Below are 121896 nucleotides of genomic sequence, written 5' to 3'. Positions count from 1 at the left end.
CCGCCCTTCAGTACGGATTCATGACGGAATGAATATTCCATGCAGGTCGGCTGGTGAGGCAGGCGGAAAATCACCTGTTCAGTCGGCATCATTCTGGATTTATGAGTGTTGTCTCGATAGCGCCTCTGTCTTGTCAAGACTCACAAGAGCCAGTCATCCGTGACACGCAAAACAGGCCGGACAGAAGCGGCCAGAGAGAGAGAGAGAGATGCAAGAGACAGATACATAAAGCAGGCCTTTCAATCACCTCAAAAGTCTGTGCATTATTTAAACATCCAGTAAATATTAATCACCTTTAGGGCCAAAGGCCAGAAATATATACAAAACCTGAATGTCTACACACAAAGTTAATATCACAAAGTTTGCAATACGTTTTACTTGCATAATCTGAATACCTGTGTTGAATTATGAATATATATATCTCAGTTAACTGAATAACACTCACTGAATTAAATATGCAATATGATGAGAAATCAGAAAACAATGTTTAAAACATTTATCATTGCATAATGCATACTGTTTCATATACTATAATAATGTTATGCAGTATGCCATATGCAGAAGGAAGTATGCTAGTATTCCAATCTTGTGTGAATAAAGAAAAATGTTGCTGTAATCTCTGAATGTGTGAATTATTAAAGCTGTCTACTTACATGCTTATCATGTAGAGAAACAGATAAAACCCTGCAGCAAAGTTTGCATAAGCCGAACAGCGCAGAATGACTGTTATAGATTTGTGCAAGAGTGATTTGAGGTGTTTCTGCTAACAATAAATGCAGCATTGCAAGAGAGGTTTAATATCCCATGTTTAATATCCTGCTTATCCAAACTCGACATGAAATCAAAATTAGCTTTGTTTACCTTCTGAATACATGTTTCTGGTCTCATTGTGAACCATTCATTAGTTATTTCTTTGTGGCGTCATGCAATGCTTTTCATAATCAAACAAATCCTGACAGATAACATCTGTGTGTGTTGTCTATGTAGTGTGTGTACTGTGTAGTGTTGTAGTTTGTCCTCCTCGACTGCTGGTGTCGCTGCTGAGTTTCCTCGCTCTGCGTCTCGCGCCGGTCAATCGCGCGAAGAATAGAAATCAAGTTTTGTTCACAAGCGTGTTGTTTTTGCACGCTTTTATACAAAATTATACATTTTTAAGGCTTATAACACACAGAAATCATCATGGATGTAGGAGAGCTGCTGAATTATCAGGTACTGACGCGTTTAATGTCTCACCGTGATCTTTATTCGGATGAGTTTGACTCTGTTTGAACTGTTCTGCTGCTAGTGTCAATATTATCATAAACTACAATCTTTAATGCAGAAATAAACTGTTTTTAAACTATTGCAAATCATTTAAGCGTGTTTAAGGTTGTTTAAGAAGGTAAAAGCTTTAATTAACATTTTAGCCAACTAGCACATACGCATGCGGGTTATTGAGTGTTTGTTGTTAATATAAATGTTTATAAATGCGTTAGTTTATCTTTGAATAGCTGTCAGATTCAGATTCAGTCGTTCCTCTCTGATTTAAAAGTACTGCAGTGGTATAGGTTAATATTGAACTGGGTCTTTGATTTACTATGGTACTGAATAATTATCATACCCATGCATCTTGAAATAATAACATGCTACCATTTTCAAAAACTATGGTAGCATTATGTCGTTTTTTTATTTTGTAAATTTGCTACTAAATAACTTTTTTTCTGCATTAAAATTGGATTAAAAAATAGGTGACTAAGGCAAGACACCCTAGGTGACTGGGGTAAAATTAAATTTGCAAAATTTTGCGTACGTTTACCAGAAAATAAATATGAACATTGGATAAAGCCAGGTTCAAAATTCTTGTTTGATTTTGTTGACATGTTAGAGTTTAATGTTTTTACTGAGGGGATTTTCGATATCTCCTTTTATCACTCCATAAACCAGAAAATACTGTCAACAGCCAGAAAAAGTACAGGAAGTAGAGTACAGGTACAGTTTAGGAATAAAATGTTGTATGAATCCATGTGAATGATATATGAACAAACCCCACAGTAAAAATCTTCAGAATATAGATAAGAATAAAACTGTAAATTTTGGTCTATGTAAGTGCTGCTGAAGTTGAGAAAAAAACTTTTAACCATTTAAAGATATGTATTGTCATTGAAATCTACAGACACAAATATATAAAGTGCAATAAAATAAACATTTAAAAGTGTATTGAAAGGTCAAACAGCCAAATCTCAAAGTTGATCAATTCTCAAAAAAGACCAATCAGTTTTGCCTTTAATGTCTTGTCTTAACAAAAGAAAAGCACATTTTGCATGGCAGAATTTAATTATTAATAACAAAGCTTAACAAGTGTATGACAGTATATTTTTGTTCTGACTTGTACCAAAATCTAAAATCTTTAATTTTATATTATTTTTAATTGTTTTTTAATTATAATTAAAATCTTTGTTATATAAGAAAAGTGTGAGGAAAGCTGTTATATGATCTAACTATTCTAGATTTGCATTGAGTTGTGAGCGTTTCCATTTCTTGTGCACTTTGAATATAGAAATGTGTGTGATCACTAGCAATGTTTCCATCCAAAGTTGTGAATTTAACTTTTGTGCAAAATTGGAATATTGCATAAAACATATGTGATTAAATGCAAGTAAAATGTGTTCAAGAGAACAAAATCTTCACTTCCTGGGAAATGGGCACAAAACATCTGTAATAAAAATTAAAGTTGCGCATGTCTTATCAGATAAAAAAGTTTACAATTTATGCACATCTTGGTGTTTCTATCCAGCATTTTTTGTGCAATATTCCAGAATTCACATAAAAATAGTTGGATGGAAACATAGTAGGGCTGCACGATTAATCGCATGAGATTGTCATGCGTGTCTCGTCAGTAAAGCCGGTTCTGTGATTAGCGGTAAATGTCCATCACCTGCTTTCAAATGGAGCGGCACTTAATATACAGAGCCGTAGTTCGCGGACAAGCTACGCAATATCGTGTTCATAATCGCAGATGAATCGCTTTTGATTACGAACGCGATATTGCGTAGCTTGTCCGCGAACTACGGCTCTGTATATTAAGTGCCGCTCCATTTGAAAGCAGGTGATGGACATTTACCACTAATCACAGAACCGGCTTTACTGACGAGACACGCATGACAATCTCATGCGATTAATCGTGCAGCCCTAAAACATAGATCTTGATCTGTATCCATCTGATCTTCACTGTCATGTCAAATCTTCTTGTTCAGCCTGACCGCGGAGCAAAGAGACCCAGAGAGGAAGACAGCCATGAGGAGTCCAGAAGCAAACAGAAGACAGCGGGCCGAGACGGCGGACGGGTTCTGGTGAGGTCAGAGCCAGACAGTGAGGAGCCGGGAGGAGGAGACGGGGAGAAGATCCTGGAGAGACTGATGGATCAGGATGGAGAAGATCCAGAGGTGAGATCATATGATGTTTATTTTGCATGCAACAAGGAGGTTAAATGGTTTTTTGAGTCATGACGGAAAGACTGTATTTACGAGTTGAATGCACATGAATGGCATCACAAAGTTGTAATTACAAGTTGGAAACTATTGACTTTCTGTAAGCCCTGAGTTTCCGAGGTTGGGACACGCCAAGAAGAAAACATGTTGGATGCAATGAATGCAGCATCTGTATTGATGGTACATTTTTTAAATGAATTAAGTTTTATTGTAAACAATAATAACTTATCTAAGTTGCATGTACAAAATTTTATTATGTACAAAAGCCCTCTGATTTGTTTATTATAAATACAATAATGCCCACAATAATATATGTTTAGTGAATAACATATTCAAGGTAGAGTGTTTTGTGCCAGTATAGTTTTAATTTGTAATAAATAATTGTTATTTGTCGTTCATGTATATATGTAATAAATTGGTAATATATTTGGTAACACTTTAGTTTAGGGTCCAATTCTCACTATTAACTAGTTGCATATTATTATAAATATTACTTGAAAATTGGCTGTTTTTTAGTGCTTATAAAGCACATATTAATGCCTTATTCTGCATGACCATATTCTACATCACTTCATCCTAAACGTAACAACTACTTTACTAACTATTAATAAGCAGTAATTAGTAGTTTGAGGCAAAAGTCATGGTTAATAGTGAGAATTGGACCTAAAACTAAACTGTGACCATATATTTTAATAAAATATAATAAATGTTAATCAAATCAAGTCACATTGTTTCAAAGCAGCTTCAATAAAAATATTGCAGTAATAATAATTTCTTAAATTATGTAAGGTCCTTCGTTTAGCAGTTCAATTAAAAGAAAATTATGCCCTAATATATTTGTGATGGAGAATTATAATTCATGAAAATCATGACCTTTGACCTTCTGTGTGTTAACAGGGGGAGCCTGTGGATGAGAGCACAGTGAAGAAAATGATCCTGACCTTTGAGAAGAGATCCTACAAAAACCAGGAGCTGAGGATCAAGTTTCCCGACAACCCGGAGAAGTGAGTTATGAAGAACCGTTCACTTGTAAATCAGAAATGTGATGCAAACCAGCTCTCACTGGGGCTCACAGAGAGACTTGACATCACTTCCTGTTGTTGGCAGATTCATGGAGGCGGAGCTTGATCTGAATGACATCATCCAGGAGATGCACGTCATCGCCACTATTCCAGAGCTGTATCACCTGCTGGTGGAGCTGAACGCGGTTCACTCTCTGCTCGGCCTCCTCAGCCACGACAACACTGATATCCTGACCGTCACATGACTTTAGAGTAAAGCAGGAAACCACCAGAGGTCATGTATAACAGTTATGCACAGCCTCGTGGATTATTGTTTTCCAAAATGGATGCAACAGCAATATAATAAGAAGCACCAGTTCTCAATAAATTATTACATTTAAGGTCCGTTCACACCAAGAATGAGAACTATAACAATAATGATAAAGATATAGATCTAAAAATCACTCTAAATATAAAAGAATAGCAGAGTTTACACCACAACGATAACGGGACAGAGAAATAATATAGTTGGAAGCACTTTCAGAACGATTTTTTCCAGGTTATGAGTGATTAAAAACATTGACAGCCAATCAGAATCCATCCTGCTTTAATGAGCTTGAGTATTTAAAGTGACAGAGACCACAAAAATGCAGCGTGCTTATAATAAACAGAACAATATCATCCCCTGGTGTGGATGCTAAAATAATTAGGGCCCAAGCGAAAATTCGCGCAGGGCCCTCTTGTTCTTCTAAGGATTATTATTATTTTTTTTTTTTTTTTTTTTTTTTATTTTTTTTCCGTCTTCCGGGGCTTTTTGGGGGCCTTAACATGCTCAAAAACTCTTGAAAATTGGCACACACATTGGAATCCGCGGCCATTAGGACGCCGGAGAGGCTGGTACCCGGGCGTGGCAGGGGGGCTCGACAGCGCCCCCTTGAAAAAAGTCTGAAAATTTGGTCCATATATTAAACACGCTTGCACGTATTAGTATGAAACTCAGTACACATATAGACCTCATCGGGCCGAACAACTTTCGTGCTCTAAGTTAAACACCACGCCAACAGGAAGTCAGCTATTAAGGGTTGTTTGAAAAACGCATGCTCTGGAATTTGATATACTCCTCCTAGACGATTAATCCGATCGCCACCAAACTCGGTCAGCATGAAGTCAAGACACTGATGATTAAAAATTGCCAGGGGATTTTTGATATCTCGAACGGTTTGGCCGTGGCGAGGCAACGAATTTATGGCGAGAAAAAGGAAACAGGAAATGTGTTATAACGTCTGCATACATATATTGATCTTTATGAAACTTCACGAGTGTGTTCGTTATAGGAGTCTGATCACATGGATGTGACTATTGTGAGTCAAAGTTATAGCGCCACCAACTGGCAGCAGGAAGTGTATCACTTTTTGAAATGTTTTGAGATCACCCTCTTATTTTTACCTGATTTGCTTCAAACTTCATCAGTGTAATGTCAATACACAGCAGATGTAGACCTATGACAGGATTTTTGATATTTGAAATATTGTTGCCATGGCAACAGGTCAAACTGTAATAATATTCTTGAGTGTTTTTGAGGCTCTTAACATGCTTCAAATTGCATGAAACTCGACACACACATCAATATTGTCAACCAGTAGACATGGACAAAGCCATAGAAATGGGCGTGGTGGAGGGGCTCAGTAGCGCCACCTTTTGACAAAAGTGGGGGGGTTAGTTTTTCCTACAATCACCAAACTCGGTACACATATTGTTCTCATCAAGCCGGACAATTTTCTAATTTACATTCATTAGCTCCGACCAACAGGAAGTCAGCTATTTTGGTTTGAATGTTAATTTTTTGAAAAAACAGGCTATGAATTTTATACTACTGCTCCTACAGGGTTTATCCAATTTACACCAAACTTTTTTTAACTTGTTGCTAACACATTGAAGTTGTTTAATTGCAAACGGATTTTGGATATCTCAAACGGTTTGGCCGTGGCGAGGCAACGAATTTATGGCAAGAAAAGGGAAACAAAGTGTTATAACTTCTGCATACATTAATTGATTTTGATGAAACTTCGGCTTAGTCTTCGTTGTACAAGGCTGATCACATGGATGTGACTATTGTGATTCAAAGTAATAGCGCCACCAACTGGAAGCAGAAAATGTGTCACTTTCAGCATACATTGAGATCACCCTCTTATTTTTACCTGATTTGCTTCAAAATTCATCAGAATAATGTTAAAACTTGGCACATGTAATCCTTTGAAAATGGGCAGGGAGGAGGGGCTCTATAGTGGCACCTTGTAGTGCAGTAAATGTGGAGTGAATTTGACATAGTCCTTTGATGTTTAACCGTTTTAAGTGCCTATTGCCCGCTGTGCACAGTTGCCCTGAAGCCACCGGGGTGGCGGTGCCACCGGGCTTGGGCCCGCCATCGCTGCTCGCAGCTATATTTATACTTATCCTTGTAGTTATCGTTCTTGGTGTGAACAGGCCTTTAATAGTAAGTTTGTTAAATTTGTTATTACGTACTATTAGGGATGGCCAATATTATCATTTTTGTTTAACCTTTATTCATTAGATTTACAATTATTAATTTAGCAGATGCTTTTATCCAAAAATTCATATAATTTTGATTATTTAAAAATTTTACTTCAACCATTTAAAAATTTGGGCATACAAAAAAAGGTTGTTAGCAGCCATAACACAATTTATTTCTGTAAACAACCTTAACATGAAGAATCGATAGTTATTAGCCATAACACAAAAAGTTTGGGGTCAGTAAGTTTTTTTTTTTTTTTTTTTTTTGTTGAATGTTTTTGAAGGAAGTCTTCTGACCAAGGCTGCATTTATATGATCAAAATACAGTAAAAATTGTGAAATATTATTACAATTTTAAAATATATTTAGAATATATTGTAAAATGTAATTTATTTCCTGTGATCAAAGACTGAATTTTCAGCATCATTACTCCAGTCTTCAGTGTCACATGATCCTTCAGAAATCATTCTAATATGATAATTTGCTGCTCAGGAAACAATAATCTATGATTATTATCAATGATGGAAAACAGTTGTGCTGCTTCATATTTTTGTGGAAACATCTTCTTCATGATTCTTTGATGAATAGAAAGTTCAAAAGAACAGCATTTTTGAAATCCTTTGTGACATTATAAATGTCTTTACTGTCAGTTTTAATCAGTTTAATCCATATTTGCTGAAATAAAATATGAATTTATATAATTAAAAAAAAAAAAATAAACAATATAAATACATTTATATATATATATATATATATATATTATAATATATATATATATATATATATATATATATATATATATATATATATATATATATATATATATATTATTGCACATAAAAAAATTATTGGTCATAAAAAATCAATATCTGCCAAAATTTTTATATTGTGCATCCATATTTAAAATATGCTTGTTATCTTTATCTGTTGGTCAGTATTATACATCCTTAACGTGAATCACATATCAGCATCGCGGTGGTTGATCTCCTGCAGGAACTGACCGACATCGATACACTTCACGAGAGCGAGGAGGGGGCGGAGGTGCTTATCGACGCACTGGTACGAAAATATTTATTTAATAATCTGAGAAAAACATCATCAGTGGCGTTAGAGGAGATGATTCATGAGCGTTAGCGGGTCACGGTCCAGCAGCACAATGAGATTATTATGAGAAAATGACATGAATTACTACTATGTGTGAGAAAATTTCGTCTGGGATTGGGGCTGACATTTGCAATAGATGGAGAGAGAGAGAGATGATAACATTCAGACTGTTGTTGTGCTTGTGCAATCAGACAGTTTGTGTCAGATGGAGCAGAGGAAACGGGAAGAGCTAGTGAACAATCAGAGTTTGATTGAGCCGTGTGGGTCTGATTGCTGCCATCTAGTATTTGTGTTGTGCGTTCAAGGAAACGCTGTTACACGTCTGTATGACTGTTTATATGCTGGACAGGCTACAAAATAGGGTTTGAAACATAGTGTGTATATATACACTGCCTGGCCAAAAAAAAGTTGCTGTTTGGATTTAAATAGGCAAATGCATAAGAGTCTATGACTGAATCATTATTACAGTGATTATTATGTTTCGAGCATATGTTTGGGAACAGTTCTTCTAACCCTAATGGATGGAGTGTGTAGCTTTTCATTTCTGAAGCAACCATGTAGGAAGACACTTCATGGCCATATTCCAGGATGACAAAGCCAGGATTCATCAGGCTCAAATTGTGAAAGTATGGTTGGGAGAGTGCATGAAGAATAATTTCAATTGAAAGTCCAGATCTTAAATTCATTGAAAGTGTTTGGGATGTGCTGGAAGGAGACTTTACAGAGTGCTCACCTCTTGCATTGTCAATACAAGATCTTGACCAAAAATTAATGCACCTCTTAATGGAAATACATTTGTTTAAATTTATATATCATATGTTTTTATGTTTGTTAAATTGATTTTTATTTGTTTGTTTAGTTGGATGGTCAGGTCGTAGCTCTCATGGTGCAGAATATGGAGCGTTTGGATGAAGACGGTGAAGGAGGAGGCTGATGGGGTTTATAACACTTTAGGTAAGACACCAACCCACAGACATGCACTAGTCTCAAGAGCAGGCTTCAATCTGGAGTCAGCCAATGCACAGGGCTTTGTCAGTCCTCTGGGAAACAGTCATGTAAACTATAAGAAACTAATCTGGATTTGATAGGTTAGCCTCTGGAAAATATTCACAGATTTTTTTGAGACACTTCGTAGCAAGTAAACTAGATATTAGGGGTGTAACGGCACACAGAAGTCATGGTTCGGTACTTACCTTGGTTTTGGGGTCGATTTTCGGGACAATAGTTTAGGGTTCCGATTCTCACCATTAACTAACTATTAACTACGACTTTTGCTTCAATAAACTAGTAAGGTAGTTAAGTTTAGGTATTGGGTAGGATTATGGGATGTAGAATATGGTCATGCAGAATAAGGCATTAATATGTGATTTATAAGTACTGATAAACAGCCAATATCCTAGTAATATGCATGCTAATAAACAACTAGTTAATAGTGAAAATTGAACCCTAAACTAAATTGTTACCTGACAAAGGTACAAATCCACAATACTAGGTTTCTTTTATTGTATTTGTAACAGACAGTAGTGCAAATCTTAGTTTGCTCCACTTAGCTGCATTTAGTCCCCTAGTTAGTACACTACAGCCTCCTTTAGTGTATTAAGCAGTTAACAGATGCACTATTGCATAGGTCATATTTTTTTTGCAGGGCTGATAAAAACAAAAGGTATTTGGTCTCAATCAGCTACAAAACTGAAAAGTATCTTGTATTGCTACAAAATAGAGCGAATAATGACAAAATAAAACTTAAAATAGACAAAATAAAACATTAGATTACAATTTGCTCCACTTAAACCATATTTAAACATTCAAACCTTCAGCCCAACTGTCCTGTATGCTCCATTTCGCGCCTTTTAAAGGTCCCGTTTTTCGTGGTTTTTTGAAGCTTTGATTGTGTTTATAGTGTGCAATATAACATGTGTTCATGTTTCGCGTGTAAAAAAACACAGTATTTTTCACATAATTTACTTATCTGTATACCGCTGTTTCCACTGTCATAAAAACGGGCTGATGACTTCCTTGTTCTATGAAGTCCCTCCTTCAGAAATACGTAACGAGTTCTGATTGTGCCAGCGGTTCCTGTGTTGTGATTCGACAGCAGCTTAGCGAACCTTGCCCGGAAAGGTCACGCCTCTTACCATAATGTGGAGATGCACGCGCTCAGTGTTATTGTAAACATGTCTTTAATTTTACCCTATCAATTTGAGCCGGAATCAGACCCGGTGATTGGACTGCGGGATGAAAATAACAGCGTTTCGACGACATGGCGACAAACACACTCTACAAACGCAACTCTTCGTGTATTCCTGTGGGCGGAGGTTAGTCAAAAAACTGTTTTAGTGACGTCATTAAAGAAGGAAGTAGAGGGATGTAGTCCAAACTGGCCGTTCGATGTAGGCGACTTCTGTTAAATAAAATATCTCGCTTGGCATTGAACTTTGAGCTTTAAAATTTTACAAGATTTTATTTATACTCTAACAACAACATTACACACGAACTAAAGTTTGAAACATGGGATCACGAAGAACGGGACCTTTAAAATATTCTCCTTTGTCCATAAGCGCAGGAAGACGCATGCGCACTACCTAGTGGACTTTGTTTTCAAGCGCTCAAGTCATTCGCACATGCTCTGTTCTTCTTCTACTCTTTTTCCTGTTGTGGCGGTTAGCAAACAGCATTGTATCAGCGTGTGCGCCCCCTTCTGGATTGGAATGTGAATCACCTGTGACTGACTGCATTCGTTGTCTGACTAGTTTGCACCGAACCGTGATGTCCGTACTGTACGGTTTGGGACGAATACATGTACCGTTAACCCCTACTAGATATGCACAAGCACATATATATATATATTTATTTATATATATGCAAATCGTATAATTAACAAACATGTATAAATAAACATTTTTTAAAAATATGTAGTATAATTATGTATGCATTATAAATGCATATGTAGTGTTATAAAATTAATATCAAATGTTTGTCTTTTAATGATGTGGGGAAAATGCTCAAGTGCACTTTTAAAGCAGTTTTGCGTGTTGGAAACACCGCGGCTGGCTTGCGTTTGCAGGTTTGGTTCTGGAAAGACACTGTTCAGCTGCAGAGAGAGATAAACGGTCTGACTGAACGGATTTAAACGGCACATTTCCTCCATGTCTTTCTCTTTCCCCGTCTTCCTCTCCCGTTCCAGTTCTTGTGTAATCTCTTCCCCTTCCTCATGAGATTCTGCACCCTTTCTCTCTCTCTCTCTTCCTCCCACTCATTCGCTGTGAGATTTTTCTCCCATCATGCCTCTGATTGAGTTATCAGGTGTCTTCAGAGTCTTTTATAATACAGATGAGTCTCAAACTCCCTTGTGATGTGTCATATAGAGCTGTTCGCCCTGCTCGCTCTGTCCGTCTTTTTGTGGCTCGACAATGAGGATTTTTTTTTTCAGCTGGTCTGGGCGGTCATTCAGATTTTTACTCATGCTGGTGACATTTTAACAGGCCCAGAGGCGAAAGGAATATATATATATATATTTGTTTTTATAGCAACCTATTTTTAAATGAAGAGTCGGATGCAAAGAATATATTTGTTAAAGCAACAGTTCACCCAAAAATGAAGCATCATCTTCTCTTTTCCATACAGCAGCAGTTTATGGTGACCAAGATCCAAAAAGGACAACAAAAATACCATAAAAGTAGTCCATGTGAATCATGTGCTTTATTCCAAGTCTTTGTTGTGAGAAACTCTCGAAAAAACTTGAATCGCATCTAAAATAAAAGTTTGTCTTTACATAATATATGTGTGTGTACTGTGTATATTTATCATGTATATATAATTAAACTCACATGCATGTATATATTTTACAAATATATACTTTACTTTAAGTTTTAAATGATAATAATAAATCCTCTTTGACATCGGGTCATTGTTACTGTCGAGCCCTGATCTCTGGCCGGACCGGTGGATTCTGCACTCATCCATTCATGTGTGGATGTGTTCTGATCTCACTGCAGTTTCTCCATCAGTTATCATGGCAACTAGGTGAAGCAGACTTTGCAAAAACTAGGTCATGATACAACACATGATTCACAAAAGTCTGTGTGTGTATGACAAGCTTGGACTTACAGTAACACCAGATCTCTCTGTCTGTCTGTGGCAGCTGTGATTGAGAACATGGCCGAGTTTCGTCCCGGTCTGTGTACGGAAGCGGCCCAGCAGGGTTTGATGCAGTGGCTGTTGAAGAGGATCAAGGTAAGACACCCATCCGTCACAAGTAGCATCACTCCTAATTGAACCTCATTCACTGATGGGTCCTTCTGTCTTTGTGAATGGAGTCTGCTCATTAATGAAGTCTGATGATGGAGTTTGATGGCTTAACAAAACAAATAGACTGTTATTGAGCAAACATGGCTTGAGTTTTTCCAACATCTCTAAAATGAGACCAATTTTTCCTTGAGCTTTCAAACTATATCTTCATTCGTTCATTCATTCATTCATTCATTCATTCATTCATTCATTTATATAATCATTCATTCATATAATCATTCATTCATTCATATGATTCATGCATTCATTCATGCATGCATTCATTCATTCATGCATTCATTAATAATTCATTCATATAATCATTCATGCATTCATTCATTCATTCATTCATGCATTCATTAATTTATTCATATAATCATTCATGCATTCATTCATTCATGCATTCATTAATTTATTCATATAATCATTCATGCATTCATTCATTCATGCATTCATTAATTTATTCATATAATCATTCATGCATTCATTCATTCATGCATTCATTCATACATATAATTCTTTCGTTCATTCATTCATATAATCATTCATTCATATAATCATTCATGCATGCATTCATTCATTCATATAATCATTCATTCATATAATCATTTATGCATTCATTCATTCATGCATTCATTCATTTATTCATATAATCATTCATGCATGCATTTATTTATTCATTCATTCATACGTTCATATAATTCTTTCATTCATTCATATATTCATTCATTCATACATTCATATAATTCATTCATTCATTCATATAATCATTCATTCATTCATTCATTCATGCATTCATTCATTCATTCATACATTCATATAATTCATTCATTAATTCATATAATCATTCATTCATTCATTCATTCATATAATTAATTCATATAATTCATTCATTTATTCATTTATTCATTCCTATGATCATTCATTCATATAATCATTAATTCATTCATGCATTTATACACTGTCTTTGTGCAAACATGGCTTGAATTTTTCCAAAATCTCTAGCATGAGGCTAAATTTTCCTAAGCTTTCAAACTACATCTGGTTTATTTATGCATTTGTTTATGCATTTATGCATTTTTTTGCATTTATATACTGTTATTGTGCAAACATGACTTGAATTTTTTCAAAATCTTTAAAATGAGACCACATTTTTCTAGAACTTCATCTGGTTTATTTATGCATTTATTTATTTATGCTTTTTGTGTATGCATTTAAGCATTAATTATCTATTTAAGCTGGGATTTATTTATTTAGTCATTCATTTAAAGGGTTAGTTCACCCAAAAATGAAAATTCTGTCATTAATTACTCACCCTCATGTTGTTCCACACCCGTAACACCTTCATACATCTTCAGAACACAAATTAAGATATTTTTGATAAAATCCAATGGCTCAGTGAGGCCTCCATTGACAGCAATATAATTTACACTTTCAATGCCCAGAAAGCTACTAAAGACATATGTAACCTTAATATTATAAAGTGATGAGAAAAGAAGAAAAAAAAGACCATTTTATTCAACAATATCCAGTGATGGGCAATTTCAAAACACTGCTTCATGAACCTTCACAAATCTTTTGTTTCGAATCAGTGGTTCGGAGCGTGTATCAAACTGCCAAAGTCACGCCCCCAGTGGTGAACCATTGAAATTTCAAAACACTTATGAAGTAACAAAGCCTCGTTTACTGAAATCACGTGACTTTGGCAGTTTGATGCATGTGCCTAACCACTGATTTGAAACAAAAGATTTTGTGTTTTGAAATCGTCCATCACTAGATATTGTATTTTGTTTTTTGGTGCACCAAAAGTATTCTCATCACTTCATAACATTAAGGTTTAACCACTGTAGTCACATGGATGCATTAAATGCATCTTTTAGTAGCTTTCTGGGCATTGAAAGTGTTAATCGTCTTTCTGGCAATAGAGGCCTCACTGAGCTATCAGATTTCATCAAAAATTTCTTAATTTGTGTTCTGAAGATGAATGAAGGTAATAAATGACATTACTTTCATTTTTGGGTGAACTAACCCTTTAAGCATGTTTGCGTTTATTTTTGCAGTTATTTAATCATTTGTTTATTGCATTTATTTAATCCTTTAATCCTCATTATTTGCATGTACTAATTCCTGGGTCGTTTTGGAGTCTGCATTCCCATAGAAAACTCTACCTAGATCTTTTCATGCACTTCGGAACACCCTAGCAACCACCCGCAACATCCTAGCAATGCCTTGGCAACCTTTCCTTTTTTATTATTCTGTAACCTCAGATGGTTCCCTCTGTGCATGTTGCAATTGTGTAATTTCTGTGAACAAAACAGAATTGCAAAAATAATGACCCCATTTGTTGAGTCATATTGGACTACTCAAACAAACACAGCAGTATTTCAGTATTTTAAAAGCACATTAGTGTTTCCACTTTGGACATTATTTAGCATTGACTCTGCACATTAAACCTGGATAGACATCAAAAAATTACACACTTGACCTTTAAAGTTAAAAGTCAAGCAAGAACTTCAGTCTTCTTTCATCGCAGTGAACAGACAGTTTGAAGTTGGCTGTACATTATGATGGGTTTAACTCGATCATTTATTATTTTTGAGCTGGATTTGAGATTTTCATAGAGCTGTAGGCCTGCTGCCACAATTCAGTGTTTTTTATCCACGTGAGGTGAAATCCTCCTCAGATTTACCGCTGGCTGCCGGAATAAGAGCGTCATGCTGTTTGAGTCTTAATGCTCCCTGAAGACTTCCATGAATCCAGCGCACCAGCAATTACACTGACAATAGAGACGACGGCGCACAGATCGAACGGGACGCCGCTGCCAAAGCCATTGAAAGTGTTTGTTTGTTGTGTTCCCAAACAGGCCAAGATGCCTTTTGATGCCAATAAGCTGTACTGCAGTGAAATACTGGCCATCCTGCTACAAAACAATGACAGTAAGTAAAAATAAGAGAGGGATAGCTTTGTTTGGGGATGTGCATGGGTTTATTAACGACTCCAGTGAATTAAATCCATTCTAGTGAATAATTACAGGCTCGGTGTTGAAAATTAAAGGCCTTTTCACATCAATACCAGCATTCACTGCATATTTTCAGCATGGAATTCAGTGCATTTTTTTGCTTCATTCTTGATGTAAACAGGCCTTTAGCTTGACATTTTCAGTTGGTATTTAAAGGGATATATATTTATGTTTTGTACGCATCAATTCTGTTATAAATGAGGACATCATTTATAAATGTAACAAGGACAATCGTGACTCTTGCTGGCCAGTGCTGATATCTAGAGAGCAGAGTGGCTGATATATTGCTGATTTTACTCTATATTTACTCTAAATATATGCAGAAATGTAATGCATTTAAGACTTTTAATCACAGAATATAGTCATAAAAATGGAATTTACTGTTTAATTCGGAATGTCACGGAATTTGGCGAATCTTGAATGAAGAAATCAAAGGTCTTCACTACAACTCTCCAAAAAAATAAAAGTTTGGTTTAACTTGAAGAAGTTATGATAATATATTATAGTAGAATGTGCTTCTCAAAGTAATAATAATTAAACGTTTTTTTGCTCATGTTTTAATTTAAACAAAGCCTGTTTGATTGTTTAATTTTCATTTGACTTTAAAAGATTAATTAAATTCTTGAAGGGATAGTTCACCCAGAAACTAAAATTATCCCATGATTTACTCACCCTCAAGCCATCCTAGGTGTATATGACTATCTTCTTTCAGACGAACACAATCGGAGATATATTTAAAAATATCCTGACTCTTCCAAGCTTTATAATGGGAGTGAATGAGGGGCGAGATTTTGAAGCCAGAAAAAGCGCATACATCCATCATAAAAATAATCCATACAGCTCCAGGGGGTTAAGAAAGGCCTCTGTCTTGTTTTGTGCTATCCTCTGTGCTTCCGCTTTCATCATTACGTCATGCGTCGGGTCAGAGGTCACTGTTCCGCCAGAATTCGACTTGTGTACGGCTGTTACCAGAAGCCAGAGATTGCAGTTTATTAAGTTATAAATATGGATATTTTTCTTACATACCCATCACTTCTTTTCAGAAGGCCTTTATTAACCCCCTGGAGTCATATGGATTACTTTTATGATGGATTGATGTGCTTTTTTGGGCTTCAAAATCTCGGCCCCTATTCACTCCCATTATAAAGCTTGGAAGAGCCAGAATATTTTTTTTAATATATCTCCGATTGTGTTTGTCTGAAAGAAGATAGTCATATACACCTAGGATGGCTTGAGCGTGAGTAAATCATGGGATCATTTTCATTTTTGGATGAACTATCCCTTTAAGGTTTCATACATTAATTTTATTACCACTGTTTTTGATAATACATTTGTATTATATCATTAAAACACAAAATCCAGAAAGATAATGTCTGAAAACATAATATATATATATAGGACCTTATTATTGTTACATTTTGAACTCAACTGATTAGACATGCTTTTTGATTATTATAATTTAATTAAACCATTAAAACAGAATCCTTAAGCTGTGATATATGGCTTTGGTAGTACAGCACTTGTTCATTGTGTGTGTTTTGTATTCATGTGCAGTGCAGTGTAATTTACCTGAGTTTATCACATGCACATCTCTCTCTGTCTTTTCTATGGTTTATTAGCACACTGAACTAACATTCATCATCTCTTCTCTTTATGTCTGTCTCTCTCTAATTTCTTCCCTCCCTCTATCTATTTCTCTCTCTCTCAGAAACAAGGGAGCTGTTGGGAGAAATGGATGGTATTGATGTACTACTGCAGCAGCTTTCAGTAAGACTGTCTCTCTTTAAACCAGCTGCTGTCTGAAATCACGGTGTGAGACTCTTTAGAGATCATCATGACGCAGAACATACGGGCAGCTTCATTCGTTGTGCTCCACGCTGCTGTTTTCTCATTTAACAATCGTTTTAAAATCCCTTTGATTACGCTTTCATGTTGCACAACATGACCAGGCAACGTTTAATCGCTTATTTGCAAATCATTTAAATGAAAATATGTGTAATAAAATAAAGAGAGGGACCAAATAAGATGGACTGGTTTTTATTCATTATCATTTTTACACAGTTATTGATAATGCTTCATTTTCATGCCAATTAGGCACAATGTGCTCTTAAAATCCTAATAGTCATAAAAGGCTTAATTTTCTTCATGCTTTTTATTTATTTATTAGTTCTGCTCATGTTTCTTGAATGATGTCCAATGTCTCTCACTGTCAAGTTTGATTTCAGTGAATTCTTGAATTTTGAATGGTTAATTAATAAATTAATGAATATAATAATATGTATGTGTGTGTGTGTGTGTATGTATATATATATATATATATATATATATATATATATATATATATATATATATATATATACTTTATTTTTAAAACTGATGCTCCAGACATTTTTAGTGCAATTCATCCTATTAATGTTCTCCTCACAGGTGTTTAAACGTCATAATCCAGCAACGCCAGAGGAACAGGAAATGATGGAGAACCTGTTTGATGCCCTCTGTTCCTGCCTCATGCTTCCAGCCAATCGTGATCGTTTCCTCAGGGGGGAGGGGCTTCAGCTCATGAACCTCATGCTCAGGTCTGTCTCTGCTGATGTTCCCTTAGTTAATGATTTTCAGTATTCACTACTCATTTGTTTATCTTTTTACTTCATTTACATTTTATCATTTTAAAATTTATTATTTCATATTTTATTTTCTTTGTTTGTCCCTTTCTCCCTCTCTCCCTGCCACACTATTTTTCTCCTTGACATGTGAAATATTTTCCCGCTGTGTTGATAAACTCTTGTTTGTCATTGTCGGATGAAGGAAGTGCCAGTATGACGGACAGCTACATTTCCCTTGAGCGAGGCCATGATAGTCAGCTTCTGTCTGTACAGAAGCTGATTCAGTGTCTGACATGCGGCTTATGTCCATTTCTTGTTTTATATACATCTTCAGCAAATTTATAAAACGGTTCCTAGACTTTCGGAACAACGCATGAATATTTAAAGGTGCCGTAGAATGCATTTTCACAAGATGTAATATAAGTCCCCTGAATGTGTCTGTGAAGTTTCAGCTCAAAATACCCCATAGATTTTTTTTTTTTTTTTTTTTTCATTTTTTAACTGCCTATTTTGGGGCATCATTAAATATGCGCCGATTCAGGCTGCGGCCCCTTTAAATTCTCGCGCTCCCCGCCCCCGGAGCTCGCGCTTGCCTTAAACAGCATAAACAAAGTTCACACAGCAGTCCTTGCTTGCTTACCTAGTCTGATGATTCAGCTGTGCACAGATCCAGACGTTAATACTGGCTGCCCTTGTGTAATGCTTGAACATGGGCTGGAATATGCAAATATTGGGGTCATACATATTAATGATCCCGACTGTTACGTAACAGTCAGTGTTGAGATTTGCCTGTTCTTCTGAGGTCTTTTAAACAAATTAGATTTATATAAGAAGGAGGAAACAATGGAGTTTGAGACTCGCTGTATGTCATTTCCATGTACTGAACTCTTTTTATTCAACTATGCCAAGATCAATTCAATTTTCCATTCTACGGCACCTTTAAAATGACTCTTGAGAAGAAACACAAAGCCTTTGAATGAACATCAGTTTTCTTTTCCCAAAACAAATAGAAATTTGTTCTGCTCGTGTTTCTTGAATGAAGTCTTGAATGAAACACTTTATCACTGCTTTTATTTTATACATGTATATATTATTTAAAATCTGTAATTACATATAATTTCTTCTTTAGTTTATGTATTATATAATTATTTTATTAGTTTGTAATAAAAATGTATGCAATGTAATATAATTATATTAGTGCTGTCAAATTGATTAATCGTGATTAATCACATCTTATAAATATTGCATTATTAAATTATTTTTATTTTATTACTTTATTTGCAAATGTATGCAAATGCTTATACTCATTTTTGTGCCAATTAAGTACTGCTCTGATTTCCAAAAATGGCAAATTTTGTCCCTTAAATTACTTCTTGTTAGTAGTTTGCATTACTACTTACAGTTTATTTTGACTGTAGTTCTTTGAGAGTTTGTCAATGAATATCTCTCAATGTGTGTCTGTGCAGGGAGAAGAAGATGTCTCGTGTCAGTGCGCTGAAGGTTCTGGATTACGGGATGATCGGTCCAGAGGGTTCGGATAACTGTCACAAGTTTGTGGACATCCTGGGCCTCCGGACCATATTCCCTCTGTTCATGAAGACTCCCAAGAAGATGAAGAAAGTCGGAATATCGGACAAGGAGCATGAAGGTTTGTAGAAACCCACAGCACTGAACTGCCTCTTTCTCTGTTGTAGTTCTGTTTTGCTTCCTATTTAATTTCTTTCTCACCAGTTTTATTCTTTTTAAAATGGATTTAGTGTGGCGGAGTTGCTCAATTAGTGGGAGAAACACACACACAGAGCATTGTAATATGACGGCGAGTTCACAGTAATATCTTTTTCTCAGCTATTATTTACAGTTCAGCCGGCGGTTTATTCCACGGGGAGTAAACTCTGCGGCTGCTGCTCTTATTGTTTTGCCACGGCGATTCAAATAAGCTCCTCAGACTGTTCTTAATGGTTATTAGAGACCTGCAATGAGAGTGAGAGAGGATGCATCCCACTTTATCTTATTCTACTGTAATTTTGAGCATTTGCACACTAGAGTGAGCTCTGATAGAGCGTTTGACGGATATGAGTGTGTTTCGAGGGTGTGGAAAGAGCCATGTTTCAAATCAAGCTGAAATGGACCTTATTAAGGATAGATGGGATATTTAATTTGAATGCAGGCAATGTATTTCAGAGTTTGTTTGAAGGTTTTACAGTTTTGTGAGCTGTAGTAGCCGGTACAGCAATATAAGGACATACTGCCACATTATAAAAAAGCATCTTAAAGGGTTAATTCACCCGAAAATGAAAATCCTGTCATTAATTACTCACCCTCATGTCGTTCCAAACTCGTTAGACCTTTGTTCATCTTCAGTACACAAATTAAGATATTTTTGATGAAATCTGATGAAATCTGCCCTCCAAAAGTTTGGAAACACCCCTGGCAAAGTGTGGTTTTGGACGATATCAGCATAAATCCTTATCATTTTTTGGTGCAAATACATTAAAGTAACTTGACATTATCATTGAAGACCAGCAATAATAATCTTCATTTTGATTACATAATAATGGCAATATATTCATGTCAAAGTCAGACATGCCCCATTGCCAGCTGTGATGCTGGTTACTGGTTTAAACTTGGCTTAAAAAGATTTGTGGGTCAGCACACCTTAATAGCTTCAATAATTGATTGCCAATTAATACAATGAACCAATCAGAACCCAGTTTAGGTCAGATAGCTGCTAACGGTGGATATTTTGATGAATCGAAAATTTAAGTTTTTTTCTATGTATAAACTGTTTATGCAATAAAATATGTTTTCGTAGTTTGTGTTGTCCCTTATCAGTGCAAAATTATCACAAATTAAAAAGGATTCATGCCAATATTGTCTAAAACCCCACTTTTCTAGGGCGTTTCCAAACTTTTGGAGGGCAGTGTGTATATGACCCTCCATAGACAGCAATTTAACCACCACTTTTAAGGTCCAGAATGCTACTAAAGACATCGTTAAAACAGTCATGTGACGGCAGTGGTTCAACCTTAATGTTTTGAAGAGATGAGAATACTTTTTGTGCCCAAAAACAAACCAAAAATAACGACTAGAGCTTATTTTCTTTATGCCCAATATAATTCGCATTACTTTCTTTTTTGGAAGAAATATGATTTGGAATTTTAGGATGAAATATGACCTCGACATTTCTTCCAATCAGATTTGCCCTCTAGTCATACTATTTTTAACATACTGTGATTTGAGACCCGTTGGATCTAATCTTGCATACTCTTTCAGACAGATAGTATCAGAAATGTTGCTGTTAGATCTCTGATCACCTGAGCTGGTTAGTGCTGTGAGTCTTCATCTGTTGACAGAGTTTAACTCTCAGATGCCTTTCAGTCAAGCAAGGACAGATTGGAAATTCATCTGTACAAAGAGGCAGAATAAATTAACCTGTGGCCCCCGGTATCTTACATAGGAAGTGCAAGAATATAAGACAAGTTACTTTTAGACAGCTTATGTGTCTAAAATGTAAGATATTTTTTAGATTATTAAGTTTGTTAAAACTGCTTGTGGTGCTTTAGCAAGTATGGCTTTAGCATTAAATGTGTGCCCATTAAAGTCTATTTTTTGGACCATTAGTTTGTGCATGAGCACATTTCTGCCTGAAATTCTCATTGCTGTAAAGGAGAAAACAGGATATATTATATAAAAGGAAAAAGATGTTTCCCAAGGTGCAATTTTAAATATTTATCATTGTAGTATTTGTTGCAATTACTTAAAGGACCTATAATGCCCCTTTTCACAAGATGTAATATAAGTCTCTGGTGTCTCCAGAATGTGTCTGTGAAGTTTCAGCTCAAAATACCCCACAGATCATTTATTATAGCTTGTCAAAAATTGGGTGTAAGCAAAAACACGCCGTTTGTGTGTGTGTTCCTTTAAATGCAAATGAGCTGCTGCTCCCGCCCCCTTTCCAGAAGAGGGTGGAGCTTTAACAGCTCAACAACAACAAAGCTGGAGAATCTCACGCAGCCAAAATGAGGATTGTCAGTAACGGTGTTCAGCCTTACATTGTTCAAACCGGAGTCGACACTGATGGAGAGACTCAGGAAGAAGTTACAACTTTTAGAATGAAACTGGACATTTCTGAATGGTTAGTGGATAAATTTATGTAGTTGCTGTGGAGTTGATTCAACTCATCCACTAGCATGTGCCGTCATGTTCATCTTTTGTGTTGAATTGACCCTCATTTGTGAATCAGTCCAGCGTAAAATGACGGCATGACAACAACACTCTACTACAACAACTCTTCCTCTTCTCTAAAGCAGCCCAACATGGCCCCGCCCCCTTTGTTGAGTGTTCTTAGGGGCGGGGTTTATGATGTCACTAACCCGGGAAGAAGCTCGTTGTAGTCCCTACCAGCCATTTGTTGTAGTCCTTAAAAAGCGATTTCTGTAAAAGAAGCCATGCAAATATCATTGTATCTCTGTTGCAAAATTAATTATTATCTAAATTTGCATATTTTATGCATGCAACAAAATATTTGCATATGTTCTGGAGTAACAGATTTGTTCTCATCAGAATCTCTTTATCCTTGAAAATGAAAACATTTGTGCACATTTTTATTTTTCATAAATTGGTTTGTTTGTTTGGTCGTATTGTGACGTAATCATGTGAAATATGGTTGGTGTGAGATTACGTCCCATCAATCAGCTGTTGGCGTCTTAATTCTTGACATCCGAATTAAGACAAAAGGTGCTTATGAAGACGCAGCCCCATCAAACTGATTAATTAATTATCAGCTTTGACGACGCAGAGTTTGAGTAATTAAACAGCTAAGCTCTTACGGTCCATCGAGAAACTTCAGACTGATCCCTGTAAAACCCCCTCTGAAGCGCATTCGACTCCATGACGAGGGACCGCGTGCTCGCATTAGCATCCCTAATTAGCCGATTAGAAAACGCGCTTTCCATTTGCAAGCAGAGAAGAAAGATTTACCAAGGAGAAATAATGTGTTCTGCCACATTGCATTGTGTGCACTAAGTCTTGTATTGATGGATAATGGTTTAAAAGAAATGAGAAGAAGAACAACAATAAAAAAGTTTCATTAAAACTTCTGCGCCGTTAAACACCAAACAAATTTACAGCATCCTCCTTTTGTGTGAGGAACTTAAATGGGCCGTCCGCAGGTAAACAATCCTGACAGGCACAAAGAGAAGAGACGACGTTAATCTTCAGCTCGAGCACAACCGTTTGAAAGGAAGTTTGGCCGCTTTCTCCTCACAAGAGCTGTTCCGGCAGAATAATTACACGTCGTTGAGCTGAGAAGCGGAAGAATTGAGAAATTGTCAGGATGTGTTTTAGCTAATGATGTGTTAGGAGTGAAATAAGAGTCGTGACACGCCGAACGTCTGTCTCTCAGTCGCAGTGAACTTTGAACTCCGCTGCCAATTTAAACTTCCACTCTTACAAACTTCTTGAATGTGGTTCGGCCGCTTTCTTTAGAGAGAAGATTGTGTGTGTGTGTCGTTGAGAAATTGCTCTGAAGCAGATGAAGATTTGGGTTTGGTCCTGCCGCGGGGATGAAGGTCACGGCAGTATCGCTCCAGGTTCTGGAAGATGAACGTCCTCGGGATACAGCAGAGTAAAGTCGAGACTAGCCGACAGGGACTAATAATTCTGCATAATTCTGACCACTATAATAATACCTTGAATTAGTTTTTCTTTTCATATTTCAAAGTTTTTATATTTTGCTAATTTTTTTTTGTGGTTTTAGTGGATTTTAGTTTTTAATATAGTTTTTTTAATAGTGTTTTTGTTTTACTTTCAGCCATTTTGGTAACACTACAATAAGGTTCATTATTTAAACATTAGTTAATGTATTAACTAACATGAACTAACAATGAACAATACATTTATTACAGTGTTTACTAATCTTTGTTAATGTTAGTTAATAAAAATACTGTCGTTTATTGTTCATGTTAGTTCACAGTGCATTAACTTTTGATTTTAATAATGTATTAGTAAATGTTGAAATGAACATTAACTAAGATGGAAACACTTTAGTATAGGGAACACATATAAACTATTAACTATGACTTTTCCCTCAATAAACTCCTCATTACTGCTTATTAATAGTTAGTAAGATAGTTGTTAAGTTTAGATTAAGGGATGTAGAATAAAGTCATGCAGAATAAGGCATTAATATGTGCTTAATAAGTACTAATAAATAGTTAATATTGTAGTAAATATGCATGCTAATAAGCAACTAGTTAAAAGACCCTAAAATAAAGTGTTGCCACTAAGATTAATGAATGCTGTCAAAGTGTTGTTAATTCTTAGTTCATGTTATCTAATGAAACCTTACTGTAAAGTGTTACTGTTATTTTAGTACATCATTAATGAAAATGAGAAATAAAAATAAAAGTTTTTATATGTTATTTCAGTTAATTTTAAGTCAAGCAACTTGACAGATGTTTATGTTTTTAGTTTTACTGGTTAAATTCTGAAATTTTTGTATTATTGAGGTACTACTATAGTTTAGTAATATGGTAACACTTTAGTATGGGAACATATTCACTATTAAACTCCTAATTTGCTGCTACTGCTTATTCCCTCAATAAACTCCTAATTTACTGCTTATTAATAGTTCGGTAGTTGTTAAGTTTAGGTGTTGGATTAAGTATGTAGAATAAGGTCATGCAGAATAAGGCATTAATATGTGCTTATTAATTACTAATAAAAAGCCAATATTGTAGTAATATGCATGCTAATAAGCAACTAGTTAAAAGATCCTAAAATAAAGTGTTACCAGTAATATTAAATTTTGTTTTTACTTTTTATAGTTTTTTATTTTTTTATTTTTTATAGTTTTTATTTTTATATTTGCTTTATACATTTTAATATTAGGCATAGTTTGAGGTTTTTTTGTAATTTTTATGCATTTTTTTTTTTTGTCTCTATATATTTTTTAGTTTTATTTTAGTACATCAAGTTAAACTAAATAAAAATGTGAAATGCTGGCTTGGCAACTAGCTGAAATAAAATAAGGTTTGGTAAAGTTAAGGTAAGGTAAAGTAAAATAAGGTAAAGTTGGTTTTTTATATTTTATTTTAACTTATGTCAAGCAACTAAACAAATTTTTATGGTTTAATTTTTACTGGATAATTCTGAAATAAGTATTATTGAGAAACCATATAGTTTAGTAATATTTTGAATTAGTTTTTTTTTTTTCCTGTTTCTGTTGTAATATTAGGTATAGTTTTAGTCATTTTTGATGGTTTTTAAAGGTGCAATGTGTGAATTTGAGAGAATCTGTTGACAGAAAAGCAATATAATATACATAACTGTGTACCTTACATAATAAACCATTAGAATGAGTCATTTCTATCTCATACATTTTGCGTCGGCATGTTTCTACAGTAGCCCTAAATGGACAAACTGCTCTACAGAGTGCGTTTGCTTGACTGGCTACTCTCTGCTGTCTCAGATGACGACATCTTTGTCCTGTGTCAGCCACCGTAGCTTCTCTATATTGCAATTCGCAAAATTTACACACTGCACCTTTAATGTGTCTACATAGTTTTTTACTTTTTTTTTTGTTTGTTTTTTACATTTTTTTTTTTTATTTTAGTACATCAAGTTAAACTAAATATGAAATTTTGCCTTGGCAACTTGCTGAAATAAGTTTGTTTTTATATTTTATTTTAGTTTATTTTTATATCGAGCAATTAAACTGATTTATGTGTTTAGTTTTACTGGATAATTCTGAAATTTTACTATTGTTGAGATACTATTATAGTTTTAAATTGGGTTTTTATTTGTATATTTACATTTATTTACTGTTATTTACATCACATTATATACATTTATTGTTTTTTTAATATTAGATTTTTTTTTGGTCATTTTGTTTTTTTTATAGTTAATTTTTATTACAGCTGTACTTTATTTTAAATGAAAATGAGTCTTCTTCGTCTAAACACTAGTCGTGTGGCTGTCGCTCTGTCTGGCTGATTATTTATTAGTCTTTATCGGGTCATTTTAGACTAAATTACTCGAGTGGTTTGTCCAAATGTCTCCCGTTACAGAGGATAATGATTCTTTGGAGAGATGTAAGACAACGTTTGAGACAAACCCATTTGCTTTGACGTCTCGGCTGCGACTCAAAATTGGCCAAATGTGAACCGAACAAATGGCGGGGGGAGCAGCAGCAGTTCATTTATTTCTAATGATTGTCTTTTAACTGCTTTTTAATCTCTACCGGACACGTAATAATTGCGGGAAGTGCTGGAATTGCTGTGCTAAATTGGATCAAAAGCGTTGGTGTAATTGCGCTGATCTCCAGAGCTCTGTTAATTCTCCCGTTTGAAATGAAACTTGGAATCGGATCATTGTTCTGCCGTTCTCAGAGGTTTCGCTAATGGATTCATTATTGAAAATTAGCTGTTCTTTTGCTGCAGATTCGTATGTTGATAATGTGATAATCCACTTTGTTTGAAGGGATTTTCTTGAACTGTAACAAAACACCTTTGTCTTCTCTCTGCAGAAAGAGCGCGCATGTTTTGATGGAGAAACATTACGTACAGCCACATATATTAGCTTGCTTTGTCTCTTCATGTGGTGTTTCATAAGGCATTCAAATGTAATTATGTGAGTTATATTTTCTGCTGGGTGTTTGAAAGCAGTTTTGAAATCCCAGGTCAGATTTCAAAGGGATTTTTCACCAAAGAATGTCACCCTCATGTTGATGCAAACCGGTATGACTTTCTTTTCTCTGTGAACCATTACTGAGTTTATCAAGCTACAGAAAGGACAACAAAAAAACAAAACAAAACCAGTGTTGGAGCACAGTAAACACTGATCTTGTGCACTGTTTCATGTCTTCATCTGTATTATATGAGAGAAACCCTGATATTTCTCAGAATTTTCCCTTCTGCCATTGCTCTCAAATTAAAAATGGTGTCATTGACCTCAGTGACATTTGGTTGAGAGCTTGTGTTTAATGTTAATGGTGCCAATGTGACATTTTCTAATCCATTTAAGCTTTGGTGGAGAGTAATATCACTGAATAAAGACTTTAAATTTCAGTCTGTTCCTCATACAGAGCTTATGTATGACTTCCAAAGGTTTGGAATATTTTATGAAAATTTTGTAAATATTAATTTAATATTTTTTTTTGTGTGTGTGTGTGAATTATTCTTTTAAATAAACAACTACTTCTACGCAAAATCATGTGATCATAAATGACAGAATTACTGTATCTATGTGTGTATGCACATATATTTACAAACTGTTAGATGCGATAAATACTTTTATAATATACTTTTATTGTATAATATATAAATTCTGTAAAATTAATAAATTTAAATATATAAATTGTGTATGATTAATAAAAACATTTATTATATATTTTTTATAAATTAAATTTAGAAAAGTATTTTCAATTATTATATATGTATATCATATTTTGAAATTAAATATATATAAATTTATTAATTATATATTTATTAAAATTTAAATGTATTTTAATTAAATTAAATTAATTAAATTGTGTATAATTAATAAAACACATATATTTATTATATACATGGTTAGAAATTATTAATGAATTATATTTTTAAATACATTTTTCAAATTATTTTAAATTTATTTTTATAAATTATTGTATTGTATTGTGTATAATTAATAAAAATATATATTTATTAGTTATACACATTTTTTATAAATTATTAAAATAAAGTATTTTCCATATATATATATATATATATATATATATACACACACCCGTGTGTGTGTGTGTGTGTATGTATATATATATATATATATATATATATATATATATATATATATATATATATATATATATATATATATATATATATATATATATATATATATATATATATATATTAAATATATAAATAATTTATTAATTATATAATTTTATTAAAATACATTTAATTTATTTTTACATTTATATATTTAATAATTATTTATTTATTTATTTATTTATTTTAAATGGGTACTCTGTTTGGTGCCTTATTACAAATGATAGAAAATCACTTTACAGTGTATTAATTTAATTATAAAAATCTTTCATATCACATTATATTACAAGGCAAAAAATGGTCAAATTACACTTTTCCCGATTCGTTGTATTTTCATTGACTCTTCTATTCTCCTAAGGGCCTTTCATGAAGAGACTTTATTGCTCATTTGTGTTTGTCCCACATGGAGTACCGCCCCCTACTGGACGCCCCGCCGCATTCTCGTCCTGTCAGCCAATGGCCATTCTCCCTGTTGCCACGACGACCTGGAGTGATGTAGTTGGTTAGCCGAGTCTTCTTTCCTGTGTGTAATGATGACAAAAGCTTTCCCGAGGCAGAGCTGGGAGATAACGCACTTATCTCAGACCTCTAGCCTGCACCTCTCTGCTCTCATCCGCTCCCTGTGGCTGTATTCCTCACCCCAGACAGTTTATTCCGCCGCTAATAACGTTCACTTTTTTCCTCTCCCTTCGCTCCTGGTGGCCGCGAGTCGCCTTGAAGACCCGCGACATCGCAGTGCTGACCGAGCGTTTCCTCTCTCCGTCTGTTGATTAATGCGTCTCCTTCCTTTACCCGCCGCATTAGAATGCATGTGTTGGTGAAGAGATGCACACGGACTGATGTTTAAACTCACGCCGTCTCATTTGTATTCAGCGGCGGTGAAGGCCAAGGCCAAATTAAATAGTTTTATCAAGGCCGTCTGATTATATGCTGTGAGTGTTTGTGCGAGATGGTGTTTAAATATTGATTTTTAACCTGATGAAGAACAAGTCTCATGGACGTGCCGGTTTAGAAGACGTTATATCTTTTTACTGTATAACCTCCTGATGCAGTGGATTTGACGTTTGTTGCTACAGTAATTGAAGTTCAATCGACGTAGAAGAGCATTAGCATTAATAATCTACCCCAATAAACCATAAATAAATAAAATCTCAAAAGTCAGATTGTGATGTGATTTATTATTCCCTGTTACATGAATTAACATACTCAACTCAGATTTTCTCTTGTAGTTCTTGGTTGATTTGCTTTTTCATTTTTTTTCTTTTTTTTTGTATTGTCACTCTTTTTTTGTTTGCTGGTTTTTCTTTAGTCATTTTTTTTTTTTATTTCTTGGTTCTTTGTGTCACCCATGTTTGTTGATTTGTTCTTCATTATTTTATTCGCTAGTTTTATCTTTCGCTTTTGTTTGCTCTTTTTTTTTGTGTGTTTTTTTTTTTGTTCGGTTTGCGCTTTCGTACGGAAGAGGATTAGGGCCAAGCAATAATAAAAAAATAAAACCATCTAGAGATTAAAGTTGTTAAATTTCGAGAAAAAAGTTGAGATAAAATGTTGAGAATAAACTCCTTAAATTATGAGAAAAAAGTCGTTAAATTACAAGAACAAATTTGTTAAATTATGAGAAAAATGTCGTTAAATTTCGAGAAAAAAGTCGAGATAAAATGTTGAGAATAAAGTCATTAAATTACGAGAAAAAAGTCGTTGAATTACGAGAACAAACTCGTTAAATTATGAGAAAAACGTCAAGATAAAATGTTGAGAATAAAGTCATTAAATTACGAGAATAAACTCATTAAATTATGAGAAAAAAGTCGTTAAATTATGAGAATAAATTCGTTAAATTTCGAGAAAAACGTCGAGATAAAATGTTGAGAATAAAGTCATTAAATTACAAGAACAAACTCATTAAATTACGAGAAAAAGTCGTTAAATTACGAGAACAAATTTGTTAAAGGTGCCCTAGATTCAAAAATTGAATTTATCTTGGCATAGTTGAATAACAAGAGTTCAGTACATGGAAATGACATACAGTGAGTCTCAAACTCCATTGTTTCCTCCTTCTTATATAAATCTCATTTGTTTAAAAGACCTCCGAAGAACAGGCGAATCTCAACATAACACTGACTGTTACGTAACAGTCGGGATCATTAATATGTACGCCCCAATATTTGCATATGCCAGCCCATGATGTTCCCAACATTATAAAAGGCATTAGACAAGGGCAGCCAGTATTAACGTCTGGATCTGTGCACAGCTGAATCATCAGACTAGGTAAGCAAGCAAGAACAATAGCGAAAAATGGCAGATGGAGCAATAATAACTGACATGATCCATGATAGCATGATATTTTTACTGATATTTGTAAATTGTCTTTCTGAATGTTTCGTTAGCATGTTGCTAATGTACTGTTAAATGAGGTTAAAGTTACCATCGTTTCTTACTGAATTCACGGAGACAAGAGCCGTCGCTATTTTCATTTTTAAACACTTGCAGTCTGTATAATTCATAAACACAACTTCATTCTTTATAAATCTCTCCAACAGTGTAGCATTAGCCGTTAGCCACAGAGCATATAGCTTCAAATTCACTCAGAATAAAACGTTAACATCCAAATAAATACTTTACTCACATAATTCGAAGCATGCATACAGCATGCATGACGAACATCTTGTAAAGATCCATTTGAGGGTTATATTAGCTGTGTGACCTTTGTAAATGCGCTGTAATATAGTCGAGAGCTCGTTTGGCAGGGAGCGTGAGCATTTAAAGGAGCGGCGTCGAGTGTAAATCAGTGCATAGTTAATGATGCCCCAAAATAGGCAGTTAAAAAAATTAATGAAAAAAAATCTATGGGGTATTTTGAACTGAAACTTCATAGAGACATTCAGGAGACACCTTAGACTTATATTACATCTTGTGAAAAAGCATTCTTGGGCACCTTTAACAAACTTAACTCAAATTTTCACATTTGCTGGCTTTTTTTTTTACATTGTTTTTTTTTGTTCCCTTATTTTTGGTTGTTGGTTTTTCTTTCATTATTTATTTCTTGGTTCTTTGCGTCACCCATGTTTATTGATTTGTTCGTTATTTTGTTCGCTAGTTTTATCGCTGGTTTTATCTTTAGCTTTTGTTCGCTCTCCTTTTTGTTTGTTTGTTCCTTTTTGTTTATTTCACACTTTTGGTCACTCATTTTCATACATTGTTTTTTCCAGTGAAGGAACTAACAAACAAAAAAATGAGGAAAAGAACATGAACAGTTTACATTAGGGTTTTGTTTATCAACATTAGTTAACTACATTAGTTAACATAAACTAACAATGAGCAGTACTTCTACAGCATTTATTAACATTTACTAATAATCAAAAGCTGTATCTTTTAACAATAATACACTGTGAAAAAAATGATTATATTTATTATGCATCTTATCACCTGTATAACTTTTTTTTATAAGGTTTGAGTTCTCAAGCTCTCCTCAAGCTTTCATATCAAACACTCAGTCTTATGTTATAAAGTTTTTATTGATAATCACAATAAACCCTTAATCAAATTGTACAGCCATCAAATTATTCTGCGACAGGCTTTAAAGGAATAGTTCACCTAAAAAGTAAAATTGACATTGTTTTTCTCTGAATACATTCTTTTTTTTTTGTCTATACAATGAAAGTCAATGGGTCCAGTGTTGTTGTCGTTGACTCTTCAAAATATGTATTTTTTGTGTTCATTAAAGTCTTACAGGTTTGTGTTTTTGAGTGATCAATCCCTTTATCATGTTGATGTTTCTTTCTTTTAAAGTGCCCGAGTCTTGTGTGATGGACTCAATCTTACAGTAAATTTTACTTGTTCCTGTTTGGAGGGAAACAAGCCGTCCGATCAGATTTGCAGCTGCGTCTGATGTCTTGTTGCGTGTCTCTTCCCTCTGCTCTAATGCTTCTTCATTAGTGTGTTTTTATAGGCGACAGCGACTTTCATGCACTTCACTCCACGTTCATTAAAGCTTTCAGTGCAGCCTCGTATTTTCCATTTGCAGCAGTTATCTAAGGCAGTCACAGACTTGCTCGCCAATATTTGTGCAGTTTCTCCTTTTATGTCTAAGTAAATTACAACTTTTGACTCTGTTGATACTTTCTATTAAATGGATAAAAAAAACAGTAAGACTTGTTTGTATATTTCTGTGCAACATGTCAAAATCAATAGTTTTTCCATGTCTTTTACATTGATAATAATCAGAAATGTTTCTTGAGCAGCAAATCAGCATATTAGAATGATTTCTGAAGGATCATGTGACACTGAAGACTGGAGTAATGATGCTGAAAATTCAGCTTTGATCACAGAAATAAATTACATTTTAACATATATTCACATAGAAAACAGATATTTTAAATTGTAATAATTTTTCACATTTTTTAAGTGTATTTTGCAGCCATGGTTAGCAGAAGAGACTTTCAAAACCAAAAATGGTATTTTATAAAAGCCACAAGGCTTATTTAAAGCCAGTGTGTCTAACTCTTATATCCAGGTTTGTTCTGCAGTTTCTTGAGTCAACTTTACTTTTGTTTCATGAGCAGCTGGAATCACTCTGACAGCTACAAGAGAGAGTTTGAAAAGTACTTTTAAAACTGCAGGAGAACTTGTGTGAACCATGGATGTCTAATCTCCTCGTTGTTTTGCGGACAGTTTCATGTTCTTAGTCTAGAAAAGCACATTGCCATTTGGCGGATGTCACCTCCCACTCATTGCTCGGTGTTTTTACTTTATTTAACGTGAATGTATGACACGAGTGTGTTAAATCAAGACACTAAAGCCTTGTTTTCTTCTCCCAGAGCATGTGTGTTCCATCATCGCCTCCATGCTGAGGAACCTCAAAGGGCAGCAGAGAAGTCGTCTCCTCAGCAAGTTCACAGAGAACGACTGCGAGAAGGTAAAAATAAGACAGCTGACGGTACGGCTTTATTATCTTCTGCTTCTAAAAATGGCAGAGTGACGACAAAAGAGAGCTTGAGGAGAGTTCGCTGGCAGATGGGTTTAATGCTACCATAAAGATAATATAGAACATGCTGTGCTACTTACTGACACCACGAGCATGAAGACAAATTCATGTAGAAACAAAACAGAACCGTCCTGGTTATAAATATCAGTTATTATATTTGTTTGTTGTTTTTTTTTTAAATGATTATAATTGTAACCCTTTACTATAAGGTTTTTTCTTTTACAAAACATGTAAAGGAAATGTATTTTACTTTAAATTTAAATAATTGCAAATTATTATTTAATTGCAAACATTTTAAATAAATTCTGAACCATTATCAGTCATCGTTTTTGCTTTTTCTTTCATTTTTTTGCTTTTGTTTTCTTCATTATTCATTAACAACAGTTTTGTTTGTGTCTTCTTGGTTCATTCATGCTTTTTGTCGGTTGGTTTTCTTTTATTCTTTCAGTCGTTTGTTTGCTTTTTTTGTTTTATTCATTGGTTTGCTTTTTTGTTTGCTCTTGTTGGTTTTTGTTCATTTTCTTTTTTTTTTCTTTTGTTTGTTCCTTGTTTTCTATTCATTTTTTTATTTTTTTCTATTGTTTATTTCTTTTTTGACTTGTTGGTTTGTTCACCCATTTTCATTTATTTATTTTTCTTTTCTTTTTTTCTTCTCTTATTGGTTGATTTTTGTTTATTCTTTCTCTTTCCTCTGTGGTTTTGTTCATTCATTTGTTTTTTATTCATTCTTTCAGTCTAACATTGATTTATTTTTCAGTTTGTTCACCCAATTTCATTTATTCTTTTGTTTGCTCTTTCATTTGCTATTTTTTTTATTTCCTGCCTTTTTGTTTTGTTTGCTCTTGTTGGTTGTTTTTGTTCATTAGTTTTTTATTAATTCTTTTATTAATTCTTTCAGTCTATTGTTTATTTCTTTTTTTTGGTGTTTATTCTTTTGTTAGTTTTTTCATTTGTCCTTTTATTTCCTTGTGTTTTGTTAGTTTGTTCACCTGTTTCCGTTTGTTCCTTTTGTTTTTCGTTTGTTCCTTATTTCCTTGTTTTGTTTGGCTGGGTTTGATTTTTGTTCACTTTCTTCTTTTTATCGCTCATTTGTTTTTTATATTTTTTGTTTTGTTTAGCATTATTTATTTGTTCATTCATTTGTTGTTCTTTATTTCCTTCTGTGTTGTTTTGTTATGCCGTTTTGTTCGCATTTTGGCTTTTGTTTTGCTCGTTTTGTCTATTAATTCTTTTATTAATTCTTTCAGTCTATCATTTATTTATTTTTTGGATTGTTCCCCTTTTTTCATTTATTCTTTTTTGTTTTTTCCATTCGTTGGTCTTTATTTTACTTCAGTTTTGTTGTCAAGCTGTTTTGTTTGCTTTTGTTGGTTGATTTTTTTTTTGTTGTTTTTTTGTTTATTCTTTCTCTTTCCTCTGTGGTTTTGTTCATTCATTTGTTTTTTATTCATTCTTTCAGTCTAACATTGATTTCTTTTTCAATTTGTTCACCCAATTTCATTTATTCTTTTGTTTGCTCTTTCATTTGCTATTTTTTTATTTCCTGCCTTTTTGTTTTGTTTGCTCTTGTTGGTTGTTTTTGTTCATTAGTTTTTTATTTATTCTTTTATTAATTCTTTCAGTCTATTGTTTATTTCTTTTTTTTGGTGTTTATTCTTTTGTTAGTTTTTTCATTTGTCCTTTTATTTCCTTGTGTTTTGTTAGTTTGTTCACCTGTTTTCGTTTATTCCTTTTGTTTTTCGTTTGTACCTTATTTCCTTGTTTGGTTTTGCTGGGTTTGATTTTTGATCACTTTCTTTTTTTTATCGCTCATTCGTTTTTTATATTTTTTGTTTTGTTCAGCATTTTTTATTTGTTCTTTCATTTGTTGTTCTTTATTTCCTTCTGTTTTGTTTTGTTATGCCATTTTGTTCGCATTTTGGCTTTTGTTTTGCTCGTTTTGTCTATTAATTCTTTCGGTCTATCATTTATTTATTTCTTGGATTGTTCCCCTTTTTTCATTTATTCTTTTGTTTTATTTTTTCCATTCGTTGGTCTTTATTTCCTTCAGTTTTGTTGTCAAACTGTTTTGTTAGTTGATTTATGTTTTTCAGTTTGGCTCTTTTCTTTTATTTCACTTGTTTTGTTTGCTTTTTCTTGTTTTCTTTCTTTCTTCCTTGCTTTCCCATTGTTTCAGTCAGTCGTGCATCAGTATAATGTTTCATGCGTGTGTTGTTTGGACTGTGTTGATGCGGTTCGCTCCATCTTGTGTCATACGTCTCCTTTAGTCTCGGTCGGGGGTCTCCATACATCACCTGGACGGACACGTGTGCTGTTATCGCTCAGCAGTCACTACTCTTAAAATAACCCTCACAGTCCTGCCGGGCCCTGTTTCATCACTCTGACAGGAGCAGTGCATTATTGGTAGTTTCACGAGCTAAAAGATTTCGGCCATATGGGCATCATCATGCCTCAGTTCTGTTTGTCTTCAGATTGTCACAGGAATTCGTTAGAAAGAGGATGACGAATGTCTCTTTTTGTCTTTAAATAACACAACCGCCATTCGTCTTGTGTGGGATTTCGTCGCCGCCACAGTTAAATATGAATATCATTTACATAACGTGAATTTTGGTCCTAAAGCACATCTCTTCTTGCCAGCGTTGGTGTGTTCATGTGGCGTTTCGGTGCATTTGTAACGTATGCTCACCCTCGCTCTCTTTCTGCAGGTTGACAGACTCATGGAGCTGCATTTTAAGTACCTGGAAGCCGTTCAGCTCGCAGACAAGAGGATCGAAGGAGAGAAGCACGTAAGATTCACGCACACACATTCACGCTTGATTGGCAGTATCTCCTCTGCGAGGGCAGATCTGCGTGTGAAGATAAGAGCAGACCTACCAGACTCAAACGTCACTGTGGGATCTGCAGGTCGGACACTCGACACGCTTCTCTGTTGGTCCGCTTGCCTTTAGAGCCGAACGCTGTTAAACTTTTACACTGAGCAGTGATTGTGCACACATTCCCATCAGCCCTTGCAGGACCTAGAGTCTGTGTAAGCACTCCTCAACAAACACCCAAACAAAAACCTCATCATTGGGTCGGTCTTGCTCCATCTAAAATGCTACATTGGAAACGGCTTAAGAATTAAGAATCTGATCCAAATGCTTTAAACATGTTTTCAGAACTCAAGACCGTGATACTGCATGTTTGTTTGTGGGCAGATAATGTGGTAACAGTCATAATTCGGCTCTCAAGTCAGTGGAAATGTGAGAACCGGCATCATTTTGTGGATCCTGGACAACTATAAAGTTACCTTATATTACTTCTATTATTTATTTTTCTTCATCATCATCTTAACCCTTAAACGCATACCTTGAGTCTTTAGTGATGCGAGTCTTCCTCATTCATTTTTTAAAGTTAGACATCAACCTTCTTAGTATTCCTCAATCAATTCATTATAAACAATATAACAACAACAAAAAATTAGAAAAAAAAGCCTGTTTTTCCCCATTCATTTTTTTTTTTTTGTTGCAAAAATTGTATAGGTTCGCTAACGAACCGAGGTGTGTAACTGAAAGTATATTTATTCTGCACAACAATAATTGAATCTTTGATGGCTGAATAAGTGCAATTCGCCTTTATTCCACAAGGTAGCGATGTCTGATACACAATGATGAAGTGACGTTTCACTCATAGTTAGTGCAGGCAGGAAACAAAAGAATACACGAGTATCTTCAGCAAACCTTGAAATGGCTCAGTAATTTGTGCAATGAAAAATTGTCACTAACACTTGATGGTGGATCTTGTCAGAGATCAAAATAATGATTTGGAAGATGTTGAAAATGATAGTTTTGAGGATATGTTTGAGATGGCAAATATGAGCCAGATGCTGAATGTACTGGGAAATGAGCTCTGACGAGGACAGTGATGATAGAATAAAACATCTGCTCAAGCTGAATACTTCCAAGCTCCAAAAGATAACAAATTATGCTTTATTTTATTCTTTTGTAATTGTAACTCTAATATCAGGAGAGTTTTATATCATCGCGACAGGTAGAGATCCATCCGCGTTAGATATATAGGGCCCTATAAAATCCGTTTTATTTTTTCCCAAATTCTGTTTTTTCCATTTTTAATTTTTCTGGATTCCGTTTTTTTACGTTTTATTTATTTTTTTACTCCATTTTAATGGTTAAATTAAATTTTAGTAATCAAAAAACATGTATAATTTATTGAAATAATGAATATTGTCCAATTTACCAGCAATTTAATAAAAGTTTAACAAAAAAATTACATTTTTTTTTGGGCTCTACGTTTTATTCTTTCCCCTTAAATTTCATTTTTACCAAATTCTGTTTTCTGGATTCCATTTTAATGGAATGGATTCCATTTCCATTTTGATAAATCAAAAAGCATGTCTAATTAATTGAATTCTTAAAAACAACAATATTAATTAATTAAAAAAATATATTTTTATGATATTTTTTTTCCTTCAGAAGTTCTGTTGTGTATTTAAATTTTTCTGGCAATCAAATGAACGCATACCATTTAATTTATCTTTTAATCATGAAATTAAACTTTTTTTGTCAAACAATGTGCTGCACAACAGAGCTTTACTGTTAAAATTCAAACATGGAAGAAACACTGAGATTATTGTGTAAAATATATTTTAATAATTTATTATTAAATTAATTTATCTAAATTCTACTGTACAACAGTAATATGTTTCTGTCAAGTTAAATCGAACTTTTATTTTGACTGTTTGCCTAGAGCTTTGAGTTTCTCTGTGTTTATGGCGGTAGTTTTCTCAAACGAAGCGGTTAAATGCTGATGAAGTGACTTTCAGAGCAGCTCTGGAGATGAATTCGTGCGTTCATATAGTGAAGCGACAGAGGACAAAAACACAGCGAGCGTCACACGTGCTTCAGCGTGCGTGCGCCCGCGCGATTGTGTGTGAGGTGGTGTGAGGTAAATGAAACTGCGCTTCCGCATCATTCATTTCAGAGGCACACAGGCATGCAGGATTCATGTTTAAATAGTCTTTTTGCGGTTTAATATTCAGTCACTAGTCTATATCGCAATTTAATTTACGTGTACTGACCTGCTTTTAATTCATTCATCAAAAAGTTGACAAATTCCGTGACATTCCGCTTTATATAGTAAATTCCGTTTTTATGAGTGGATTCCGCGATTCCGTGATCGCAGAAATTATAGGGCCCTAGATATAGACCCGTGTCGCTAAAGACCATGTTAGAATGTTTGAAGAAACATTCATGTATTGAAGGATTGATAATAATAATTGTTTGTTTTATTAATATGCAGCAGTCATATATACATAAATATGACTGCTGCATTTTAACAAAATATTTATTTATCTATATACTGATGAGCCAAAACATAATGAGCAGTCACAGGTGAAGCGAATATTTTTGATCATCTAACAAGGCCACATATCAAGGTAGATTAGATGGTAAGCAAACAATCGGCCCTCATAATCAGCGTGTTGCATGCGGGAGAAATGGGTAGGAATAAAGATCTGAGGGACTTTGACAAGGGCCAAATAGTTATGGCAAGGTGACAGGGTCAAAGTATCTCTGAAACGGCAAGGTTTGTGTGTTGCTCCCAGGCAGCAGTGGTGAGAAATTACCAACAGCGTCTGAGGAGGGACAAACCACAAACCGCCCAAGACTCATCGATGCACGAGGACAACAGAGTGTGATCTGAGCCAACAGAAGGTCAACTGTGGCACAAGTAACACAAAATTTTAATAGTGGTTATGGGAGGAATTTGTCACTTCTGCTGCGTCGCTGCAGATCAATCAGAGTGCTTATGATGACCCCTGTCCACTGTCGAAAGCACCTACAATGGGCACGCAAGTGTCAAAACTGGACCTTGGAGCAGTGGAAGAAGGTCGCCTGGTCTGATGAGTCCTGTGCACTTTTTTGCCTGGGGAAGTGATGCACTGTGGGACGACGACAAGCTGGTGGAGGGAGTGTGATGCTTTGGCCAATGTTCTCCTGGGAAACACTGGGTCCGGCCATTCATGTGGATGTCAACATGCCTAAAGATTGTTGCAGTCCAGGTACACTTCTTCATGACAAAGAAGTGGCCTCTTTCAGCAGGATAATGCACACTGCACATATTGTTCAGGAATGGTTTGAGGAATATAATGAAGAGTTCAAGGTGTTGCTCAAGTTTGATGCTCCACCTCGCAAACTCAGGACAAATGTTTTGGTGCCAGATACCACAGGACACCTTCAGAGATTTTGTAGAATCCAGGCCTCGTGGGTCGGCGCTGTTTTGGCAGCACACAGAGGGCCTACATCATACAGTGCTTCCCACACATAGACTTTACTTGGGCGGGCCGCTCACGTATAATAACGGCCGCCCAAGTATATTTGAAGACACATTTTGGCTTTTATTATTTTTATCCTCTTATAATTTTATATCCGCGCAAGATAATGCGTGATCGATAAACTAATCGTTTCGTACCTGCTCGTTATGTGTGCGTCAACTGTTTACTCCGCTGACATTCCACGGGCGCTGCATTTTGCAAAGTCACAAGGTGGCGCTGTTGCGTGTTCTACAAGCTCACGCAACAGTGCCTCAGATTGCTTCAAAGTGATTCTCAATCAATGAAAAGCGTAGATTTATGCCAAGCGATTGCTAATGAACTCAAGTTGATGAATTATTACAAAGTCTACTTTATGGCCTTTTATATAAAATGTTTTAGACAATTGTAAGAATCTGAAGGATCAACCTGCAATAGTACAGACATTTCAAAATAAGAGTCCCGGTGTATTTCGGGCTTGTTTTATAATTAAAAGTCACACGCTAAGTTTTTTCTTTTTCTTTTGGGCATTATTGGTATTTTGGTTACACAATAAATTGTATTTAATTTGATTTCCATTTAATTCATAGTAAATTATTGTAGTCTCCCCCACAGGAAGAAAAAGACTAAGAACATTATTTGACATATATTATTCATTTTATAAATTTTACTAGTAAAATCTGTGTCCCATTCACTGAGAGAGACACTATATGACAGCAAGGAGAACATAGGAAAAGGTGAACCATTTAAATGCTGTAATTTTGCATAATTTACAATGCATAATAATGCATAATACTAGTATGTAATTAAATGTATTATGCTATGTAATTAATTTCAATAAATAAAAATACTGTTAAAAATCACACATTATTTGTTTGTCACATGTAGTAGACCATTTTTGTGCCGTGGGTAATAGGAGGATTTTTCGCCCGGCTACCACCGCAAGTATATTTCAAACCTGTGGGAAGCACTGTCATATTAGGCAGGTGCTCATAATAGGGGCTTTCGCACCAGAGGAACCTTTTCATAGTTCCTAGTTCCTGGCTAAAGTACCCAGATTTTGCTGTGTTTGCACCTCAAGAACTAGGAACGATTTTAGTTCTAGGAACTCCTTTTGGGGAACTAAATTAGCACCTACTACAGAGTAGGGTCTAAACCAGCACTATAGGAACTATCAGTGATGTGAGTGTATCTTGATTGGTCAAACGTATGTCAAACACCGACACCTGGCATTTTTAAAAAGCTGTGTAAGCATATTTACTTCACGAACATGGAAAACAGCAATAACAGCACATCATATGACGTTTTGTCTCTTAGCACCACTTTTTTGCTCTTTCAGTTGGGTAAATTATGCGTTTACACTCCATCTCATTATCACCCTTGACACACAACAAACACAGCTCCAATCATGGCATCCTTCATCCACCAGTTTTTAGCATTTGTAAATGCTGCGCTTAAAGATGCCGCTGTCGGCCGATTCAGAGTTCCTATTCCTGGTGCGAATGCAACCAGGAACATGGCCCGGGGGAGAAATTAGTTCTCTGGGATCTATCTAACGGAGTTCCTAGAACTATTCTTTGTGAAAGCCTATGTTTTGTCTAATATATTGTGCATATATGGGGTTTTCTTTAAGCCAAAGCTTATGCAAAATGCTGAAACAAACCATGCTTAATATTTTAGATTTGCATTCTTTTTGAAAGTTGATGTAACAATTAATGTATGATATTTATTGCAAAGATTTGCATAATTACAAATATACTATTGCACATAATTCAAAAATAATCTATTATTATTAATAATACGAAGTAAATGTAATAACATTAGTTATATATAATTATCAAAGTTGTGCGAATTTATTTGGCATGCGGTCACAGGTGTGTGTTTAAAGGCTTTACACAGTAATTCTCCGTTATATAAGTTGTGGGGTTTCAGCCAGCGTTAATTAACGTGGAGATGATTAAAGGCAGATGTTAATTGATGATAATTGGCAGGTTGGGGTGATTTATTCCATAGTGTGTAACTGGTCTGTGTGTTGTGTTAGTAGGTTAGGCTGTGCTGTGTGCGCATGTGTGTGATTATACTCTGTGTGTGTGTGTGTGTGTGTTGGAGGATATTGGCGTGTGTATGTTGAGGATGTGAGCTGGGCACTGATGAGGACTCCTGCGGCTCGTGTCTCATCCATCCTAATGTGTTTAAGACAGGCATTCTGTTTTCAGGGATGCTTCAGGTTGGGCTTTCTAAACATATTTGAGAGATATCATGAGTTTTTAAAAATATTAGAATATCTTAAGTGTATTTTTTTCTTTATCCAACTAATTGTTTCAGGGCAGATTACGTCTGCAAAATGCATTAAAAATCTAGGAAAATATACAGGAATCCCGGTATGCTTTCAATGCTATTTTTAACAAAAACAAGATTTTATATATATATGTAATATTTTTTTATTTATATGAGCCAATATAGCAATACATAAGCAGTAATGTACAGTACATGTCGAAATATATTGACTTGGTAGGGATTTTAATTGTCTTTAATAGTGAAATTGCTGTTTGAGTTCATTTTTGTGAAACAGTTCACACTCTGCGTCTGCTCTTGCATCATCACTCAAACAGTCGCTTGTTGCTTCATTCATCACCAGCAAAATCATTGAGCGTTTTGTGAATGTTCAGTATGCTGCTCAGCTCTAGTTTCAGGTCTTTGTTGTGCAGGTGTGTCGATTTAAAACCATCTCCTGTGTGTGTGTGTGTGTGTGTGTGTGTGTACGGTTTCCCATCCACCTTATCTGACTTTCTCTCCTCTGCGTCTTCTTCAGAGGCCTATAAATCGTCTCTCAGAAGCAGTGACAGGAATATGACTGTGGAAATGTCTGCTCCTGTTTCGTGCCCGTTCGACTGAATGCACCAGCACTCCCTCCAGATGGAACAGCGTTCCCGGCTTTCTCCGAGTGCTATAAAAGTATATCACCCATAGCAGAGCCCTTGTTTAAAAACGCCTCGGAGTGCTGTCAGCGCCACGTTCATGTGAACCCGTCTCGCCTCCTTTTACTGCCTAATGACAGCTACAAATTCTCTCTGAATTGCATTTCCTAAACACAGACCCCCATAAAACCCCCTCTGCGTTCGGCCTGCTCTTCTTCTGCTTTTTTTTTCTCCATTTTACCGCAGCGCCGTAGAGCTCTTTGGGAAATCTCAAAAGGATCCGCGGAGGAAGCATTGGCAGGGTGTGCTCGGATTAATTTAGTCTCGGCGTGTCCCGTGAGACTCAATCACAGGTCCCGGCGCTGCTTTGTTCTGCCTGTCATATTAACACCTGTGCCAGCCTGCAGCTCTCCAACAGGAAGTGACTAAAATTCACTCTGTTTCCCGGAGGTGAAGCCGCTTGTTATTTGCACTGATGTAATTGACTTGCCGAAGGCTGTACCTCTGTAACGAGACTCGAATAACGCATGCGAAAGATCACACTGTTCTGATACGATGATAAACATTTTTGTTTGAATGTTCTTTGAATCAGCCTGAAAGTATAACTAGTTTTATTTTGCATGATGATGATAATAATAAGACTGCATGCATGGATGCATTTATTTGAACAAAAATACAGTAAAATCAGTATTATTGTAATATTACCATTCAAAATAACTTTTCTATTTGAACATATTTTAAATGGTAAATCATTTTATTTTAAATAAAATTTGTCTTTTTGAATATTTGAAAATGAATATGCAATTTGCATATATAATATATATAATAATAAAATCTATAGTAGATTTTATTACTTCTGGATTCTTAAATCTAATTGCTGAGAGGTCTTTCCAGCCATGCGATATTCTACCAGTGTCACCACGGTAACCGTTTCATCGTTTGAATCATTCCGCTGTCAGCATTCTCACAGCGAGTGTCATGGCAGACGAGCAAACCCACCATATTTTTATAGATACTACTGTTATTTTGTAACGGAATGTAGTTTTAAGAGTTTTTATTAGGTGAGAATATAGTTGTTTAGACCTCAGATATGCGATTTATATGTAAACATAGCGGAGATATGAGCTCCAGGCCATCAGTAAGCGTTCATCTCAGCCAGTCCTTCGGGAATTTGCCACTGGCTCTTATGTAGATAGTGTTTAAACATGAGGTATAATTCGCTTTTGGTAAATTAAACAGCCAATCTTTGGTCTTATTAATATATTACTTGTTACAGAGCTAATGGATTTGGCTTAAGGGCTATATTAAGTTTCGTAACTTTATATTTACATTGAAATTAAATCCTGCACTAACTAGAGCACTGCTTTTGTACGTTTGACTGAACTGTTTGCTTATTTATTTCCTATTTTACTTCTTATACTGTTATAATGGCGATTGTAGTTAATTATATATTGTTGTTCAATAAATACTAATTTATATAACTAACATGATATATTTTTGGTATTGAGAAAGAATCCATTAGTGATTTCGACTTCAGTGGAAGTTGCATTAATATGCCATGAGATGACGGCAAAGACTTTTATATTGAAATGGACTGAAACGAGGAAACAAGGGCATTTTTTTTTACCAGATGCAACTGACAGATGCATTGACTAGCACTGTCATGTAAATGTTTCTTTTTATCTCACAATTCTGACTTTTTTTCTCGCAATTACGAGTTATAAAGTTAGAATTGCGTGTTAAAGTCAGAATTGTGACTTTTACCCCCAGTTTCACAGACAAGGCTTAAGCTAGTCCTAGACTAAAATGCATGTTTGACCTGTTTTAACTGGAAGTAACTTGCACTGACATATCTTAAAATATGTTAGAGCCATTGTTTTGTCTTGAGATGTACACCAGTAATGTTTTTTTCTAGTCTACGTTTATAAAAGCTACTTAAATATCCTAATTGAACTAAGGCTTAATCCTGACTTGGGCTAAGCCCGTCTGTCAAACCGGGCCATAAAGTCAGAATTGCATGATATAAAGTCAGAATTGCTTGATATAAAGTCAGAATTGCGTGATATAAAGTCAGAAATAACTTGCAATTCTGACTGACTCACAATTTTTAAGGTTTATATTTCACAATTCTGAGAAAAAAAGTCTGAATTGTGAGATATAAACTCGCAATTGCAAGGAAAAAAGTCAGAATAAAAATCTATATAAGCATTGTTATTAATGTAAATATTATTGTTCAATAAATACTAATTTATATAACTAACATGCCATATTTTTGGTATTGAGAAAGAATCCGTTAGTGATTTCGACTTCAGTGGAAGTTACATTAATACGCCATGAGATGGCGGCAAAGACTTTATGAGTGAGTCAGTCAGTCGCAAATACTTTTATATTGAAATGGACTGAAACAAGGAAACAAGGACTTTTTTTTTTTTACTTTAAACATCTTACAAGATGCAACTGACGGATGCAATGACTAGCACTGTCATGGGAATGTCTTAAATGTTAAAAGGACAAAGACAAAGATTTCGTTTTCCTCAGCAGACATTCAAACTGATTTACTGATTATGAATATTAGAGTGAGCTGAAGAATATCAGCTAGATGCAGGTAATACACACACTCAGACTACACTCCATTGTTGTTCTTATTTATTTAGACACTTGTGCCGTTAAACTGTTGTATAAACTCATAGCTGTGTGATGTGGCTGTATATCATCCTGGTCTTATTTTGCTCGATTTATTGGCATATCAAACTTTACATTTATGCATTTGGTAGATGCTTTTATCCGAAGCAACTTATATTGCATTCACTGTATACATTTTATCAGCTCCTGCATCCCTGGGAATCAAACCAATGACCTTGCCGTTGCATGCTTTGCTGTTTAAGCTACAGGAATGCATGCAGCAAAAATAATGATCGATTTAAAAAGGAAACCTCTCCATTGAGATGCTCTGGAAGGGAGAACCTGACTTTCATCTTCATATCTGGCTCAAAAATCCTAATGCAAAACATTTTTATGGATAAAATCACATCCTGTCCTTTGAATTGGATTGAAAGCATCCTGATTTCTTGCAGAACATCAAAATTTCCAATCTAAAAGCCTCGCTCAATGTTCTGAGCCTGCGTTCTGTGTCTTCGGCAACCCGTGACCGCTGTGCACTTCAGTCCTGCGTGGCCTGCTGTTTCTGCAGCGTTCCCTTTGTGTTCACAAGCCTTTCTGCTCATGCCCGCTCACACGCGTGTGCTTGCCAGCGTTTTATGCTCGAAAAGATTTAAATCCCCTGGAGAGAGGCCAGTGTCAATCGGAGCAATTATGGCACTCAACAAATGCCAAACGTCTTTGTCCCTTTAGATTCAGCTGCAGGTGCTGAAAAGCTGAAATCTGTGAAAAATTGTTCTTTTAAACTGATACGAGATCAGCTCCAACATCATTATCCAGAAGCTTTTTAACAGAAAGACAACATGCATGGAGCTGCATGCCAATATACATCACTGCGTGTGATTTTCTTGCAAATCAATATGCACTTATTAATCATGTGTCTAATGGTCATTTACCTCTATTGGGGCTGCACGATATTGGAAAAAAATGATATTGCGATATTTTGTTTTTCTGCAATATATATTGGGACGACTCTGTATGGAAGGTTGTTTCTGCCACTAAATAAAAAAAATAAAAAGGTAATTGTGTCTTTTTTTTCACAATTGCAAGGTATAAATTCAGAATTGCGTGATATAAAGTCATAAATAACTTGCAATTTTGACTTTATAACTCACAATTTTGAGGTTTATATTTTGCAATTCTGAGAAAAAAAAAACGGGAAATTTTGAGAAAAAAGTCACAATTACCTGCATAAACAGCTTCCATAACTCGGAGTAAGTTTTTTTTTGAGTGCCAAATCCTTGTAGGTTTGAACGATTTGGGGAAAAACATAAAAATTTTGAGTTGTTTTCATTTGATATCAGTTTATTTTCATTATCTTCATTTGTACTTCTCAGGATATGGTGCGTCGTGGCGAGATTATTGACGACGCGATGGACGATGAGTTTTATCTGCGCAGGCTGGACGCTGGACTCTTCGTCCTTCAGCTCATCTGTTACATCATGGTGGAGATGTGCAGCGCCGGCGTTCCACAGGTACGTTACACACCACCCTCGTCAGGCAGCATCATTTAATGTGTAATTAAAGCTGAATGTTTTTAATTCTGCGTGCTGAAACGTGTCTTCTCTTCCAGTTACAGCAGAGAGTCCATCAGATCCTCAATCTCAGGGGAGGATCCGTCAAAATAGTTCGGCATATAATGAGGGGTAAGATTATAAATGATATTGTGAGCTTTTTAAAAGCTACATCTAAAGAGAAAATATATTTTGCATAAATAACATGAAGGCTATTTTAATGACCATGTGACATTATTTTCATGACAAACACATTTCCACCCAAATTTGAAATTCAGACTTTTGTTCAATCAGCCACTTTGGGTAATGCTGTTAACCTCAAAATGACAGATTTATCACCTTGGACGTTATATTGGTCTTGCAAACCTTTAGCGGTCCATGTGTCAAGATAAGATCACTAGCTGTTTTTGTAACAGTTCAGTCTACCATAAAACTGTAAAAGTGTCCGGTGGATTGTGTCAGTATCAGGTGGATTGTGTGAAGCGTTGAAGAACACACTTCCGCAGGCGCCGCAGCACGCTGAAACAGAGTCCCTGTTGCTAAAGCAAAAGGTTTGCTGTGCGCTGCAGTGCTGCTTGCTGCCGGCATATTTCACTCGTTACTTCACCCGCCCTTCCATCCATTCTCTCTCGAGCGATATTACTTGTTCGGCTTCGCCCACTCTTCAGCCCAGAGCACCTTGATTAAGTCTTGACAGCTTTCTGTTCTCTCTCTCTCTCTTTCTCTCTCTCTCTCTCTCTCGTTTGCACTGACTTTCCCTTTTCTTTTTCTTTTTTAACCACTACTCTTTCATACTTCAGCCAGTATTTCTCTTGGGAAGAACCCAACTCTCTTTGTTTTTATTAAAGTTTAGTGAACATTGTGCTGTTTGGATGGAATTTTGATACGTCACATTCAATGTCTGTATGACAAGGACTGGGAGATGAATTGAATATTTAGAGCATGTATGTGATGATTTTGATGGCAATATAAAATTTAGCAACAATGCATTTTTATTTGGCTATTAAGTTTCCTGTTAGGAAAAAAATTTAATTTACGATGGCTTTCTTTACCTGCTACTTATTGGAAAGCACAACACCTTTCATTCTGCTCTTGTTAAATTCTGCACTTCTTTATCCATGTGAACATTAATGATTCATCAGAGGGAGGACGTTCCCACCTGAACTCTGCTTTAGCTGGTGACAGAGATAAAAACGGCAGGCTGTAATGGTTAAGAACACCTCGCCTCACCGGTCGCTGTGCTGCTCGTTTTGAGAAGGTGTTCAAAGACGCAAGCTTTGCTCTTTAGAAAGCTGCTATTAATGTGAGCTAATGGTGTCTTGGCTATAAGTGGTACATGTGAGACATTTAACTTTATCTTCATCCCCTTTAGAGTGTCCGTTCACTGCAGATTCTCCAAACAGCTGTATTTTACGAGCAACTTATTTCAATCTAAATATATTGATATTGGAAATGCGAAATATTTTGGTGATGATCTGCAGTGGTCATATTTATTTATTTATGTTTGGTTTGTCTGATTAGGATGATAATATAATCTGATTAGGAATATATATATATATATATATATATATATATATATATATATATATATATATATATATATATATATATATGTATGTATGTATATATATATATATATATATATATATATGTATATATATATATATATATATATATATATATATATATTCCTAATTTTATATTTATATATATATATTTTATATATATATAAAATATGTATTTTGCACACATATTTTAATCCAAAAAATATTGAAATTGGAAATGCGTAATATTTTGATGCTGATTTATTGGTCATTTTTAGCTTAAATTGTCTAAGACAAAAATATAATTATTGTTAATTTAAAAAAATGTATTATTACTTTTTTACATTTGACAATGACAATTTTGGTCATATTTAGCTGTTTTAAATTGTCTGTCTGATTAGGACAATCTATGACACTTTTCAAAAGTACTTAGTTTTCCATCTTTACTACATTTACATTTACTAAAAGGGCACAATACATACTACTACTACATTTACTAAAGGCACAATATGTAAGATTTTTGGATTAAAATATATAAAAAAAACAGAACAGTGTTATATATTTTGATGACTAGTGTACTTCCATTATCCCAAATGTTTCCAAGAATGTTTAAATCCAGAGAAATTTTACCGAGGACATGGACCGTGTCCGTGCGTCACCCATCAGTGACATCATATCCGTGTTACTCTCGATTTTCGGTTTTATTTTGTAGAAATCATGGAAACACCAAAGACGCTTTAATATATTATGTGTTTTATTAGACAGTTGAGCAACTGTTTAGATACATTCATTGACCGGAATCTAATCTTGTTAAATAGCTCAACACAGTAAGTCTTATTGTTTAAATCTCGTTTTCTTGATTTACCGCGAGTACCATGTTTTACCACGACTAACATCGATCTACCTTACTGCAGTGTGCATCAAGTGTCTCATAGCAGCCGTCGAGCGAATGCAGAATAACGTTATAACAACTTTCAATATACAAATGTATCTAATATGATAAACAGTGCTGTGTTACCCCACATACGCTTGACCGAAAGAAGTGGAAGCACTCGTCTGTGACATAATAAAAGTTCCGCTGCTCTCGAGCCATGTGTCGCGCTCGTCTCTCATTAGCAATCACAGAGCAATGTTAATAAATCTTCCATGAATATGATTTCTGCCCGAGTCCATCGGATTCTTTTCCACTGGCTGTAGGCGTGAAGACAACACCTCCCATAATTCCACGAAATCAAGGCGTCATCAAGCTATGCCTTTGTTTTGAATAAGCGACCTGTACTGCGAAAGATTACATATTGTGCCTTTAAATAGTTTGATGCTTTAGATTTTTTTCAGTATACCTGATTGAAATCTCAAACCTACTCTAAGCCTTTGTTGGCACCATTTCTGGTGTCCTTCAGACTCTGAGACTGGCCAATCCTCCGGCATGTGGTGGACATGTGATGGGTTTAATCTGAGCCGCAGGTCCGGAACACTCTCAGCTGCTGAAGGAGTGTGAAAGCGTTCTCCCAGCAGCTGGTGTGGGCCGGATCTCTGCCCCCGCAGGGCCGCTGCGACTGGGGTGAGAAATTGAAAATTTCACCTGCCCTCTGTAGCAGCTGTGGCCGTGTCAGACCTGCGTCCGTGTGCCAGGGCAGCGTGCCCGCAGGTCTCACAGTTCTGCAAATGTGCTTACGCGGTATTAAAAGCAATCACGGGAAAAATGAAAACAAATGTTACACGAGGAATTAGACAGGTTGCATTTGCTCTGCGGTTTAACTGTTATTGCAGTGTGTTCACTGGTTTGGCTGATGGAAATGTTTCATTGCATTTTCTACACAATAGGAAAACGGTGCAAATTGTTTGAAATTGTTCCCTAAACTCTGGATAGTGCACCTAAAAAGTGTTCAATTATTAATGAAAGTGAAGTGAACAAGAGTTCATGATACAGGTATCTCTGTCTGTCTATCTGTCTGTTGTTCTATCCATCCATCCATCCACGAGCCAATGAAGCAGCATTTATAACATTGTTGTCAGGTTTTATTGGTAATTTTTTATAGTTTAAGCTAATGGCCTGTTACCTAGATAGAAAATAGCTGCTAGGCAGGAAATCACTGGTGAAACGAGGTTTCATTTGCTGTGATCAGCGGTGACTGTGTTTTACTGCATAAATTCGGAAATGAAAACGCCTACAGAAGCCTCGACACACTGCAAGGCCACATTTGAGTCATACGGAGTGTGTCATTCTATTACGTGCGTGACCTTGTGCTGTGTGTACTGGTATCAGTGGGAAGCGCCTCTGCAGTGGGCTGAAGTTTCCAGCATCTCAGAGCTCATAATGGATAATCCCTCTCAAATCATCCAGCATGCAGACTCCCCCAATCCTCCCTCTGTTATTTCAACCGCTTTCTCCAGCCCTCGGGCTTGTGTTCTAGTGTGCCACTTTTTTTTTCTTAAAAAATAAAAAAAAACATCTTATTGATTTATATATTTATTTAGTGTTGGGTTTTATCCTCTGTCCCAGGGCTTGAGCAGGGCTTAGAAACTAATCCGAGAGCATGTCTACCTTTACACGCTTGCCGCTTACTGTGTACACTTCTTGAAGTCAGCTTGAAATCAAAATGGACCCTATTTACTTTCTTGATGCACATTGCTGGTCTTATTGTGAACAATTTATCAATGCTCGTTATTTTAAAGATAGGCGTTCCTATAGCTCAAATTAAGCATGTCCTTAGGAATGCCAAGGTCATGGGCTTCGATTCTTTGCAAATGCAAGAACTAACAAAATGTAAACTGTACCTTCAATGCACTCTAAGTGTGGCAAATGCATAAAGGTAAATGCCAAAGCAAAAGTGCCATTATAAATAATAAAATAAATTTAAGCAGTGCCTATTATGCTTTTTTCCATGTTCATCTTTCTTTAGTGGGTAATATTGCTGCTTGAGAATGAAAAAGCTCTGCTCCAGCAGGAGTTATTCTCTATATCAGTTAGGGCTGCATGATTTATCGCAATTTTATCGCACGCGATTTGGCAAACGCTGCGATTATTTTATGCGCAGCTTGTCAGAGCTGTACGGCTCTATGATCAGTAGTAAATGCTTCTCCATTTGAAAGCCAGAGGGCGCTTTTGCGCAGAAACTGCAAATATGCCTTGCTGCCGAAGTAGAACACGCGTCATTCCAGGAAATCCCATACTATCGCTATAGCTGAATAAACAGAATATTCAAAAAAGTTTTGATTGATTAACCATGATTAATAAACACACGACTGCCTTATTCTGTGTAAGAAGCCACATCATCTCACAGAAGGACGCTCAACTGTCGTTATGAAGTGAGTTTGGAGTAAAACGTTATTAAATGTTTTCTTTTGTTGGACAAGATGTTAATAAATGCTTCTCATGTCTGGAAAGATGGTTGTTGCTTTTTCAAATGCACATTATAAGCGATTTCAGATGGATTAGCATTTTGGAGCCATACTTCATTGACGAGCCACGCATAATAAATAATCGCAGCTTTGCGATTTCATAATCGCAATAAGCTAAATCATTTAAGTGTGATTTCAATGTTTTTTTTCTAATCATCCGATTAATCCTGCAGCCCTAATATCAGTGTCGCTGTTTCTGAACTCCCTGAAACGCCTCCATTGTCATTAGTCTTGAGTTTTCTTCCGGGAATGAACACGTCACAGTATTCCTCATTTAAATAATTCATATGCAGAATAAAGGGGTGGGGCATGGTTGAGTTAGTCAGGAGTGTGTTGAAACCATAGACTGTAAAAAAAGATGGACGACGCGACGCCGCTTCCTTCCATTGTATTGAACTGAAGCCAAAATGGGCTGATGAATGGGCGCTGACACGTTACGCAATACGTCAGAAAAAAAAAAGTTTGGAGCCTGGGCATGCGCAGAAGGAATCGTCGTGGAGCCGGAGGCGGAGTCGCGATATCAAACTTCCGCCCAGGCGACTGCGTCATCATTCATGTATTTTAAATAGACTATAAAAATTATACACAATTTAAAAGTCTACCTATAAAATAATAGGCTATTCTGTTTCTAGAGCAATAATATTTTTGAAACAGCAAATTCAGTAGATAAAATCAATATAATATGCCACTAGAAACAACTCTAAATCGCCAGAAACGGTCCTGCCATTTTAAATCAAGTTCAACTAACGTTACAGGAGATCGATTGCTGTAATTAGAGTAAGCTATCATTAGTTTTGTCCTGCTAATTATTATTTTATACCCATAAAAATAATAAGTAACTGCCAGATAACGATCACCTGCTTTTTCCCGACATGGTTAACATTAGGTGTGTTATCTTAACTAATAACATTTATTAATTAGCTTATAACGCCCACATTTAATGTTACAGAAAAAAGTTCAGTGATCCGTCAGATCCTGTAGGTCAGTTAGTACAGTTTACTGCTGAACAACTCATTTTGTTGGTGTTAAATAACAAAGAAATCGAAAATTAACAGTTAGTTAATACATCTTCAATCTCCCCTCGAAGCTCCGACAGTCCTCAGACAAGCTGTCAATCAACTTCGAATCACGACGACACGCCCCGTTTTTATAGCATCAAATTGCTAGCTAAAATCTAAATCATCACAAAAACGAACAATTGAATATATATCAGCGTGATAACAACTACCTTAAATGACCAGAACCATCTTTCAGAAAGTTTCATTTGAAGCAGAATTTATTTTTAAGTTTTCACTGAAGTCTCATTCGACTGCATTGAGAGGGCGGGGTTTATGACCTGTACTGCATCCAGCCTCCAGGGGGCGATCAAAGAGCCCGCGGCTTCACTTTTCAGGACGTATGAGACACACCCGGTTGAAACTGACAGTTATTGTAAGGGGCGGGACATTTCCCAAACATGCTCTTGCGCTTGACCAATCACAACACACTGCTCCAGCCGACCAATCAGAGCACATTGTGCTTTTCAGAAGGAGGGACTTCCTAGAGACAGGAACTAAACAGAGTGTTACTGACAGACTGGGAAGAGAGGAGCTGCAACAATGTCAACTATGTGAAAAATTATGTTTTTTGAACATTCAAGCATGAAAATCTATTCTAGTGGAGCCCAAAAACAAAATCAAGACTTTGTAAAAGGGCATAATAGATCCTTTTTAAAGCAATTGTTGTTTGACAAATGACAATTAACTTTGTTTTTGGATGGTTATATAAGTATGGTTATACCACACTCAGATAGGCATATAGTATGCATGTTACTGGCCATTGTTTTAATGTAATCACATCAAATTCAAAATACATGTTTATGGACGTACTGGCGTATTATTCCGCACAGTGATGAACATTGCAATGCCAGGTTTGCCTACGCTGTCGTCGCATTCTTCACGCTGTCTGAAGATACAGAGCAGAGACTGCGCAGTGATTTGTGTTGACAGAGTTTAGTGATTTGGTGGAGAGAAAACTTCAGAATCATGTCATGGAGTTCATTCATGAAGTTGTGTGAACAACACATGGCATCCGTGTATGTCCGAGCACATGCGCACTTTGGTCAGAGCGGGAACAAAGCAATTAAGGTGTTTACATGCCTGTTTATTGCAATTAAAATCAGCGTGCACCACATAGTTTAATGTGATTATGCTTACTATGATTATTAGCTTAATCATATTACTTTAATCAAAGTATTGCATTTACATGAGGAAAAGTTTATTTGCAATGTTGCCAAAATCCCTTTATAATCACATTATGAGGGTGCATGTAAACGCACTGAATGATAAATTTATAAACTTAATTTGGGACTCTTGATTCAGGAGCTGACTGGGCCAAAATAACAAACAAAACTTCCTTATTTTTAAACCCTAATAAAATAAAAATACAGTATACTAACCTAACTCCCTTACCAAAAAACAGAGATCAAACCCTTTACAATAAACAAAAGTGGCGTCAGACTCCCTACTTTCCCAAATACTCAGTATTTACAATATATTTACAACCAGGTAAACAAAATTGAAAGGGCAATCCAAAATCAGTGTCAGAAAAAGGCAGAGGGGTCAAATATACCAACAAATTTCCTCAGATGCAAACAATATTCAATTCAAACAAACAAGCAATACTCACAGTCTCTAATACTCAACACATTCAGTAGGGTCATAACACTGCGAGGAACAGATTGCGTTGATCGGTGACATCAAACCTGGCTTTTTTGAGTCTAAATACAGATGCTGATGCCATTTCAGAGCTTTATTGGAGGAGAACAATAAGAGCTCTCAAGCTCATACGTGGACTGTTTTAAGTGTCCTCACTGCAGTCGGATCACATTGGTCCAGAGCGGTCATAAAAGTCTCATTCTAAGCATATGCTGCCTTTATCGTAACCTCTGTAGCCCTATGAGTTTTTGGGCACCGGTCCAGCTCGCTGCAGGTTACAAGAAACTGGAGTGTCCCGAAATAGCCAGACCTCAATCAAAACGGCAGATTTGATCTGACTGAGGGACACGCTCTCAAAGGCACACATCAAACGGCCACGGATCTTAAAGCTATTTGCCGTTTAAGGACGGTACTTCTTAAATCCTGGCACCTCAAACCCCGAACTGCAGACTTTAGCTTTTTCTAAAGCTTAGTCTTTTTCCTCCATAGCTCATACATGAAGAAGGAGGTCTGAAAATAAACTCTGGTGGGCAGTGTGTGACAAATTTTTAAAAAAAACTTTCAAGGATACAAATTCTCCCTTTGATTTTTTTTCGGATTAAAGTATGCTGCCTCTCCTTTGAGACAGCATTAGGAAGGGTTTCTTGGCAGGGCTTGTTGGTGTACATGAAATTCATCCAAATTACTAAACATCCTGTTTAATTTTTCCTCTCGTTTTTCAGAATATGCAGAAAATATTGGCGACGGCAAGACCGAGGAGTTTAAGGAAAGTGAGCAGAAGAGGATTATGGAACTACTTGAGAACTTCTAAAAATCCAGTTGGAGCTCGACGCGGGTTTTCCGCAGCATTTCTCTGTTGCGGTTGACGACTAGGTGAAGCTATGTGGATTTTGACTTTAATCATTATCCTGTCCCGACTTCCTTGAAGAAGCCGCGAAAGAAAAAAACTGATGTTTAACCATTTGAGTGACTGATTGTATCCCGACAGATTGGATATGGATATTGTATCTGTTGATATCTGACACATTTTGATTATGTTTATAGTTGTTGTCTATTTTTTGTTAAGGATAGATATTTTGTGTCAGAACAACTTACATTTTCTTGTAATAAAAGTTTGTGCTTTTGTTACTTGGTGCTGTTTCCTTTACTAGATTTCGTACATCACCTTCCACAAGCCTTAATGCCTCATTAGACCAACTCAGGCAAAGAACAACTCTTGTGCTGAAACATAATTTAGGAAAATGTCATGTTTATGACTCTTTTCTCCACTCCAGCGTTCCTGCAGTCAGCTGATTAGGCGAAGGATCGTGTCTTTTCAGTCTTTTGTTTATCATCTCATCGTTTAGGTCCCTTTGTATGGATCTCTAACTTTTTAAAACTGCTAATGGCTTGTGGATTTTACTGGCCATGAAACTGTATGTTGCTTTTTCTGTCAAAGAATTTTTTAATTTTTTTGTCAAGCTGCTTCTACCAGGAATATGTGTCAAACAACGCACACCATTGTGTCACTGGCAGTGTTAGCCATTCTCTCGTCAAATCAGCAAATTCTAATTTTGTTTATTCTTTTATTTTAGTTTCAGTGGGGAATGTCACCATATGGAGTTCTGGATTTCTGACAATTAAATATTTGGCTTCTTAATATCTAAGCCAAACTTCTGAAGGTACATTTCAGGGTTCCCACACTTGACCAATACATTTCGATGATTTTTCTATGACGTTTCCAATTGTTTGTTCCAATTATTGGATAAAGCTTTTAAATTATTTTCAATTCAGACTGATTTGTCACTGAATCTTTTAAACAAGAAATATCTATTTGCTAAAATATTTTAGAGTAGAGTATTATTTGGTGATTTTTATTTCCATTTCTTCCTGGCTTTTAAATACCGTTTTAATTTTCCTAATATTTTCAGATTTTCCATAACTGTGGGAACCCTGAAATGTTGTTGAAAGATGTATAACATACAGTGTATGCAGTGTATGTATATGTATGTATGTTACTGTTTGATCTACAGGAATATTTGATATATATAGATATAGCGTTGCTTATGTGTATAGTTGCAGTTGTTAATTTTCGTGCTCTAGGTTTGATCTTTCTCTTTCCATTAGAGGATATGGCTGCTGTGATTCTAATGGCCATTAATTAGATGTTTGTCCAGTGGCGATGAGCCAGAGATTTAAAATCCCTTGCTAATAGCAGGCTTGCTGAGCTAGCGTGAAGATGCTACAACTCTCTCTCATTCTCTAACCTCTCTTACATCCCTTGTTAATTTACAATCTCTGCCTTCCTTTCTCCCACGGGGTCAGAGTATGTATCGCCGCGGCCAGGAAACGTTCTGCCGTATAGAGACAGTTTGCTTACTAAGCTCTCCTTCAGTACGGACAGAGTCTTCAGCTGAAGGCTGAGAATGATTGTTAAAGCTCTAAAGCCAAATTGAATCAATCCAGCGGAGTTCTTCGGCAGGGTGAACGGGGGGCCATTACGTTGGATTTATACTCACTGGAGGGCCACCGCTTTAGCACAGACATTATGTAGGGAAATTATTATTTTAGTAACAAAAACATCTCTGTGTGGCTCCAGGCCTTGATGAATCGGCTTCGTTTGACGGGTAGAGAAGGGCGGCTCTGCATTTCGCCAGCTAATTAAGTGCCGCAGTCTCATTACAGCTTGCACTTTATCAGACATCGACAGCTAGAGGCCCCTGTGGTCATCGTTCGCCGTAGACCGGCTCCAAAGCACTCGTATGCACCAGTAGAAGGCCCTTGTTTTCCGCCCTGTTGTCGTAGAGTGATAACTTCCTGTCCTTTAGCCCCGGGACAAGTGCACAAGAGTCATTATCTTGCCGACTCTTTCTCCGCACGTTCTCTTTTGTTTATCCATCGGCCTTGTCCCTGGAGGAGCTCCACTTTCCCGCTCCCGGCTGATGCTTCTGGCATATTAAATATTCTCTGGCTGTCCTTTCCGTGCTTCTATTGGCGTAGCACAGCTTTATTTGTGAGATCTCTGTATTTCCCTGCATCTCTGGAGGTCAGTGATTGCCGCTAGTTCTCGTCGTTACCAGGGAGATGGTTTGCAGAGAGAGGGAGGCGTAAATACTGTAGAGGAATGCCGACAATTGGAGGAGGTGATGTGCGACAGTTACCCATCTGTTGAATTGTACATTATGATGAATTGTGTGTGCTGAGAACATTATTGATGCGCCTCTGCCAACGCATCAAACTTGAAATGCAAATGAGCGGTAAGTACAGAACAGGGCCGAGCGCCTGGCGCGCTTCAAGGACACGCTCATTACCGTAGCGATGCTTGTCGGTTGCGAATGCCAATCACTTTTGTCTCGATGGTGTGCTATGGCAGGGTGGAGGCCGCAACGACTCACGCAGAGCAACATCTGCTTTCCCCCACCCCACCCTCTGAAATCACCCGTATAAAACTCAGGATCGTTATTTGCATTTTGAATTGACGGGAAGGGCAGGTATCCCAGCACGCATCTCTTATCAGTGATTATGACAACGGCGCGCTAACGGTGATTCAACAGCAATTTCACAGCCCAGAGAGCTCGGAATAATTGTCTTTTTCCGAGTGATTGAGTTGAGCTCTGTGAGCGCTGATTTTCACCTCCTTGCATCGGATAAATTGATACAAACCTGTGGCGGGAATATTCTTTTATTTCCACTTTATAGTACCCAGTATTTTGCAGGTCACAGGGAAAGGTTGAAATGACTTGCTCATTTAGTAGGTCAGTAGGATCTTGGATAGCTGAGTATTTATCTCCCAAAAAAACATGTAAAATGATTTTTATCATTACAAAAAAGTACTGTACATATTCATATTCCATATTCATAGGCTATGCAGGCTTTACCCTTTTGGGTATAAATCATTGTGCATTTTGCTTGAGTAAAAGTTTAGTAGCTATAACTAAATATTATGTATTATATTTGTATTAAGTATTGAGTCTAATCCGCCTTTACATCATTGACTATCTTCAGAATAGCATACTACTAGTACATTTTCTGTGTACAATACATTATATGCAATTGTTTTTACATTTTCTGCTTGGCATCCGAAGCACACTGATTATTGTGTTCCACAATACAATGTGCTTAACCTTTCATTTTCAGCCTGGTGAAAGGCCTAGAGGTAATGTTTTTCATTATTCAATTACTCTTTCAATCAGTAATATGATAACTTGACTTGTTGCTTGTATCATGCAGTGGATATAATAATTTAATGATTGTAAAATGTAGATGTATAAAGATATATATGCACAATTGTAGAATTTAAATTAACTAAATTAAATTAATTCTTAAAGTTGACAAAAATAATTTACTCATCCTTATGTCAAATCTGTATTTCTTTCCTCCGCAAAAACATTGAGTTATATTGAAATGTCTTTGTGTTCCTCAGATGAAAGTAAGCCATACAGGCTTCGAACAACTTAAAGTTGATGATGACAACATTTTCTTTTTTTTTAGGTCAATCCAGATTAATCATTCTATCACTAAACATTGTTTAACATAATATGTTTATAAAATAGTAGGCAGTATTCCGTAATATATGCCTTTCGAGTATAGACAAAGCAGCAGCAGTTGTGCTCAGTCCAAGATACTGAAAAAAAAAAATCCAAGCCGCATTAAACTGGATGACAACAATATAATTTTTGTTGATGACTGATATAAAAACGTCTACAGTCAAAAAATAAGTTAAATTTACCTCAGAAACATTTTCAAATTACCTCCACCCGCGACGACCGTTGATTTTTGACCGTTCGCGCAACGTTTCGCTGTAAAAAAAATCTCTTCATAATATTGTTCCGCCTGATTGAAATTCCCTAATAACAGCCGCCGCACTCCATCCCTCCGCCGCATTGGTTAGATCCGGGGAGTTTCTCTTCGCGGAGAATCAAATCGCATCAGTGGGCGACTGCAAACACACGCAGCCTCCTCTCAACCTCTCCTGCTGCTGTCATCAGGGACAAAAACCACCAGTAAACACTCACCACACCTGGATCTATCTCTTAAAGCCGTATATTTTCACCTGATGTGAGAGAGTGTTTTACAGGGAGCAGTGATGGGCGCGTTTGGAGTGATTCTGAGGAGTTTACATTGTATGGGACTCTATATCCAACTTAGTGCCAGTCTCAGACAAGCTGGAAGCGACGACGTGGAGAACCACATATCCAACAACGGTAAGATTTGTGGGATCGATCCGGTTCTATACTCGAATTTTAACGGGGTTGAGGTTCGTAACGGGTGTAATTTGAAGCCGAACTGCGCGCAAAAGGCACAATGATGGAGATGCGCAGAATACCGACCAGACCACACAACTGCACTGTGGTTATTGACAGGTGGTACCATAGTATTTGATGGTGATATCATGGTACTGGATAATTACCTTTTATACCATGGTACATTAAGGTACAACTTCAATAAATACCATGCTATTGCCTTGTACTGTTTGTTTAACATATTCATATAAAGGTCCTTTAAGGTACTTCAAACAATATCATGGTAAATTGGTAGTATCTAAAATACAGTATTATAACGGCTAAAACATGGTGTTTCCATTCTATAGCTTTTTAACCAATGTCCTGTGGCTGTATGCTTCACTAAAGGTGTTAAATGTTGATCTATCCCATGGTACTCAATGGTTACTGTATTTATATCCAAAAAAACATGGTTTAAGCTTTATAGTAATGTCCAGAAATAACATTTTGTGGCTTTTGAACCTTATATTAAAAGTACTAGGGGTCAGCAATGGTAATGTTAGTGTTTTAAAGGCAACTGTATTGATCTCCAAAAACATGGAATTGCGATGGGTAAAATATGCTGATGTTACCATTCTATGACTTTTAATTTGACAAAAAAGTACCATGGTACTAAGATATGTACTATACCTAATAATTGCCATATTCATGGTGTTTATTTGGTTTTTAGGTGTACATTAAAGAATACTGTAGTATTGACATGTTAGTTTCTGCAAAAACATGGTTGAAATTTGGTGTTACACTTTAACTTCGATGGTATCAGATGTTGATACCATAGGGCAGAATGGTTACCTTAATATATATTGTTATTTTATGGGTCATACTATGATACTGCTTTGCATTGCTTTGATAGTGAACTCAAAACATCTTCCCTTTTTAGCCAAATTAAGATGCTTGTGATTTAAAATTTTCAAAAATATTCTTATCTCTTATTTGCATCACAGAAAAAAGCAGAAAGAGCTAGGAAAAAGTCATGTGCATTTCAAGATTCACATTTTTTTTTTAGCCATAGTGCATGGATATTGAACATATTCTACAGTATATACACTGGGAAATGGAAATATTTCATAAATGCATATTCTTTATTCATTTAAGAGTTTTTTCCAATTGCATGAACAATAGATGACTAATCCAATGAATAAATCAGTGCTGATGAACCCAGGCATGCATCATGCTGATGAAAGAGTTCACACACTGAATTGTGGGTCGCTCACCATGAAATTAAAGGGCAGAATGTGATCAGAGCTGATATTCATGAGGAATATTAAGAGGGCCAATACAGTAAGATCAGGAATGTGCGCTGATGCTCTGGATTAGATGACATGGAGGCCTGGACGTTTGTATGATCTTATGATAGATTTATAGTGAAAGATTGGCCAGATCAGAGCGCACTGGATTAAAACTAAGTCTGTGTTTGCTTCAAATAGATTTATGGAAAGATTAAGATCATTATTTGTTGATTTACACAAGTGCTCGTGGGTAAGTAGGCCCATGGAATGTGGTTTTCTACTCATGGATGAAGGCTTGATTGTCTTGAAAATAATGTCATAATGCAAAAAAATAGACTTCATTTTCTTTATGCAAAATAAAACTGCATCCTTTCTGACTGGCCATATTTTAGTGAGATTCACCCAATTAGGTCGGCCATTGTGTTATTGTTCATTTTTCATCTAAACCAGACCCACTGCCTGAGTCTCTGGAGTGATCGACAGCTTAACGTGCTTGTGTTCAGTACCTTTGTGTTCATTTCCCTGCCGCTGGGAATACCGTGGCCTGCGGTAACGAGGCTTAATTAATGTCAACAACAACTTAAAACCTCTGTTTTCCTCTGACCTCACAGTAATGAAACAAAGAGCGCAGACCCGCCGGACGCTCGCCGCAGAGCAGCACACGTCAGATGAATAGCAATAGCGTAAAGAGGAATCTCATTTTCTACGCCAATAGAGTTTTAATTCACACACAGTGTTCTAAACATGCTGTTGTCTTTGACCGTCTTCTGCTAGAATCATGGCTGTGCTGTCTTTAAGATGTTGTAGTCAACATTAATTCAATATTCACCTTATTAATTGTGTAATATGGTCTCATTCTGTTTTATTTTTTTAAATCCTCGTTGACTGTCCTGTTTTGGATTGTGAACATGTTTTTATGTTGACTTTAAGCATTGATCTTTCAAAGAAGTGGATCTTAAGATCCTCAAAACGTTCATCAAAAAAGTTATTATTTTAAATATATTAATTTTTATTATTTTTTGTGTTTTTTCAAACCTTTTCTGTTGATTGGTGAATATCATTCTGATGATTGGTGAATCATAAGATCCTCTAAAGACAAATCAGTTTATTTTATTATAAATAAATGTATTCTTTTTTGTGTGTGTGGTTTTCCAGACTTTGAGCATTGATCTTTCAAAAGGATTGATCTGTGAATTTAATTTAATTTTTTTTTTTTTTCTCTCCAGACTACACACTAAAAAATGCTGGGTTAAAAACAACCCAAGTTGAGTTGAAAATGGACAAACCCAGTGATTGGGTTAAATGTTTGCCCAGCATGCTGAGCAGTTTTATTTAACTCAACTATTGTTTAAAAATTACTGTATTGCTTGCTTATAATGAACCCAAAATATATTGGAAATGAACATTTATTAATAAGTTATAAGTTATAAAAAGCAAATTAAATTGCTTATTAATGTTCACCTTTTGATTATTATTGTTGCCTCTGGTAATTATGTGTCTGATTTTTAATTTCCAAGCTATTTTGAGTTCATTTTAAGTCATATATAGCAATTTTTAAGCAATTTTTAGTTGGGTTAAATAAAACTGCCCAGCACATTGGACAAACATTTAACCCAACCGCTGGGTTTGTCCATTTTCAACCCAAATTGGGTTGTTTTTACCCCAGAGTTTTTTAGTGTAGATATTTTTCAGGTAGATATTGTAGGTTTATACATGGATGAGGCATGTATTCAGTGGAAATCTCTCTGGTCTGTATCATTTCTTCAGCTCTAGGCGGCTGAGGTCGGTTCAGGGAACAGTATTTTGTCTTCGGCCGCTCAGTGGTCTCACAGTGACCTGTCGCATTCATCTCACCTCATCTAATTCTCCATGGAGCGTTGCATTTCTCCTCTCAGTGTGTGTCCGGCTGAAATGCTTTATTGTGATGTGCTGCAGAAGATCAACGAACAGCGAAGATGGAAGTAATTTTGTTAAAAGCTGTGGGACTATTGGAGGTTGACTTAGATGCTTAAAGGTAGGGTATAGGCAATGTTTTTCATAAACACTTTGTTATACTGTTTGAAACTCTCTTCACATCCTGATAGCAATCAATTATAGAAGTGCTCTAAATATTAAAGCGTACATATATCTTCTGTGGAAGTCTCAGGACCAAAAGTTTTGGGACGCCTGCCTTTACATGCACATGAAATTTAAAGACATCCCATTCTTAATCCATATGGTTTAATATGGAGTTGGCCCACCCTTTGTGAGGTCAGGCAGTGATGTTGGCGAAAGGCCTGGCTCATAGTCTCCGCTCTAATTCATCCCAAAGGTATTCTGTCGGGTTGAGGTCAGGACTCTGTGCAGGCCAGTCAAGTTCTTCCACACCAAACTCGCTCATCCACGTCTTTATGGACCTTGCTTTGTGCACTGGTGTGCATGTCTTGGTATGCTGAAGCATTAAGTGTTCCTTTCACTGGAACTAAGGGTTCAAGCCCAACCCCTGAAAAACAACCCCACACCATAATCCCCCTCCACCAAACTTTACACTTGGCACAATGCAGTCAGGCAAGTACCGTTTTCCTGGCAACCGCCAAACCCAGACTCGTTCATCAGATTGCCAGACAGAGAAGCGTGATTGGTCACTCCAGAGAACACGTCTCCAACTGCTCTAGAGTCCAGTGGCGGCATGCTTTACACCACTGCATCCGACGCTTTGCATTGCACTTGGTGAAGTAAGGCTTGGATGCAGCTGCTCGGCCATGGAAAAACATTCCATGAAGCTCTCTACGCACCCTTCTTGAGCTAATCTGAAGGCCACACGAAGTTTGGAGGTCTGTAGCTATTGACTCTGCGGAAAGTTGGCGACTTCTGTGCACTTTGTGCCTCAGCATGCACTGACCCCACTCTGTGATTTTACGTGCTGTTGTTCCCAATTGCTTCCACTCTATGATACCACTAACAGTTGACCGTGGAATATTTAGTAATGAGGAAATTTCACAAATGGACTTATTGCACAGGTGGCAACTGGTGTTTGTAGAAGCAGTCTGCATGCCTAGGTGCTTGATTTTATACACCTTTGGCCATGGAATTGATTGGAACACCTGAATTCAATGATTTGGAGGGGCGTCCCAATACTTTTGGCAATATAGTCTATGTATTTCCATACCTCCGCACACCTGCTCACGCAGACATCACACGCAGCACGTTCTGTAAGGCTATGCAGTGTTGTAGACAGACGTCAGTCACAGAGAGCCACAAACAAACAGCAGACACCTTTTACAGTTCCTTCTGAACAAACTGACCTCAACAAGCTTATGCTGCGTTCATTACATGTTATAACCGTTATTATAAGATTGCAACCTGTGACGTTCTTACTCAGAGCTGTTCATGTCCTCCTAACTTGGATTTATGCTTTTTATTTATTTCTATGTCAACACTATCAACACCGAAATGAATCTGCAGCAGTCAGGTGATACAAATCTCTAAGTTGAGCTCTAAGTTGTTCACGTTCATTATTATTGTCATGTTATGTGCTTTGAGACATCAGGTAATTTAATGCAGTCTCTCGTGACACTCTGTTGTGTGCGTTCATGTGTTTTGAAGGGGGTGTGGTTTTGGAGACGCTCTGAAGGAAGAGCGAGATCTTATGCTTTCAAAACTAGCCTCTCTGAAGGTGCCTACCCTACCTTTAAGTTTGTGATCATGTTGATTAAGTGAAAGTTGCTATCATAAGCTTATTATTCTGTTTGTGATGACATATAACTGAAATACGAAGGTAAATCTAATTTTAAAAAATGTAATCGTTATTTTTAACATTTTAATAAAATCAGCATTAATTAAATTTAGTGCAGCAAATACCACAACAATGTGTACTTACAAATATACTTTGCAATATTTACCCTCAATTTTTAATCTATGATGTCTCAGCCTTTGTTATAATATATGTATATATATATATATATATATATATATATATATATATATATATATATATATATATGAACCTCCTGTGCATACACAAAGCTGTATGTTAGTGTTTGTTAAACCTCTGCAGTACATGTCCATTGCCATTTTTGCAAAGTTAGTTACTGGTTTGTTTACTGTGAAGAAGCAGCTGCAGTCAGCGAACACTAATAAGCATCAGCAGTGATGTGTTCATGAGGACACACACACACACACTTCATTTCTCCAGCCATCACTCAAAACAATGACCACTGACATCACCTGCCGCTGTGGCTGATTTTTCTTCATTGGATGCCGCTTGGTCTTGTGAACTGTGTTTCGATGCTCGTTCAGTCTTTTCCGCTTGTATGCGGCTGCGTTTAACATGTCTGAATAACTCTGTTGACGTGCATTTTACAACTGACTGAGAACTCAAACACAATTTACCTCAAGTGAACAAGTGCAAATATGCAACTTGTAAGATTTGTATGTAGAACATGTGCATTTAAATAATAATTGTTTTATAATATATTTAACTGTATGTTTACATTCGAGGTACATTATTATAGTGTCATAATATCCATTTCTTAATGGTTAACCTGATCATTTATGGTTTCTGGCAACATTTTTGGTGCAATCCTGTGAAATTGCAGCATTTAATTTAACAGTAAACACATTTTTTAAAGCTCAGTCAGTCAGAGTGCATTTCTTTTTTCTTTCTTCTTTTTTTTTTTTTTTAATTTCATTTTCATTCGTTAATTTAAACATGGTTTTTGTCTTTTATTCTTCTTTCTATTTCCATGTATCATTCTAATATGATTTTGTCCATCATTTTCATTTAGTGTCGTCATGAATCATGCGCTCATCCTCCATTTCTGATGGTTTGAGAGTGAAGAAAACGTCAACATTTCTGGTAAGTGAATATAGTGAAACTGTGGGCTTGTTTAAATGGTGAACATTTCACTGCACCAGACTGATTAAGACACACCCCTAGTGAGCAGCCTACATAGACAGCATCCTAACAGAAGTAAAACTTCTTTCTAAATTAAAAATGACTGATTTGAATGGTTCCTTATTGGCAGCAGCTCGTTAGCGCTCCCTCTTGAGAAGTGCACAAGAGCCCTGACTAGTGCTCATGATTGATTACACAAGAGTTTGAAGTTGCCATGTTGCTAGGCTAATGACATGCTGCTCTAATAATCATAAAATGGACAGCACACAAATATCGAGTACAACGTTTAATTGGCCTATGAAACTTTACTTTGCAAGAAGCATGTTTTTGTAGAGCTCAGCCAGTCAGAGTGGAGCTCTGAGTCACATGACCAACTCAACCAAATTGTTGTACATGCAATTTCATTTCTTAATGTGCATTTTTTTTTTTCTCGTTCAAATGTTTTTTTCCTCTGCTCACTAGTATCATTGTAATATGATTTGTTTTCTCTATGTATGTTCCAATGCATTCAATGAAGGCATGGCTTCTGAATTTAGCTGTAAAATAAAACATCTTTGTAACGACGAGACTAGTATAAATGAACGACTGTAGCTTTAGATGAGTTGAGGAGATGTTTTTGACTCACATTCACCTCTCTGGGTCCAAACACTTCAGAGAATGGCTTTGAGGACGAGCGCTGGGCACTTCCTGTGAGTCAGGAGTCTGATGCATTAGTTCAGATATTTTGGGAGGATTTGAAAGTTTATTTTTCCGCACTGCTCTTAAAGTCTTTGTGGTGTGCTTACAGCTCAGGCAGTCTGAAGAGAGACGCTCATTTATATCACTTAACGAGAATCAATCCGTTAACATCGTGACAGACCCCCATGTCTCTCGCTCTCTCATTCCCTTTTCTCTAAAATCTATAAATGTGTGTCTCTCTCTCTCTCTTTCGGTCTGTTTCTCTCTGTTTCACATGTACTAATCATGCACGTTTACATCTGGACAATGTCATTTTTACAGCTTTTGCTCATCTGTAGTGTGAAGCTAAAACATTCCCTGTCGGAATAACGACATTCAGCAGATGTTTTGTGATGTTTATGATCTGGATCGTCTGTGAATTGCCTCCTCAGATGATTGAGATGGATTCTAATCAAAATCTAATCGATCTTAAGGAAAGTTTGTGATTCATGTGATCTCAGCTGGAAAAAATAACTAGGCTGAGTGCAATTAAATGAACCAGTGCTCTAGAGGCAAATTTGGACTATTGTTTTAATTTAACATGCAGGCTTAAATTAAAAGTTTTTTTGACATTTGTTTTTTATTTTTTCTATTTATATATTTATCCAACATAAAATATAACTTAAAAACCTCAATTATATAAAATCAGAAAAAACAAGGTAAAAAAGAATATATATAGAGTTTAGAAAATAAATAAAACCAGAAATATATAACATTAAGTGTGTGTGTGTGTGTGTGTGTGTGTGTGTATAATTTATTTTATTGGTTTTTATAATTTATTTTTTAACTTAATATGCAGTCTTAAAAAAAAAAAAAGTGTTTGATAACTGTCTCTATTTTTTAAATTCTATTTATACATTTAAACAAAATAAAATATAAATAAAATGTATTTAAAAAAATATAAAATTAAATAAAATATACTTTTTAAAATTGAAATATAAAACCCTCAATTATATAAAATCAGAAAAAAACAAGGTAAAAAAACCAATATATATATAGAGAGAGAATTTTAAAAACTACATAAATCCAAAAATATATAACATTTTTTATATATATATATAATCTTTTATATATAAAGATTATAATAAATTATATAACAAAAATAAACATCTTTTTGTTCATCTTTCTTTCTTTCTTTCTTTCTTTCTTTCTTTCTTTCTTTCTTTCTTTCTTCCTTCACTCTTTCTCTCTCACAGCGTCTGACTCTAAATCCATCCATTTCTTTCTGCTTCTCTCTCTCTTTCTCTGCCCCTCTGTGTTCTCAAGCGGCTTGTGTTTCAGTCTTTCTTCTCTTTGTGACCGCCATCTTCCCCTCCTGCCTTGATGTGAAGAGCAAAGAGCGAGCGGCTGAATTATCCTCAGTAGAGTGCCACCTTATCTCACATTAGACACATTTCTGCCAGGCTGGCCGTCGCACACCTCCTGGGGAGCCGTTGGCAGCGGCCGTCTGCTGGCAGCGAGAGACAGACAGGCAGAGATGAGTGATTCAACTCCACGTCCTTTCCAAACAGATCTCGAGCCGCGCGCACACACTCTCCAACACGTCTTTCTCCTCAGCGCTGGTCTTTTGTTTGCCTTCGAGTGCTGAATCCACAGGAAACAGCAGCGAGGATGAAGACGATCTCGTGGCATTTAGACGTTCAGGTTAATTGAGGCGCGTGTTGGGACTCGATTGAGACAGAATGGGACAAATGAAGATGCAAAATGTTAAATAATCCTGTTTAATTAGCTGTGTTTACAACCCAAGATTCACTCACTGAGCCAGCTCTGTCCAAACACTCGCGCCGCCACCTGCTAACATGCTGTAGCAGTTTGACAGCGGGTCTCAGTCTCACACGACCAATGGTTGATGGTTATTGAGTATATATACATACAGTGGCAAGAAAAAGTATGTGAACCACTTGCAGAATCTGTGAAAATGTGAATAATTTTAATAAAATAAGAGGGATCATACAAAATGCATGTTATTTTTTATTTAGTACTGTCCTGAGTAAGATATTTTACATGAAAGATGTTTACATATAATCCATAAGACAAAACAATAGCTGAATTTACAAACCCGATTCCAAAAAAGTTGGGACACTGTACAAATTGTGAATAAAAACAGAATCCAATGATGTGGAAGTTTCAAATTTCAATATTTTATTCAGAATACAACATAGATGACATATCAAATGTTTAAACTGAGAAAATGTATCATTTTAAGGGAAAAATAAGTTGATTTTAAATTTCATGGCATCAACACATCTCAAAAAAGTTGAGACAAGGCCGTGTTTACCACTGTGTGGCATCCCCTCTTCTTTTTATAACAGTCTGCAAACGTCTGGGGACTGAGGAGACAAGTTGCTCAAGTTTAGGAATAGGAATGTTGTCCCATTCTTGTCTAATACAGGCTTCTAGTTGCTCAACTGTCTTAGGTCTTCTTTGTCACATCTTCCTCTTTATGATGCGCCAAATGTTTTCTATGGGTGAAAGATCTGGACTGCAGGCTGGCCATTTCAGTACCCGGATCCTTCTTCTACGCAGCCATGATGTTGTAATTGATGCAGTATGTGGTCTGGCATTGTCATGTTGGAAAATGCAAGGTCTTCCCTGAAAGAGACGACGTCTGGATGGGAGCATATGTTGTTCTGGAACTTGGATATACCTTTCAGCATTGATGGTGCCTTTCCAGATGTGTAAGCTGCCCATGCCACACGCACTCATGCAACCCCATACCATCAGAGATGCAGGCTTCTGAACTGAGCGCTGATAACAACTTGGGTTGTCCTTGTCCTCTTTAGTCCGGATGACATGGCGTCCCAGTTTTCCAAAAAGAACTTCAAATTTGGATTCGTCTGACCACAGAACAGTTTTCCACTTTGCCCCAGTCCATTTTAAATGAGCCTTGGTCCATATATATATATATATATATATATATATATATATATAAAAATGTTATTAATGGCAAAACCCTGTTAGAGAAAGGCATGTTTACATTTGTCCACTAACTCAAAGCACCGCTGCTGCTGAAGCCATACACATTCAGATGGAAAATTTAACCATTGCATAATGTTTTGTACAGTTTTTGAGCATCTTTTTAAAGGGGACCTATAATGCCCCTTTTCACAGGATGTAATATAAGTCTCTGGTGTCCCCAGAATGTGTCTGTGAAGTTTCAGCTCAAAATACCCCACAGATCATTTATTATAGCTTGACAAATTTGCCCCTATTTGGGTGTGAGCAAAAACACAATGTTTTTGTGTGTGTCCCTTTAAATGCAAATGAGCTGCCGCCGCTTTCCAGAAGAGGGCGGAGCTTTAACAGCTCAACAACAACAAAGCTGGAGAATCTCACGCAGCCAAAATGAGGATTGTCAGTAACGGTGTTCAGCCTTACATTGTTCAAACCGGAGTCGACACTGATGGAGAGACTCAGGAAGAAGTTACAACTTTTAGAATGAAACTGGACATTTCTGAATGGTTAGTGGATAAATTTATGTAGTTGCTGTGGAGTTGATTCAACTCATCCACTAGCATGTGCCGTCATGTTAATCTTTTGTGCAAATCCAGTGTTGAATTGACTCTCGTTTGTGAAGCAGTCCAGCGTAAAATGACGGCATGACAACAACACTCTACTACAACAACTCTTCCTCTTCTCTAAAGCATCCCAGCATGGCCCCGCCCCCCTTTGTTGAGTGTTCTCAGGGGCGGGGTTTATATAAATTTTAGGGTTAGTGATGTCACCAACCCGAGAAGAAGCTCGTTGTAGTTCCAGCCATTTGTTCTAGTCCTTAAAATGCGATTTCTGTAAAGAAAATATCTCCCTTTGCATTGAACTTTGAGCGTCGTAACTTTGCAGATGTTGTTTATGCTCAAACAGCAACATTACACACTAACTAAAGTTAAAAAAGTGAAATCATAATCAACCACCACTTTAAGACATTACTAACAAGTAAAGTAAATATAATGAATATATAAGCTGATATAGTGCATATATTTAGTGAAATGCTCCCTCTAGAGTTCATTTCTCTAACATGCTGTCGACAGTAAATGACTTGCCTGAGGTAAATGTAATGCTACGCGAGATATTATTACTGTTTTATTGATGTCTTTCTGCGGTTGAAACACTGATTGAGAGATTACACCTAAACATATCTATGCATAGATCATCTGTTCTTCTTCTTCTGCATTTTTTTGTGATGGTTAGCAAACAGCGTTGCATTACCCTTCTGGATTGGAGTGTTAATCACCTGTGACTGTCTGTATTTGTTGTCTGACTGTATAAATGAGATATAACCTGCCTTTAAACATCACATTATAAAAACTGGACAGGGATTATTCAGTCAGACGGTCTCTTCCTGTGATGTGCATCAGATTTTGCCAATAGTTGCTATATGCTAGACTGTGTTGGTAAGAGTGTGTGTGGATACAGCAGCAGGAAGATGTTTGTTGTCAGGCGTGGGTGTAGTGGGGGCGCCTGCCATCTCTTGCTTCATCTGTTTGTTTATTCATTTCGTTGCCGTTGCGTTAAATAATTCATCTCTCTGCCCCTCTCCTCTCCTCTCTCCTCACTTTAATGATTCTCCAGTGGTCTGTGTGTGTTTCTCTGGTTCCTCCATCATATATGATCATGTTGAATGCATTAAGCTACATACACACACAGCTAAAGCTGCTCAAAGTGGGAGTGTGTGACCCGGGGGCGATGGCCAGCACAGGACGCCCGCTGAGATCTCCCACATGCTGTTGTCTCTGCAGGCCTGATGAATGTAGGACAGCTGTTTGTTCTGAACGTTACTGTGACAATCACACACACACACACACACACACACACACACACACACACACACACACACACACTAACTCTTGCTGCCTTGCTTAAAATGTGATCATCACTAGTACTAATGTAATGAAACCGTGTGTGTGTCTTAGGTGCAGAGAGTTAATTTCCAGCATCCATTATGAAAGTATTTTAGGAAATTTTAGTAACATGTCTATATGAAGGCTAATTGTGCACATTGTAAATGTTCTATATCTTTTCGTAATAATTGTAATGATGCAAACACATGAATATATTTACATATTCATAGTTACACCTTTAAAATGAAATGCATTTGATATAATGCCTTACTGGGTGTTGATCATGTATTAGTATTATTTATGAACTATTATAGTACTTATTCATATTTTGGATTAGCTTTTGTTTTTAAATTTTCATTTTAATTTTAGTTAAAGTTTTAGTCATTTTCTTGTAGAGCTTATGTCATTTCTCCTATTTTCTTCTAATTGGCTTTATTTTGTTTCTTATTTATTGATTTATTCCAGTTAGCATTGTTTTTATTTGTTTTAATTTTAGTAATATTAGCACTTCAAATTATTTTATTTTCTGGTTAAATTTAATTTTCATTAGATTTTTTGATTTAAGTTTTCTCTGTAATATATGTATATTTTATTTTATTTCAGCTTTATTTTTATGATTTTTTTTTTTTATAGTTTTAGTTAGCAACACTGATTACTATGGAAGCTTGTTTCTGCCATGAAATAAAAAATAAAACCGGTAATTGCGGCTTTTTATCTCAAATTGGTATAAACTCCCAATTGCAAGTTATAAAGTCCGAATTGTGAGATATAAAGTCGTCATTGCGAGTTATAAAGTCCGAATTGTGAGTTATAAAGTCAGAATTGCGAGTTATAAAGTCAGAATTATGAGATATAAAGTCAGAATTGCGAGTTATAAAGTCAGAATTATGAGATATAAAGTCAGAATTGTGAGTTATAAAGTCAGAATTATTAGATATAAAGTCAGAATTATGAGATATAAAGTCAGAATTGTGAGTTATAAAGTCAGAATTATGAGATATAAAGTCAGAATTGCGAGTTATAAAGTCAGAATTGTGAGATATAAAGTCAGAATTGCGAGTTATAAAGCCAGAATTACGAGTTATAAAGTCAGATTTGCGAGTTATAAAGTCAGAATTGTGAGATATAAAGTCAGAATTGCGAGTTATAAAGTCAGAATTGCGAGTTATAAAGTCAGAATTATGAGATATAAAGTCAGAATTGTGAGTTATAAAGTCAGAATTATTAGATATAAAGTCAGAATTATGAGATATAAAGTCAGAATTGCGAGTTATAAAGTCAGAATTATGAGATATAAAGTCAGAATTGCGAGTTATAAAGTCAGAATTGTGAGATATAAAGTCAGAATTGCGAGTTATAAAGCCAGAATTACGAGTTATAAAGTCAGATTTGCGAGTTATAAAGTCAGAATTGTGAGATATAAAGTCAGAATTGCGAGTTATAAAGTCAGAATTGCGAGTTATAAAGTCAGAATTATGAGATATAAAGTCAGAATTGCGAGTTATTGTCATAATTGCGAGTTATAAAGTCAGAATTGTGAGTTATAAAGTCAGAATTATTAGATATAAAGTCAGAATTGGGAGATATAAAGTCAGAATTGCGAGTTATAAAGTCAGAATTATTAGATATAAAGTCAGAATTGGGAGATATAAAGTCAGAATTATGAGATATAAAGTCAGAATTGCGAGTTATAAAGTCCAAATTGTGAGTTATAAAGTCCGAATTGTGAGATATAAAGTCCGAATTGTGAGATATAAAGTCAGAATTGCGAGTTATAAAGTCAGAATTGCGAGATATAAAGTTAGAATTGTGAGTTATAAAGTCAGAATTATGAGTTATAAAGTCAGAATTGCGAGATATAAAGCCAGAATTACGAGTTATAAAGTCAGAATTGCGAGATATAAAGTCAGAATTGTGAGATATAAAGTCAGAATTGCGAGTTATAAAGCCAGAATTACGAGTTATAAAGTCAGAATTGCGAGTTATAAAGTCAGAATTATGAGATATAAAGTCAGAATTGTGAGTTATAAAGTCAGAATTATTAGATATAAAGTCAGAATTATGAGATATAAAGTCAGAATTGTGAGTTATAAAGTCAGAATTATGAGATATAAAGTCAGAATTGCGAGTTATAAAGTCAGAATTGTGAGATATAAAGTCAGAATTGCGAGTTATAAAGCCAGAATTACGAGTTATAAAGTCAGATTTGCGAGTTATAAAGTCAGAATTGTGAGATATAAAGTCAGAATTGCGAGTTATAAAGTCAGAATTGCGAGTTATAAAGTCAGAATTATGAGATATAAAGTCAGAATTGTGAGTTATAAAGTCAGAATTATTAGATATAAAGTCAGAATTATGAGATATAAAGTCAGAATTGTGAGTTATAAAGTCAGAATTATGAGATATAAAGTCAGAATTGCGAGTTATAAAGTCAGAATTGTGAGATATAAAGTCAGAATTGCGAGTTATAAAGCCAGAATTACGAGTTATAAAGTCAGATTTGCGAGTTATAAAGTCAGAATTGTGAGATATAAAGTCAGAATTGCGAGTTATAAAGTCAGAATTGCGAGTTATAAAGTCAGAATTATGAGATATAAAGTCAGAATTGCGAGTTATAAAGTCAGAATTATGAGATATAAAGTCAGAATTGTGAGTTATAAAGTCAGAATTATTAGATATAAAGTCAGAATTATGAGATATAAAGTCAGAATTGTGAGTTATAAAGTCAGAATTATGAGATATAAAGTCAGAATTGCGAGTTATAAAGTCAGAATTGTGAGTTATAAAGTCAGAATTATTAGATATAAAGTCAGAATTGGGAGATATAAAGTCAGAATTGGGAGATATAAAGTCAGAATTATTGAGATATAAAGTCAGAATTGCGAGTTATAAAGTCAGAATTGTGAGTTATAAAGTCAGAATTATTAGATATAAAGTCAGAATTGGGAGATATAAAGTCAGAATTGCGAGTTATAAAGTCAGAATTATGAGATATAAAGTCAGAATTGCGAGTTATAAAGTCAGAATAATGAGATATAAAGTCATAATTGCGAGTTATAAAGTCATAATTGCGAGTTATAAAGTCCGAATTGTGAGTTATAAAGTCCAAATTGTGAGATATAAAGTCCGAATTGTGAGATATAAAGTCCGAATTGCGAGTTATTGTCATAATTGCGAGTTATAAAGTCAGAATTGTGAGTTATAAAGTCAGAATTATTAGATATAAAGTCAGAATTGGGAGATATAAAGTCAGAATTGCGAGTTATAAAGTCAGAATTATGAGATATAAAGTCAGAATTGCGAGTTATAAAGTCAGAATTATGAGATATAAAGTCAGAATTGCGAGTTATAAAGTCCAAATTGTGAGTTATAAAGTCCGAATTGTGAGATATAAAGTCCGAATTGTGAGATATAAAGTCAGAATTGCGAGTTATAAAGTCAGAATTGCGAGATATAAAGTTAGAATTGTGAGTTATAAAGTCAGAATTATGAGTTATAAAGTCAGAATTGCGAGATATAAAGCCAGAATTACGAGTTATAAAGTCAGAATTGCGAGATATAAAGTCAGAATTGTGAGATATAAAGTCAGAATTGCGAGATATAAAGTCAGAATTATGAGATATAAAGTCAGAATTGTGAGTTATAAAGTCCGAATTGTGAGTTATAAAGTCCGAATTGTGAGATATAAAGTCAGAATTGCGAGTTATAAAGTCAGAATTGCGAGTTATAAAGTCAGAATTGTGAGTTATAAAGTCAGAATTATGAGTTATAAAGTCAGAATTGCGAGATATAAAGCCAGAATTACGAGTTATAAAGTCAGAATTGCGAGTTATAAAGCCAGAATTACGAGTTATAAAGTCAGAATTGTGAGATATAAAGTCAGAATTGCGAGTTATAAAGTCAGAATTATGAGATATAAAGTCAGAATTGCGAGTTATAAAGTCAGAATTATGAGATATAAAGTCAGATTTGCGAGTTATAAAGTCAGAATTGTGAGATATAAAGTCAGAATTGCGAGTTATAAAGTCAGAATTATGAGATATAAAGTCAGATTTGCGAGTTATAAAGTCAGAAGTTAAAAAAGTGTTATGTATCTTTTTATATCTCGTAAAGTCAGAATTGCGAGATATAAAGTCAGAATTGTGAGATATAAAGTCAGAATTGCGAGATATAAAGTCAGAATTGCGAGATATAAAGTCAGAATTGTGAGATATAAAGTCAGAATTGCGAGTTATAAAGTCAGAATTGCGAGATATAAAGTCAGAATTGCGAGTTATAAAGTCAGAATTATGAGTTATAAAGTCAGAATTGCGAGATATAAAGTCAGAATTACGAGTTATAAAGTCAGAATTACGAGTTATAAAGTCAGAATTGCGAGTTATAAAGTCAGAATTATGAGATATAAAGTCAGAATTGCGAGTTATAAAGTCAGAATTATGAGATATAAAGTCAGATTTGCGAGTTATAAAGTCAGAAGTTAAAAAAGTGTTATGTATCTTTTTATATCTCGTAAAGTCAGAATTGCGAGATATAAAGTCAGAATTGCGAGTTATAAAGTCAGAATTGCGAGATATAAAGTCAGAATTGCGAGTTATAAAGTCAGAATTATGAGTTATAAAGTCAGAATTGCGAGATATAAAGTCAGAATTACGAGTTATAAAGTCAGAATTACGAGTTATAAAGTCAGAATTGCGAGTTATAAAGTCAGAATTATGAGATATAAAGTCAGAATTGCGAGTTATAAAGTCAGAATTATGAGATATAAAGTCAGATTTGCGAGTTATAAAGTCAGAAGTTAAAAAAGTGTCATGTATCTTTTTATATCTCGTAAAGTCAGAATTGCGAGATATAAAGTCAGAATTGCGAGATATAAAGTCAGAATTGCGAGATATAAAGTCGCAATTGCATGTTATAATGGCCAATTGTTTATGGGGAAAAAAACTGACATTTTTTTCTCAGAATTGTGAGTTTTTATCTCACAATTCTGACTTTATAACTTGCAATTGTGAGTTTAAATCTCGTAATTGTGAGGAGAAATCTCAGAATTGTGAGTTAAAGAGTCGCAATTACCTTTTTTATTTTTTTATTTAGTGGTGGAAACAAGCTTCCCTAGATTAAAGTGAATAGTTGAGTATTCATGAGAACATAGAGTTGATAATAAAGTGTATTTTAAAGCATTACGAAAATACTTTTCATGATGAATTATGTATACAGGCTTCGAATAAAGTGTTACTGAAAAATCCAGACATTTGACAGGTAGTATTTTCAGTATTTTGGGAACCACCAAATGCTGTTATAATGTGTTTTATGATTCTTCCTGGCTGCCAGAATTGTATAATATATTATTTACAGTAGTGCTTTATGATCCATAACAGCAATTTCTGAAAGAACATGCTGGTAATTTATCATTTATATGCAGAAAAAGTGTTAAAATATGCTTAAAACAGCAAGGTACTGGAGAAAATGGCAGAAAAGTGTGATAATAAACAAAAAGGAAAAGCTTTAGATCCATACAAAGCACTAAGCGCGTAATGAAATGTGTTTTATTTCATCTTTGACTCATTATCCCGCGCGCAGCTCGTTTAAGAGCCTCGTTCGCTGTGAAACATGTCGTGTCTGGTGTGGCCGCGGGGCTGGAGATGTGCTTGTTTCTCTTTATCTTGGTACTTGTCCCATGACATTATACTATAGATTGTGCTTCATGAGGCGTTGCTTGAGAGAAATATGAAATGATTGGAGCCGCCCGAGGGCCGAGGCAGCCGCTCGTGAAGGAATGTCGTCCAGACGCTGGAGTGAACGGTCACTGACAGGTCTGTCGGCACGAGAGCGATGCTTTATGCTGATGCTGACATCTGCAACAAGACATGTTTACAATCCACGAGGACATGAACCGTCCCTGAGATTCACCCCTGATTGTTTCAAGAGCTATTCACTGTGATTTAAAGGTACAGTACAGACTTACTTAGCAAAATACTCTTGTAAAACTAATTTAGTGCAGGAAACATAAAAATAAATGGATTTGTTGGGGGAAAATGCTATGAAAGTGTAGAATATGGCATTTGTTGGGCTAATCCATAATGCCATATTGAGGAATTACTTGTGTATATTTAAGGGATTCATTGCTATTTAATTTGATGCTACTTTATAAAATGATAAATTTTACTCTAAGTGCAATGACAAGATCAACAGGATTAAAAAAATAAATAAATAATGTAAATACTTTTTTAGGATTTTTGAAGTATGACATACCAAAGTAGGTAAAAATATTCTGCCAAGAGATTCATGCTGACTCACTGTATAAATGATATTAATAATGAAAAGTTTTCATGAAATATACTGATGGGATATATATTTTTTCTTCAATTACTTACACTACTGCTCAAGTTTGGGGTCAGTGAGAATTTATTTACTTATTTATTTGAAAGAAATCAATATTTTTATTCACCAAGAACACATTAAATTGATTGAAAGTGAGAGTAAAGACGTTTATAATGTTACAAAAGTTTCTGTTTCAAATAAATGCTGTTCTTTTAAAATTAACTGCTGATTGGTCAGATGGCCCAGTCTGTTGTGATTGGTCTACTCTGCTCTGATTGGTCAGATGGCCCAGTCTGCTGTGAATTTAACACTCATTACCATATCTGAATTTCAGCACTTGATACACAGTGATACGAACAGTAACGATGGCATCTGTTTTACTGCATCAGCGCGAGTCTCGTATTTTGAAGTGCATCAAAGTTGATTCGCAGCGCTGAAAACTCTTCCGGTCTCAGCTACAACTACAGCGTTTGAGGGTCAAAGTAGACGACGTTCGTCGGCAGCCAATGAAGACCATAGACTGAAATTATGCAAATTTGTGACATTTGTAACAGGAAGTGAGCCTGGAATTATTGACGACTCGTTTCAGCAGTTCAGAATTTATTTTTTTCTTTTAGGAGGCAATAACTTTATTTGTTGTGCACTTTGATCTTTAAAACTTTGCATGAAACGTAATATTCGAAATGGGGCACTTTAACTACAGACTGATTTTAGTTTCTTCACACAGAATAACATCATTTATCTAGGGAATCTGAGCTTATGCATTTCCAAACTGTCACTCTTTCATGAAAAGTGAGCGGTCCGTCAAAAAAGTCAGCTCGTTTTATACGCTCCATTAGTGAAGTCAGTTCTAATGAAGCTCTCGTGTGTGTTTGTGTGTGTTTGTGAAAGACGCGGTGTCATCCTCTCCTGATGTGTGGCTGAATATTGAAAGTGGCACACTTTCCTTCACTGTTATTCTTCTTAATACAGCATGGCCAATTCATTCTCCTCTCCCAGCTTTTGTCTTTCTGCCGCACAGCCCGAGTGCTTTTAAAGGCTCACACTACACTAATGTTCTTTGTGTCACTCTTGTGCTGTGAAGATTTGAAATAATTAAGTCTAATTTGCACACCACTACTGAAGGCTGGATTCAGTTCTTAAGCCTTTTCAAAGGCTTTATCTAAAAACCACTGATGTTCATCTGGACATTCATGCTTTTGAGTTTTAGCTAATATAAAAGCATAAATGCATAAGTTTGTTTTTTTAAAGGGACAGTCACCCAAAAATTACAATTCTGTCATCATTAACTGGAACGTCGAGGCAAAATTATGTGGAAAAGATGTTGTTCTTTTCAATACAATGGTTATTTATGTTATTTAATTTATTCACTTTATTCGATTTTTATTGCTATTTAGGGTTAAAAAATAAAAAAGGCTTTTTTCTCACAATTGTGAGTTTGTATATCACAATTGCATTATATACAGTTTGTATATAAACTCGCAATTGTAAGAAAGAAAGTAAGAATTGTGAGATAAAAAGTCGTATGAAGTATGATGCTTTTTAGTGAACTGTTGTGTTTCAAACATCTGATTCTCAAAGTTATTATTACACAGAATTGTTCCCAAAAGTCCCAGTGCAGCACTTAAAATCCTTGTTTGTTTGGTTTTTTTGTTGTTGTTGTGGAATAAATATTTAAACAAATGCTGTTATTTATCACAGGTTTTGTGTTTCTAACATGTTGCCCACCTCATAGTTTTACCCCCAAACAAATTTGTCACAGTCAAGTAATTTAAAAATGTTTTATGAACCAGTTCAAATGAATTATTAACCCCTTATATAGACCTAAGCTTGGTCTTGTTTTCAAGGCATTGTTGCGAATGTGAACGCACTTCAAAAAATGAAAATATGAAAAAGTTATAAAAGTTTAAATTTGCTGTAAATCAAAAGTACTGTACTAAAAGTTTTTTTATTTTATATAAAATATATATTTTACTAAATCATTTTTACTCTAAAATGTATATAAAATCAAAGCCATATGTCAAACCAAGTTGTGTTCCAAATTTGAAGTTGATATCACAAAAATTAAAGTTGTACCAAAAATAGCCACCAGGTGTCACCCACATTCCATATAATTTTTTTGATGCATTCCTCTGTAACAAATTAATACATTTCTGTCCAAAAATCACTTCTATCACAAAATAGATGCCAAATATGGAAGCTTGAGATTAAAATAGTAGTTAAAATAAATTTTGTTAAATTAAACATGACAATGCCCACTAGGGGGAGGAGAATGCTAAAATGATTTAAGGTACCATTTCTATGGTAACGCATTGTCCAATTTCAAAATGATTTTCACAGGATGAATTCTTAATTTTTAAGCTTTCAAGTGATACCTAATTTATGTTGATTAATGAAATATGTACGGAAGAGGTTTAGGGCCAAGCAATAATAAAAAAATAAAACCATCTCGAGAAAAAACTCGTTAAATTTCGAGAAAAAAGTCTAAATAAAATGTTGAGAATAAACCCATTAAATTACGAGAAAAAACTCGTTAAATTTCAAGAAAAAAGTCGAGATAAAATGTTGAGAATAAACTCGTTAAATTACGAGAAAAAACTCGTTAAATTCGAGAAAAATGTCGAGATAAAATGTTGAGAATAAAGTCATTAAATTACGGGAAAAAAGTTCGACTTTTTTTCTCGAAATTTAATTACTTTTTTTCTCGAAATTTAACGACTTTTTTTCTCATAATTTAACGAATTTGTTCTCAACATTTTATCTCGACTTTTTTCTCGAAATTTAATGAGTTTATTCTCAACATTTTATCTCAATTTTTTTCTTGAAATTTAACGAGTTTTTTCTCGTAATTTAATGAGTTTATTCTCAACATTTTATTTCAACTGTTTTCTCGAAATTTAATGAGTTTTTTCTCGAAATTTAACAACTTTTTTTCTCATAATTTAACGAATTTGTTCTCATAATCTAATGACTTTTTTCTCATAATTTAATGACTTTATTCTCGACATTTTATCTCGACTTTTTTCTCGAAATTTAACGAGTTTTTTCTCGTAATTTAACGAGTTTATTCTCAACATTTTATCTCGACTTTTTTCTTGAAATTTAACAAGTTTTTTCTCGTAATTTAATGAGTTTATTCTCAACATTTTATCTCGACTTTTTTCTTGAAATTTAATGAGTTTTTTCTTGAAATTTAACAACTTTAATCTCGAGATGATTTTATTTTTTTATTATTGCTTGGCCCTAATACTCTTCCGTAAATATGTGATACAAAAAGGCAATAAATAAAAACTTGAATTATTGCTTAAAACAAGGGATGCATCTGAAATCGTATACACTTATTTCGAATAACTAATTACTTCACAACTGCTAAAAAAGTATGTTCTTTTTAGTATTAATGTAACCTGGATGTACTACACTCACCATTTTGTCATTATCATGTGACCTACCAGCGTCCGGTGCGTTGCTTCACTGTCATTGATAAATCCTCTCCTGTAGCCTCATGGGATAGTAAAGTGTCCATCATATGTGCACATCAGAATCTCACCAGAACTAGGTCATCTGGATGGTTTTTGCCTACTCTACTGTGAATTCGGACATACTTCTTTTGTCACATACTGTTTTTTGCCTACTATATAGTAGGGAAGTATGTGATTTCGGGTGCAGCCAGTCTCTTTCTTTTCTTTCTCTCTCTCTCTCTCTCTCTCCCTGGCGTGGCTATTGGTGTGGCAGCTTGCATCTCTCTGGTTTGGTTGCCTTCATGGGAAGGTTGCACATGTCCGCCTGCACCGCGTCATTTGTCAATGTCACGCTGAATGGGGCGAGAGCGGGAACGAAAACTGGACCGCTTTGTTCAGCTCCCTGGACTGCATGTTTTCCAGAAAGCCTCTGTTGATCCTCAGGTGGTGGTGCAGAGAGACGCCTGTTAACTAATCCTCCCGAGACGCCGCTCAGACGGGAAATCAGCTGGAAGGATTGTGGGAGAGCAGCTCCTGCCTCCTGATCCAAGACCAGCTGTAGCATTTGTTATGGAAAGACACCAGTCTAGGATACGTAAGGAGTCTTTTGAGCCAAATCACAAATGTTTCCATGCATTTGATAGGAAACATCAGAGATTGTAGCTCATAGGAATTAATTACTCTGTGAATAAAATTAGCATGTCGTGAATGCTATTTGAATGTGTGTGTATACATTATGAGTGTTTTTCCTTATTAAATCTATCAGCCAAAATGCTGATTAATCTCCAGGTTCATTTGCATTAAATATAAATAAATTAGCAAGCATAAGTAGATTTTTACCTGAAGAAAATGGGTCTCATTTACTAACTGTGCATATGTTTTCACTCATTGTGGTTCATTGATGTTACTTAAAAACTATTGTGAAAAATTTTGAGTGAACTTTTTTCAGCATATAAATATAAGTATTAAAATATAAATACAACTATAGATAATAAATAGTATTTAATAACTAGTGAATGAGTGGTGCTGGTTGGTGCAAAAATCACCACCATGATCGTTTCTAGGGTGTTCTAGGTGGTTGTTACTAGGGTGTTGCTATGAGGTTGCCATGGTCTTCTGAGTTGATTTTTGCATTCCTGCAAGGCAGTTGATTGGGTGAGGTGGTTTCTATGGTGTTCTGGGTGGTTGCCAGGGCGTTGCTATACCATTGCCAAGGTGTTTTGGTGGGTGCTTGCAGTTTCTAAGGTTTCTGGGTGCTTATCAGAGCATTGCGATGTAATTGGTGTTCTGGGAGGGTGCTTGTATTACCACTATGCAGTTGCCATGGTGAGGTGGTTGCTAGGTGGTTTCTAGTGTGTTCTGGGTTGTTGTTAGGGTGTTGCTATGCATTTTCTAAGGTGTTCTGGTAGGGTTTGGTTTTTCATTTCTGCTATGCAGTTGATGGGGTGGGTTGGTTTATAGGGTGTTCTGGGTTGTCGCCAGGGCGTTGCTATACCATTACTAAGGTGTTTTGGGTGGGTGCTTGCAGTTGCCAGGGTGAGGTGGTTGCTAGGTGGTTCTGGGTTGTTGTTAGGGTGTTGCTATGCAGTTGCTAAGATGTTCTGTGAGCGTTTGGCTCTGGCATTCCTTCTATGCAGTTGCTAGTGTGGGGTGGTTTCTAGGGTGTTCTGGATTTTTGTCACCATGCAGTTGATAAGGTGGGTGCTTGCCTTCCTGCTATGCATTTTCCAGGTTAGGATAGTTCTGGGTGGTTTTTATAGTGTCGCTATGTGGTTACTAAGGTAGGGTGGTTGCTAGGTGGTTTCTGTGGTGTTCTGGGTTGTTGCTAAAATGTCGCAATGTGGTTGGTTGCCAGGGCATTGCTATACCATTACTAAGCTTTCTGGGTGGTTATCAGAGTTTTGCAATGTAGTTGCTATGACGTTCTGGGAGGGTGCTTGCATTACCACTATGTAGTTGCTAGGGTGAGGTGGTTGCTATGTGCTTTCTAGGGTGTTCTGGGTTGTTGCTAGGGTGTTGCTATGGGTGTTCTGGGAGGGTTTATTTTTGCATTCCTGCAATGCAGTTGATGGGGTGGGGTGGTTTCTAGGGTGTTCTGGGTTGTTGCTGTGGTGTTGCTATAGGTGTTCTGGGAGAGTTTGGTTTTTGCACTCCTTCTATGCAGTTGATTGGGTGGGGTGGTTTCTAGGGTGTTCTGGGTTGTTGGCAGGGTGTTGCTATACCATTGCTAAGGTGTTTTGGGTTGGTGCTTGCAGTTGTTAGAGTGGGGTAGTTGCTAGGTGGTTTCTGGGGTGTTCTGATTGGTTTGTCCATGTTGCTATGTGGTTGCTATTGTGTTCTGGAAGTATATGTGCATTCCTGCTGTGGTTTCTTAGGTTTCTGGGTGGTTATCGGAGCGTTTCGATGTAGTTGGTGTTCTGGGAGGGTGATTGCATTACTGCTATGCAGTTGATAGGGTGAGGTGGTGGCTAGGTGCCATGTGGTTTCTAGGGTGTCCTGGATTGTTGCTGGGGTGTTGCTATGTGGTTGCTAAGGTGTTCTGGGAGGGTGAGGTTCTTGCATTCCTGCTATGCAGTTGATAGGGTGAGGTGGTTGCTAGGTGCCAGGTGGTTTCTAGGGTGTTCTGGGTGGTTGTCAGAGTGTCGCCATGCAGTTGCTAAGGTCTTCTGAGTGGGTGTTTGCATTCCAGCTATGCAGTTTGCCAGGTTAGGATAGTTCTGGGTGGTTGTTAGAGTGTTGCTATGTGGTTGCTAAGATCTTCTGATTGGTTGTTAGCATGTTTCCATGTGGTTTCCAGGGTGTTCTGGGTCATTTTGTGCCTGGGTTTCTTCTTCAATTAAAAGTTGGATAGTAATGCAAATATCATCAGCAAACAAGCAACATCCAAACAGTTACATGTCGCTGTGAAGAATCAGGTTTGAATTAGTTGAATGCATGTGTCTCTCAGCTGATGTTCATGAATGTGTCGGGCCCCGCAGGCCTCTGTCTTCATGTGTTGATAAAGAGATTAGACCTGAAGCACAGATATCTGTGAACACAGCCCATCCTCTGATCACTATCAGTCTTCTATCTCTCTGTCTGTGGGTGGCTGGATTGTCTCGAGTGGGTTTGCTCTGGTGGGCAGAGAGATGGAAGATGTGTTCATTCATCTGTCACACATTATCTTTGCTTTTTGCTTCAGCATTGAAAATTGGTTGTGATTCTGCTCGATTTGGTCTCTTTTGACTGCCATAAAGTCCACTTTTAAGATCATTCTGAAACTCTGCAAATGGAATACACAGTATCTCTTTTCTTAGTAGTTTGCATTGTAATAAATATAAATGTTTATTCATTCCTGGATTCAGTGCTCATCTTTTCTTCAGCAGTTTATCAAGTTATTTAATACATGCTGCTTCATTTATCATAGCGCTCCTCTCCATCAACACACAGATGTTCCTCAGATGGAAATGATTCTTGGGTTCTTCTGGGTTGATGGTGAATAACTGTCATCTTTGTTTCGCTTGGGTTTGCTGCTGTCATGAATATATCAGATGAAATTGGCACAGAGAGCGAGTGAAAAAAATCTATCAGGAATTGTGAAGTTTCTTGAATACTGTCCATTGTTTTTCTAAAGATTTCTCTTTCTGCAGTCGTGAGTCACTGCAGTCCTTGTAAAGCACACAATGGGTCTGTGAAAGCTGACATTTTAATTGCACACCTTTAAAACCATCTGAGGTTAACGATTACAGTGATGGTACAGACCAGTGATTTTATAGAGTGGAACACATCCAGACTAAACCCTGCCCACACAAAACTGCTCTCTAAAAAATCTTTATTTAAGATTCAGAAGATTGTAGGCAAGACACTACAGGCAAAATCATTGGGTTTTTTTCATGCACTGGTCAATTTTGAGATTTTGGGATGTTTGGATTTTCATAAAATGTTGTTTCAGACTAGTGGAAAGAAAACATCCAAAAATACACTTTTAAGTGTTTATTTTATTGCACTATATCTATTTGCTTCTGTAGATTTCAATTACAATACATATCATTAAAGTTTTTTTCTCAACTTCAGCAGCACTTACATACACCAAACTTTACAGTTTTATTCCTATCTATATTCTGAAGGTTTTTACTGAGGGGTTTGTTCATATATCATTCACCTGGTTTTATACAACATTTCATTCCTAAAAACATGGTGAAAATAATTTTTTTTCTGGCTGTTGACAGTATTTTCTGATTTATGGAGTGATAAAAAGAGATATCAAAAATCCCCTCAGTAAAAACCTTTAACTGTAATATGTCAACAAAATGAAACAAGATTTTTGATCCTGACTTTATCCAATGTTCATATTTATTTTCTGGAAATGTATATGAATTATTTAAATGTTTTATTAGGTAATGCCTCATTTGCTTATTTAAACATAACATTTCAGAAAACTTGTAATACAATTTTTTTTTTTTTTGCAAATCTTACAATTATTTCTTACAAATAATTCTTGTAATTATTTTTTTTCTGGAAATGTTTGTGAATTATTTAAATGTTTTATTTATTAGATAATGCCGTATTACAAGTCAGAAAACTTGTAATACAAAAAATGTTTGCAATTCTTTATGTATTCAATCAATTGAGGAAGTATAGTGACATAAATTTTTTATTACCATATTCACCTGTGGTGTCTAAAGGGATTTAGCTTTTTTAATATTGCCTTTATATAAGCATATTTAATTAATTAGTGGTACCAAGTATCACTATTACTATTGCTCACATTTGTAGTGTAATATAACATTGGTATGATATATTCCTATTCTTTTACAGCTTAAAGTGGATCTATGAGTGACAAGACCACCTGGTTCTCCCACTTTAAAGTTTGTGCAAGTCGCTCGCAGCAGTAATGACAACACAAAATGGACAGATAAAAAGAAAACAGACACTAAAGGAGAGGCCCGAGCCTTATCTAGAGACCTGAATATCACAGAGACTTAAGGGTGGACTCATGTAAGACAACACCCTAGCAACCGCATAGCAATGCCATAGCAACTACTCTAAATGCCACAGACTTTAAATTTTATTATTATTCTTTAGTCTTTTTAGTAAGTCAGGGCTCCAGACTAACTTTTCCACTGGTTGCACTGGTGCTACCAACTTTCTCAGTTGGTTGCACCAGCACATGATTTGGTCACACCTTGTTTTTTTTTTTTGTTTTTTTTGCTACAACATGGGATTAATCAATGCATGCTGATGAATAGTTGTCTTAATCTGCATACCCTAGTTTTGCACTGATGCAAAAAGACTGACAGTGACATGAGACCTCATGTTGTCAAATTGTTTCAATCTTAAAAAAAAAAAACAGAACGGTCGGACTTTATCTTTGTGAAATTATATGCTACACAAAAAAAGCATAAAACAAAAGTAGACAGGCGGAATGCGACGCAAATTCACTCTCTGACAGAAGGTGGTGCTTATGGAAGAGCAGTGATACAGCGTTTCCTTGGTTACCACTGAAAACAAAGAAATAGCTACTTTATTCTGAGGTAAGACAAAAATAAAATGCCACTGCCATCGAAACTTTTCTGAAAACAGCAAGTTCCCTTCAGAGATACATTCATACAACCCCTCACCCCCAATTCAATATCTATATTTTCTTCCTATATTTCGAGCATCGTGAACAGTGAGCTGCTCTGCCTGCTACCGAATTTTCTCCTCTTTGCGTCCGTCTTCAGCGTTTCTGGCCTCTTGTTATCGGCTGTTTACAGACTCAGGCATGATGTGGGCTATTTACCTTTATCACTGTCCCAGTAGCTCCCAAAAATAACTAGAAAAATACAGTACAGACACTGGAGAAATGTAATTTATTTTTGTACTCATATTTCTGTTATTTTCGGAAGCTCCTGGAATCGATGGGTTGGCAACCACTTGTCTAAGCCATTGCTGCTGGAAGTTGTGCCTTTTCTTTTTCCTTTGCTCACTGGGTTCCTCCCTGTCCGCACCTGTGCTCTTGTCATCAGTTGTGTCTGTATGCTGGCTCGTTGGCCTCGTCCTTTCCATCAGCATCCTTGACCATCCAAAATTTGCTTTTTAAGTATTCAGCTATTGACCTTTTCATTTTAATATGCCTTAATTCCTAAATTTCACGAATTCCTAACTGGCGCGTTTCATCATCAGTGTGCAATACATTTAAACATTTCATCATGTTATTCATTCATTTTTGTCCCTTTTACTTTGATTGAAATGACAGTTTTAGTTTTTTAGTTGGACGAAAATAAATAGACAACAATATGTCAGAATATTTTTTTGATTTTTATAAATCCATTTATTTACATTTTATTACTTTAAACAAGTATTAAACACAAAAGATTTATCAACAAGTGTTATTTTAGTATCATTGAGATACTATTATTCGTTTTTATTCATTCATTTTTTAATATAATAATTGTATTTCTGTTTTTATTGTAATTTTAGCTATAGTTTTAGTTTTTTTTATTTTAATTGCCGTTTTTGTAATTTTAGTTCAAGTTAAACTAAATGAAAGTGAGAAATTTTGTTTTGATAACTAGCTGAATTAAAATAAGTTTTTTAAATATGTTATTTTTCTTCAGTCAATATTTATTTTATTTACACAGGAATATTTTATTTTTATTTTTGTTTTAGTTTTAGTTAACTATAATAACCCTGTTATCAACAAACAAAATACATAAAACTGTCCTTTTGAAAATAAAATAAGCTCCTAAATGGCATGTAATAGTACAGAAGTTAAAAATGTTCTCTTCTAGAGACTGTTTAGAATATTGCATTTTGTGTAATACAATGTTATGGCAACAGCATATGCACATTCTGACTTGCATGTAACTTAGTTCACCTTTGTATTTGCAACATTTTTTTTAATCAAAAACAAAAACAAGATGCATTTTAATTAGTAATTTTGTTGACGAGATTAGCACTGATGCACTAGACTGAAACGAAGTGTAAAGAAAGATTCTATACACTAGTGCTGTTCATTTACAATGAATTAATTAGTGTTTGTGTGTGCAGCAGTAGGTGTGTGAGCCGTCAGGGGATAATTATAGCTCAGGTTGTTCTTTCACCTCCTACTAACACAAGCAAACAAATCCATCAGTGGCTTTCTGTACTGTCTCTCGTCTGCTCAGAGATTCCTGCTGGATTAGTTTGTTAAACTGGCAGAAAATTCGGAAGGACATGTTGTGTAATTTGAGACAGGAGTGTATCATTTTCTCTGTCTTTTTTGCACACACATCTGTCTCGGATCAGTTGCAATGCTTGTGTTTTCTCTAAAGCTCTTTCTCAAACCCTAGTGAGTCTGCTGTCTACATGAGTTAAGCAATCCATTTTTAATTAGGCTGATACAACTATTTTAAAACTTTGTATTGATTTTTTGTTTGTTTGATATTGTATGAAATATTTTCATAATTAAAATCACATTTATAATTTATTTGTAAATCAGCCATGCACCATCTTGGATGAATTTTGATATTTTTACTTTTTGTTCATAATACTGTTTTCTTATAAAAATACATAGTACACACTATTATGTAATTTAATTTAAAAATTATTTATTATATATTTTTATTTCAATATATATAGTTCATGTTATATTTAATAATATTAATAAATATTTTCAAATTAATTAATATATTAATCATTTTCAGTATAATAATCAGTATTTTGACTATAAAAATAAAACTCCATAAAAAGCATAAAAATACAAAGCACACACAAAATAGAATTTGTATTTTGACTCGGCCGTCATCTAGGATACAAGTTGTTACTGAACATTTTGCTGCACACTTTCTGACTGTGTTGATATAACATTTGTTGAGGTTTGAGTATGTTTCTGTCTTGTTGACTAGGTCTTCTCTTCTGTTTCTCTCCATCTCTCATTTCTTTTCTTGTCCTGTCAGCTGCTGTTTATCGTTCACCTCCTCTCATCTTCTGCTTTGTGTTTGAAGACTTTGTCATTTCCTCTCTTCCTCTACTCCTGTTTTCTCTTTCCGTCCCGGTTTTATTATTGGAGGAAGGCGGCGTTGTATATCTTCACATGAGTAGGAATCCATGCGGCGCTGAAGGGACGCTGGTGTGATTCATATCAGCAGATTCAGTGCTGATATAATAACAGGATAATGTGAGCGAGCCGCGGCACATTCATCATCCTCAGGGCCCGTGTGTCCGCCTGTCCTCCCACTGACACTCATAAAGCGCCACGCTCGCTTCATAATACAGACCCACCGCCAGCAGGAGCCGTCCAATCCGGAGTGCAGGAGACAGACGGGAATGACCAGCATGTGGTGATGCAACCGCGGTGAAAACCGCTGAGCTGTGTGCACATGATCTGGAAATCCCTGCTGGATGAGTGTGGTGACAATACTAGCGAACTGCGCAGTGTATATACTGTGTGATGCATACTGTTTTTAAAAATTAGTATGGCTATGATGATTTCACACTCCTTCTACAGTGCAGCATGTGAAATTTCTTTATGCATATAATAGATTTGGAGAATGTGCAGAATGCACTATATAGATGGATGTTTGGATGGAATGTTCTGATGTTCCAGGTTCTGGTTACACTTGCTGATGTTTTCAGACTAGGAAATGTGGGTAGTTTAGACTTTAGACTTAGCTGCTGTTTTCACAGGTAGAGGAAACTTTTCAGTGTCTAGGTTTTGTTTCTTTACTCCTATTCATGCTGTTAGATGTTATAAAATCACAAAGATTCTCTCTCTTGCTATCTTTTAACATACCTTCTGATGTTCATTCATGTTTATTTCACACTGTAACTAGTAGTAAACACGTGCCGCTTGAGGCGCTACAGCGATTTGTCATGCCACGTTAAAGGGTTAGTTCACCCAAAAATGAAAATTATGTCATTAATGACTCACCCTCATGTCGTTCCAAACCCGTAAGACCTCCGTTCATCTTCAGAACACAGTTTAAGATATTTTAGATTTAGTCCGAGAGCTTTCTGTCCCTCCATTGAAAATGTATGTACGGCAGGGATGGAAATTAGCACCCGCCACCAGCCAAATGCGGGTGATTTTGTGTTGTGGCGGGTAAACTCGCTTCACCTACCGGCCACCGTGGCGGGTAAATAAAAATAGCATACTGTTTCACCTGGACGGCGGACACTTTTAGAGGAGGCACACCTTCAAAAAAAATGTGGCGTTACATCGCACGCGTTGTGTGACGCTCTCGCCGCCGCCGGTGTGAAAAGTGACAGGAAGTCATTCATTTTCAATGTGAGCCGGCGGCAAGCTCCGGCGAGAGCGGCGCGGCGTGTCCTGGACGTTGAGAGCGTCGAGTAGAGTTGAAGTCAGGTCAACTTTATGGTAATGAGCTATGACGCGGTTCGGAATGTACAGGTCCTCGCTTGAGAGGATTCCGATTGGTTGCCGCAACTTGTCATTCACTTTGACCCTCCCGCCGGCGGCGGTTTGAACGAACAGTACTGAAATGTATATCAGTTCATGGTTTGTGTGTGTATAAGAGAGAAAGAGAAAATGTCAGTATTTCATTAAGACTTGAGATTAAATAAACTGCTTAAGTATTGTAGATCTTGTAGTATTAATTTTCACATGCAGTTACACATTGTCGGTTAAAAACAAGAAAGTGGCTGGTAAAAACATTGAGTGGCTGGTAGATTTTGAAATCGACCAGCCACAGTGGCCGGTGGACAAAACAGTTCATTTCCATCCCTGATGTACGGTATACTGTCCATGTCCAGAAAGGTAATAAAAACATCATCAAAGTAGTCCATGTGACATCAGTGGGTTAGTTAGAATTTGTTGAAGCATCGAAAATACATTTTGGTCCAAAAATAACAAAAACTACGACTTTATTCAGCATTGTATTCTCTTCTGGAATCCTGTCCATTGAATTGATTCCATTGAATCCTTTCATCTGTCGGCGTTGGTAATGCACTTTTACGTCGCCGTGGTTGTTTTTGGCGATTAGGACATCCGCGACATGCACACTTACGCACCATTTTAAAAAATATAGCAATACCAAAATACAAACAATGTAGAATAGCTTGAATACAGCGTGCGTCTCCCTCAGACTGTAAACGAAGCTCTGGCGCACTAGATAACACGTCATCAGCGTCTTACATCAGCAGCGTCACTGCGGAGTCGTGAACCACACTCCAGAGCAGAAGGGGGCGATAATGCACCAATAAGCTGGATGCCAACCGCCGTAAAACAGGAAAGAAGAAGAAGAAGCGAAGAAGAGTCGTGAACGCGAATTGACAACAGACCTGGAAGATAAGACAATGCTGAATAAAGCCATAGTTTTTGTTATTTTTGGACCAAAATGTATTTTCGATGCTTCAAAATGTCGCGGATGTCCTAATCGCCAAAAACAACCACAGCGACGTAAAAGTGCATTACCAACGCCGACAGATGAAAGGATTCAATGGAATCAGTTCAATGGAATCAATTAAATGGAATCAATTCAATGGAATCAATTCAATGGAAAGGATTCCGGAAGAGAAGACAATGCTGAATAAAGTCGTAGTTTTTGTTATTTTTGGACCAAAATGTATTTTCGATTGCAAACAAATTCTAACTAACCCACTGATGTCACATGGACTACTTTGATGATGTTTTTATTACCTTTCTGGACATGGACAGTATACCGTACATACATTTTCAATGGAGGGACAGAAAGCTCTCGGACTAAATCTAAAATATCTTAAACTGTGTTCCGAAGATGAACGGAGGTCTTACGGGTTTGGAACGACATGAGGGTGAGTCATTAATGACAGAATTTTCATTTTTGGGTGAACTAACCCTTTAAAGAGCGCCAAAATTATATTTATTGTTTGAATTTCATTATAAAATGGACATAATTTGAAATCTGAGACTTTTTTTATCAGAAGTAACAAAGCACAAAACTTATTGCAATTTATTAGATGAGAGGCTCTACAATGTTCTGTTCATTCATCAACTGAAAACACCATAGACTAAAAGATTGATTCTTGGGATTTAAGAATTGATATCAGTTCTTCAAAATGAGAATCAATTAAAATCGAGAAATCAATATTTTTACCCAGACCTGTTCTTTAGGGAACCAAAAATGGTTAATCGCTGTGAAAACACCTTTTTGAAACTTTTATTTTAAAGAGTGTAGACAAAACATGTATGTAAACATACATTGCGCGTGTGTGCAAAATATTCTTGAATCCGATTGATAAAGTAGTCTGATTCAGGCGTTTACATGCATGCTTAATTTTTTTCCTGTTGATCCTGGATTTCCTGTTTCAGGTTTACACCACCACTTTCAATATGATTGAAAGCTCAATTGGATCGATGATGTGTTTGAACATGAAGGCTTTCCAGGGATTATGTGGGCGCATGTAAACGCTAGCTTTCCTCAAAGCTAGCCGTTTTTTTCCCGCTCTGGAGAAGTGATTGTATGTAAGGAGCCACCTCTGGTTTCCAGGGGCAACGGGAGCACTTGACTGCCACTAGAGCTCATATGTGAGGGTAAGTGTTCACAGGCTGCAGATTAAACGGCACGTTTGCTTTGAAGTGAAGCTCTTAGTCTCGCGTTTGACACGCCACTGTCAAGAATCATGTGAAATTTCAAATGTTTTCTTGAATCCATGATATGGAGCCTAAATATTAGATTTTTTTATGAAGTGCTTTTGTGAAGTATCTAAATCTGAAGCTCAAAATCCAGTACTGATCTCCAGATAAACTAAATAAAAAGAACAACTGATTCAAAGCGTGTTGGTTTGTTTTGTGCAGTTTTGGGCCGCGGCAGAAACGTAAATCTTAAAATCTCTCAGTCGGTCTCAGTATAGATTGTTTGACTTGTCGATCGCTCCGCTTTTCTCCGGGACGTTCCCTCACAGCGTCGTGCTGAATCAAAGATACGCATCTGCCAGCAGGGCTCGTTCTGTTTGTCCAGGCATTGATGAGGTTTGAGGAAGGATCTCACACGCTTGCATTCGTGTCCCTGTGGTGCTTTGTGGAAGAAAAATGTCCCGAGACTCCAGAATTTGACTGTTGTCTCAGATCTGAGCTGATTTCTCAAGAACACATAATAGTGTCTTCTTGAGGAGGTTAGTCTCACATATCCAAACGATTGGCAATCTGCAGAAATGTGAAGGGAAGGTGGAAGGTTTTAGAGGAACTCTGAAGCGTGCGGCAAACTGCTATAGTGAATGTAACCAGCCATTTAAATGTGTGAGCAACAAGCTTATTGGCTGCAGAAGTAACATCGACCAATCAGCTTGTATCAAGTAGTCATCAGCTTGCGTTAAGGACCCTTCAGCCTGTGCCATCTAGAGTTTCATGAGTGAACTATGTATTTAGTTGTTTGTAGTATGAAAAAACCATGAAATTATTATTATGAGATATATATATATATATATATATATATATATATATATATATATATATATATATATATATATATATATATATATATATATATATATATACATACATTCAGGATGCAAAGGCACTGATTTTTTCCCCGCATTGTAAATAATGCATGAACGAACAAACGGTTTTGGATGCATTGTATGGCTCAATGTGTAAACTACAGTCTTGCCTCTGACGCTCGTGTTGGCTCCTGCATCTCAAGAGTTCATGACAGTGAAATGTCATGATCGACATGAGCAGAGGAAACAATCCCAGGCTTCCATTTTCTCTTTCCAGATTTGACAGCTACTCTCATGTGATGTATGAGAAAGTCTCCTGGAATCATGCTTACATTACATCATCGCTATAGTAACCGATGTAGATATTGTCCACACTGTGAACAAACAGATCAGATTTCATCTGGTAAAAATGCAAACATTGTGAATAGTTACTGGGTGCAGTGTGATCAAGGGTCTCAAAATAAATACTTCAGTATTTTTAATCTGTTTGATAGCATGAACCTTCCTCTGATGTGCTTATCGCAGAACTGCATGAAAATAATTTCTGAATGAGTTGTTAATTAGTAAAGTAGTCCTTTTGGCTTGTTTGAGTTTTGTAAAAATATTTAAGCAATGCTGCATAACATACAACATACACTTCTATTAAAGATGCATTCACTGAAAACAACTAACAATTCACTGCTGGTCAAAAGTTTGGAATAATTAAGATTAATTAAGTTTTTTTAATGTTTTAAAGAAGTCTCTTATGCTTATAGGCTGCATTATTTAATGAAAAACACATTATTTTCCTCATATTCTCCATTGTTGCAGCTCCTCTCTTCCCAGTCTGTCAGTAACGCTCTGTTTAGTTCCTGTCTCTATGAAGCCCCTCCTTCTGAAAAGCACAATGTGCTCTGATTGGTCTGCTGGAGCAGTGTGTTGTGATTGGTGTTTGGGAAATGTCCCGCCCCTTACCATAACCACCAGTTTCAACACACTACTAACTAACTCAACCAGGCCCCGCCCCTTTATTCTGCAAATGCCTTGGGCGGCAATTATTTAAATGAGGAATATTGTGTTCGTTCCCGGAAGAAAACTCAAGACTTCAATGGAGTCGTTTCAGGGAGTTCTGAAACACTGCCACTGATATAAAGCATAGCTTCTCGATTGTGTTTCACAGCATCTGAACACAGAATAAACTGCGCGAGACGCTCAGCGTAAGGCTGCCTGTACGGCGCTTTGATCTAAACTCAATCAAGTAGAGATTCAGATTTCAAAGGGTCGGGACGAGAAACCTGCCGCCTGCTTCCTCAAATGAGTATCTCCCTGAAATAAACCCAGCCTCCCCCTCTGCCTCACTTCCCTGGTGCGATATTTAGGGCATTTTCCGCTCATCTCGTTGAGAGCTGGCGAACGCGTCTGGTTTTTCATTAAAGAGTTTGTTCGGCTGATGGACTGGGTCGATCCGGCTCTCAGTGAAGGCGTCCTCCCTGCCTCTGATAGAGATGGTGATTACGCGGATGTCGCTCTTGTATCTGATCTGCCTTTTTTCTGTTCCCTGTGAAATAATGATGCCCCAGGACCCCAATTATAATATGCAGATCGGCTAGCAGTAATTACAGCAACCACTTCCCTGTCATCTTTGTCCCAGAGAGGCTGCGGCTCTCATCGTAAGAGCTTTTGTGTAGGGAAAAAAATCTCACGGATGCATTCGGTCATTACAACTATCTATCTATCTATCTATCTATCTATCTATCTATCTATCTATCTCTCTGTTTGTCGTCTCTATCTCTCTGTCTGTCTGTCGTCTATCTGTCTGTCTGTGTCTGTCGTCTCTATCTGTCTGTCATCTCTATCTATCTATCTATCTATCTATCTATCTATCTATCTATCTATCTATCGTCTCTATCTCTCTGTCGTCTCTATCTCTCTGTCTGTCTGTCGTCTATCTGTCTGTCTGTCTGTCGTCTCTATCTGTCTGTCATCTCTATCATCTATCTATCTATCTATCTATCTATGTATCTGTCTGTCGTCTCTATCTATCTATATCTATCTATATCTATCTATATATCTATCTCTCTGTCTGTCGTCTCTATCTGTCTGTCGTCTCTATCTGTCTGTCTGTCTGTCTGTCGTCTCTATCTATCCATCTCTCTGTCTGTCTGTCTGTCTGTCTGTCTGTCTGTCGTCTCTATCTATCTATCTATCTATCTATCTATCTATCTATCTATCTCTCTGTCTGTCGTCTCTATCTGCCTGTCTGTTGTCTATCTGTCCGTCTGTCTGGCTGTCATCTCTATCTATCTCTCTATCTATCTGTCTGTCTGTCGTATCTGTCTATCTGTCTGTCTTGTCTGTCTGTCTGTCTGTCTGTCTGTCTGTCTGTCATCTCTATCTATCTGTCTGTCTGTCTGTTGTCTCTGTCAGTCGTATCTATCTATCTGTCTGTCTGTCATCTCTATCTATCTGTCTGTCTGTCGTATCTATCTATCTGTCTGTCTTGTCTGTCTGTCTGTATCTATCTACCTATCTATCTGTCTGTCTTGTCTGTCTGTCATCTCTATCTGTCTGTCTGTCTGTCTCTATCTACCTATCTGTCTGTCTGTCTGTCGTGTCTGTCTGTCTGTCTGTCTGTCGTCTCTATCTATCTATCTATCTATCTATCTGTCTGTCTGTCTGTCTGTCTGTCGTCTATCTATCCGTCTGTCTGTCTGTCGTCTCTATCTGTCTGTCTGTCTGTCTCTATCTATCTACCTATCTATCTATCTGTCTGTCTGTCGTCTCTGTCTGTCTGTCTGTCTGTCTGTCATCTCTATCTATCTATCTATCTATCTATCTGTCTGTCGTCTGTCTGTCCGTCTGTCTGGCTGTCGTCTCTATCTATCTGTCTGTCTGTCATCTCTATCTGTCTGTCTGTCTGTCTGTCTGTATCTACCTATCTATCTATCTGTCTGTCTGTCGTCTCTGTCTGTCTGTCTGTCGTCTCTATCTATCTATCTATCTATCTATCTATCTATCTATCTATCTATCTATCTATCTATCTATCTATCTATCTATCTGCCTGTCTGTCATCTCTATCTGTCTGTCTGTCTGTCTGTCTCTATCTACCTATCTATCTGTCTGTCTGTCGGTTCTGTCTGTCTGTCATCTCTATCTATCTATCTATCTATCTATCTATCTATCTATCTATCTATCTATCTATCTATCTATCTATCTATCTGTCTGTCTGTCGTCTATCTGTCCATCTGTCTGGCTGTTGTCTCTATCTGTCTGTCTGTCATCTCTATCTGTCTGTCTGTCATCTCTATCTATCTGTCTGTCATCTCTATCTATCTATCTGTCTGTCTGTCTTCCATCTGTCTGTCTGTCGTCTCTGTCTGTCTGTCGTCTCTATCTATCTATCTATATCTATCTGTCTGTCTGTCGTCTATCTGTCCATCTTTCTGGCTGTCGTCTCTATCTGTCTGTCTGTCATCTCTATCTATCTGTCTGTCATATCTATCTATCTATCTATCTATCTATCTATCTATCTGTCTGTCTGTCGTCTATCTGTCCATCTGTCTGTCTGTCGTCTCTGTCTGTCTGTGTCGTCTCTATCTATCTATCTATCTATCTATCTATCTATCTATCTATCTGTCTATCTGTCTGTCCGTCTGTCTGGCTGTCGTCTCTATCTGTCTGTCTGTCTGTCTGTCTCTATCTACCTATCTATCTATCTGTCTGTCTGTCATCTCTATCTATCTGTCTGTCATCTCTATCTATCTATCTATCTATCTATCTATCTATCTATCTATCTATCTATCTATCTATCTATCTATCTATCTATCTATCTATCTATCTATCTATCTATCTATCTCTGTCTGTCTGAGAAATAACTGAGATGTTACTCCACTCCACACAGACTCATATATTCGTTTATCAGTTTTACACTTCATGATATCAACTCATTTTATGCATAATTATCTCCAGGCTGTGATCAGAGCATAGACAGATTTCCCAGCATGCCTTTTGTCTGGACGGAAGTCTTGGGAACCCCCTGTGGGTTTGACAGTGGCCCCTACTGCGTCCACCACCATTTGAATGGGATTATGGGTAAATTAAGAGGCGCTCTGGAGGAAACGGTTAAGAGGATTTGGGTGTGTTATTAGCCATATGTGGAGGGATTCGTTTGATTCGGAGCTCGTTTGAGCGACACACGCTACCACACGCAGAGAACCTGACATGTCCTTCTACACGCCATCATGTGTGTTTAGAGGAACACCAAACTAGAACTATTTCTCATATTAGAGTTTTAAATCTGTACAAATTTTGGTGTCAAAAAAAAATTGATGTAGGATTTACTTTGAAACAATTTTCACTCACAAATTGCTTGTAAATTTCACATGCAATTACAAAGAACCGTAAGTAACACATTAGAAAGACTGAAATTGTGTTTTCTTTTAAAACGTTCTCCAGTAGTCATTTAAATAATTTTTTAAAGTGAGTGAGGGTTTAAAGGTCACGTTGTGTGTTGTTCAAACTCAAAATTAGCTGTGAAAGTAATGTCTTCCAGGGATTCATCACTTCCTGTGGCCGTCGACGGTCAGGTGTAAATGAACACAGAGACGCAGAGCGGTTTCTCTTTGAAGTGTGCGTATCTCTTCCTGCAGGGCCTGTAAGGATTGATAAGAGAGAGTCCTGCTGCTGGAGAAATGATTCTTCCACGCTGATTTGCGCTCATTTTGACGGCATCTCTTCTGCGCTTCGGCCGGTGGAAGGTGTTCGTGGCCGGTGGAGGGGGGCTCATATCTTCTAGGCTTTGACGTGAAGGATAATTGAATTGTGTTTGTCTGAAGTCGCGGATGAGCTTGTTTCACTCTCAGGGTCAGTCAAGGGAAACGGTGCACTTGAGTGTTTAGCTCGTGAGCTTCTGAAAACAACTTTATCCAGTTGCTAGATGCTTGTTTACTTGCGATAAGTCTCTGAACGTTCGCTGATAACTCCGGATCTGATGTTGGCCGTTCGGGTTGACGGTGTTGGACGTTTTCCAAAATGTTATCTGAGATGATAATGGTGTCTTGAAAAAAGTGAGAAGAGGGAAGATTGAGTTGTTCTCTTGCAATCTAGATCGGTCTCAACACAAATACGAGATGTTTAGGCTTCATGCCTTGAGTTGTTAAAGAGGTTCCAGTTGTTTAATAGTCAGAGATGATGTTCAGTTGATAAAGGGAAAGTTTAATCAAAATACAAACGTTCTGTCATCATGTTGTCCTTTTTTCTTCTGTGAAACTCAAAAGGAGATGTTTTGCAGAATGTTTACGCTGTTCTTTTTGAATACAATAAAAATAAATGGAACTGAAGCCACTGAGCTCCAAAAATGACACACATGCGCCACAAATTAAAGGGTTAGTTCACCCAAAAATGACAATTCTGTCATTAATTATTCACCCTCATGTCATTCCACACCGGTAAGACCTTTGTTCATCTTCAGAAAACAAAGTAAGATATTTTTGATGAAATCCAATGACTCAGTTAGGCCTGCATTGACAGCAAGATAATTAACACATTCAATGCCCAGAAAGCTACTAAAGACATATTTAAAACAGTTCATGTGACTACAGTGGTTCAACCTTAATCTTATGAAGCAACAAGAATACTTTTTGTGCACCAAAAAGCAAAATAACAACTTTATTCAATGATGGGTGATTTCAAAACACTGCTTCATGAAGCTTTACGAATCTTTTGTTTTGAATCAGTGGTTCGGATTGCATATCAAACTGCCAAAGTCACGTGAACCATTGAAATTTTGAAATGTTTCGAAACAATTATGACGAAGCCTCGTTTACTGAAATCACGTGACTTTTGCAGTTTGATACATGCTCTGAACCACTGTTTCGAAACAAACGATTCGTAAAGCTTCATACTAAAACTAAATAAACTCAAACTAAAAACTCAAACTTAAAACAATATAAACATATATTTAAAAAACTAATAAAAATTACAAAAACAAAACAAAATTACTAAAACTTCAACTCAAATTAAAAATACAAAAATAAAACCTAATTCAAAATAATAAAATCTTTAAAAGATACAGTATATCAGTGATATTAAAACAACACTGGTTTGATGCGGTTATCATTAACAAACAATAAAAAATGTATCATTGAAATAAAGCTAAAAAGAAAATAAATATTAGATGAAAAACTTAAATAAATGAAAATTATAAATGTTACCTTAAAGTTTACATTGAAGCACTAAAATTACTAACTGGAAATAGATTTAAAAAAAAAAAGTAATTTGTCAAAAAAAAATTACTAAAATGTATCTAAAATGATGTAAATATATAAAAAGGCTAATTAAAAAAGCTAGTATATAAATAATACTAAATATATAATATTTATAGTAGTAAAATAATACTTAAATAACACTGGTTTGACATCAAGATGTCAAATGTTGGACTCAAAATTCTCATCATTAATGTCTAGTCATTGACATCTAACTGATTGTGACACATATTTATAATAATAATTATAATTATAATAATAATTCCTTACATTTATATAGCACTTTTCTGGGCACTCAAAGCGCTTTACATATTGAAGGGGGAATCTCCTCAACCACCACCAATGTGCAGCATCCACCTGGATGATGCGACGGCAGCCATATTGCGCCAGTACGCCCACCACACACCAGCTTATTGGTAGAGAGGAGACAGAGTGATGAAGCCAATCAGTGTATGGGGATGATTAGGAGGCCATGATGGACAGAGGCCAATGGGCAAGTTTGGCCAGGATGTCGGGGTTACACCCCTACTCTTTTCGAAGGACATCCTGGGATTTTTAATGACCACAGAGAGTCAGGACCTCGGTTTAACGTCTCATCCGAAGGACGGATTTACCAGCTGTATTAGAATTTAATGAGATTTGAGAGCTTCAATGGAGGGAAAGTTTTTACCTTTTAAATACTTTCTCTTATTTTTGTTCAGTGTGCAGAATGACTTGAATTGAAACAGTTTAAACATTGCTTTCTTTTTCAACAGCCTTGACATGCCTGAATTTAGGGCAGAACTCTCAGGGGATGGAGTGGGATGGCAGTAGGAGTGTTTAGGACACTGTTTGAAAGCAATCACTGATTTCGTTTGGTGCCGCAGGTGGTGCAAAATCGACACGCTTCACCTTAAATAATCTCTCTCTCTCTCTCTCTCTCTCTCTCTCTCTCTCTCTCTCTCTCTCTGTCTTCTTCGGCAGCGGTCTTCACAGAGGTCCCTCATGACATCACGGCACAGAGTGGGCAGGACGTGGAGATGGCCTGCTCGTTTCGAGGGGCGGGCTCGCCGTCCTATTCATTGGAGATTCAGTGGTGGTACATCAGGAACCACAGAGAATGGACCGACAAGCAGACGTGGACCACCAATCAGGTAGAGGCTTGAATTACCCATAATGCACATTTTTGCTGCAGATTCCTCAAATCAAGTGTGTTGTTGAGGTGTGCTGTTACTTTACTAAGTGATCAAACACAATTTTTACCTGACCACAAATGGACATTGAATGTGGAACCCGAACCAAATCTAGAGACCAGGTTTTACTCTTTTCACAGCAGATTGGGTTGTTTTGACCCAATTGGGTTGTTTTAACCACATTGGGTTGTTTTACACTCTAAAAAAACCCACTGTTATTTTAACCCAGTGAATGGGTTGTTTTGACCCAAAAAATTGGGTTGTTTTAATCCAGGTGGTTGTTTTAATTTATTGGGTTGTTTTGACCCCATTATGCTGTTTTAACCCAGCGTATGGGTTGTTTTTTATTGGGTTGTTTTGACCCAGCGATTGGGTTGTTTTAATTGTTTTGTCCCAGCATTTGGGGTGTTTTGCCCCAGCAATTGGGTTGTTTTAATCCAGCGAATGGGTTGTTTTTTGGGTTGTTTTGACCCAGCGAATGGGTTGTTTTAATTGGGTTGTTTTGACCCAGCGATTGGGATTGGGTTGTTTTAATTGGGTTGTTTTGACCCAGCGATTGGGTTGTTTTAACCCAGCAAATGGGTTGTTTTAACCCAGCGAATAGATTGTTTTGACCCAGCATTTGGGTTGTTTTGACCCGGCAATTGGGTTGTTTTGACCCAGCGAATGGTTGTTTTATTGGGTTGTTTTGACCCAGCAAATGGGTTGTTTTAATGACCCAGCTATTGGGTTGTTTTGACCCAATGGGTTGTTTTATTGTTTTGACCCAGCATTTGGGTTGTTTTGACCCAGTAATTGGGTTGTTTTGACCCAGCGATTGGGTTGTTTTTTATTGTTTTGACCCAGCATTTGGGTTGTTTTGACCCAGCAATTGGGTTGTTTTGACCCAGCGATTGGGTTGTTTTAACCCAGAGAATGGGTTGTTTTAACCCAGCGAATAGATTGTTTTGACCCAGCAATTGGGTTGTTTTGACCAGCAATTTGGGTTGTTTTGACCCAGCAATTGGGTTGTTTTGACCCAGCGATTGGGTTGTTTTAACCCAGCGAATGGGTTGTTTTAACCCAGTGATTGGGATGTTTTGACCCAGAGAATGGGTTGTTTTGGTTTTTTTTAACCTATTGTTTTAACTATTGTTGAGTTAAATAAAATAGCCAAAAAGTATGTTGGAAATTAACATTTATAATTAAGTTTAATGAATAATAATGAAACAATTACAATTTATTAAATTGCTTATTAATAAATGTTCACCTTTTGATTATTGTTGCCTCTAGTAATTTTGTCTAGATTTTAATGCCATATAGTCATTTTTAAACAATAGTTGGGTTAAATAAAACTGCCCAGCACCATGGGGAAACATTTAACCCAGCCACTGGGTTTGTCCGTTTTCAACCCAGCATGTTTTGGAGTGTAGCATCCACCCTGAACAGCAGCGGTGCAGGAATGACACTCTTCACCTTTAACACTGGCACATAATCTGAGGCGTCAGCTGTGAGGTTGAAGGTTCAGTGCCAGTGTGTCGAGGATTAAATCTGATCCAGAAACCAAAGAGTTACTAAGATCATAATCCCAGCATTCTGTCAGCGGTGCCCCCTCGAGTTCAGCCCTTAACCTCTGCGCGGATCTGCCCGCAATTACAGCACAGAGAGCTGCTAACTATTACTAACAATACACAGAACAATATGACTCCGCAGCGGGCCTGCTGTCACCAGCCTGCAATTATGTGCCCGCTTCTTCTTTCTCCCTGCACTCGTGCCAGTCAAACACAGCCTTCTATTTTAAGAGCCTGAGAGAGAGGGTTCGGCATCCTGTCCGGCAAACACACACACACACACACACACACACACACACACACATACACGCACAAACAGAGTTTAATAACCAGCTGCCAGTCAAAGACTTCAGTTGTATGTAGAGCTGCACAGCATCACCTGCATGAATACAGACCTGAGAAATTCAAAACACGTCTGTAGATAAAATATACAGCAGCCATACAGTCAATCTGGAGGAATGTCTTTGCATTATATAAATTTTTAAAAATAAAGGCTCCAAAAGGTTTTTTTTTTTTTTATTTATTTATTTTTTTTTGCAGTGATGCCACAGAGGAACCATTTTTAGTCTCCCAAAGAACCTTTTATTGTGGAGAACATTTTAATAATCTAAAGAACCTTTTGTGGAATGGAAAGATTCCATGTATGTTAAAGGTTCTTTATGGAACCATCAATGCCAATAAAGAAGCTTTATTTTTAAGAATGTATCAGAATATCAAAGCAAGTGTCATTTGTTACAAAGACAGATGCACGAACAGAAAACATTTGACAAAAAAACATTTAAAATGTGTTTGTTTGTGTAGTAGATGATGTTAGTTAATGTGATTCTCTACACCTGTATGAACCTGAGGAGAACTGACTTCATACATACACTAAAAGTCATTGAGCAGAAATCATAAAATGCTTGGTTTGATACTTTCTATTTAATGCAATGACATTCTGACATTTTAAGTGTCCAAATATGTTTTGGTGCTGCTGTATTATTAGGGGCCGTTCACAGAACGTGTTTGACCATTCCAATGCGCTACTTTTCCATTGTTTTTCTATGTAAACCTGGGCTAAACAGACGTGTATCACCGTTGTGCTTGTGTCTTGCATCTTTTGCAGTGTCTCGCACATGACACAGCGTTCTAAAAGTGCGGCACTCAAGTTAAAATCAGTTCAACTTTTGAAAAAACGCGTCTCAAGATCTTGCATTCTTTCCCCATTTCACTGCCTGCGCCTTGCATTTTTCAAAGCAAAAATGCATTCTATGTGAACAAGCCCTTAGTCTGTATATTTTGTAGGCATCAGGGTGTTTCTTCATCTATGAGTGCTTTTGGTCTTGTGGACTTTGAGAAGTTAAACTCTCTTAAGACTCTTGTTTCATTTTTTTCCTATGTCCAACAGTAACGTCCAATATTGAACATGGAGATCATGATACAGCGCTGTTTCATAGTGAAGTGCGGCACTGTGTTCATTTACAGGTGATTAGCTCATGATACAGTGTTTTCAGCGTCTCACAGTGGCTCGTTTCACAGTAAATGCTGCTCAATAAACTCTATCTCTGCTTCTGTTCTCAGTTTGAGTCAATTTATCATGCGTTTGGGAATGAAACGCATACCAACTTCTCAAACCTGTAATGAGAAATGCTTATGAATCGGCTGATAAAAGATAAAATATTAGCATTGTAATTATTTCAATAATAATATAACTATAATTTATTTGATCTTAAATCATTTTTATTTTACAGTGAAATATTACAATTAGTAATATTTCTTACTTTGTTTAATATGTATTCATTTTAATATTTAAAATTAATATGTATTATTGTTGTTGTTGTTGTTGTTATACTGTAGTCATATTAATATATAATCTCAAAATTTTGGCCTTTTTTGTAAATTGCATTTTAAATTGCATTGTTTTTATTAGGATAATTGCAATTTTTTTTTGTTTTGCTGTTTTTTTTTTGTTTTTTTTTTGTATTTGTCAAACGTGACGCTATATTGCACATACATAATCACAAAAGTCATTTTTCTCAGAAACTGTCTTTTTTCCTGAATCAGCAAATATTACCGCATATTACCACCAAATATTATATATAATGTATATATATATATATATAATGACCAACATTCTTCTAATTCTATAGTTAGCATTCTATGTATCCTAAATTAAATAATGTTTTCACACTTTTTGCATTATTTGCCAAATTTCAGCTTGATTAGAAATGATGCACAATAAAAATAATCTATGCATGTGATATTTTGCATCAGGCTTTTCATTGAACCAAATGCACTAACTTTTGGAAAAAACTTTATCGGGGTAAAAATTTTGGAAATTATGCTGAAGGACAGCTTTAATTTGTGTTATATTGATATAAATCATTTTCACACTATAAATATTGAAATGCTTTATGATTATTTCACTCTTTGTATAGATAACTGTCCTTTAAACATGACTGAAAATGACTTTTAAAAATAAAAATTCATAGTTTATGATGGGCTTTTTTAGTTTAAGATTGAAAGTTTAAGTCTAGAACAAAACAATAAAAAAATCTAAACATGAAAAACAACAAAAATAAATGACGAAGACCTCGTTAAATGTTTCCAAGACCATCACATAACAAATACACACTGAAATCTGTTAGTTTTAATAAAACCGCTGGGACATAAAGCGGCCAAAGTTGAAGAAACGCATATATGAAGTGAGGAGAGGAGAGGATACAGCGGTATTAATGGACTCGGGAGGTAACAGTCCACACAACATTAATCACAACCGGTGGAAATAGCTGCAGGTTCCCAAGACACCAGAGGGAGAGAGAGAGAGAGAGTGTGTGTGTGTGTGTGTGTATGAGAGAGAGAGAGAGAGAGAGAGAGAGAGAGAGAGAGATTGCTGGACTTCCTGCTGTGAACTCAAGATGCTCTTTAATTGGATGGAGGGATGAAAAGAGGGACATGGAGAAACTCTTGCTCACCTTTGCGTCATGTTTTATTCATGAAGGGCTCTTGAGGATCGGCCGAGGCCAGTTAAGACCGTCTCATTCGAGAACACTGGACTTGAGCATCATTATGTGGTTGTGTGTTTGTGTGTTCAAATGTCCTGCTGCACAGATTGTTTCACTCATAGTAACTGCATTAAACACACATACTGTAAAGCAAATACCATATAGCATATTTCAACTGCTTGATTTTTCCTCGTCATAATTTATATTGTCACAAAATGTAAACTGAATTATCGCACAGCTATTTATATAAAGTTGAATATATGGTCTGAAAATGCTGTTAAATCAGAATCTGCAGGTGTCAATCTGAATATGTTGATGTGATGTTTGACTACATGATGTTTTTCGTTGCAGGTGGTGCCACAGAATGAGATGTCAAAGGACGCCACCAAGATCAGTGTAAGTTTGTGATTACCTCCTCGTGAACGTCTCTTTCGTGTTCGTTCACGGCTGCTGTCACCTGCTGCTCAGTGAGAGATAATAAAAGTACATGGTGTGTGTGTTTGTCAGGGCAAATAACTGGAGCATGCAAACACAACATCACACTCGCTTGGGCTAAAGGTGATTTGTTAGCAACTTGCTCGGCTCTTGCTGGTTGAGCCGCTGCAGGCTGTGTGTGTGTGTGTGTGTGTGTGTGTGGGAGTCAGTTGTGTGAAGCAAATCTCCCCGTGGCACCCGTGACGCAGAAGGCTCCCCACATTAAAGTAATGCAGCCTTGAGAGATGCTCACAAACACAGATTGAGATAAAGGGGCTGGGGTTTGTGTTTCAGAGGTCGAGTGTGTGCCGACGACACAAAACAATAGTTAAACAATAACACACACACTCACAATCACACCACTTTATCACTATCAGCTGTGCTTGTGCTGTAGGCATGAGGCTGTTGCTGTTGTCATTCAGACTAACAATATGACTGTCAGTGTGATATTGTATAAATAAGCAGTTAATATTAAAGGGGACATATATCACAACTTTTTGAGATGTAATATAAGTCTCTGGTGTCTCCAGAATGTGTCTGTGAAGTTTCAGCTCAAAATCCCCCACAGATCATTTATTAAAGCTTGTCAAATTTGCCCCTATTTGGGTGTGAGCAAAAACACACTGTTTTTGTGTGTGTCCCTTTAAATGCAAATGAGCTGCTGCTCCCGGCCCCCTTTCCAGAAGAGGGCGGAGCTTTAACAGCTCAACAACAACAAAGCTGGAGAATCTCACGCAGCCAAAATGAGGATTGTCAGTAACGGTGTTCAGCCTTACATTGTTCAAACCGGAGTCGACACTGATGGAGAGACTCAGGAGGAAGTTACAACTTTTAGAATGAAACTGGACATTGCTGAATGGTTAGTGGATAAATTTATGTAGTTGCTGTGGAGTTGATTCAACTCATCCACTAGCATGTGCCGTCATGTTCATCTTTTGTGTTGAATTGACCCTCGTTTGTGAAGCAGTCCGGTGTAAAATGACGGCATGACAACAACACTCTACTACAACAACTCTTCCCTTCTCTAAAGTAGCACAACATGGCCCCACCCCCTTTGTTGAGTGTTCTTGGGGGCGGGGTTTATGTAAATTTTGGGGTTTGTGATGTCACCAACCCAGGAAGAAGCTCATTGTAGTCCCTACCATCTGTTTGTTTTAGTCCTTAAAAAGTGATTTCTGTAAAAGAAAATATCTCCCTTTGCATTGAACTTTGAGCGTCGTAACTTTGCAGATGTTGTTTATGCTCAAACAGATACATTACACACTAACTAAAGTTAAAAAAGTGAAATCATAATCATCCACCCCTTTAAGTATCCAAAATTCCAGACATATTCAGTAATGTTTAATTTTTGCTCCACTAAATGAAAATGATCCCAAAAGACACCAAAACAGGGTCATGTATTGGAATTCTCTGGAATGTAGGTTATTTCTTTTAATGACGCTTGAACTTTCAAATGAATGTGAACAACTTGCAGGGTTGCATGATTTGCTTTTGCAAATTAACTCTTTCCCTGCCATTGACAAGTTTTTCTGGCAATCTAGGTTTCACTGTTATACAGTAGGGGGCGCTATTATGCATCCTCTGAAAGATTTCAGCATCTCCGGATCAAAACACATTCGAAGAAGCAGCAGAAACAATCGATAAAAACATATGCACATGTGAGCTAACACATTCATCAAACATTTAACAGCATATAAATCAAAACTGAGTAACGTCACAGAATGAAATGTCGACCCAGGAAAAGGTAGAGGACTGCACAAGAGGCTCTGTTTTTTCCGTTTGATATTGTATGTTCAAATATTCATACAACAAAATATTCTGGGGGCCATGAAATTTTGCAAAAATATTTTCTGCGCCGATAGCCTCGTGGGCAGAGCACCGACTTATAGCACCATTGTGCTTCGGGCGACCCGACTTTGAGTCCCATCTCGCGAACCTTTCCGGATCCTGTCCCCCTCTCTCTCTCCCACTTCGCTTCTTGTCCTATCATAATAAAAGGCAAAAAGCCAAAAATAAATTTAGTAAAAAAAGGTGGGAAAGAGTTAAAATGCATTTTTTAAAAAGCTACAGATTTGTTGCGCTTGTAGGGCTGCACAATTAACCAAAAATTCTGATTATATATCAGTATGACTACATAATCATAATAATAATAGTAATTGTTGTTGTTGTTACTAAATAAAAATGCTATTGTGATATTTAACTATATAAAAAAAATATAATTTTTTACTGTACAACTAAAATTACAATACTAATATTTATGGCTGTGTCATGCTCATGTAGTTGTAGCACAATCTAAAAAAATGTGCTTGACGCAGGTAAATAAAGACGAGGAATCTTTAATGAACACGGAGAATACACTTGAGACTTTTAAATAATGATGATAACCGGCAGGGAACAGAACAAAACGAGGAGTATATAAACACGGTGAACACAAGTCACAGGTGGGACTAATACATAACTATAGAAACAAATGAGAACAGAATCAGTAAGCAAGGAAACTAAACAGAGCAGGGAAACAGGAACTAAAGGAAACAGAACAGAATGTCAAAATAAGAGTTCCTAGAACAGAACCGTTACAGGCTGTCTTCATTTCTTCATTTTCAAACATTTTAGTCTTTTAGTATCATTGAGATAATGTTATAGTTTTTATTAATATATTTTGAATTAGTTTTTATTTTTATATTTTGTTTTCATTTTAGTTTTAGTTAAATTATTAGTAATTTTGTTGTGTGTTTTTGACAATTTATTTGTTTTGTTTTTTCTTAATATTTAAATTAGGGCTGTCAATAGATTCAAATTTTTAATCGCGATTAAACGCACCACCTTTTTTCACCCTTATGGACGTCAATGGGGCCCATAAACTGTGAACCATCCCTTTAACTAGTCACATCTGAGAATGTGTAGCTTTGCAGGTTGAGTAGGATCTTCAGTGTGTGAGGGTGAGTTTTACCTGTGTGTGTGGGTGGATAAATCAAAGCATCTCTCTCTGCTACTCCATAAAATATTCACAAGGACATTTGCTTCTCTGTGAATGCAGAGCCTCGATCTGAGACTGGAGAGTCATTGGAAACAGTCGCTGACGGTCACTGAAATCCCGCATGACCTTTCACGATACCGTCGTTTTGAATTCTTGTGCATTTAGCAGTGATGTTATTTCTGATAGCTAAATGTTTGTTTGTTACCATAATCGACATATGTAATTGTGTAAACGACGCCAGTGAGTGGAGTTAATGTAAGCGTGTGTGTGTGTGTGTGGGTGGGTTTGTGAATGTATGTTTATTTATCCACCTGATCCACACTCAATCTGCTTCACTGGCAGACGGCTTTATTGAGCGTCTGGACCCGCGCTCAAAGCCCTCTGGGAACGCTGACCGCTTTACAGAGAGATTGTCCTATTGTCTTTGTGTTTCAGAGGTAGAGAGAGAAAGAGCGAGAGCTGTGGAGTGAATGTGTCTCTCATGTGTCTCTGCGGATCCACAGCTGCAACTCATTACAGCTCACATGCACTGATGCATTTCACTCTCCCACTGCATCTACATTTACATTTATTCATTTAGCAGATGCTTTTATCCAAAGCGACTTACAAATGAGGAATATAAAGAGGCACTAAACACGGGAAGTGTTGGTAATACAAGTTTCAGACATTGTTTAGCCCACATGTTGTGTTCGGGTCATTTTGACCTGGAGAATTTTCCCATTGCCGAAAATGCTAGTTCAAAATTTTTTGACTTTAACAATTTATATTTATTTTTGGAACTGATCGATCGTCTGCCTTATTTATCTGAGCTTATGTACCTGAGTGAAAAAAAGCATTATTTGATGATAATTTTATTAATTTTACATAAAATATATTTTGAAAAATTGCACTGTTTATCACATTAGTGTGCTTTAATAAATAACCAGGATTTTTTTTATTTTGTACAAAATGGCACAAAGGTACACTTGTGATGAAAATGACCGGCCTACAAAAAAATAGCTTATATAAATCTCTTATGCTGTTTTATCACCAAACATTGGACTCAATCTGTTTGTCAACTTGTTTTCTTTAAATTAGAACAGGTTTTGTATTTATTTATGAAACCGACCGTAGGCCTCATTTTTGACTGGGAACATCACAAGTGTTATAGGGTTTTCAACACAGCACAAGGGTTAGAGTAGTACAAGCTAGAACAGGGAGAGATTAAGGAATAATGAAAGCATAGGGAAGAAGTTGTTTCTTTTTTTTCCAGAGAGGGTTGGGAAGATTATTCCACCAGCAAAGAATAGTGAACAAAAATGTTCTGGAAAGTGAATTTGTGCTTTTTTGTGGAGGTACTGCTCACTTACAGACTGCAGGCTTCTGCAGGGGGTATTGGAGGGTGCAGATATATGCAAGAATCAATGACTTAAACTTGCTGCGAGCCGAGATAAACAGAGGTGTGATGTGGGCTTTCTTGGGCTCATTGAGCAGTCGTGTCCAGCCAGAAGAGAATTGCAATAGTCCAGCCTAGAAATGACCAGGGTCTGGATGAGAAGCTGTGTAGCATGTTCTGCTAGGAAGGACCTGATCTTCCTGATGTTGTGCAAACCTTCATGATCATGTCAAATGGTCATCAAAGATTACTCCAAGATTTCTTACCAAACTTGATGGGGTTATTGTTGATGAACCTAGCTAGATGGTGAATGTGTGGGGTATTTTCAAAGTGGCAGGGATGACGAGAAGCTCCTTCTTTGCAAGGTTGCACTGCTAAACACTGTTGCGTTTCCCTGGCCCCGTCCCAAACGCTGTCCTAAATCCTTGCTTTGAAGTCCAAACTTCAGTGACATAATGCCGCATAGTAGTCTACTATGGAGTCTGCATTTGGGACAGAGCCACTGTCTCTGCATTACCGCTGCTCACATTACATCTACTGGTGCGTTTCACTGCCTCCACTGCAGTTTGTTCAGAGGCTCATGATGATCCACACAGGACCTCTGATGTTCAGGAGCTCATTTCAGCCTGCAAGACATGACAGTGAGCCCCATATAGGAACAATAAACAAATCTTTTTAACAAATCCAGAGGTTTATTAGATTTGTGAGTTCCACATGCTTTATTGCATTTAAGGCAAGACACTATAGATGAATATAGGGTAAAATAGAAGTAAAACGGATATCACCATATTGATTAATCACAGTACAGTAAAGATTTAGTTCACTTCAGAATTAAAATTTACTGATAATTTACTCACCCTCATGTCATCCAAGATGTTTATGTCTTTCTTTCTTTAGTCGAAAAGAAATAAAGGTTTTTGAGGAAAATATTCCAGGATTTTTCTCCATATAGTGGACTTCACTGGGGTTCAATGGGTTGAAGGTCCAAATGTCAGTTTCAGTGCAGCTTCAAAGAGCTCTACATGATCCCAGACGAGGAATAAGGGTCTCATCTACAGAAACAAAAATTATTTTTCTAAAAAAATAAAATAAAATGTATATACTTTTTAACCACAAATGCTCATCTTGCACTGCTCTGTGATGCGCCACGCATTACGTAATCACGTTGGAAAGGTCACGTGTGACGTAGGCGTAAGTGCCGTGGTAGGGCAAAAAAACTCCTCATTTTCTCCAACTTCAAAAATCATCTGACATCGATGTTTTACCTTTTTTGTCAAGGGCATTTGACTTAGTATTTGCACGTTCACTTTGTAAACACTGACATCCTACGTCACGCGTGACCTTTCCATTGTGATTACGTAATGTGTGGAGCATCGCAGAGCAGTGCAAGATGAGCATTTGTGGTTAAAAAGTATATACATTTTTATTTTTTTAGAAAATGATGATCGTTTCCCTAGATAAGACTCTTATTCCTCGTCTGGGATCATGTAGAGTCCTTTGAAGCTGCACTGAAACATTTGGACATTTGGACCTTCAACCCGTTGAACCCCAGTGAAGTCCACTATATGGAGAAAAATCCTGGAATATTTTCATCAAAAACCTTCATTTCTTTTTGACTGAAGAAAGAAAGACATGAACATCTTGGATGACATGGGGGTGAGAAAATTATCAGGAAATTTTAATTCTGAAGTGAACTAATCCTTTAAGACCATTGTATTGTATAGCAATTTTCTGAAATTTTCAAATATGCAATTGAGGAATTATATAATTAAATATGCATACATTTGCAGAACAGAAATCAAACAACAAACCCCTCAGTAAAAACCTTCAGAATATAGTTAGGAATAAAACTGTAAATTTTGGTGTATGTAAGTGCTGCTGAAGTTGAGAAAAAAACTTTTAATCCTTGAGAGATATGTATTGTAATTGAAATCTACAGACACAAATAGATAAAGTGCAATAAAATAAACACTTTAAGGGATAGTTCACCCCAAAATGAAAATTGTCATCATTTACTCACCCTCAAGTTGTATTTCTTCTGCTGAGCACAAAAGAAGATATTTTGAAGAATATGGGTAACCAAACAGTTGATGGACCCCATTGACTTCCATAGTAGGAAAAACAATACTGTAGAAGTCAATAGGGCCCCAATATTCTTCAAAATGTCTTCTTTCATGTTCAGCAGAAGAATGAAACTCATACAGGTTTGGAACAACTTGAGTAAATGATGACAGAATTGTCATTTTTAGGTGGACTATCCCTTTAAATGTGCATTTTGGGTGATTTGGATGATTCCATAACAACATGTTAGGAAAGTAAAATGCCCCAAACTCTCAAAAACAATGGTTTTACCTGTAGTGTCTTTCCTTTAATATTCTCAAAAGGCTGTTCTTTTCTCAAATACAACACATGTTTTGGTCTACTAGTCATCTCTGCTTCAGCCCAAATCAGTCGGAGTCTCTTTAAACTCAGCATTTTCAAGGCTGATTCATGATTTAATACCCTGACTGCTCATTTTCAAACATCTGACCAATTCTCCTGTCCTTTTCTCCGTAGGTGGTGAAGGTTGCCGGAAGCAACATCTCCCACAAGCTCCGTCTGTCCAACATCAAGCCGTCAGACGAGGGCACGTACGAATGCCGCGTCATCGACTTCAGCGACAGCAAGCTGCGTCACCATCGCGTGCGGGCGTACCTGCAGGTGGAGCGCGCGGAGGGGAACGCAGCTCCTCCGTCCCATCAGGGGGCGACGTCACAAGAGGAAGTCCTGCAGTCTGACCATCACAAGCACCAGCCGGCCCACCACGCTCACCACAAACCCGGCCGAGAGCTCAGGAAGAGGTCCGCTGATGATAGTACCGTTGACTGCACGGAGAGCTGTGTACTTTAGGTTCCTCCTAACTGCCCCGTACACCCACATCATTCCTTACACCGACCCCTAAGTTGGGATAGTTCATCCAAAAATGAAACATTTCTCATTTTCTCAGCCTCATGTCATTCCAAAACCCATGTGACCGACTTTCTTACGGGATAGTTCACACAAAAATGGAAATTTTGTCATCATTTACTCACCCTCATGTTGTTCCAAACCTGTATGAGTTTGTTTCTTCTGCTGAACACAAAAGAAGATATTTTGGTAACCATATAATAGTATTTTTTTCCTACTATGGAAGTCAATGGGCTCCATCAACTGTTTGGTTTCCAACATTCTTCAAAATATCTTCTTTTGTGTTCAGCAGAAGAAAAAAACTCATACAGGTTTGGAGCGACATGAAGGTAAATGATAGAATTTTCATTTTTTGGTGAACTATCCCTTTATGTAAAAACAGAATAAAACATTTAAGCTTTTTAGAGCTTTATTCTAGTATTTTATTTCATTAGCTCCTAGTCAGTGTCTATTTTTAACGAGCAGCTTAGATATTCTGCAGCATAAATCATTTTGTGTGTTATGGAGTCAAACGGGTTTGAACACGAGGTTTGAGAGAATAAATAAAAACTAAATTTTCATTTTCGAGTGAACTATCCCTTTAACAACTAATGTATATTTCTGTATAAATCCGAAGGTAGATGTCTGTTCAGAACAGCGAGTGCATGTGACAAACGTTTCTAATAATATTTGCCAATGAGCAAGAAACCAAACAGGACCGTTGATTTAAACTCTTTGGTCATTCTTAGTTTGATCAGATTCATGTTTTGATATGATGTAGACGCGGCAGAACAAACGTGAATGTTTGAAATATTCTTCATCAGGTCTAAACGATGACATTTACATGCTGTAATATTACTATCATTGTTTACATGTATAATGTTACGGGCACCAGTCTGAGGGTTTTTCTGGACTGGCAGCATCGTTGGCACAAGTGCGATTTGATAGGTGCCAGCTTTTGCAAATGTTTCATGAAGCTTTTGTGTCAATGGAAGGATGGTGCACACACAATATTACGATGTTTTGTGGTTTTTATGCAGCTTTAAAAGATCTTGAAAACACTCACAATATGTTCAGTGGTATTAATGATGGCTTCGTTTCTGGTTTCTTTGATTTTTATAGTTTGATTCAATTGTTTTTTGTTTCTGGAAGTAATACATGTACAGATTGTGTATATTACAATAATCCTAAAAAAAGACTGGTTTCACCTTCAATGTATGCCTTTATCAAATAAATAAAAACATTGTACATTGATCATATATCTTTGTTTAATATTAATACATTATTTTCTAGCTTTCTATCCATCCCCACTTCAACCTGCTGCTCGTTTTGAAATCTTTTGAAATTGGCGCCACAGAGCGTGACGTCATGTCTTGTCCGTTGCTCGTTTAGTGACCGCCCCTTTAACGGTCAAAGGGCGGGCAACAGTGATTGGTCAACCTGCAAAATTAGTGTTCTTGTAAAAACAAAAGATGTATTTTTCTTAGTTCATGCTTGGTTTTTCTTAAAGAAACAAAGTTTTAAATAATCGTGAATGACAAGCTCCAGAAGGAAGGAGCAGAAAGAGTTGAATCTCGACTTTTGAAACCGCTTGGTAAGCCAATGTTTATGGCTCTATACCGGGCTAGCTGAATGTGGTTTCATGATAGACATGGTCACAGTGTAGAAAATTATTTTTAGGCTTATTTAACATGTATTATGTGTGCGCGCACGTGGTATTTACTTAATTGAAGGATGCTGTTTGCTACAGATTAACTGTAATTCGCTAGGGGGCGCTATCACATTCTGACCAAGTATGTATTACCAGGGTTGCAAGGTTTTCAGAACAAAACCCGCCCAATTGCTCCTCAAAACTAGCCCAATTGCATTTCAGGGGGATCCCACGGTAAAAATCGCGTTCCGGGGGGTAAGATCCGCATTTTTGGCGGGGCTCCCCCACTGGTAAAATTCACATTCAAGGGCTAAATATCACGTTATTTGGGGTCGATTCAACCCGCGGAAACAGTATAAAAGTAGCCCATTTCTGCGGGGAAACCGCGGACTTGGCAATACTGAATTACCTCCAGATAAAAGCGCAAAGAAAAAGCAGAAATGAGCGATCTCATATGTAGACGCATATGTAAAATAATGCGAGTATCAACAATAAACAGCATATAAATCAAAACCGAGTTAAATGGCGACCCAGGAAGTGTTAGAACTGTGAAGCCTTGGTGGTGTTGATGGACTCGATCTACTCTGTGATCATCGTACTGAATCTGATGCAAATGCGATTTTCAAAGTTTTTTGCTCAAAATGTTCCTTTTTTATGAAACTTACCCACATTCAAGTGTTGGTAAAAAAGAATGCATGAAGGATTTTTTTTTTTTTTTTAAAGCAGCGCTGTTCTTAATTTTGATAAATTGCATGTTCAGATATTCATACAGTATATTCTGGGGGCCATGATATTTCTGTGAAAATGACCAAGAAACGCTGGTGATGGCTGGCAACTTTAAAAAAAAAAATAAAATAAAAATGCTGGCAAGGAAAGAGTGAAATGTATTTTCACACCAAGTGATACACATAATGTAAAAAAAAAATCTAACGATATAATTATAGATGCATTGGAATCATTTTCGGTGCTCTCAACTTGTTTCTACTTTAAAGTGTGCTGCGAGAAGAACATAACTGTGGCGCGCTTAAAATGTTATCAAGCGCTGGTGTGAGTGCTAATATAGTTTTTGTTTTAGTTTATAGTTCTTGATGTGAAAGGCCTTAAAAGTGGTGGCTTAATTGCTAAAGTAAACTAAATTGATGCTTTGGTGCAAGAAACTTTGGCTGGCATTATAATAATATAAAAAGTTCCAAAAAGTAACTAAAGAGCCGACATGTAGCCATTTTAGCTGCGGCGCCCGGGGAGCGATTAGGGGGTTAGGTGCCTTGCTCAAGTGTTGTGGGTAATGAGAGCGCTGTTCATTCACTCCCCTCACCTACATTTCAGTACTGAGACTCGAACCCACAACCTTCGGGTTACAAGTCATCTAATCATTAGGCCACAACTGCCCCATGGTAGATTCAATGTGGCCTTTTTTAACTTACACTCTAACAAAGAGCTTTTCCACCTATACTTAACCTCAAAAATCACCTCAATTCTTCATTACTTCATCTCTTCAATTTGCTTTGTCCTCTTTAACGCCGACGAATCCTTCAAACAAAGCTCATGTCAAGCGGTTTGACTCTATAATGATGCTCCCGCACTTATCAGAAGCGGCCGGGAGGAAATTGTATTAGCCCCGTATGCCGCACGTTAGCCGGTCGGCCCAGCCCGGTGAATAATAGCACTTCTGTCAGTCCTGGCAGCAGGATAAATAGCAAAGTACAGTGCCGATAACACGGCAGCACGCTAACACAAAGCATATGAGGCAGCTTTAATGCGACTCTCACAGGCGGCACATTTATTAAACTGTCACAGAAGAACCCGCGACCACACGAGACTGAACAGAAGATCCCAACCAACAGGTCAAGCTGTGTGACTAGACCAACTCTACAACTCAAGGGCTATACGAGTTTAATAATTATGCTTTAAAAGTAAAATATGTAATAATGAAATAAAACAACCTGAAATTCTAAAAGATCACATATTAATTTATTATTTTAGAGAAGTAGCAATCATTTACATCATGGCAATTTTTTGTAAGGAACATGTTTTTTCTCAAACAGTTTGTTTTATTGTATACATGGCAATCTGTGTCATATGATGAACTCAATTTTGTCCAGAAGTTCTTGCTGTCAAACATGTAGTCAGTGAAGATCAGAATACTAGAATCATTCGTTGTCTTAAATCTAGCGTTCAGATGTAAGAAAACCTGTTATTTGTCATCTAAACCACTGGAGTCTCGCCTGTCCGCTTTCGGGGAATCAAACTCCTGCAGTAATTTGAGGACGTTGTCTGTGAATTCGTTTCTCGGCTTGTCTGATCCACTCAGCGTCACGGGCCGCAGCTGTGGATGGGGCGGCTCATACGTGACAGGACAGAACAGCTCATTCAGAGTGAACCAGCACATATCAGCGTCCAGCTCCATCAGTGACCGGAAAACACTACGGATACAAATATCATAATAAAGCCAACTATTAGGGTCATTCATACTATTAAAGCAGGGATTGTATACGTTTAACAGCATACAGTGAACTGGAACATGAAGAAGCCAAGTTTAATTTTAAAGGGTTAGTTCACCCAAAAATGAAAATCCTGTAATCATTTACTCGCCCTCATGTTGTTCCAAACCTGTATGAGTTTCATTCCTCTGTTGAACACAAAAGAAGATATTTTGAAGAATGTTGGTCATTTCTGGTCCCCATTGACTTCCATGGAAATGGAAGTTACCAAAATTCTTCAAAATATCTAATTCACACAGATTAAGAAACTCAAAGGTTTGGAACAACCTGAGGGTGAGCAAATGATAACAAAATGTTCATTTTTGGGTGAATTAATATCTATTTTGGGTAAATTAATATCTAGAAAGAAGGGTAACCTGGTTTTATATATATATATATATATATATATATATATATATATATATATATATAATATAAAATAATATTATATATATATATATAATTTTATTTTTTCAGAAAATCAAGCAAAACATGGTCAGGTCAAAGTGTCTGAATAATTTTTGGTTCCAATTTTTTATCAATTTTACTGGTATTTCACTGTATGAAGAATTTTTGGGTATAATATGTCACAGTTTATTTTATTTTGCTATCCTCACTTACATAAATGAACTATAGTGTCCTGCACCCACTAGTAAAATATATCAAAAAATGTAAAAAATGTCTGAATAATTTTTGGTCTGACTGTATATATTTTATTAATTATAATTAAAAAAATATTCATCATATATATATATATATATATATATATATATATATATATATATATATATAACATTTTATATAATTAATATTATATTACATTAAAATTGCTAATATTTTATATATACACATTTCTGTCAGGCCGATTAATCAATTTAGATATATTTGGCAATATAATTTTTTATTTTTTATTTTTATATGCTGATAATTTCAGAATAGTCAAATTAATTAATTGGTCTGACAGATATATCGGTCTAATCTCAATATGACCAAATATTGCTCAATAGCTCAAACAGTCCCTTAAATTATTTTAGCACCACAAAATTAATATTAAATATTAATATTATGTTGTGATTTGAATCTGTCGATTTCCTGAAACCTAAAAAACATATTCAAAATGAGTCACATTTAAAAAAAAATGTATTAAACCCACTTTTATAAAGGAAGAAGACCATTTTAAAAATGAAGAAATGTTCAATTCCAGTTCTGCAATGGGTTGGGCCTTACCTGAGACACGCCTCCTGCAGTTTGATTGGCTGTCGGCAGCTCAGGTACGGAAGACACGCGTCTAATACTCGATCCAGATCCGCCTCCACTGCAAACAGACATTCAGAATAAAGATTATAGTCCTCAAACTCCACCAGGACTGAGAATATGAAGGGAATGACAAATGGAAGGAAAATCAGATATAAATTAAAATGTAACAGACACTCAATAGTGAAGGAGCAAACAATTTAAGACATTTGTTAGTGTTCAAATCTATTTGGGACTGTACACCATTAATTCTCTATACCCACAAATCTTCATGTATTTCTCTAGTGAATTCAGTGCCGGTGACTCAAAACTCGCAGCAGAAACGCAGTGAACGCCTGCGTCATATTCATAATGGCCACAGATGTTCTAATATATTCTAATAGTCTCCATGGCAGCATTATCCTAATTAATTAATTAAGCAGCGTGATGTAGAGCCTCATTACTCTAGAAAAATGGAGGTGAATGCAAAGGGACGGCGAGACCAGAAATGAAGGATGGAGGGAGAATAATAAAGAGAGAAATGACGTGAGAGAGAGACAGCTGGGAAATAAACAGCATGACCTCTCGTCTGTCTGTCTGTCTGTCTCTCAGGTGTCTCTCATAACCATGGTAACTCTATCAGTATTCAGTGTTCCTCTGCTCAGCTCCACACACACACTAACTCAATCACACAAACGTTTCTCTCTCCACATGGCAGCTCAATCAAACGACAAATCACTTCAGCATTTCACACAACATTGGGTTTGGTTGGCATCACGGTTCTGGTCTGGTAAATCGTCGCTATTACAGATGCACTAATTAAACTTGAGAGTGATATTGATAACCAATATTTTATAAGCCAATTTGTTTTTCAAAGAGCACTTTCACACGCATCAGGCCATATGCTGCAGCAAAATGCATGAGATGAACTACAACATGTGAGGTTTTTTCAGTTCACCCCTGCATTACATCAGAAAACCCACAGAGGTGAAAAAACCCAAAAACAACTGATATGAAAGACAAAAATCCCCCTCAGAGCTTCTCCAGAGGAATGAACAGAACAACACAGAATGGTGTCTGTCAGAGCAAAGCTCTGGGGTTTTCAGATGGAGCTGTGATGTGACATCAACAGGAACACATCTTCATCGCTTACTGTGAGACTGACTTTGACATGTTCACTGCAGCTGTGATGAAAGACTGAGGCTAGTCTGCCATCTAGTGGTGATGATGGCGTGCTCACAAATGTTGTTAGACAACACAAAATTTAAATGTGTGATATTGTGTGCATGAAAAAAATGTGTTTTCATAACCATTCATAACTATTTTTTCATAACTATTCATTTTTTTTCTGCTGATGCAATTACAGAAACCCTAAGGGAGGATGTGTTAATAGAAAAAATATGATATAAATATTACCCCCCAAAAAATTGCATTCCCCTCAATCTTAAAAATAAAGGTTTTCTATTGACATCTATTGTTCCATGAAGAACCTTTAACATCAATGGAACATTTCCATTCCACAAAAGGTTCTTTAAGGTGGAAAAAGATTCTACACACACAGACACACACACACACACACACACACACACACACACACACACACACAAAATGGTTCTTTTCAGAGCTGTTCACTAACAGGTTCTTTGAGGAACCCAAAATGGTTCTTCTATAACATCGCTGTGAAACCCCCTTTTGGAGCCTTTATTCTTAAGAGTGCTGAGAAATGTTGCATTCTCTTTCAACAGGATTGAAATAAGAAAGTTTTTCCTCACATTTCTTATTTTCATCACTAGTTTTGCAAGATAATGCAAAGTCTCCTGGGGAATGCTAACTTTTGCAAGCAAATTTATTATTTTTTCCTCCCATCTCATATTTTTTTCCACTGACAAATCCTCTTAGGGGTTCTGTATGTAACCAAGGTCATGCAGGCAATAAAAAATAATAACTCTTTGTCTTTGAAAAAAAACATGATTTTCTTAGCTTTTTGTTCAAAATAACTTTATGAAACCTACCCACATTCAAGTGTTGATTAAAAAAAAGTGTTTTTTTGTTTTTGTTTAAATTAAAAGCTGTTCTTTATTTTGATATATTGCATGTTCAGATATTCATACAACAAAAGATTCTGGGAAATTATGAAAATGATCAAAAACGCTGGTGGTGACTGGCAACCTTTTTTAAAAGAAAATGCTGGCAGGGAAAGAGTTAAAAAAAATATCAAACCCACTTTAAATGCTAAAATGGTTCAGACCCTAAAATAAGGCCCCATTATTCATTTTTCTAGCTAAATATTCGGTTTCAGACATTCGGCACATTATTGAAAGTAGATGCATTTTATGTTCTTAGTGAAGATTCAGGCAGATTATGCCACAAAGTAACAGTTAAACTTAATATATAAATTATATACATGGTTTTCAATCTTCTAAGCCATAATGAGGTACAGTACCATATTCATGTATTTACATGATCTGTTATGATGCTGATGCTGCACATCCATTAAAATAACTATAATTATTGCATACATCCATATACTTGTACATTACATTTTAATTTGACTTAAAAAAAAATTATGTGGAAGGGGCAATTAAACAATTAGCTGAATTTTAGCTTTTTAACCTTAGCTTTAAAGGTAAATTAGTGTATTTTTGTTTAGCATATTTTCTATATTATATTAAACAATAACTGGCAGACCTGCAGTGATGTCACAGGCCCCTTGCTGAATATAATTATACATTTTCATTGATGTTCTGCATTAATAGCTCAGTAAACACTATTCAATATCAGCAGAGTTTCTAGCCGGTGTTTGGGACACTGATGTCCAGACTTACTCAGGTCCAGTTTGACACACAGAGGTCCGAGACCCTGCAGCACAGCGAGCTGGAGTTTATAAGCCAGTGTTTGTGTGTAGATGGGCCCGGAGCGAGCGCTGATCTCCGCCTGCTTCATCAGAGAGGAGGTGAGACGGGGCAGAACCTCCTTAGACACGCGTTTCTTGAGGAAATCACCACACGACTCCCCCAGAACACACAACACCTGAGAGAGAGAGATTCATGGAGGAAAACTAAACTTATCTATAATAGCATTACAGTTGATATACACTAAAGTTTGGCATGTGTATGTTTTTTTTTTATGCTTTTCAAAGTTTCTTATGCTCACAGATGTTGCATACAGTAAAAACAGTAATATTGTGAAATATTATTACAATTAAAATAACTGTTTTCTATGTGAATATATTGTAAAATGTAATTTATTCCTGAGATCAAAGCTGAATTTTCAGCATCATTACTCCAGTTAATGTTTTATTATTTTCCATGGCTTTTTAAAATGCTAAGATACTGTGCATGATCATAGTTTTGTGCATGTTTTGTTGCTATCTCACCTTGAATGCGCGCGGTACAGCGAGAGGGTCATCACTGGTGAGACGGTGGAGAAGAGCAGGCCAGCACCGGTGCACCATGGGAAGAAGCTCGTCCTCTTGCTCACATAAAACGCACACACACAATTCCAGGATGTCCAACACCTGTAAATGCACATGTACATTTTACTTTAGACACACTCCTCTTGTGCTCTTCTCAAAGGAAACAGGCCTGCAGCGATGCGAAAGCTGTAATACATGAACAGAAGAGCTTTTACAACCTTGAGTCGGATTCTCAGGTTGGAGTCGGAGAGCAGGTGGATGCATCGTTCCATCACGTCTTTTGAAATCTGGATATGAAGAGGAAGCTCCTTTTTCTCAGCAGGACCCTCCACGTCTTCATCAGAAGCAGACGCTGGTGGAGGAACGTCTGTGGACAGGAGAAGATGATATTAAAATTAAAAATTGAAGGAAGGTTCAATGTGCATTAGTCTAGTCTGGCCCTGTGAGACTATCATCATGCAAACACGAGTACCAGCTGATTGGTTCTTGTAAATCAGC

At 36.4% G+C, this 121896-nt stretch overlaps 3 protein-coding genes across 3 annotated transcripts in view; 2 read left to right on the top strand and 1 right to left on the bottom strand.

Annotated features, from left to right (window-relative positions):
• The first annotated feature begins 1001 nt into the window (after positions 1 to 1001).
• On the top strand, positions 1002 to 54973 carry ctnnbl1 (catenin, beta like 1). The gene is given in 17 exon segments (XM_048177610.1): positions 1002 to 1209; positions 3234 to 3422; positions 4365 to 4471; positions 4575 to 4714; positions 7962 to 8059; positions 8964 to 9017; positions 9019 to 9058; positions 12246 to 12337; positions 15255 to 15327; positions 17119 to 17177; positions 17838 to 17986; positions 19480 to 19661; positions 32640 to 32737; positions 35512 to 35592; positions 46027 to 46164; positions 46263 to 46335; positions 54568 to 54973. Coding segments are annotated over 17 exon segments (1692 nt in total). The 5' UTR covers positions 1002 to 1179; the 3' UTR covers positions 54657 to 54973.
• Positions 54974 to 58743: 3770 nt separating this feature from the next.
• On the top strand, positions 58744 to 112845 carry LOC125259725 (V-set and transmembrane domain-containing protein 2-like protein). The gene is made up of 4 exons (XM_048177611.1): positions 58744 to 59028; positions 100126 to 100295; positions 105220 to 105264; positions 112251 to 112845. The coding sequence occupies exons 1-4, from the start codon at positions 58911 to 58913 to the stop codon at positions 112581 to 112583; spliced, it is 666 nt and encodes a 221-aa protein (XP_048033568.1). The 5' UTR covers positions 58744 to 58910; the 3' UTR covers positions 112584 to 112845.
• A 3379-nt stretch (positions 112846 to 116224) lies between these two features.
• tti1 (TELO2 interacting protein 1) overlaps positions 116225 to 121896 on the bottom strand; it is a 9951-nt gene continuing 4279 nt past the window's right edge. Inside the window, 5 exon segments of the mRNA XM_048178061.1 lie at positions 116225 to 116693; positions 117978 to 118065; positions 120809 to 121013; positions 121360 to 121500; positions 121617 to 121765. Coding sequence (XP_048034018.1) covers positions 116465 to 116693; positions 117978 to 118065; positions 120809 to 121013; positions 121360 to 121500; positions 121617 to 121765 — 812 coding nt within the window. The 3' untranslated portion in view covers positions 116225 to 116464.

Source organism: Megalobrama amblycephala, linkage group LG24 (assembly GCF_018812025.1).
Source record: "Megalobrama amblycephala isolate DHTTF-2021 linkage group LG24, ASM1881202v1, whole genome shotgun sequence".
NCBI lineage: Eukaryota > Metazoa > Chordata > Actinopteri > Cypriniformes > Xenocyprididae > Megalobrama > Megalobrama amblycephala.
This window is presented reverse-complemented; position numbering and strand designations above follow the sequence as displayed.

Excerpts from the sequence above, each read along its gene's own strand:
- LOC125259725 (XM_048177611.1), top strand. The coding sequence starts at position 58,911 with ATGGGCGCGTTTGGAGTGATTCTGAGGAGTTTACATTGTATGGGACTC. Across the intron at positions 59,029-100,125 it reads GAACCACATATCCAACAACG|CGGTCTTCACAGAGGTCCCT; the intron begins GTAAGATTTGTG and ends CTTCTTCGGCAG. Across the intron at positions 105,265-112,250 it reads AGGACGCCACCAAGATCAGT|GTGGTGAAGGTTGCCGGAAG; the intron begins GTAAGTTTGTGA and ends TTTTCTCCGTAG.